The 133,400-nt window shown below is 42.8% G+C and overlaps 5 long non-coding RNA genes across 5 annotated transcripts; 1 reads left to right on the plus strand and 4 right to left on the minus strand.

Annotated features, from left to right (window-relative positions):
- LOC110401552 lies at positions 8,003 to 19,035 on the minus strand. The gene is made up of 4 exons (XR_002440424.1): positions 18,248 to 19,035; positions 17,856 to 18,143; positions 16,878 to 16,950; positions 8,003 to 8,329 (listed from the first exon to the last, which is right to left on the minus strand). It is a non-coding gene; the product is annotated as an uncharacterized LOC110401552 (long non-coding RNA).
- On the plus strand, positions 19,353 to 26,371 carry LOC110401582. The gene is made up of 3 exons (XR_002440442.1): positions 19,353 to 19,988; positions 23,715 to 23,825; positions 25,200 to 26,371. It is a non-coding gene; the product is annotated as an uncharacterized LOC110401582 (long non-coding RNA).
- LOC110401581 lies at positions 20,609 to 32,841 on the minus strand. Its single transcript, XR_002440441.1, has 3 exons — positions 32,715 to 32,841; positions 31,774 to 31,905; positions 20,609 to 22,818 (listed from the first exon to the last, which is right to left on the minus strand). It is a non-coding gene; the product is annotated as an uncharacterized LOC110401581 (long non-coding RNA).
- LOC110402130 lies at positions 41,483 to 44,989 on the minus strand. The gene is made up of 4 exons (XR_002440918.1): positions 44,904 to 44,989; positions 43,260 to 43,433; positions 43,038 to 43,163; positions 41,483 to 41,719 (listed from the first exon to the last, which is right to left on the minus strand). It is a non-coding gene; the product is annotated as an uncharacterized LOC110402130 (long non-coding RNA).
- Positions 63,940 to 121,552, minus strand: LOC110401712. Its single transcript, XR_002440549.1, has 3 exons — positions 121,368 to 121,552; positions 65,543 to 65,849; positions 63,940 to 64,970 (listed from the first exon to the last, which is right to left on the minus strand). It is a non-coding gene; the product is annotated as an uncharacterized LOC110401712 (long non-coding RNA).

Here is a 133,400-nt window from a genome sequence, read left to right on the forward strand (position 1 = left end):
AATCTTCAGAAAATGAAAAAGTCTCCCAAAAGGAGCAACTGAACAATGTATTGAAAGTATGACATCCAGGACTGATGGGACCTGTCTGTAGTAGAAATAACTTTCACTGACACATTAAGGACACAGAAGAATTTCCTGTGCTGAGTTCCCATTAAGGAAGGTGATGGGTGGAGGGTCTCACTGCTGTGCAATGGCAGGTACAAGAGAACTGTGCTAAAGAAGAGCCCAGATCTTTGTTGAAGGGAAGGAGCAGACAGCCTGCTGCAAACTGATCCTCTAGTGGTTAATGTTACTATTAAAAGCAGCTCAGACAGAGCCTGCTGACAAGCATCAAATATTTTCATCCCCCGGAGAAGTTTGGAAATCTTTAGAAATGCTTTCTATCACTGCCTGTCCTTATGAGTGGTTTTTCTGACACAGGCTGATCTCAGTGATTCCTCACTTGAGAAATAGACGCAGCCTGTATTATCCTGCTGTCTGACTCAATTCACGATGCAGGTGAAATTTCTTACCATTTCATTTGCAGCCATTCTAACTTGGACTCTCAGCAGATCTCAAAGATAAGCAAAATCAAGGTAAAACCCAACCAAAAAGTCTCCAAGGAAAATCCAAATGCTAAAAAAGAGAAGCAGGATGGCTCAGGGCTCTTTCCCAAGGGTTGCTTCTGAATCTGTTCTCCAAAGAGGTTGCAGAGGGCATTGAACAGTAGAATACACTTTCAGATCAAGCAAGTTTCAGATCTAACCATTTATAACCATTAGCAAGATTCTACTGCAGGACAGAACTTATGAGTTACTGTCATGGCTAAGGATATTGAATTAGGCATTGAACAAACTTAGAACCAAAGACAATCTATGGGTCACAAAAGGTTACAGATGATTTTATGAAGAAAAAAAAAAGAAGTGTTAGAAAAAAATCCATCTCCCCTTTCACCATCCTTTTTCTTACATCCAAAGAGGTCCATTTTTGTCTCAATTAAATCCTGCTTAATTGTGTCTCTTTTTCAAATGCAAGGCCACATTGCCTCTGCTTGCAAAGAAACATTTTTTTTTTTTTGGCAAATGAATAGCAAATCTTGCTTTAGGATCTCTGTCTGGAGAGCACTTCTTCAAAATATTAGCGTAATTTGGTGCTGTCATTTCTAAAGCGTCTCTTTAATGAGGGGAGCTGTTTACCGGTGACTTAGGCAGGCGTTGCTATCTCAGAGATCATTTATATTTCACAACACTGTCAAATCCTGACAAGCTGCAGATTGTAACAGGATGGCTTCTGCTTTTTGATGCAGTGTTTTTGGTAGTCTCCACTCACACGTGAGTGGGCTTGCTGTTTGAACGTTGTCAAACGAGGGGAGAGCAGCTCCAGGGAGGGGGTAGGTGTTTCTGCTCGGCCTGACACATTCAATTTACATCAGTTATGCTTGCAACGGGGTAAACATTTTTCTAAAAGAGGGTGTTAACAACAGTACTGGCCATGTCAGCACTTATTGATACACTTTTGCCATTCTCATCAGTGGGGAAGTGAATGTTCCCCCAGCAGCCAGCAGCCACTCAGACCGGATAGCAGGGAAACACTTTGCTGCTAGTGTGCCCTATTCTCTCTGGCCACTGCAGTTCCATTCACCCTTGCTGGAGTCAGCTCAGATTTTCAGGGGTGCCAGACAATGCAGCTCCACTGAAGGCAGTAGAGAGATGCTGACCATGACTAGCTGGCATTTTGGCTCTCCAGGCTGTGTCCTCAGATTTTCTATGAGCTACAGGTCTCATTTAAAGCATTTCTCCATGAAGGCCAGGAGAAAAAAGCACATGGACAGCAAGCTCATAGCAAACAAGTGATCTGCCCAACTAGTGGGTTTTACAAGAAACTGAAATGAATCAAAGCTAAAATTGGCTGGAACAAGACTGCCCAGCTGCAGAAATAGTTGGATTGACTGTTTGAGAGACTCTCCTTACTGGCCCTAGCAAGCAAATTTCCTGCTCTCCATCCCTGGCCTGGCAAGGGTGTGAGGCATGGATCCTGCTTTTTTTGAGGGCCCAGTGGCACTGCAGCAGTGCAGTGGCAGCTGAGGTGATAGGAGAGGACAGATTTTACAGCCTTGTGTGCCGTTCAGCAGCTCGCGGGGACATAAAGGCTCTGCTTTCATGCACGGCCGGTGCTGGCAGAAGGCCTAGGCTGTGCCCTTTCATTTCAGACAAAGGCTCTCACACTGCGGCCTCCGGTGCAGAGAAATCTTTTGTGCACATGGAGCCGGTGGGAGAAGGAGCCTTCTGGTCCCTGAGATTATAAAGAAAACCTCTTCCTTCTGCACATGGGCCAGATGAAGAACTGGAGAAATAATGCCTTTTTTATCACAGTAATTACAGTCCCCATTGTTTTAATGACAGTGTTGTTGGGAAACAGGAATAGGCCGCAGTCCCAAGAAGTTGTTCCAGTGTACACAAATAAACGATTGATTATATTGTTGTCAGATTAGGCAGAATACTCAGCCTTTACTTACACAACCATTTTCCCCCACAGTCTTTTGTGCATGTGTGTATTCGTTGTATTTAACCAGATTATGCAAACTACACAGTCCAGAGGAAACAAAAGAGCTCTTTTGCTGAAGAACTTCCTTCAGGACCTGCAATGACAGGCTGGGATGGGCGAGGGAGACCTCCGTGGACACAATGCAGCCTGCTTAATGTGTTTATTTACAGGGCAATGATACCCTGCTCATATTAAACATGCCAGGAATCACTGGTTTCTTCTATTTCTTAAAATAAACTTCTCAGATAAACACTTATCTTCGTGTTCCTGTGTGTATTAACAGATAGAGGAGCGTACAGAAGTCTCAACAGGCTGGGAAGGCCTGGGTGTAAGCAAACTGCATTTGTAAAAGAAATAAAGAAAAATGGCAGTGAAGCAAAGGATGGCTTGGGAAGAACCAGAATGAGTCTGGAAGGCATTAACATATAAGTGACTATTGCATGAGATAGCTTTCAAGACACAGTGACTCATGTAAGAACATATCTGAGAAAGAAATCTTTAAGAAAGGGTCATGATCTGGTGACTGCCTCTTTCACTGAGTGGGAAACAAATCTCGAGAGCTCCTCTGGGTGCAGCTTACGGGATGTGGAGCACTAGGTCAAGACATGATTTCTCTCCAGCCCACAAGAAAATTCAACAATCAACCACGTATTTAGTCAACTGGATTTTTTCTTTCATCACTAGAGACAGATAGGCATCTGCAGAGGGCTGTGCTCCCCTTGGATGTCAGGAATCTCCTCTGTTAGTGTTTCCTGCTCACCACTGACTTGGGAGAGAGCGAGCCTGACAAGCTTTGGCTGGGTGTTGGCTTGTAGATAGCCAAAGCTGGTTGCTGAGTTTCCCAGACAGAAGAGTTTGTATAGAGTTATTCTCCCCAAGCTTGTCTGAAGGCTGGGACCATGCAGATCACAGCTTTCTTACAAAATTTGCGGACCAGCTTTCTGAGTCACTGATCTGAATTTGTAACAGCTCTTGGAAAATTAGAGGAGTCCCAAAGCCTGGGGAGATGCTATTGTATCAGTTTAGAAAGAGGCCACTGATAAAACCTTGAGTAATTGTCAGTTGGTTCATCTAGAATTGTCAGCACGCAAAATCTGATATGGGAGAAAATCAGGAAATAATTAGCAGATAGGAGCATAATTAATGCAATCAAGATGAGTTTATGGAGAATAAGCCTGGTCAAAAAGAAACTTGCTTGTCTTCTTCAGGACATCAATAAGTATGTTTGAGATAGTTAACTTTGTTGACATCAGATACCATCAATGGCTAGTGTAGTCTTCACTGTGCAATTTGAAATCCATGCTGCAAAAGGATTTAGAGTAGTTAACGGAAGTTTAGGAAGAAATGGCAAAGTTTGCAAGAGACCAAATCAAGAAGGCTGGGTAACAATAAGAGATTACTTGACCTCATCCTATTGAGGAGTTGATGTCTCTAATCAGATGTCCACAGTCTACCCTGGATGATGGAATCTAAACTGAAACTAAAGATAATGTCAGCAGTAGGGGGTGGATAATCAGGCATCAGAATAGTTCGTCCAGATATCTGCTAATTTCTCTATCTTATAGAAGATTATCTCAACATTTTAAAAAGTTATGAGATCATTTGTCTTCTCTCTGCATTTACTTGCTTTAGCTAGACCCCAAATGCACTTATCACCCTTTACATCTTGTTGAGCTGCAGCCATGAGTTACAGATGCACAGTACAGAGGGGATCAAGGTGGAGCAGATTTCCATAGACCTCTCAGCCAGGATGGCATGGAGCAGAGCCCACCTTCTGATCAAATCCAGCAGTACTTGAACTACCCGATCCTGATTTACAAACACTTCTGTATTGCACTTGTGCTGCTTTCACCACAGACCCTCCACTCCTTAATTGCACTTGACCTTCCCCACAAATGGAAAGGGTACCTGAGGATTTGGCTTATTAACCATCATATCAGCAAGCTTTCAGGTATTAATGGAGAGTAATTGATATAAGTCCAAGCTTACAGTAACTTGTGTCACTAGGATCAAACATTTGCCAGTTTCAGGGGAATTTAGCTCACAGATTGGTGGTTTGGAGTTTGTTGATTTGAGGGTATTTTTAATTAATTGTTGATTTTCTTTCTTTTTTTAATTACTAGATTGAAAATAATCACAAAGTGATTTGATTCTATGAAGTCTATGATGTTTTTAGACTGAGCACAGGGAATTGGATTTATTTTGCCATTTTCAGAGGCTGGTGGTGTTAGCCAGGAAGCTTTTCCTATGTAACATTCACAGGTTTTAAAAGTACAAAACCTTCAGCCTTCCAAAATTTCATTTTTGCTTATTCCAGTCTTAACAGTTCACAAAATCACAGAACTGTAGCGGCTGGAAGGGACCTCTAGAGATCATCGAGTCCAACCCCCCTGCCAAAGCAGGCTCCCTAGACTAGGTTGCACAGGTAGGCGTCCAGGCGAGTATTGAACAACTCCAGAGAAGGAGATGTTCAATATGCAGCCTCCCTGGGCAACATGTTCCAGTGCTCCGTCACCATCACTGTGAAGAAGTTCTTACGCACATTTGTGTACAACTTCCTAGGCTTCAGTTTGTGGCCGTTTCCTCTTGTCCTATCGCCATGCACCGCTGAAAAGAGTTCGGAACCTTATCTGATCCCATTCAATAGAAATTTTTACAAGTTGAGGGATGGAAAGTTGTTACAGTTGTAAGATTTCCCTGTGCTTAAAATCCTTACTTATTTTTAATTTGAAACATCTTAGCATCAACTCACAGCAAATGGATCTTGTTACTTAAGAAGATTTCCTGGCCTTCAGAAGTAAACAATGAAAAAACATTTTCTGCAAAGTTGTGTTAAAACAATCACCAAGACAGCAAATCATCATCCATAACTTTGAAGATATTCTGTTGCACGTTAATAAACATTGAAGTGGACTATAGGCCAGGGATCAGGTAATTTAACTCTCAGTATGGAAGGCTGCCACTCTGCATTTTAGAAGGAGTTCAGCTTGTGCTTTCTACGCACAGCTTGCAGGCAACTGATAGAGAACAAGGTGCCTACATTGATTTGTATGTGGCTGTTATCAGGGTGGGCATACTGCTTTGGTGATGAGATGTCCCTCATGTGAACCATACATGCAGAAAATGAATACTGTAATGTGGTTGGGTTTTTTTGTTTGTTTGTTTTGTTTTTTAACAAAGTAGGGGTGGCTACCAAGAGAAGATCATGGTGTTTAATCTCTGGAGCATCTCTGTCATCTCTCTCTCATACAAATCTTTGCTTGCATTTAGTGCAAGCAAAATACATTTGGATAAAGCAAGAAGCTTAAGTTCCAACTGGGCAAAGCATTGGGTCTCTCATTCCAGCCAAAAAATGCCTATTGCTGCCTACAGAATACTGGCCATGGTGTTAGGGTGTGAGCCCAGCGTATGCGCACACACACAAACCACTGCCTGGCCAACAGCCAAGCCCCACACCACACTGCATCCTACCAGCAACGTGATAAAATAAGAGCTGCTCTCACCTGGAACCTCTCTGCAGGAGAAAGGAAAAGTTGCATGGCTTTTCCTATATGTGTATGGTGAACAAAATTAAATGATGGAACAGAAAATTAGCACTTTTTTCTCCAAGCTAGGATTAATAATTTAAAAAAAAAACAAAACAACAACAACAACAAAGTTCACTTGCATCTTTCTGGATCATTTAGGAACACAGTGTGACAAAATGAAAACTACCCATCAAAGGACCAACTCTATCACTTGCCAAAGCAGGAGAGAGTTGTTCTTGATGCATTTGATTTTAATTTAACACTACACTTCACCTTCACAGCAAATAATTTCACATACATGCTCTAATTAGTGATGGGGAAACCTCAGCAGGTTTTGACTCTGCCTTCACTTTGAAAAAGGAAAAAAATTTGGATGCTGTATGTAAGCCTCATGAGGATGAAAACATAGGAAACTGGAAATCTTGTCTAAGAACAAAGTTTCTTGTAAGATGGTTTCCTTCTTTTGGTTTCATTCTGAGATGGAAAACAAAAATGACAGAACTTCCCTGGATATTTCTGAGACATTATGCAGAGATACTTCTAAAAGAGAGATCTTGAAATTGAACTGAATTCAGATTTTAACTATTCTTTGTTTTCTATGATTCCTGGCCTAGACGAAACTCTTCTTGATCTTACCTATTTAAAATATTGCTAAAAAAAAAAAAAAAAGGAAACAAAATAAACTCACATTTTCTTGACTTCACTTTTACCACTACAACAATTAAATTTTCCATGAGAATTATGGAAGAAAACTAAAATTTGTGCAGAAAATGTCGGTTTTGTAGATAATTCAATTTTTTGTTATGAGAAAATATATTAAGCTACTATGAAATTTTTGTTGTTATTCTCTGGGAGGAGAGAAGATTTTTGGCCACGAGGTTTCCAAAAAATTAAAGGATTTGCAACTAGATTTAGGGGAAAGCATAGATATATTCCATCTGCCTCTCAGCCCAGATCTCTGCTCAAAACTTGGTTGCATGGAGACAGAAGTAGAGGCCTGGATCTTGGGGAGCAAGGCTGGGGAAGGAAGAGGAGGAACAGCAATGCCCAAGTTCACTCCATGGCTTTGGCCGGTTGGTGGGGCTGGGTGGGAAAGGATGTTGCTGGGGTATCCCGTGTCCTGCAGGGAGGATGTAAAATTGGCATAGCCATACCAGCCTGGTACCTGCCAAGCCAAATAGCTTAACTTTTGTTTTTCCTAGGGATATCTTTCTGAAAAGACCTTCACATAAAACAAACAAACAAACAGCAAACTGTCTTTTGTTTCTGATACAGTATGTTTGGATGAAAGGAATGCCACTGCCACCCTCCAGCCAACTCTGCCTATCACATTATTCCACTCTGTACACCAAACCAGTGACTCTTTTGCTCCAACAGCATCCCACACATCCTCTTTGCCTTCCTCTTGACAACTGTCACACCACCAAGTCATTGCCACCCCTCCAACTCCTACCATGCCTTCAGCTGTCATCAACCCGTTGCTGAGGTCGCTGCTTTCCCAGGAGCATGCACCACATCTTACCACCACCTTCCTGGCTCCTCAGCCTGCCCACCATGAAACGGCCAGCACATCCTGGCTAGACCAGTCTTACCATTCCCTCCTGCTCCTCCCTTTTCTTGGAGGTGTCCGAACACTCTACCTGTTGCCTCCTACCCAAAAGTCAGACTAACAAGGGAGGGGGAGACCTCTTTTTCCTACGTTTTACACCTACTATAATGATGTCCTGATTTCTAGCTGGAACCAGTAGGTGCTGCTATGTTCAAACAATAAATAACTATTCTTAACCATTGCCACTTAAAAATAGTCTCATTTTGGCTCCTGAAACACCTAACTGCTTTTATATTTGAATGCTCCCAATGTAACCCATGCAGATTTTGCAGTGGTATTTGTTTTTCTGGCTGGTTAAAAACATTTCTCCTGAATGGGAGGATGCAAATCAGTGCAGCTACACCACTAAACAAATACAACTTCGATTGTACTGCCCGCTTCGATTTATAATCTGAAGTTATTTCTGTATCCACTTACAGAGGAATGTCATTGTAAAGAAATACCATGGAGAGAAAGCATAGAAGCCCTTTCCAGTATTACAATTTTCGCACATGGATGAGTTTGGGTGATTGTTCTTGGGCCATGACACTGGAGCAAAACAGTCAGCAAGTGAATTTATGTAGTGTTTTCCCTTTATTGCATTTATACGTGGAAACTGTGTTCATCCAAACAAGCACATCCTCATTCCAGGTTCTGCTCTCTGGCTCCACTTTGCAGCTTATCCTTGCAGCTAGCCAAGGGAAAAATAATGAAAATTCTTAGAAGCAAAAAACGTAGGTAAAACACAGCTTTGGTTCAAACAGGCAAAGAGGGGTCCTGTGACCTCCAAACCTGTGAGGCCATCAGGAGTTGTTAATTTTTCCTCCAGACCTTTTAGTGGTCTACTCTGAGACTCCACTTAGAGGTCTATTGGTCTGTCACCAACTCTGTTTTCTGGCTTTTGCCTGTTTAGATAGGAAGAAGGCACCTGCAGCCCAGTGCTTCATATAGCCCATCACCACTGGGACATTCTTCTGCTCTTTTTTGGTCAGCCCCTAAAGTACTGTGATGTCCAGCTAGCCAAAAGTTCTTCAAAAGCTGCTTGGCCACCATGAATGGGAAATTTTCTCCATTTCAGATGTGTACTGTAGTACCATGGGAGAAAAATTTGTATACACAGATCTCAGTCCTCGCACACCAGGGACTGGTCCCTGCCCCAGTGAGCCCTGGCAGGATGGACATTTTTCTGGAAGTGCCTCAGAAAGCACTCATTGTGCTTATTGCTGCGGAAAGAGTGGACAGCAGGGGTCTCAGACTGCACAAGCCTTCTGTTACCAAATGCTTTAAACAAAACTAGTCTGCTTGCTATGTGAGAAGTAGGTGGCTGATTTTCTCTCAAAGCAAAAGCAGTTAAAAAAAAAAAAGATGGCCTCTTTCCCTCAAAAACAGGGCCATTTCATCAAGTAACTAGCTGAAGACAGAGCTGAGAGAGGTACAGAAATTTCATTGTCAGTCAGACATGGCAGGACTCATATTCTCTACTGCCTCCCACACCACTAGAAAACTGAGTCACCTTTGCTTTAAGGTGGAATATCTGTATTGCTTAGTATTAATATAACAAGAAAAGATGTCGTGGGGGGTAATTTCCAAGGTCTTATTTGAAGGACAGGCTTTAGTGGGTACAGTGGTAATTGTTCAGTGATTGGACTAGTTGATCTTATTGGTCATTTCCAACCTTAATGACTCTATGATTCTTTTTCAGCCACTCACTGATTAAGCCTTTCTCTGCTCTACTATCTCATAGAGCTTTGGGCCTCTACGCCTAACAGAGGCATTCAGGTGCTTATTTTAGGCATTGGAGTGAATTGTCCATGGAAAATAAGAAAACACCGTCTCCAAGGACAGGGAAGCTGCTCAGGATGGGCATGTCTGAAATCTGGTTCCTGGCTCAAAATCCCAGAGAAGTGCCCTGGCTACCAGGTTTTGACATATTTTAAGTGACAATATGCACTAATATCATACTTTGAAAATTTCTGTCTTTCACAAGTCAGCATGGTTTCCCAGCTGAGTCCAATTTCTAACCTACATAACTGAAAGAAACAATCTCTGAATGCAGTTGCCAGGTATCATCTCAAAACTCAAGAAACAGAAGGCAAATGAAACTGCTGATTCACTTTCTCATTACTTCCATGGGAATCACCGGATTTTCTGAAACTCATTTCAGTTTTGAGGCACTGCCAGCACTGGGAAACTGCTCTGAGACGGTCACCAGCACAACAGGGAGCATAGTGCCTCCACACTTGACTTCAGAATTAAGCAGGTGCTACTTCAGTGCTAACGGAGTTGGTTGCTGCATCGTTATTTCAGGGCTTCCACCTTCTTTAGCTAACTCACCAACCAGTGCACCCCACACCTAAGTCACCAATAAATATGTAGAATTCACAGGCATTAATGGTACGCGATGGGCCAGATTACATAGGGTATAACTGGGGAGGAATAGAAAAGAGATAGAAGTGGAAATGCTGAATTCTCTTTCTCCTTTCCAGGAGGGACCACCTGAAGGGGTGACAGGGAAGGGGAGCCTCAGCTTCTCTCTACAGCCTGCATGATGTGTACCAGTCCTTTGTTTCTGTCTGAGGAGCCTCACTGGGACCAGGCTCTGATTCCACAGAAAGCTATGATGCTGTTTTAATTAAACTACTTCATGCCAACAGCAACAAGTTACACTAATGAGAGCAGATGTATCCAGTAAACAGTGGCATGTTTTCAGTTTAATCTACTTTAACCTGGATATATATTAATTCCTAAGTAAATACCTTAGTGGCCAGTAAAATGAGAAACAGATGATAAAAGAAGAAATTTGCTTGTGACCCTTGAGACATGAGTAAAATGTCTGGCTTGGCATCATTAATCTTATGGTCAGAAGAATACAGCCTCAGCATGTGTAATGTGAGAGAGAGACACGATGAAGCTTCCTCTCCACAGTGCCCTCTGCAAACAGCCACTTCCACATTTTTCTCTCTTCTCTCTAATTAGGTTCCCTTTGCCCTGACACACTCTGAAAGCATTGCCAGCAGAAGAGACCTATCCATCTCCGCACTTGAATAAAAACATGAGCTAATGGAGAAGAAGATATTTGAGCACAGTGGACTATATAAGGTATCACACGCCTCAAGATAACTGATTCTTACAGAACCACACCTTAAATAGATCCTTTTGAAATGCTCTCTCAGGATGATGGGTAAATAACTGCTCCCCAGAGCATCAATAAGAATCAATCCTTTGACACAAGGTTAAATGAATGAGAATTTTGTCACCGAATTCAGTGGGGACAGCATTTTGCTGTACATAACATGGATAGAGATGATATAGACTGATTTGTTTTAGTTTCGAAGGAGAAAGACTCCATCTCAGTCTGACAAACTTTTGATGTCAGTACTTAACAGAAAAAAATGAGTTATGTGAAAAACATAGCTGGCTTGGATTTCGTCCTCCTCTGCAACTAGTGAGAAGTAGCTCTTGCTACTTACTGAACCCATCAAAAGACTCACTTCAAATAACGTATGTTGCGAATTTCATACTTTCTATGGTTAGTGAATCATTGGCAAATTGATCCTGATTCCATGAAATGTCGTTGTTAAGCAGCTATGATTAGTGACTAGCATCACACAATATTTTCTCATCAGCTGGCTGTTTGCAAGTTGTAACCTTTAGGCATTCAGTATACAGATTTTATAATTGGTGTCTTCAATCAGAAGGCTTATCCTTCCTGACTGGATGACAGTCATTTTAAAATGATGCTTTCCTGAATGATAATCCCCAGATAACACCTGTGGGACACTGAGGACACACACAAATATCATGACAAATAACCAAAGCTAGTTACTCTTCTCTGTGTAAACAACTTACACCCCCAACTAAATCGAGCTGAAAGAAGTACTTTCACTGAAAAACAAAGAATCATTGTGGTAATTGAATGTTTTCTCATGATTCACCCTACACAGAAACATCTCCATGTAATAGTACTCCATCCAGAGATTTCTACTTGGGGTCCAGTGGGACCCAAAATCTCACTTTCGTCTGATACAGAGCACTAGGCAGAATGTCTCACTTAATGGTCCTTCAAACCACATAAAAACTGAAAGGAACTCCACAATATCACAAGCAATCAATGTTGTATCGAGAAAAAAAAAAATCAAAGTCTGAGTGTAGTTAATTTCATTAAGTCATTTCCTATTTCCTGGGCAGACACGCAAGGTGACTAAGAGTCAGGGAAGCTGAATTGTCTATTTATTGATAAATTTGCATAATAGCTGCAAAACAGTGTGTTGAGACTGGCCATTTACTGGTTCACCAGAAGTTTGTGACAAGCCAGGGCTAATTCTGTGACTGATCCATTCCCTTGCAGATAGCACTGTTGTAACTTGCCATGGAGTGACACTTCCTCGTAGTAATGCAAAGAAGTGAATCTGTGTGAAGCTGCTTACTTAAACAAAACTATTTTTTTCCTTCGCCATGATGGAGAACTTGAGATGCTTTTCAAGATTCCAAGTGGAAAGTTGGAGACCATAAATCGTTCCTTGTGAGTGTTACCTCTTATATATCCCCTAGGTTTGGGCTCAGGAAGGAATTAAAAGTAACAAACAGAAATCCTCAGAGAAAAAAGAAGATAAATATTGAAAACAGTCATTGAAAGTTACGCACATAGAAGTGATTAACAAATCACAGAATTCATGCTCATTCTCTTCAGAGGCCACTAAACTTCTCCCCTCACCTGGCTGGCATATTAACAAATAACATGATTTGTACCACTTCCTAAGCCTGTTTTAGAGAAATGAAAAAAAAAGAACAATGGGGAGGCAAGGCAAACAACCACAAGAAAAAACAGTCATCTTCTCCACCCTACTTCCCATAAATAGGCTTTCTCCCTTCTATTAAGGTAAACTGCCTTGTTAATCCGCATGCAGCCAATGAGTGCTTTTTCCCCCCCTCTCGTTCAAGAAGGATTTATTTTCTTATTTTTTTCTTTAATATAGGTTATTAGGAATAGAAGAGCCACAAAAGCCAGTTTCATATGGAGCCTTGTTCCCACTCACCCTTTCTTGCTAGCCAGCTGTGTCACTGCAGCCAAACCTCATTTGAACTGCCCATAAGCAGGCTCCCCCTGGACATAACAGGATGAAATTACCACTTGACCAGCACAGGTGCACTTACTTTGTCTGCCCTATAAAGCTGGCCTGTAGGATGACTTATATAAATAAAATGATTTTGTACTTGTAAGGACTTGACAGGGGTCAGTGATTTGCTGAACACCAGCACAATTTCTCAGCACAGAATGGGTAAACCAGGAGGACTTAATGCAAAGTTTTAGATTAGCCATGCATGATGGCTTAATACAAGTGGGAGGAAGGCATAACACAGGGAATCATTACTCAGACGCATGCATTTATGAAATCCTTACTGGGCTAAAACAGCTTTTTTTTTTTTTCCCCTCTTTAACTGCAGACCTTCAGTTCTAGGAAGACTGTTCGTGCATCCACTAGTAGGAGCTCCAGGCTGAACCCTAATCACCTGTAATTGAGGGTTTTCTGCTAACTGCTTGGTACTCTGAGCTCACTCTCCTGGAAAGATGCTGGGCTCATCCCCAGGTGGATGATAGATGCCAACAGCATGTTGTCTTTGTTAGGCTAATTCAGATAGGCTCTGGGCTCTCAGGGAACACTAGCTCCTGACTGAGAGACTCTGTGAATCCTTTAATTTTCACTGCTTTCTGCCATACTAACTCTCACCAGAACAGATTTTTGCTGGGCTTATTTGAGGCTTTGTCAATACTTCTTTTGTGACCAAAAGATAAGGCCTCCTCTAGCCTTCTCTCTTGCAATGATTAGAAGAGCACTGACACAAGTATTAAAAAGCATTGTCTTCTTTCCAGTTCAACAAGCCCATGACTTTTATTCTCACCACACTTCCTCTAGCTCTCTCACCACAAAAGGCAGATTTTGCTAGCAGCTATTTGCATTGTGAGATGCTGTGAGATGGGGAAGGGGACTGCTTTGCCTGTGTGAACACCATTTGTAGCCCTTACCTTCCCCTCAGCTCTTCAGAGATACCTCTCCTACAAAGCACTGCACCCCACTGAGTAGCAAGGAGGAGAAAACAACCCCACAGATTCTACCCTTCACTCACCTTCAATGTGAGCCACCATCCTGTGGACACAAAGAGGAAACACCAAGCTCAGCCTGAACAAAAGCAATCCTCAGCAGTCTAAACCATTTCGGAATGATTTTGTACAGTACTGCCAACAGAAACATGAACTTTGTCTTCTGAACCTTTTCCTGTTTGCACATACCACTAGGGCCTCCATTACAGCCACAGATTTGAAGTCTCTTAGAAAACTTGGAGCTGGGATGTTCTTCCCAGGTGACCTTATTTCCAGTTAATCTCTTGCTTGTAAACTGTTTCAGCTGAGGTAAGTTTCATAACAACCTTGCTGCTGGTAGAGATGAAAGATGTTAAAGAAGGTTCTCCTTGGGTCAGCAGAATGGCTGTGTTTGAACAGGGTGAGGCATTGGAACAGACTGCCCATAGAGATGGTGCAGTCACTGCCCCTAGAGGTGTTCAAGAAAGGGTAGATATTACATTGAGTGATGTGATTTAGTAGCATGGTGGTGATGGCTTGATGGCTGGGCTAGATGACCTTCAGTGGTCTTTCCAACCTCAATGATTCTATCATATAAGGACATGGTCAAGTAACTGGTAACTCTGAATAAGTCATGTGAAGCACTTGATCATCACCAGAGTAAGCATTTGCTGCTCACACCTCACCGGTCAAAGATTTACTTTCATCTCTACCTTTCAAATAATTAGCAGTTCCCCACAACTGTTTGGCCCAAGATGATGTGTTTCTGATCACAGCTCAATCATTACAAGACAAGTATGGAGTGGCCATAGGAACTTGGAGAGGCCATGATATTTCTTTGAACACTCTTATGAATTTGCCTTACACTTGCTGTTTTTGTCTTCCTTGTTTTACCAACGCTTGCTAAAAGCACAAATCTTTTTAAAACAGATTCTCAATATTTTAGGACACTTTTTCAAAGTATCACAATTCAGATTCATAACCAGAATTACTCAGAATTACTCAGAACAGAAATTCAAACTTCAAGAGGCACGCTTATCTAACCAGAGTACAAATCCTACCAGGGAACAGACATACCTAATAAAAGCAGCTGAAGTCACAAAAACTTTGAATGTGAAATGGTCCCACCCAATTGCTCTCCAAAATGCTGCCAGTGAAGAAGGATTTCAGAAGTGATTCACCAAACAGCTCAAGAAAACTGCCATCTCCCCATGGACAATTCACAATTGGAAGATTCAGTTTGTTGAATGATATTCCTAACAAACAACTGTTCTGTCTAGGTTTATCCCTGTGAAAACAGTTGGGGCTCTCAGGTGCTCCCTCTATAACATTTACAACACCTGTACCACACAGTGTCTTGAGTCCAGGCAGTTTTGTGCAGAACTTTTGTACACAGTAATAACAAATTATTCTAAATATCCAAAGCAAGAAACAATAAGAGATTTTCCTCCTTCTTCCCATTTTTCCTTTTCACATAAAGTAGCAATTATTGCACAAAGGGCAGTAATAGCAGCTTAGTTAATGTAAAGTCATACTGAAGGACTGTGTTTTGGAAGCAGTACCTTTTCAGAGATGAGGAAGTATTTTCAACTGTATGGCAACACTGATGTAAGCTGGAGCACGGTGTCAGTTCTGTGCGTCTTCACCAACATCTTATGCAGTTTCTATCAGAGTTTATACAGCATGTCCCAAACAACAAAGTAGGAAGAAACTGCTTTTCAAGAAAGCACTCGCAGTTCCCAAGGGCTGGATTCACTTGCAAAATAATAAGTTGCGCCATGAGATCAGTGGGATTTCTTCAGAGCCTCCCTCTCATGCGTGCTGGCCTAACAAGGTGTTGATGGGACACCAGAGAAAAAGAATCATAGAATCATTCAGGTTGGAAAGTCCACTAAGATCATCTAGTCCAACCATCAACCCATCCCCACAGTACCAATAAGCGATGTCACTCAGTGCAACATCTACCGTTTTCTTAAATGCCTCCAGGGACAGTGACTCCACCACCTCCCTGGGCAGCCTGTTCCAATGCATCACCACTCTTTCTGAGAATAAATTTTTCCTAAAATCCAACCTGAACTTCCCCTGGTGTAACTTAAGAAGAATTAGGGAAACACAAGAGTCGCCCTTTCCTTGGATGACACAGCACCACTCCCTAGTGCATACTCCTGTCTTGTTTGCAAAAGAATATGAAGTATTAGTTGAAAATACTCATATTATTATTGTTGTTATCTAGTGACTTACAAATTCAGTTTATTTACTATTTCCTTCTTATAAGAATGTCATCACTGAGGGATGTTGTTCTGGTAATACATTTATATCAAAAGGAAGCAAATATTTTCCGCCATTCTCTTGCCTTGTCTGCTTATTCCCTCACTGCTAATTCCTTTGGGAAGCAAACAGACGCATCAGAGATTAGCAGCAAGGCCAGCCGATGCTTCACTGCTCATCTGTGTTTGCTCACTGAGTCACAGCTTGGTCTGCCCTAGGTGCACTGGGGGCGTGAGACCTCTCCCTGCTCCTGCCTGGACCTGCCACCTTGGAACATGCGGTACGTGAGCTCCTGAGCTGAAAACAAGGGTTTTGCCAGGTGCTGGTGACAGCAGTGCTGCTCATGGTTTGCTGCCAGCGCTTTTTTTCATTTCCTGGGGCACAGAAGACCGTGTGCATATGCACTCCTAAATTCTTCCCTCCCAGTTCACAACCTCCGAGGTGGCCTGAGCACCCCATATGCACTGGAGAGAGGCCAGCAGATTCACAGAGTGATTCATCACATCAGGAGGAAGCTATTAAGACAAAGAGAGTCTTGTGTTGGAGGGGGAACTCAAACAGTTGTTGGTGCTGCAAAATCGTGAGAGGCTTGGCTGATAAAGCAAAAACCCAATCAGGTTTAATGAGCACTGGGGTACCTCCATGCTGTCAGAACAGAGAAACCACTCCAGCTGCCCTAGAAGCTCCAGTGTTCCTCACACAGAATATCTTTAGAAGAAAGCCTGCAAATAACTGAACGACAAATATCTTTTTTCTATTTTTTAGTTTTACTTATACCTAGTTTTATTTTTGCTATGTACCGTTTCAAAAATATTTTTAAATTAGAATACAGATGATTAACCTAAATATTTTGGAATATCTTTTACAACTCTGTAAATGATCCTAGACTCACCTGTGCAGACAAATAGGAGAGTTTTCTTCTCTTTTCTTTCCATGTACTTGACACAGCATCAGAAGTTAAAATACTGAGGAAGAGACAACATTACATCAAGACAACATCAAAAATGTTTCAAAAGAGGCTGTCTGGGTGCCCAAAGCATTGCAATGAGCTGGTTAATGGCAGTGAGGAGCTGGAAGCCACCAACAGTTGTCACTGCAGAAAAACACTGAAATCGTGAGATCATGCTTCTATAGGGCAGCTCTGGGGCTAAGCAGAACAGGAAACTGCCCCAGAATCACATTGATGCTTCCTGGCAGTGACTGGAGGTCTCAAGCACAACTACACATTTGAACCAGGGCAATTGCCCGCAAGGGATGACATCTATCATCAGGCTAGCAGGAAAGCTATAATGATGAAAAAGAAGGGATAGGAGAAGAAGGCTCTGGGAAGCGAAGAATGAGAGAACATCTAGGATCAGGGAAAGGACATGTACTGCATAGACTTGAAGCCTGTCCTCCATAGCAGGGTCTTGCATCTGCTCCTGGACTTCTCAAGCAGAGGCATCAGAGCCCACAATGCCCCAGATGGTTTCTTGTTTCCAGGAGTTTCATCTCTTATCTTAAATTATGGGTGTACTTTCATTGGGGTCTGTGTTAGTACAAGAAACCGTGTTATCTGAGGCAACGGCAAAACAAGTGAGGACAGTCAGATTGAATTGGAGTAAATGAACCCGTGCTTCCTCATTGCACTCTCTACACTCATAAGCCTGCCTTTCCCATGAACATTTGAAACTTGGCAGCTCAGTTTTGCTTTGCTTGTTATCGGGAGTGATGGCCCTGGCAGGGATCCTGAACCAGCACACCACATGCAGTGGGACATTCTCTACATCTCGTTCCGAGCCTTAGGAAGCCAGGTTTCCACAAAAGAAATTGGGTTTGGAAATTCTTTACCCTCCAGTAGAGTGAATGCATGAATATTTCTGGTTCTGACCTGATTTTCCATCACTTCCAGGGGGTATTTCAACTCTTTATTTCTCTCGATTAGCAGAGGAGAGGCCGCCTTGCTTTGCCGTTTCTTTCCAAAAGTTTGCTGGCTAGCAGGTTGTGAATGTCCTGAGTGTTTCTACATCCTCTCCCCGGTAACCCTTTCAGGAAGTTTCTTGGTTAGGATTTTGATCTGTTTTGAATAGCTGGTTACTCCCAGCTGATTTCTCTACCACTTCCTCCTGAGGTCAGCCCACCAGAAGCGAGGAGGTTCATTCAGCTCTCAGATGTTATTCTGAGGAAAAAAAGAAGCTGGCCAGTCACAGACAGTGATGCTTTCTGCTCACACACTGCATCCACTCAATCACAGCCTTTCCCTGACTCATTAAATGACCTCACCTATCCCTCAAGATGTATTCCTAAATAACTAGGAAGATGGCAGGCATGCAACTGAGATAAACTCCATGGGCCTGTTGGTGATATGTCTCTACTGCAATGCTCACAACAGTTCTGCAAGCAAGCTGAGCTCCTCATCCTCAGAGACAAATTTTCTGAACTTCATGTCCCTTTGTGTCTTCCATGACATCACAGAAGACTCAACAGGTTTTCTGGGCACAGCCTACCTGGGTGCAAGATGTACCCGGGATGATGGGAAGGGAGAAGCCACTCCCCGTGGCTGCACTGCCTCTCCCCAGGGTTGAGAGTAAACTCACTGCTTCCCATACCAGACAAATTTTATCCCAGGGAGTTTTGCTTCTTTTGCAACCAGCAGCTAGCTTTCCAGCTCTCTCCATGCAGCAAAGCTGTAGTCACTCTGCTCAGACCTATTTCCCATGTGAATGCAAGCTGAGTAATAATTGTATAGCAGGGAGGGTTTTCTCAGTCATTCATCTGTGCCTGAGAAGTATGACTACACCCTGTCAGCATGTGTCACAAGCACATAATTCATCAGTTATCCCAGAAAGAAGGAATAAATTACTTCTTGAGCCACATCATCACTAATTGTAAAAAATATCCACCTCAGTGCACTTAATTCCAAATTAAATTGGTGATTTGCTCAGTCAGTCTATCCTGGCAATGCCACCTTGTGTATCAGTGACGTGATGTGTGGTATCAGTCTCTCCAGGTTCTTTTCTCTCTTTTTTCTTCCTTTAATGTATAACTTGCTCCTAGCAATCAATCTGAAAGTATCAGCTAGTGTGAGGGAACATGCTGTCAATCCAACAAAGAAATAAAAGCTGCTTTATCAGATCTGTGTTTTTCACAAAATTTATGGTTATAGGAAACTGCGTTTTACAATCATATCCTAAAGATCAGATTGTTCAGGTTATGAACAAATAAGAATGAAAATATGCTTGAAAAAAAAACAGTGATTTAGAATCTAGTGGTTTCCATCTTATGGTGAAATCCATACCTACAGATTAAAATATTAAGTGATAGTTGATGTTTTATCAATAAAAACTGATTTAACAGTTACCTATCACTCTTCCATTACAGGGCACACAAATGAGGTGTAAAAGGTCTGACCTTTTGTTCATGTTACTACAGCTCTGTTGGGACCATGAAATCCCTGGGAAGGGACCTCTGGCAGTCATCTGCTCCATCATCTGCCTCTCACAAGGATCAGCTCGACTGCACTGTTCCTGGAGGTCACCCTTACAGACCCCCAGTGGCAGACTCCCTGGCCTCCCCAGGAAATCTCGATGTAATTGAGCACTTCCTCAGCCAAAGCATTAGCTGCCTGCTTCTGCTAAAGAGCTCCACTGGCTGAGGCAGCCTCACCCACGTCCGCTGCCAGGTGAGTATATTCCCCCATGGGTTACGTGGGTATCTCTTTAGCAGAAATTTCAGGAATTCTCACAATAAGGGACCTTTCAGCAAGGGTCTGACTTAAAAACTATCTATGAAGGAGATAGCTATTCAGATGAATACAGAGCTATCCTTCTCCTATTCATGAGGCTTTTTGGTCATGACCCTTGAAAATCAGTTTGCCTGTGTGTTTGGTGTTAGATGAATGCTAAAGTACTTTGCTGAATTGAGCCCAAATGTTCATGTTTCTCTTCCCTGTGCAGCTGAAGCAATATTGGTTAAGGAATTTGGACAGCAAAGGAAACCTTAAATCGGATGGCAATCAGTCATGGTAAGTTGATCCCTGTGCTTGATTTCCTACATCAGTGTGGGGGGAAGCACACATACAGCATTACCTGATGTCATCTTCACACCAGTAAAAAAGGATGGGCTTTTCCTGTTGGGCATATTGCTACACCTTCCATTTCAGAGTCAGACCATATATCAACCGTCACTTTGCTACCACTGCCAATTATTCTTCAAGGAAGTCCATCACAAAAAAAAAAAAAAAAGTTTTAAAAAAATGGTAGATTTCATCTACAACACTGTGAAGCAGCTTCTGAAAACTTCCTGGAACAGGAGTGCTCTCCTTAGATTCTGACAAAGGTGAGGAAGGAAAGATCATGGGATATTCAGCCACTTTGCAGTGCTAATAATGTGTTATCAGATATCCCACAACGATTTCAAGTTTTTGGCAAGCTCGTCATGTAGCCTGAGTTAGTGTAAACTTGTCTGTTCTGGTTCTATGAATATCTACAATACATCTTCACATGAGAGTAACAAATGGGAAGCGTATGGAATTTCAACACTGACACTCAGTTAGTTTCACTTTTTGCAGGAGAAATTAAATCTCTTTCGGCTGTCTGCCTGAGCAGGAACCTGAAAGCAGCCGGGTCCTCTTATGTCTGCCTTTGTGTTTGCTAGCTCCAAAGCTCTGGCTCTTAGAAATTAGACATCTGCAAAGGCACATGCAATTATTTCCATAAAAGTTTCAGACCGTGTGCTGATTTATGCAGTGCTCCAACCAGCTAAATTTGTCTCAATAATTAATGCGTTTACACCAGCAAGCAGCTTTCCTCTTGAACCACCTTCTAAGCTTGTCTCTAGCCTTTTCACATATCCTTCAGTAACCAAACAGAAATAAACGCGTGCTTTCAGAGACCACGCTGTTGTGGTCCAGGCCACACTCTAATTCATGAACAATATTTCAATGAATTACTTCTGTCTTCCAATATTGATTCAGGATGATGGCTGGCCAGGGGATGCCTTTAAGCATTTAGCTTAGAATCACAGAATCATAGAATGGTTTGGGTTGGAAGGAACCTTTAAGACCATCTAGTTCCAACCCTCTGCTATAGGCAGGGACACCTCCACAAGCTTCTTGTAGAGAACAGAGTTTCAGCTTTTAGAATGGTGTTCAGATACTGTATAGCACTATGATGTGGAAAAAACAAAGTCAAATCACTAGTTGTGCCTGAGACAAAGCAGGATTATTTTTTTTTTTATCCTATGGAATACGCACACTATGCACCATTGTTCATGTAAGCCCCAGAAGCTGCCAGTTAGCCCACAGCTGGTGAATTAGCCAGCAGAGAATTGTTCATATAGAGCTGAATAAGAATGGCCACCACTATTGTACATACGCTATGATGGATACGACACAAGGATCTCTTCATTCCAGCATAAGCATCAAAGTTGTGTCCCTGCTTTCCACCATTCTCCCGTCTTCTCAGTCAAATACCAGCACAAATCAGTCCATAACTGCAAAATGGTCCAGCAACAGCAGCTTCCTGAAGCAGTCACCTTGCTAGCCTTCGTCCATCACTGTAAAAGAGGCCTCTATTCTGCAAATGTTACTTGCTCAGGCAATGCAAACAAATATTCTCTCCGGAATCATAGAATCATGGAATGGTTTAAGTTGGAAGGGACCTTAAAGATCATCGAGCTGCAATCCCCTGCCATGGGCAGGGCTGCCACACAGCTGTGAGGTGAACACCCACTTTCATTGTGCATCAGGTCTCCTCTCTTCCCATGAAATGTTCTCCCACCTGTGGCGAAATGAGATTTTAGCTGCCAACTCTGAAACTCCAGCCTGGCTCAAAGTCAGGCCATGCTCTTTTTGGCATTGTGCATCACGACCTCCTGTCCTGACCCAGGTGGGATAGATAATCTGCAGTGAAATGCTGTTTCTGCCTTTATTCATATATTGTCGAAGTAAAGCTTCTGAATGTAGTGCTTAGTAATTGCATGAAGGCTGGCAGAGAATTTCATTCCCATCTTTCATTGCATTGTCACTTCTACAGCCCTCAAAGATTAAAGCAGAGAAAGGTTTTGTCTCTGAAGAAGCTGGAAATGGCTGATCACCCACGGTGAACAAATCTGGGGGGAAAAAAATGGACTATCGCTATTCTCAACACAGAGGATTCAAAGCCGAATACTGTCTGCATGTGTGTGAGAGGAGAGAATGCTCAGTGTGTGGGTGCCAAGAAACGCGGTATCTCACTTCCAAAGCAAAATCAGCTTATGTTCGAAGCATAACATGACCACATGCCTCACTGAGGGCTAGCTCCTCTGCCTGCCACGGAGAAATTACCATGACTGTAAAGCTGACATGGTGGCTTGTGCAGCAAAATGCTGCTCTTTAGCTAGTGAAGCCAGTCAGGATCTGTTGGCTCAGGAGCAAGCAGCAGCGCTTAGTCCCAAGATGCAGAGCACTGGACTTGTGCTGAGAGATACCAGCTACCTTAACTAGACTTCACTGCCTCCTCCCTGCACTCAGCTGTCTTGCAGACCTGAGCCATCTGAAAAGAAACCACCCTATTGTTTCTGTAGGGTTAGTTAGGTGGCATGAAGTCATGCTGAAGCGGGTATGAGTGTAAAGGTATAGAGTGGGTTTAGACCTTCAGCAGCTGTGCAGATACAGATCAGTTTCAGCCAGCTAGGAGAGATCTCACCCATGCTGGATCTTGCTGCAGTGTCTGCCAGGCAAAGGAGCCTGGGAGCTCACAGGTATGTACATCCCGCTTCACTCTTCAGTTCTCCAGTGTTTGGGCTTGGAAGGATTCCTGCTCAAAGATTCCAGTTCAACTTTGTTCATCAAGCACACCTCGAGCCACGAGGTACTGGGAATAAAAAAAATGAAAAGGATTAGGGCTTAAATCCCAGCAGTCAGAAAATGTGAGAGGTAAGATCTCAACTGTAAAGTTAGCTTAGCTGTTCTGTCAATAGAAAATATTTTCCACACTTGCTGTTTCCAGTAAATCTTTGTAGCAGCTCTATACTGATGGCTCCATCAAATACACTTCTACAAGAGCAGCACAGGTGATGTTTTCCGTCACTCCTTCCCTTTTTCACTGAGTGAGTTCAAGCACAAGGTCTCATGTTGCAGTCACAAGGGTTCTCACTTTGTCACAGGAAGGCTATTCCTGCAGTGAGGCAGGAGCAAGCCACGTGAAGCTGGTGCCAAGCTCACTCTGGTCAGGTTCAGGCTAGGTATGTGCTGTGTAGACTCATTCATCAATCAGATCCAATAGTTTTCTTTGGAGATCTGAGATGTACACAGGCAAAGTTTTGAGCACTCGTCAAATCAAAGGGTTGGATGTACCCCTCCGGAACAGCTCACCTCCTGTAAGGATGCAGCCTAGAGAGCCTCATCAGGATCTTTCAGATCTGCCCAGTGATTACACCCTCCTTTTCAGGAAGTGAATTCATCAGGTGTGATACAAACCTTCAAAGCAAGGCATTTCGTATCTTTGCTTCCACCTATTATTTAAGACCCTGGACTCTTCACGCCACACTGACCATACATAACGAATCATTTTAAGGGACGTTTTAATATCTGTTCCGCAAGTCTGGATAGGCATTCTCTCCAACACCTTATTAAAGCCAATAAACACATGCCTACAACCAAGAAGTGCTGTGGCAGCACTTGGCTTTTTGACCAGGGTATCAATTCTCCCTTTGCACACGAGAAAAAGGGTATTTATTTAGACACGTCTCCTTCTGCTGGGCTCTGCAGGTCGTGCTGTTCCCAGTCATGCTCTGTGGAGTCCAGAGGATGTCAGCTTCAACACTAATACTGAGGGAGGTGAACCTTGTCGGGATCAGCCAAGGATTTCATCAGTGCAAGGTCAGTGCTGACACCTCCTTTCTGTGAGAAACCACTGCAAAGCAGCTGCTGGATGAGAGCAGCACCCAGAGTGCTTTCTGGAAGTTGCCATTTTAGGCCTGAGCATAGCACTGGACAGTGAGATTTGTTTCAGATATGATTCACTGGCAAGCAGACCATGCAAAATCACCATTTTCACAGACTGGCTTCAGAGGAAAGAGCCAGGCCTTTAAATAAATGGTCACATCGTTTAAAAGGTTGTGAAGTATTAGAATCAGAATGTATTCCTTCCTAAGCAGCACGAAAGGCTGCAAAAGCATTACATGTTGTAGATGGATCTATCAGGGGGGTCTCTCCTGAGTCTAAAAGGCCAAACTTCAGAAGAACACAGTCAATGGAACAAACCTTGACAAGGATGAATAGGGCGAAGAATTCACAAAGAAGTGATTTCCAGGAGGTGGAGTTATCCTGACTTCTATCTATCTCCTTTCATTAGAAGTTAATGTACAGGTAATTGCTTAGCTTAAACACTCCGAGTCTGTGGAACTGGTTGCCACTGAACCACATTGGAGGTCATGTCTTAATCTCCAATGTGTCTAAAAGAGAGCTGCCATGTACGTATTTGCTCAAATCACTCGGCAATACAAGTTTAACCTAAGCTGCTGTTTGTGGCAATTTGTCAGGTTTTCTATTCATATGATATTGAAAAAACACTACCAAAATGTTTAAAAATAGATTGAAACAAATCATTTTGGTAATGCTTGGAGAAAAAAAACATCATTTCTTCATTTCCTATGCTAGATTTTTTCACAGCACCAAAAGTAATGAATACTTTGGAAAAGTCAACCTATATATCCTGGAAGATGATAAAATAAGGATAATATTTAGCTAGTGGTGACCCCATAGTAGTTCCTAACTAAGGAGAGGGTAGTATCTTTGTCACATGTGCATTAACAAAAATAACTCCATGACATACATACTACTGTTAATGGATTTCCTTTCCTGAGTGTCTCTTTTTCACAGCCCCTTAGAAGTAGTTCCTTGATGGTGTGGTGCTCATGGGTCACACAGGAGAAATTCACATCTCTCAAATGTGTTACCACTCTCCCTCTTTTAGCTTTGTGGTGCCCTGGGTTTGTGAGCATCATGGGATTTTCTGAGTTTCCTTGAGTCTGACGAGCTGGCACTTCTCTAAGCAGCTCCCAGAGTGGATGAGTGTTAGAGGTAGCTCTGCAGAAACACACCGTCCATGCAAGGCTGTGAGCAGGCAGATGAGGCAGGGACTGATGGCACGTCCTGCCACCTGGGGGTGAGTGACTTTCAGGCATTTGTGACATTGCATCTGATGACAGTCTGTCTGACTTATCCTTATGTCTCTCTGCCCACATCTAACAGCAAGTCTGCTGCAAAGACAGCCTCTGCATGCACCAACATGCGTGCGGGTGAGGTGGCTGATACTACACCAGGACAGAACTGTGCAATCAGGAAAACACCAGCATGACCAGAGAGAGAGACCACCAAGCAAACCAACAATTTTTACTTTAAGCGTTTCAGTGCATTTTGAGCTCCACTTACATGTTTCTGACTTTGGGTCCACTTGGATTCCCTTTTTCTAATTTTAAACCTATACAACCTTATTAATACGACGCAATGTCTACGGTACATATACTGCAGATGGAGAACACTGCGGTTCAGATTCATGCCACCTAAACTCCACTTAAGTTTCAGTGTTTGAAGTTTTCCACTGCTGATTTGAAGCCTTTACTTGCGGCCAGTTATTACAAAACTCAAGGCACAGAGGCAAATCTGAAGTGTGAAACTATCTTCAGCTCTCACTTGGAAGATCACGCCATAATAAAGGCAGCACTAAAAAGAGCTGAAGAGCTAGGACAAGTGCCTTTGGGTCACACAAAACTGATGCAGAAATCAAAGACACACTATAATTTTCCTCTGTGAGGAGATTTACTCTGAGATAGAGAACAAGCATAGGAATCACAAACCCAAATGGTCTATGCAAAATGTATGATCAATCAAAAAAGGAGGGAAGGAAGCGAGATCTGCATGGGGTGATGGAAGGCTCACAACAGAAATTGCTGTTATTTCCACCGTGATTCTCCAAAGGTAGCTATAAAAACCACTTACTTCTCTTAAAGTAAGATGCAATTTGTACCTGGCATGGTTGTCGTATCAGCCTAAGGTATCTGCAAACTATTGACTAGAGGACTCTGTACCTGTTACAGTGATTCATTGAAGCACTGCAATTGCCATCCTTTATCAGAGTCTCTTGCATCTGTATTTCTCCTTTAAAACAGAGTTATTCAAGCTATTAAACCAAAGGCACTACATTCAGCACAAATCTAGAGACTATCTTATACTGTAATACACCCATGCCGACCCATGATAGATAGACAGATAGATGGCTAGATAGACAGACAGATGTCACAAGACAACGAGTGAATGAGTAATTAAGCAAGCAATGAACTTGAGAAAAGCCTGGATACCTTCTCCGGTGTATATCTATACATGCATATTCAGAGTGTGTTTGTGCCTATGCGTTTGTGAACACATGCACGAAAATACACCCATTCTAAAATCAGATGCAGTTTAATATCAATTGCATCAAATTCTATCATACGTATTCTCTCAAACCTGTATTAAATATGGCAGATTGGGTTGTAAAGACAGCAAAACACCATTTTCGGCTCTTTTTGCAACTTCTTAAGTTACTGAAATGTTTCACTTTTGTGGAAAATCAGATGGGTTTGGAAATTTGCCCAAAACAGCCACCAGCTCAGTATATCTCAAATACTTGGAATCCTCTAAATATAGGCCTTTTATTCTGCAAGAAGCAAGCTCTGAGGACCCTATTCTGCTCCCTGGAGCAGTGGTTTCATTTTCCCTTCCGAGCCCCACAGTTCAAACTGAGGGGGGGAACAAAGGATCTGCTGTTCTCCCTATTCAAATGAATTTATTTAATAAACAACTCAATAATTTCTTCTTTGTTACGGGGATTTTTTTAGGATCTTTATTCTGGAAATACAGTTTCTCCAGAGGAATTGCCAGGGGCCCATCTAGTCCGGTATCCTGTCTCTGACAGTAGCTAATGCCATGGAGAGTTATGGAATAACCTATTTGTAAGGGAGGTTTCTTAGCCCCAAGGAGTTTGAGGTTTTCTGTGCCTGGAAGCCTGCACATTTATAATACTCATTTTTATCCATCCGTACTTAGCCACAGATGCTCTCACTAGCCCTCTCCAGCTCTAGTCCTTCCTGCTAGATGCCCTGGCTCAGCGATGCCTAATGGCAGCCGCTTCCCATAGGCTCCTTGTGCGCTGCATCGACAAGGGATAGATTTGCCTTTCAGTGTTACTGGAAGTCCCTATCTGACGAGGATGGGGTGTTGCAAAGCCTGATTTCCATTCCCTGCACCGTTTGATAGAGGGTGGGTGTGCTTTTTGGAGTTTTTTGCTCTTTTTTTTTTTTTAACTTTTATCTCATCGACTTCCACTTCTTCCTTCACACGTTTCTAATTTTTTGCTGTCTCTTCTCAAAGAGAGCTGTCTTCGTGTTTCTGCAATGCCACCTCTAGCTCTTCTTTTTCTCCAGCATCTTTTTAGAAATGTAGGACTGGAAGGACTCAGGAGACTATTGAAAATCTGTCAAGCTCCTTCTTAAAACTACTCCGAGATTCTCTCCCTCTCATTAAAATCATAGAATCATTAAGGTTGGAAAAGACCAATAAGATCATCTAGTCCAACCATCAACATACCCCCACCATGCCCACTCACCGTGTCCCTCAGTGCCACATCTCCACAGTTCTTGAACACCTCCAGGGATGGTGACTCCACCACTCCCTGGGCAGCCTGTGCCAGCGCCCAACCACTCTTTTTGATAAGAAGTTTTTTCCTAATATTCAACCTGATTCATTTCTTTGGAAGCTCACAGCTCTGATGGCTGTAAACCCCCACATGCTGATGTAGAGACTGTTTGCATGGCCCAGCTCACAACTTTTTGTCCTTGTCACTGTCGAGGCATTTTCTCACCCATCAGCTCCATCTGTGGCTGTTGTGGAGGGCACCCACCATCCCTCACATCATCTACTTGGGGAGGGACTTTCTATAAGGGTATGTAGCACCAGGACAAGGGGAAACGGCTTCAAACTGGAAGAGGGTAGATTTAGACTGGATATTAGGAAGAAATTCTTTACTGTGAGGGCAGTGAGACACTGGAACAGGTTGCACAGTGAGGCTGTGGATGCCCCCTCCCTGGAAGCATTCAAGACCAGGCTGGATGGAGCTGTGAGCAACCTGGACTAGAGGGAGGTGTCCCTGCCTATAGCAGGGGGGTTGAACTAGATCATCTTAAAGGTCCCTTCCAACCCAAACCATTCTATGATTCTATCATTCTCCTTGAGCTGAAGGAGATGCTTTTCTCCTCTCTTCCTGAAAGATACCTTCCTCTGTCCCCTTGTTCAGATAGAAATGTCACTATCACTGACTTGTGAAATAGTGAAACACTCTGGAGGTTGTACACCAAGTTCTTCCTATACCAGACTTTATGCACCCTTGAGTTTCATCCGCTCTCCCATTTCTAAGATTAACACTCCAGGAAGGCTTCAGCCCTGCTGATGCTCCTTCCTAACTCCGGGCAGCCAGAAAGCCTGAACACTTCAATGAACCAGCAGGAGGAGGAGACCAAAGGTCAATCGTTACCAAATGCAAATTAGCAAATGTATGGAGCCAGAAATAGATATATGATGCCTGCAGAGTGGAGGTAGTCCCACAAATTGAGATCAACCAGAAGGCAGCAAGAAATGATGGCAGCATGAAAGGAGGGGTTTGATGAACAGAGAGGTAAATTTTACACAAAGGAAAGCACTGAGCTTACTTACCTGTGCCACTGGGAGAAGGAAAAATATCAAAGAACACTAGGACAGTCTGAATGAAGCAAATAATTAGGCAAGTTAAATATTTGTCTTCTTTGCACTCAGATATGCTGAAACTATTAGTCATAGAGGGACCTGCTAAAAGCCAGCCTGTTCAGAGAATGCAGTCAGCTCCTCTCTGCATTCAGCCAGAAAAAAAAAAGCAGCCTGAAGCAGCCCCACCTGAACACCCCGAGCAGATGTGCTTCTAACCAGGGTTAAAATCCCAAGGCTGAGGACTCCTCCCTCTCCCCAGACAATCCATTCCAGCATTTAGCACTTCACTTCCAGAAGATTTTTCCTAACAATTAACCTATGTCTTTCCTTGCTGTAATTTCAGGACAGTCCTTCTTTTCCTATCCCCTACCCATGGGAATGGCATGCTCTCTCTCTGTCTGTGCATCCACCTTTTACATATTTAGAGCCAGTTATTGCATCTGCGCTTTCATCACCCTCCCTGCCCAAGGCTCCTGGAAAGACCCCATTAGCACAGAAGCCAACAGTCTCACAACTCTTATAGTGTCATCCTATAAAAAACACCCTCCGTGCAAGGCCAGGCCTCTATTCTCAGTTCGTGGCCTAAATCCTAACAAGGCTATGCACTTTTCCAAGGTCAGACGAAAATCCTCGGGGAGAAGCAAGCTGCTTTTCTTGCTCTCCCTCCCTTCAAAAGCCCACCTGCAGGGCTCTCCCCTCCCCTGGAAGCAGGGTGAGAACTGAGTGCTGCAGGCGGCGTTCCTCCAAATGACTCACTTTCTCACTGTTTTCATTACATGGAGAAAAAGGTGACACAAGAAACTGCTGCACAATAAATAAATCACGGATTGTTCACCGGAGCGAGCTGCAAAAGGACAGCACGGCTCCTCAGCGTTGCACAAGCGGTTTGCACGGCACCTCGCGACTGCGCCAGGCCTGGAGTCTCTCCAACATCTGCCAGACCGTTTAGGATAATCTCCCTGCTTTATCTCATGATTGAGGTTGTGAGCTTGTCTGGGGGCCCTGTCCGTGAGGCAAGCCCCCCGCTTGCACACACATGCTCAAAGGCGGCCTCTCCTCACTCCCCTGAGGGGCAGCAGGTCGGAGAGGTGTGATTTTGCAGACAGGGAATGAGGCCCAGCGAGATTTGGTGACTGGCCAAAAATCACACAGGAAAGCCGTGTCAGCTCCAGGAATTAAGCCCCACTCTGCTGAGCCCCCAGCCTGACAGTGTGCTTGAGCCCAGCTCCTGACTGTGACCGCAGCGCTGCTTCGTGCTGAGCGTGCACAGCTCAAAAGCTGTCTGTGGATCCTTACCAGAAAGGGGCTCGAGACAAAATATTTGGAACCACTCTCCTGGTTATCTGAATGCAGGCTTTTGGTTTTTAACCCTTCCAGAGACAAAGAGAGGAGCTTCAAAAAGTTATTTTCAAAAAGCGGAGGTTTCCCAGTGAAGCTCAGGGTGCTAGGAAGCAGGATGGCTGGAGAAGGCTCAGAAGAGACCCCACTGTGGCCTTTCAGTATTTAAAGGGAGATTATAAACAGGAGGAAAATCAACTTTTTACATGGGTAGATTGTGACAGGACGTGGGAAAATGGCTTTAAACTAAAAGAGGGGAGATTTAGATTAGATGTCAGGGGGAAAACTTTCACTGGTGGTGAGGCCCTGGCACTGCTGCCCAGAGAGCTGTGGGTGCTCCATCCCTGGAGGTGCCCAAGGCCAGGCTGGATGGGACCCTGGGCAGTCTGAGCTGGTGGAGGGCAGCCAGCCCACAGCAGGGGGTTGGGACTGGATGATCTTTGAGATCTCTTCCAACCCACACCATTCTTCACACTCCTCAATGCCCTGCAACAACTGAAACATTGTTGGAGTACCTCAGTATATTAAAAAAGAATTCATTTCCTAAATTCTTCAGAGATTTTCTCAAGTTAAAATATTTTAAAGAGAAAGCTCTGAGTCATCAAAGTCCTTGTCAGGACTTTGTCAGGGTTCAAGCCCTTGAAAAAGGAGAGGAAAACCGGTGTCCTCTTTTGGTTCACTGGAAGTCCCCGAACTACCCCCAAAGCTCCAGGGGAATCCAAGGAATCTAAAGTATTTATAGGGTGAGCCATACAGGAACACTTCTCAGTGTGAACACCCAACTCCAAGCTGTCCTGAAGAGAAACCTGGGCTTGCACACCATGCTTACCAGGTGGTTGCTTCCATGGAAGGAAAATCCAGACATGCAGCTAAGATGCATACCTGATCTAGAAAGTCAGGAAACCAGCGCTGTGGGGTACTGTCAGAATATAGTAAATGCAGACACAGACTGCATAGGTGTCAAAAAAATCTTCAAAAGATGAAAATCTAAAGTTGTCTAATTTTCACACTGACCGATTCCACTCATTTACTTCCCACTCCCAATCTGTGGGAAATCTGAAATGTAACTTTGCTGCATTTCATAATAATACGTATTCTTCCTTACATAATCTAATCTGCATTTCCAGCAAGCTCTGCTCATCAGCCCATTAGTACTACATTGATGAGCAAAGCTTATTTACACAGTGTTAGAGCCATGCTACATGATCATGTATCCTAAAAGAGAAGTTGGAAGGAAAAGCTCCTTTGCAGGCACAAAGCTCCATATGCAGCGACCAGGAAAGCAAATCTCAATTTACTAGAGGAGTTTTTGGTGCATTTTATGTAATTCCAAATTGTACTATTCTTTTGTACCTTATTTATGAGTTCAGAGATTGGTAAACAACCACCGTATGTTTGGAATAGAATATGGATGTGATTTCCCCGGTGATAGGTTTCATAGTCAATATATTCAATTCAAGAACTGACAGCTGCAGTTTAGAGCAGGAACGATTTGATTTAACGAGAAATGTATCTAGCAATTGGCAATTTGGTTAATGCAGGGCGGAATTTGGTTTGTGACTATCCTTTCCCTCCATGAAAAGCGAATAAGCTCCAGCTTGTGTTTCAGCGCCCTGAATCAATTCCTCTCTCCGCTCCATTTCTGCATAAAAGATATGCATTTCCCAATTAATAAACATCTCATGCCTGACTTTTTTGGCATTTCAAGTACCTGCAGCATTGCTGAATGCAGAGCAGCCTCCCAGCACCTTGCAAGTGAGTGGCAGAGTGACCAAACCTCCCATAACGAACGCTTCATCACCCACGCAGGAACAATGGATGCTCAGGGCAGATTTTCTTCCTCCTGATGGAAAAAAAAAAAAAAAAGAAGAAGAAAGAAGAAAAATCATAATTCATGGGAAGGCAGAAGTACTTTAAGTCTGCTCTCAAGTCACGCTAAACCCTACATGCAAAATATGCAGGGCTGCAGAGAGGATTGCTTCTGTTCGTACAGGGGTGATCCATCTCACTCATTTTGGCAGGCTTTGCTCAGGTAGGCACATCTCTTTCAGCTGCCTTTGGCTGAAGCAAAGTTAGTCATTTCTGGTACAAAATATTTTCAAATGCTTTAGTTTCGTCCCTTTCACCACCATGGCTATGCCACCAATGTATTCTTTGCACTGTTTTGTGAAGCTGTAACCAATTAGTTGATACTGTCTTCTTCCCTTAGCCTATATTAGACACAGACTCCTCTCCAAGGGAAATTAGAAGCCTAACAGACTCTTGTGTTCTCTTCCGGTCTCTGGTACATGAGGATCAGTGTGGAGCAATCCCACCCATTTCTGTGTGTGGGAGCATCCCCTTCCCCAGGTAGGGCCAAGCCAGCAGCTGACGCAAGTCAGAGCTGAGCTGAGGTCAGCAGGATGGGGACATGCACCAGACCTTGCTTCTGTGTCAGTGGAAGGATGAGCATAAAGACACATATATGGGTGATGCTGGGACATTACTCGGAGCCCCCAGCTCTCACTTGGGGCAAAAAGGTTGAGTACTGCTCCCCACTCTGGGCTGGAGGAAACTCAGGGTGAACCCTGTTCCCTGGACACCTGCAAAAGGACAGAGGGCTGGCTGTTACCAGACAACACAGGGAGGAAAAACTGTATTGCATTTACTTACCCAAATCAAAGAGCAAGCAAGGAACTTCTGTTTGTTTTTTTTAATTCTTTCTTTACAATGGAAAATCAGTGGTTTCTGAAAAGGGTGGACAGTTTTCTTTCTTTCTTTCTTTTCTTTCCTGGACAATATAAACACATACATTTATTTATTTTATTTTAAATCAAAAGCATTTGTTTTCCCACTTGCCTTTCTTCTCAGCCCTCTTGCCCCCTCCTCCTCCTTCAGGAAATGACACCAACTCTTCTCTGAAGCACCAAAAAGGCAATATTTATTTTTTAAGTGCAAGGGTAGAAACAATGACCGTTTATTTACATTTTTCCCTTTTCTTCCTCTCATAAGTGCAACAGGACTTTAAAAGACCCCGGTGACAATCCCTGCAGTGAAGAGCCCAGCAGTGGGAAGAGTCTGAAGGCTCATGGAGTCCCACACTTGCTGACCCCTGTGGGGAAGATGGAGTGTTGGTGCCCGTGTTGCTTGAAAGGAGCACAAGGGTGGTGGATCATAGAATCACAGACTGGTTTGGGTTGGAAGGGACCTCAAAGATCATCTAGGTCCAATCCCCCTGCCACAGGTAGGGTTGCCAACCACTACATCAGGCTCAGGCTGCCAGGGCCCCATCCAACCTGGCCTTGGACACCCGCAGGGATGGGGCAGATCCCAGATAAAGGAGCTGCTTTGGCTGATGTGACAAGTGCTGCTGCTGAGTGACTGTGAGCTGCTTCAGTTCTTCGCCTGCCTCCATGTGTAACTGATGCAGGGTGCAGAATCCAGTCTCATGCCTGCAGCAATGTCCTGGATCACACACACACAATCTGATTAACTTGTGTGAACATGCAGGGGTAAGGGGTTAACCTCTCCAGTCGGAGTTTGGTCCCGCTGCTAGTGTGCTAGAGAACTGAGCCCGCTGACACTTGCTCTCTCTCCAAATCGCGTTAGTCCTCCAGGCTCCACGGGGAAAAAGGAGAAAAAAAAAAGGAAAAAGAATGAGAAACCCCCACATCCTGCTCAGACAGCACTTACAATCTAGTTAGAAGCATTTAAAGACTTGCCCCCCTCTGCTGTGAGGCAAGACGTGGACTCACTCAGCTGCAGCGGCTCATCAGGTTGTGTCCCCATGGCAGACCCCAGTCCTGCAGTTATCAGGGCTGCAGAACGCGCTGTAGGGTTGGGAACTCTCCCCAGGACTGTGGCAGCCCCAACCTGGTCACAGAGACAGGGCCAGGTCCCCATGCTGTTCAGCAAGAAGGGTTTTGTGGCTGCTCTTTGCAGCAGTCTCCTTTAAAAACACAGCCACACATTTTAATTAAGCCTTCGGTGTCTATTTTCAATGCTGGATGTCTCAGTGCCACTGTCCTTTCCTTTTTAATCTAATTTGATTGGGAGTGTACTTGGCTGTATCCTATATATGACAAAAGGTGTTTTTTTCTCATTGCTTCAAATTATTTTTCCAATCATGTTCAATATACCGTGCACGGGGGTGAATTATAAGGAGTTAGGCAACATACATGGTGTTAATTAGGATGGGGACGTAGAAGGCAATTTATCCATGACTCCAGGGAAACCTTTATGTTATGCTTATAAAGCAAATGCAAATAGCCACACCATACAAAGTGCTTCTTAAAAATCAAGTTGCACACTGAAATAAAATACTAAGAGCAAAATTAGTTTCTTCAATTTAATTCAGTAAAACTTCCATAGCATCTGACTGCTCTCTGCAAAAATCGTTAAAAAAAATGGTAAGGAATTCACCACTGACTGATAATGTACAAGCACGGCGACTCAGATGCTGTGTCTAACAAAGGTCCTGGTGCAGCGCGGGGCTGGAGCCCACACCTAATCCTGCACTGCAGGAATGTGCTCGCGGGCCAAAGTTAACAGCCAACGTCGCGCTGACTGCAGCGGGAGGCTGATGGAGCGCGGGAGGACGTGGGAGCTTTGATCTAGAAGGAAAGGTTCAGGGAACATTCAAAGCCCAAGCTGAGCCTTATGCGCACATCAGTAATTGCATGTGCTAATCAGGTAAACACTTCTGAAAATAGGACAAGCTTGAGCAGGAGCGAGGCGGTGAATTAGGCGAGCCAGTGGCTCTCTTTAATCTCCGACACCGCGATAACCGGTGGAGGGTGGTGGAAGTTTCACGGCATGCACAATAAAATACAGATGGAAATTCTCCGAAATGTCATTCAATAACTACAGACAATAGCTCGTTCTTATGAAAACTGAGCAGCTAGCAGCAGGAAGATGAGCGGGAGCAGAGCTGCCGTGCACGCCTCTGCGATGGAGGCTCAGAATAGCGGAGATCTCTGAAAAATACTCCTTGCAAGTGCGGCTTTTCCAGTAGGGATTTGCAGAGCTATAACCTATCTAATGTGTTTTCTTCTGTGTTACACGAAGGGCATCATGCGTGACTGATCACATACGGAACTTTTCTTCTCCGCTAAAGAATCCTCCACCATTTTTTTTGTGATAATTAACACTCTTTCATTAAAATGCTGTGTCCCCCCTGGCCAGAGCCAAACTGCGCATGTCTTGTACTCTGCTCTTCATAATGTTTTTAAGGTCATAAATCTTATCAATTAATATTTCAGGGTGATTCATACCATTTCCATTATGCAGTAGCTGGGCAGGATCTCGCAGATAAAAATATTTTCTGAACAGATTCACAATAATTGCTTTTTTAAATTGCTGATGGGGGTTCTGCCACTCAAGCAGTTAAGCCTGAAAATGTGCTTAAGAGATTAAACAAGGAAAACTGAGCTGGTCTGGTAGCTGGCCCCTTTCCATGTGTTGAAGAGTTGTCACTACTCCAAATGCAACGCGACGACTTAGGATTTGCTTTGGTTCATCCTGCACACAAGAGGTACAAGGTGCAGCCGCTGCTGTGCTCAGCCAGGCTTTGCACAGCTTTGCACACAGCCACAAGGGCACTGAGGGATTCAGCCAAGGCACACAGTGTGCCAGGGAGTGATATGGTACTTGGAAGGGGAAAGCTGCTGCCGTCAGATTCAAATAGTGAGGTTTGCAGGTCCAGAGCTGCACCCCAGCAACACCAGGGATGTTCTACCACTGTGCATCCAGCAGGAGGTGACCTCTCCTGTCCTTCCCAACGTGCAGCTCCCCAACCTGCTCACCCAAAAGTGCAATTTCTTATCAGGGCGGAACTTTCTGAGGGATCATGCCTTGTGCTCGGGGCTTGTTTACATAAATAAGTGGTTTGGGATCTGTCGTGAATCTATAATTTAGTGGGAGTGTGTATGTACACATACGCACACCCCTCTGTTGTTCAATACTGTGTATTTGGACAGTTGTATATATGTTTTTATAACTTCATTTATAAAAATAAACAGTGAGGAAGTCTTTGAAGTTTCTCTGTATGCAAAACAAAAAGCAGATGGAATTTTTCTCTCTTTTTTAATATAAATACAGTTGAAATACTGCATATTTAACTCTCTTTTAAAGGAAAGCCTGGTGCAGAGCTCCCCAGTGTACTAGTGAAGCCAAAATTCCAGGTAATTGGCTGCTCCCGTGTCAGGTGCCTAAAGACATGTCAAAGCTGCTTGATTTCCATTCACTGCTGTATCTAATCTCCCCAGTTCCCTTTTACAGCAATTTTAGGCACTACAATATTAAGACATTAGAAGTCATCGGTCCATTCTTGACATCTGGTTAAACGTCCTGATTTCTCAAGCCCAATCTTCCAAAGTCGCCAGGGAATTTGCACAGCACTGTAGAGGATATAACCACTTAAATTTCCCTTTTTTCACTCTTTCGCTCAAAATCCAGTTTGTTTTTCTGGCTGATATCTCCAAGGATGTCTTCCAGAGATCTCTGCCTTGTCTGCATGGGAAGTCTGTGCAATGAAGAGTCAAGGAAGTGGGAAGCAAGCAAGTTAATTCTGTGTAAGCCCCAGCAAAGAAGAGATGTGGGTGAAAAGCTGTAGGTGAAAGCTGAGGGAGGTGCAGGACAAGGAAGCCCACACAGGAAAGTCTTTGCAAGACAAGAGGGAAGGCAAGGAAGTGATAGTCAAGAGGGCCCAGAGTAAGAAGGCAAAGCCCAAAGCTTTTCAATAATTAACTCACAGGATTCTCCTTGGGGCTCCTAGTTTGCACCCACTGGACTGTCCTACTTTCCACTCTCAGGCCCTTTTGGATTTGCAGCTAAGTTCTTTATGTGCCTTGCACCAACGGGATGCCATCCCACCCTAGTGCTGACTTCAGGAGCCAGCCATTCTCATTGCTCTCACAGAAGCTGGAAAGATGACACTAAGTCCATTCTGAGGTCACTTTGTCCCTTCAAAAACAACAACAACAAAAAAACCCACAAACATTTATGAAGAAAATGCCTGCCTTACCACACTAGAAGAGATGATGTACCATGCAAAGGAGAAAGGTGAATGAGACAATTAGAGGGATAATCTAATGGTCGTGCTAAGAGCAGAGGCTTTGTTCTTCTGAAATTAAGCCTTGAATTTTATTCTCCATTAATAATGTAAAATTTGACTGATAAATGAAACAAGACCAGTGGTGTGGAACAGAGATAATAACACAGGAATAAACAGTAATAACTATGCCTTGCTTTTACAAAGCTGCCCTTTTAAGTGCTTTGCAAAAGGAAGAAAGCTACCTGTAATAATGGTAATCTGCTGAGCTTTGTGAATAGCTGCTTTTTGTTTCTGATCTTGCTGTATCCAAGAGCACCCTCAAATTCTACATGGCACATGTTCTTCTGAACACCAGACAACAACCATAAGAAAATACATCATGAGGATGACACTATAAAAACAAAATGCATATGCTTCCGTTTTGAGACAATTTCATAGAATCATAGAATACCCCAAATTGGAAGGGACCCATAAGGATCACTGAGTCCAACTCCTGGCTCTACACAGGACCATCCAGAAATAAGACCATAATTTATTACAAGCTGACCTCTTACACTGGACAAGTCTGAGTTCTTAGGAAAATACACGTGGCAGGAAAAATATCAGCTTTTCTCTCATAAATCCTGGAGAATACTTGAAACAGTTCATCTCTGGATGGATAGCTAATTTGGTCTTATAATACCATTCATAAAAAAAAACATACAACCTACAGTCATAAAGACTATAAATTTCAAAGGCCACTACTTCTAGCATGCTTATTGATTATTTTAAATTAGGTCAGAGAGACTCAAAAAGCCCTATGAAATTCCATTTGAAAATAAGATAATCCAAGAAATATTTCACTGAAAGTAACAAATATTTTTATCATAACTGAATTTTAGGGACTATACAACATTGTTCTCCTCAGTTCACATTGTTTTCCTGACATTTAGAATCCAGAACTTTCTGGATATAAAGCAGAGACTTGGAAGTATGTTGGAAGTATCATAATTACACAACATCTTGATTAATAAAGAAGCAACTGCAAATTCTTGGCTGGTCTCAGCGTAACACTACTTTGTAGATCATCTCTATCCTGTCTTTGGCCATGTCTCCTAAATAGCCTTTGGGCCTATGTTTGGCCTAGTCTCCAGCTCTCACTTTGGTTCAGTTTGTTCCTGTGGTTGGGCCCCGTGCCTGGACCCTGGATCTGGTTTACCTCTTGCCCGATCTGGGACTGTTGATGCTATTGCCACCATCCAGCTCAGCCCACCATGTCCCAGGCTGAGGCAATCCTTCGTTGGAAGAGAAATAACTCTTCAGAAAATTCTTTCAGTTTGTGCCTTCTTTAAAATGCTGAATTTGGCGGACAAATAATTAAAAACCAATAGGGATTTCCACTTGATTAGCTGGGACTGGCTGCATGAGCGTATCCAAGATAAAGTGCTCTCCACCGCAGCAAAGCCCTTTCCTATACAACAGTCCCATCCCTTAATTAGATCAGTTCACAAATTACTTCTGAGACCTGATAGATTCTGGCCCAACAATCCTTTGCACAGAGAGGGGCCTCAAGCCAGCAGTACGCCAGGAAGATCAGCAATGCCAGGCACTAGATGCACAGTGCATCAGGCTTCCCTGGTGCTCCCACAGGAATAGCATCTCCCTCAAGTAGAAGTAGTCACACAGGTAGTAAATATCTCTTAAAGCCTTTCAGCAGGGCGCAGAAGAAAGCAGATTCACCAGCACAAGCAAAGCTTACACAAGGAAGGTAGTAAGATTAAGAACAGTATTAAAGGCTTTCTAACTGTGGTGCTGCACTATGGTTATTTACAAAAACACACAGAATCCAGTTCTTGGCAAACACTTGAGAAAAGTACTTGAAAAAGAAAAGAAAGAGAAAATACTGCAATTTTTTACCCTCTTTTTTTATGTGTTGGATAGAGGTCTGGGGGACACCACGGTCACACAAGACATTGTTAACTGATTTAACAGCAACCAAATAGAGGTGTTCCTCCATGCACACCCTCCACCTTCATCCACCATGGTCCTAGCTTTGTGCAACTCCTCTTGTGATTGACATACCTCGCTAAAATGTGAGAACAATGCTCAGTCAGTAAAAGTGCTAATTTGCAGAAGATCTACATCTGCTCCCACACCAGCACTAGAAGCACTGCCTAGCTGGGAGAAGCTGGGAGGAAGAGCAAGAGGGAGAGAAACACAGAGTCACTCCTATCATCACACCTTTTGTAATCAGCAGTACAGCCCATGGCCACACATATCAGCCAGGCAAGGAGGCCAGCACTCTCTCATGAAACTGTTCATAAAGCCCTACCAAAAAATAAGGGTGTGTAAATCAGGCTATCAGTACACTTTCTTTCTGGAGTGGAAAGAAGCCTATTCTGAGCCCAAATCCATAAAAATCCAAAAGCTCTTTCACCTATTACCCCAGGCTTGCACTGGAAAGGTTTTAATCCCTCCTGAGTGTGGATGAAGGCAGAGTGAGCTGAAACGGGGTCTAGTCGAGGACACTTGGCTTTCAGCACGAGGCCTTGATTTCCCCAGTGGAAAGCTGCCCTGAACATCTTCTGCTCAGCTCTATTTACCTTGCTGTCCTCTCCACAGGGCTTCCACCTACACAGGGCAGGAGGAGAAAGAAAGCAGGAACATTTGTGCCAAAAACTGCAAAGTTGCAAAGCCCAGAGCAGTTCACAGGCTGAAGAAAACAGTCTCACAGATGCAAACTGCAGCACTGTAGAATTTGTGTGAGCGACTTGGAAAGGGGTGAAGGGCAGCAAATCAACAGCAGGCATTAGATTTATTTGAACAAGTTTTAGACTGCAGTTGAGTCTGTATTTGTTTATAGTTTCTGCTGTTTTCATCCTCTCTCAGAGAGGCTGGCACTGTTTTGATAACCTTTCCACTATATGAGCCTGCTGAGCCACATAAATGACACATCAAGAAGAGTTCAGACATCGAGATCTGGGTGCCCTCTGCACTGTACTGAGCCCTGTGGACTGCACCTAACACCAATCACCTCTGCTCAAGTGGTCTAGCTTTCACTCCCATTGCTCTGTACTCTTTGTTTTCCCCACTTGAAAATCTCCTCTTGCAAGCTCAGGCTTTTATGTATGGGTCCCACGGCACTCAGATCTACCAATGCAATTGCTGGTCTCGCAGCCGTTTTCTGTCTTGACAGTCACTGCCTTCCTTCTCCAAAAAAAAAAAAAAAACTCTATCTCTGAGCTGCAGTGAAAAATCTGTCCATAAAAAGGCAAATATATCAGCTCAGCTTCCATCTCTGCTGGAGTCAAAGGCAAGTTTGCCAATGACTTGAACAACGCCAGGAGATAACACTCTTCCTTTATCTGCACATTAATGGTCTTCTGCTGCCAATCTGCCCAGTGAGACAGACTTGTCAGTCCCCACACAGTGCACAAAGACACTATTACTTATGCCTCTAACACAAGATAGGCCCATTTGGGATTTTTCCATTGCCTTGGATGGGCTTACTGTGCGCTAATCCACAAGTAATTTGAACATCTGCTTTGATTTCACACAAAGACAATAGGATTTTGATTGAAGGAGAAAAAGGAAATCGTAGAAGCAAGCATCCTAGCACTGAACAGGATGACTGAGGACAGCCTCCACCCCAGGCTAAGGTGTGCAGGTGTTCTGCAGCAGATGTCTGTGGACCACACAATTGGACAAGGGGCAGAGGAGCCCAACTCCAGCCTCCTACACAGCGATCACTGCCCAAGGACAAAATCCCAGAGCAGCAGCTTCAGGTAAGGAAGCAGGTGGAACTAGGGACAAAACGTAATGTAGAAGACTTTGGCCATCTCCATGTTTAAATAATCCTTGCTCACAATATGCATAAGGAGATAATAACATGAAGTATGAGATGATGAACATCCTGCTGTCTGCAGGTCAAATCCGAAACCTTAGTCCAAGACAAGTTCCAGGTAACACTGACCAAAAAGCTTTCAAGACTTTTCTTGTGCAGAGAGCCAATGAGCCTATCCACAGATTTATGTATCCAAAAAAAGCTAAACAACTGGTTTACAGATATAGGTTGCCTATTATTCCACGCTTAAAAGACAAGCAAAATCTTCAGAAAACATGAATGGTTATTTTAGAAATAACATAAGAATTAAGTAATACAGTATTCTTTAGTTTTATTGTTGGCAGTATATAGCACTTCCAAAGTTGTGGGAAAAAAAAAAAAAACTACCTTACTACTTTAATCATTTCAATACGTAGAGCTGCTAGGATTTGGGAAGCTATAAATACATACACACACACACATATATATATATATATACAGGTACTGGATGTGTTGCACACCAGGATGCATATGCACTTTTCATCCCAAATCCATTCAGGATATTAAAGAAAAATGGGAGGGGGTGTGTATATCAGAGTCACTGGTTACGCAGGATTCTCACCTTGCATTTACCCACCCAGTGGACCGGCACTAAGTCTCCTTTCACACATCGTCACCATAACCCAGTTTGAAGCATCATTCTCAAACACATCCCCGAAGCTTAGAACCTTTCTTTGGATGGAGGTTTGGCCTCAGATAAATACTGTTTGTCAAAAGAGCTACGTCAAGTATCAGTCCTCAGGTCCGCATGCGTACACACACCTACAAGTGGCAGAAAGAGGTGCTATCACTTACTACTGAAGCTATTTACACTGCCTACATGCAGGATGACCCTGCTCTCAACGGCTGCAGATTTTGCTAAATGCTAACTGAAGGAGCTGAAGTTTCCCACGTGGGTGTTCTCTTTCAGCTGGATTTTGCAATCCACACCTAGGGGGGAAAAGGCAGGAAAAAAAATATGTTTGTTTTTCACTCTGATTTGAAAATCCTTAGGAAACCCTTGCTTGGAAGCTCATGTTTGAGGGCAGAAGCTTGCTAGCAGTAGCTGGAGGGCAGGAGTTTAATCAAAGACATGCTTCTCACACCCCCATCAGATTAAAAAACTTTGCCCATATTTAGCCAAGTTTATGCTTGAAAGGTAACGAGCTGAAGAGGCTCAGGCTCGCATTTCAGAGCCTGCCCTCCTTGCCTGAGCAAAATGGGTGTGAGTCAGCTTTTCCCTGACCCCCATAGCTGTGGCATGGACTGAAAGCAAGGACATTTCCCCCTCATTCTTTCAGCTGCATTTTTATGAGTAAATTAAGCAGCACCAAGGCCTGTAGCACAGTCTATAGTGTTTAATTATTAGCATGCTCCCTGGCACAGTTTTGGCTTGTCCTAGGAAGTACTCTCAGAGACTGTGTCTGAGCAGGGTTCAGGGAGCAGCACTTGCCAAGGGCTATTCCCAGTAGGCAGAAAGGATAAAGCCATCCTGTTATGGGAGGAAGAGAGTTTAGCTGTATGGACGTGAGCCAGGCTGTGCCACTTGCTCTTAGTGCCAGAGAATGGGCTCTGGCCCAGTTTAATTACAATGAAGACATATAATCAGCAACTCCTTCTCTGTCAGGTGCTGGCACTGAGGAAGAAGGAAAATCAAACTGCGGAGAGAGAAAAGCTGAAGGCACTGGAGAGGAAGGGATGGCAGAGGGTGAGGGTAATCTCAGAGCTGGAGTTTGTGGCAGGAGGAAATGGGAATGGGAGCTGGGCAAGGGAGAAGGTAGGAACAGATGGGAAGAGATAGGAGATCATGAGGAAGGGTTTGGAAGGGGATGGGAATTGCTGCTTAAGAAGAAAAACACAATGAGGTTGCTGATCAAAAATGGAGAATGAAATGATGGGAATTAAAAAAAAGATGAGGAAAAGATAAGATGTGGAAATTGACAGCTCAGGAGAATGGGGGAAGAAAATCAATTGGGCCTTTGCACAAGCATAGGCTCACAAAGGTGAGAACGTCTGTCCTCCAGAGTGTGTGGCTGATTCTAGAAAAGAGCACAGGCTTCATCAGATTTCAAGTACTGCTCACACACTTCTATATCTTTACCTGTGGCTTTCACCTGTGTCAGATCTCATTCTTCCACGAGCAACTTAATCTTCCCATCTCAGCAACCTCATGGTCAGAGAGAAGAAATGTCAAAAGAAGTTAAGGCAACCAGCCCTGTATGTAGCCCTGAGAGAAAACATGAAGCAGCCATTTCCATCAATAAGTCCCCACGGAGGTTCCCTTAAAGGTATCCTTGAAGGATTGTTTTAATTAACCATTTACCTGCTGCACGTCGCCCGAGGCTTCCAGTAGCTGACAGTGCAGTCACTTTAGCATCACTTGTCACCAGCAATATGAGCAGTCCAGGCAGGATACACTTACAGTCTTTGATTTCTGTTACGAGAACTACAAGCTCCACTAGGGTAAAAATCCATACGAGGGAACCGTCGGAGCCATCTGACAAGTGAGACACAAGGGGAGACCTCAGACACTGCTACTGTAACATAAATACATAGTTTTAATTTTCTTTCTTCTTTTTTTTCCTTTGTAACAGAATATTTTACTGACCCTGCAAAAGAGAAATCCTCTTACCATGATCTCTAACCAAACAAAAAAGCAGAAAGCTCCCCCTGCTATTGTGCTTGGAATATAGTAGTCAAGGTTAGCACATAATAGCTAAACAATATGCATTTGAAAGCCGTCGAGAGAATAGCACTTTGTTCTAATGAAAAGGATTGAAATGTTTTCTCCTGTCTGCCTTGACACCTCATGTTACAGTACTTGGAATTACTTCAGTCAGGGAAGCTGTCACATCACTGATGAAGTGCCTATGGAGCACCAGCGCCTCCGCAACAGTGCACCCACAAACAGGGTTTGTTTTTATCTTCCATCCTTGCCAGAGCCACATTTGCTTGGAGACCGCCAGAGGAAAGCGGCTTTCTGGTGCGTTGTTTTTTTTCTTTTATGACTGCTCTTTTTGCACCTTATCAGTGTGGTTCATAACAGGACTAGGCAAGTTCAGCAGGAGCATCTCACATATGAGTGCTTGCTCACGCACTGTCCTGCCGTTTTAAGCCTCCTTTCATGGATTTTGCCAGTTATTTCAAGAAATCTACCGAAGGATGGACATTCTGGTCCTGTCTGTGTCAGGCTGGCAAGCAATTCCAGCTACAGAATGTGCTTGCGTTGCTATCAGGAAGGTGTTTTAAGACAGAGCTAATGAAGGAACTTTCCTAAGTGGGGAAAGCCCAGTGTTGTAGGGGGAGGAGGTGGGTGGTGAAACTGGATGAGATGCTGTTGGGTTTCAGAAATACTTTAGCGCAGAGTCAGGAAGCAATTACCCTTTCAGGTGTAAATCAGTTACAGAAGGGCATTCTGGCTTATAGAAACAGCTCCGAGCAAAACACTGCTGGTTTGGAGGGCGATTAGTGAGATCAGTAATTAAAGCAGCACTGAAGTCATTCCTTCTGCCCTCCTCCCACATCAGTAAATATAGCCATGACCATTCTCATAGGATTAATTCATCCACAGTATTGCAAAAAAAAAAAAAAAAAGTAAAAATAAAAATAAAAAAGCGTTATGGAGAAATATAAAAGCAAAGCTCTCTAAACCAAAATGAAAAAGAAAAAAGAGGACAATGACCAAAAAAAAAATGTACTTGGTCACTTCTTCTGGAGTGAGATTCAGTTTCAGCTTTGCTAGTGTTTCATTCATACACGTGAGCTGCTGTCCAGCACTCAGCATTGCTAGGGAACCTAAACCTCATCCTCCTTACCACTGAGGCAGGGCAGCACAGGGCACACAGAAGCACTGAACCAGATATTTAGAGACCTGAGAGGTCAAAGACAGATACTGAACCCCAACACCCGCAGAGTTAGGTAGCAGCTGGTTGACATTACAGTTTTCACCTACAGGACCTAATTTTACCTCTGCTGTGCTCTGGGTATCGAAATCCTTGTCTGGAAAAAGCCTCAGCCTAAGCACCCACTCTCCCAGAACAAAGCATCCCTCCTGTTTTCATTTCCAACTAAGAACCACCTACCCTCTCTCCCTATCTAGCCCGAAACTAATCAGCCCCACATGTCTCTGCTATGCAGTAGTAATTACCCTCAACCTCAAGGCAGGGTTTTCACACCTAAGACAAGGGTAAGTCAACAGAAAAACCTTTGCATCTACCAGCAGCAGGCATGCTCACTACTGGCTAGCAGGTCAAAGCTCCAGGGAAACTCCAGTAGCCAAAAAAGAGGCACAGTTACACAGTTGTTAAATGGTTCCTTACCCGGCTTCAGCACGACTCTTTCATGTGCTTCCATCTGACCCACTAGATATCCCCTGACCATCTGAATGCTATTTCCAGTACCTCCCTCTGTTGACTTTAGATGTTTTCCCAGCAAACAATCCAGCACTGATATCCCGGAGAGTTGACAGGGAGGTCTGTCAGGCGGCAATTACTGAACTTCCTTCTTCGAAATGGAGCTGCCTTCACAACCACGGCAAAAAACCCACCCCGTGCTCCACTTCGAGTGGCTCTTAGAAATGCAGAGAGTTAAGAACAAAGTTCTCTTTACTCATCAGAAAACAAAACCTTACACCTCAGCTCAGTGAAAGAATAAAGTACTTTTATTTCTTCTTTTCATTGCAGAGGATAGAGTTGGTGCTGATAATAATAATTTTTTGAAAGTGTTCATGGTGAATGTTTTTTCTTTCTTTAATTTAGTTGAAATTAAGGCAGCTAATTAAGGGATAATATTCATGGAATACATCAGACAATAGATTTTTTTTTGCAGGTTGTTAAGAACAGTCTTTCTGATAACTACGCAGTGTATTGCAAGCTTATATTCCAACGCAATGAATATAATTCCTATTTTTAACCATATAAAATATGATAATGAAGGGACAATCTTAAAACTATTGTACGAAGTACAATGCTCCTCATTCTTCACCAGAAGAATGTCCTGCAAAAAATGCCAGCATATTCCCATTTCTTAACTTGAAAATGTATCTGAGATTAAGAATTCTGGAACATTCAGGAAATTTAGAATAGGATAGGACAGAATAGTTTTGTTCGAAGGGACCTTCAAAGATTGTCTTGTCCAAGCGCCTGACCACTTCATTGCTAGCCAAAAGTTAAAGCATATTACTGAGAGCACTGACCAAATGTCTCTTGAACACTGAGAGGCTCTGGGCACCAACAGCCTTGTTCAGAAGCCTGTTCCAGTGTTTCAGCACCCTTGCAGTAAAGAATTTTTTCCTTATGTCTAGTCTGAACCTGCCCTGGCACAGCTCTGTGCTGTTCCCATGTGACCTGTCATCAGTTACTAAGGAGTAGAGATCTGCACCTCCTCTCCATTTGCCCTCTTCAGGAAGTTTTAGAGAGAGGAAGTTGTATTTTGAAATATTTTGCTATCAAAGATAACCATTAAATTAGCTATTAAATACAGTAACAATAACAAATACAGGAAATTGTGGGGGGAAAAAAATAGATCTGACATGAAGAAAACATTGTCAGGAAAAAAATAGATTTTTTTTATGCTGTCACTTTTTCTCAAGGTGTCAGAGTTCATAGGAAAAAGGTCGAGTTTGTTGACGTTGCCATTTTCTTGACCACAGTCTCAGGGGTCAGAGGTTCTGGGTTCAGTTCCTACCTCCACTCTTCTATGGACTACTTCTATCACCTCGGGCAAATCGTTAAGCATCTTCCAGCCTTGATTTGTTCTCAGGAGTCAGGGTAATATTTATTTTCTCCTGTCCTTGCCTTGTTTGGTTAGCTTGTACATTCTTTGAAGAAAGATCTGCCTTTTTCTCATTTAAATAGCACCTCCCAGTAGGGCAAAGAGGAATGGCTTCATCTTGTTTGTACGTACAAATAATGAATGGCATTCACCTGAATGTGCTTGCAGTCACCTTCAGTTCTTTGCTGATGTGATCTTGTGCTGTGGAAGTAACCTCATCCTTTGAGAAACTGTGCACCACAATCCCCTAACCCAATCTGTTCCCTGTTTCGATAAAGCAGTTTTGACAAATGGGATCTTACTAGCAAAACTAGCAGTAGCAAAATGAAAAATAATGAGGCTAGGAAGCAGTGAGAAGCACAGGCACTACAGTCTGAATGAAGGCACGGTGCTGCACGCCAAGGGCAATGCCTGTCGTTTATTCCCCTTAAGCTGCCAGCGCTGCTGAGCACCTGCTAAGTAAGACTTATAGCGGGTCTGCAGGGACAGCACACTGCTCCTGCTCGTTAAGTATGCAGGGCAGCAAATGCAAAAGTGGGAGACTACTACATCACACCTTCTGCCAGACCAAATAAAACCAACTGAAATCCATGATAACATCACTATTGCCTCTGGATCATGCAAGTGGGAGAAAGGGACAGCCCTTGGCAAAGCAGCCAACAACCATAACCAGCACAGGTTTCATAGGGGTCATAGAATCATAGAATGGCTTGGGTTGGAAAGGACCTCAAGGATCATCAAGCTCCAACCCCCCTGCCACAGGCAGGGCTGCCAATCTCCACATCTTATACTAGACCAGGCTGCCCAGGGCCCATCCAACCTGGCCTTGAACACCTCCAGGGACGGGGCATCCACAACCTCTCTGGGCAGCCTGTTCCAGCACCTCACCACTCTCATAGTAAAGAACTTGCCCCTGATATCCAGCCTAAATCTTCCCTCCTTCAATTTAAAAATATTTCCCCCTGTCCTGCCATTATCTGCCCTTTCAAAGAGTTGAGTCACACCTCCGTGTCTGAGCTTTCAACTCCAGCTCCTTCTTTTAATGGAAAGATTTGTTAAAGTTAGCTTATTTTGCTAACAGTAAATGGGAATGAAGGGGACAGTGAGGAATATCTTGTCTGTGCCTCAAAGTCATACCAGAATAAGAGAAAAATTCGTAAGCCATCTTTCATCAGCCCTTCCTCTAAAAAAGTATCATCTTTTTGGAGAGAAAATGGCATAGTTTGGGCATAAGGAAAAACAAAGACAAAAACTGCTTCTTCAGCATAGTCAGCTTTCAGGGGTGGGATTGGGTGGAGAAATGCATATAGCAAAGTCAAGGGCAGCAGGATCCTTGGATGGTCCTTTCCATGAACCACGAGTTTTCCTGAAGATCCCAAGACTTCCCCACACCTACCTTCACAGCCTGCTCTGGCCTGTCTCCCAGACCAGCCCCTGAGTGGGCTGAGGTGCAATAAACATCAGATCCAAAGCCTGTCGAGGGATTCACAGGCATCCCTTGGGGGGACGTGTCCAGTGAAGGCCAAAAACAGCCTCTGGGCAGAAGCTTGCTTCACCACAGCTGATCAAAGAGGATCTTTCCATCTCAAGTGATGGCCAGACTGTGCAGTGTGCCATTTTCTGGTTACAGCTTAAAGGAAGCAGAGACACAAAGCTCACGTGAATCCCCAGTGCACAGCTGAGCCTCCCGTATCCAGACTGAGGTTCTGCTTAAAACCTGAGCCAAGTTTTACTCAAAATTGAGCTGAAGACCTAATTCTAAGTTCAAAAACTTTGTCTCCCATCCAGCTGCAGGAAAAATACCCCTCCTTATAGGGGCAGTGCCATTCAAGCACTTCCCAAAGGGAAAGTTGCATCCAGACCATCAGACTTAATAATTGTCAAAGGGACAATGAAAAATCACTTCACCTTTCAAGAGTAACAGATTGCCCATCAGCTACAAAGTCCACTCTGCCCTCCTCTTAGTGTTAAATGAGTGCAGCTTAATACATGTTAACAGAGGCGCTTTTGTGTTGGGTTTTGTGTAAGCTGGTGTAACTTAGTTCACCAGCCCCTGAAACTTGTCCTTTCCACCCCAGCCCCTTCACCCTCAGACAGCATCACAGATTTTTAACATGCATCTTCTGAATGCTGTCCATCAAATTTATCCCGTTCCATTTCCTCATTCAATTCAGCCATGCTTTCCTGTGGATATGCACACACCAGCGCTAAGAAGCTAGAGAAGGGCTCAAAAGAACAGCGTGGAGGCAAAGGGAGCCTAAAAAGTTTTGTTGCTGTTGTTGTTTGATTATTAAAATGCTCACAGACTGTCAGGAAACTGGGCAGGTAATACCTTTTCTAAACAGAGTCCTTAATTTGGAAAAAATACTAAAAGCTCAGCATTTCACACCTCTACTGAGATACGCCTCCGGCCACCCTTTTATTTTTCATGCTGTCTTTTCTGAAATATTACATTCAAGAGAATATATTGCCTTCAAATCATGTACACATGCATGTTTATTAAGTCATTACCATAGCCTTAAGTCCATAAAATCACTGTGGACTGCAATACCACGTGTGCATCCGACAATTAGATGAATAAATTAACCCTGAAAAATCTCAGCTTGGGGTGAAAGAGAACAAGCTGTACTGTGAAAGTTGGAATAAGACTCCAGAAGAGAGACATCATTTTGTATTTAAAAGACTTCTACCTGGCTGAAGCTCAGGGGGAATAAAAAAAAGAAAAAAAAAAAAGGAGCTAATCATACTGATGATTACCAATAGCTTGAAATTTCTGAAGTAAAAAGAGGAAAAAATAGTAGAAAACAAGGAGCTGGCAGAGCACACCGTTCCAAAGTGCATTCCTCCGTCAGTGTCATTTTCTATGCGGCAGTGTTCTTTCAATTATATTTCCTCTTCTCTTCCTCCCTGGAAAGAAAATTGGCAGAAAAAGTTGCCTGCAGGATCAGAGAGGGGTATTTTTATCAACCTATGACAAGATTAAAATGCTTTATCTGAAATGCAGCAGAGGACTGGCCTGAATTAAATCCCATCTCCCTTTGCTTCTTGGCTGCAAAGGAGTATCACACAAAAGGGCTTTTGCTTAATTTGTATTATTTGTTAATTTCTCTCGTTTTTAGTTTGCACTTGCACAAGTTACCCATGCAAAAAGGAACAAAGGAGGGATCAGAGGGTGAACATCCAAGAGGGGAGGAATACTGAAACGGGGGCTGCTGTTGGATTCAGCACAGGAGTGGGTCAAGCCCAAAATTCTGAGGGGCATCTTGCAGCATGTGCACTGTTAACCTGGACATGGGTTTTCCATGCTTGCTGTAGTGGCTTCTTTATCTCCACAGAGAGCATTCACATGGCAGAGCATTTGAGAACCTGAGCTTGCATGAATTTTTAATGGTATTAATAATCACTGTTTGCAGTTTTGCACTGTAGCATGACTACCAGAGAGCGTTTAGTAACTAGGTCACCAGAAATGTCCTTCGACACCATGCCCTTCGCATTACCAACATAATCACCAGGTGCTAATTGTACCCACACATATGTGCTCACTTAATTACACCCATTACCCTCTTTCACCTGCACAGCCCTAATGCCCAGGGGTGGTGATGTTGCAACAGAGATACAGTTGGATAAAAATGGGGAAGAGGTAAGTAAACAAAGACAGGAAATGGAGGTTGGAAAAGGAGGTCCTGAGTAGGTGTCACTGCTACCTAACTTCTTACTTTAGATGGTCAGGCACTGGAACAGGCTCCCCAGGGCAGAAGTCATGGCACCAATCTTGCCAGAGTTCAAGAAATGTCTGGACAAAGCTCTCAGACGTAGGGTCTGATTTTGGGGTGGTCTTATGTGGAGCCAGGAGTTGGACTTGATGATCCTTGTAGGTCTCTTCCATCTCAGGATATTCTGTGATGCTGTGAGGGAATCCCTTGGGCTTTTCTGGGCTGAAAACATTTGTGTCTCCTCCTTTTCACCTCTCTGAAGGGACTCCACTGCTGAAGATGGAGTGAAGAATCAGCGGGAGTTCGGTCCAGGATACCTGTGGATGGTTGTTCCAGTGTCTTTGCTGCTGGCTTCTGTGGCTCTATCCCATCTCAGAGCATACAGGAGCAAATAGTTATTAATGTGGCTCAGCAGTGATTGCTGTGCACAGTGGCTTGGGCAGAGAATTTTCATTTCATTTTCATACATCATTTACAGCTTGCTGCAGCCATTCCGGAAAGTCAGCACCAATCTCCATAAGTTAACATGGAACAAACAGGAAAGGAGATAGAATTCTTCTGTTGTTACTTAAAAGTCTTGTCATGTCTGGGCACATTTGGTGCTACCACTGATTTCATTTTCAATATATTTCTCCAATATAACGAAGCCATTTCCTCGAGAATATATGGGAGAGGCCTGGATGGCATTAATGTAGAGGAAAAAAAAGAAGAAAACAAACATATCCAATTTGCTTGTAACAAACCTATTTTCTGTATTGCCCTTTGCTTGTTGCCGGGTATTTTTCCCTTGCATTTTATGTTAATACGATGTGCCAGATTCCAATTTTCAACACTGCTGTAAAATCCTTGTGTGTCCTCAAGGAACAAGTGGAATTTCTCCAGATTTATAAGTGTGACAGAGATGAGGATAGGCCCTGGATCTTGTCTCAAAGCTCCTCCTGCTTCTTCCTCAATTGAGACTGCTTAAAAAAATATATATTAAAAAAAAAAAAAAAAAGCAGGTGAAGAGCGGTCTAGAAATATCCAGGAGTCCTTCTGGACTCAAGTTCAGATAATCATATCTGTGTCCTTTAATCATTTATCCTCTCTGCTTCAGTTGCACACTCTGTGAAGTACAATAATAACTCCTTTGCAGCCTCCAATGGCTATAAGGCGGATTAATTAGTTAATGTTTGCACAGCACAGGGGCCAGGCCCTCTGCTGATTTATGCTTGATGCGTGTCAGCTGGGGTGGATTAAGATGTGAGCCAACACAGAATTGAGCCTCTTGTGAAGAACACACCAGGGTCCAATGCTACTAATTTGCCATTTGTTTAATTTTTTTCTGTCTTGATGATGGCTTCACAGAGCTGGCAGGGCTTCACACCTCTGTAGTGAGCTCGGTGCCTCAGCAGCTGGGTATGGGGACACAGCGGTGCTCTTCAGGGAATATCTGAGGCTGTGGAGGTGAAGTCACAATAAGGAAATCCCCAGAACAAGGAGAGGTGGCACACAGCTCTGACTCCATGAAGAAGGGAATAAAGAGGCTTTGCTTTAAAACAAACTCAGGCAGTGAAGACACTTATTTTAGTAGGGAAGTGTTTCCTGTGATCTCCCAGGTCTCTGATTTGCACAGGTGCAAACTGTGCACTTAGGTACTTCAGTGATACTGGCAAAGAAGCAATGGTGAATATCCCCAGGGTAAAGCAAAGCACGCAAATACGATCCTAGTTTGGGATTTTCCATATGAAAAGGCTTCTAGACAGTGACTGCATTTCACTGCATCAGAACATATGGCACTATTACTTGATCCACTTACCAAGGACAACACTAATGACTTTTCCTTAACCCAGCAGCACACACTGCTGAATGGTTAAAAGGATGTTCCAGTAAACAAAACGCTCAAAAGCCAGAGTGTGTACTGTTATCCTTCTCCCCTTTGCCCTTTGAATCCAGGCCAGGAACATCTCATGTATCATATGAAAGGACTGCCATAGCGAGAGCACAGTGACAGTTGTACTGATACCAGCTGCAGCAATGAGTGCTGGTGTGCAGAGCAGCCCTGCTGCTGAGCTTGATTTAGTGCCTGCCCATTCCAGGAACCATGAGAAAAGGCAAGAATACAGTATTATTTCCTCCATGCAAACTCATTCCCAGTGTAATTTTTCCAGGAGGCTCAGCACAGAGCTTTCCTACAGCATCTCAAGAATGATATTTGGGTGAGCTTTTTCATGGAACAGGACAGATTAATTTCTGTGAAGGAATAGGGATCCTCGACACTTAATTTAGCCATCTATGTTAGATGCCCAAAACCAGATAGTGTAAATAGCACTTGTGAAATAATTGTAACTTACAGCGTGTAGTAATTCTGCTGATCAGCAACAATAAAAATGTCAGCTCCAAAAATCCTGACAGATAGTAAACTTCAGAAGGTATAAAGCAAAGACGTGCCAAAGTAAAGAGGGGAACAGAAGGGAAAAAGTAACCTCTGTATTTAAGACTACCGCAGCTTACATAGCACTTTTTGTCAGGATGAGCTCTCAGGATATCTGCTTATGGGAGAATCCTGCAAGGCAGAAGGCGAGAGAGAGCTCTTTGCCTTGCTGATGTTAATAGCTAACTAAATTCAGTGGAGTGGAGTTAAATTCTCTCCCTGCGTGCTTGGTGGAATACCACATTTGTTTAGTCCCTTGTACCTGGTCCTACTGCCCTCTGCTACATGAAGCATTACCACATTCCCAGATATAATTTTCTCTTTTTGTTGCATCAGTCACGGGTCTATAAAAACAGTTTCAATGGGTAGAATTGTTAATTGCAGGAATGGGGAAATAGATCTGCCATCAATGTTAATATTCTTTGATAAGTAGCTGTCTAGAAATCGCTTCAAAGTAAAGGAGAGACACTGATGTAATTTCCATCGAGAACAGTGATAGACAGACACACGAGCAGGTAAATAGAACCCTAACTTAGCAGGATGGCACATACATATTTATGTATAAATGCATGCTGATGCAAAAGGGCGCTTTCAACCGATACAAAGAGATGTGAAATATTTTGGTGAGTCACTCTATTAACCAGGCTCAGGATCATTAAATGAGTCAGGAATTGGTAGGCTGCACGGAGACAAGAAGCTGCTGGTGACCCTCTCACGGGAAAAAATCAAGGGAATATTTTCTGAGATTACAAGGACAAACAAAAGGGCAAAACAACTATGACACAGGGTCAGAACAAGGGTGGCAGCCCAGGAAAAGTAGTCTGAAATGCTGGAGAAAACGAAGAATTCCAGTCCTGGCTTTGAAATAATCAGACATAGACTGGCATATAGTGAAGGTGAAGAAGATTATAAAGATTTAATGTAGAACGTTTTAATAGGAAGTCTGAGGAATGACGAAACATGAAAAAATTTAAAAGAATTTGTTAAAGTAAATGTATCCATGAGTTTAAAAAAAAGGAATCAACTTTTGATGAGCTTTAATTGAGGATGCTCTAAAGGCAGACTAATGTAGGGGCAACGATCAATGATTTTTAGGGACAAAAAACACTAAAACCAAATCCTAGAGAAGAAGGAAGCTTGGAAAACATCCAAAGGAGATTATCGCATGAGAGACGGAGTAGGAACACTGCTTCTTTATATTCCTCTTCATATTAAACTTGTAGTAAACTGACATTTTTCAAAGCAACCACAAAATACCTGATCATCAGAATGATGTGCATGTGACTGGTCGGGAAGCGTCAAAGTGAGAGTGCACCAGTATGATCTGTGTGGTTAAAAATAGGATCATTCATCCCAGCATTACAGTGGTGCTCAGGGGCCAGGCTATGATCTCATTGTTGTTGGCTCTGAACAAATAGTGCAGAGAAAGCTTGCCTGAGGAACTAAGAACATTAATAGACGAGACAAAAGGTTGAGGAATTAAACAACCCAGGGAAAACAGAGTGCTCCCCCCACATGCACCGGAACAGATCTACATCTTTTACCATCTAGGGCCAGCTACCAAGAGCTGGGTAAAAGACCCCAGTCATTCAAACTCATACCCATTGCTTGAGCACATCTGGCAGTGGCAAAGTGCCTGTTACCTTTGCTTTGTGGGGGGTGGGGGGACACATAAGTCAAAACAGAGACCTCATGGGAAGCTTCAGGATTTAAAAAACTGCAGTGTGTATTTTTTGTAACTGTGAGGAGGCTGAATGCAGCATATGTGAAAGATTAAAAGAACATCAGGCAGCTGTTGGAGGTTTGCATGTTGTGAACTCAGCTTTGGCAGCGCTTTCTGTGAGCAGAGAGGTAGACAGAACAGGATAAAGTTTGGTAGCAGAGTGCAGTGGTCTTGTCACAGGATTTCTGCCCCCTAAGAACACAGTTGCACAGCTACACCATATGTGAGACCAGTATCTCGGACATATTTATGAGCCAGTCACACTTCCTTAATTGGTTGACCTTACCTACCTTTATTCCTTAGACAACACTGGCAGAGGTGTATGCTTCCTGGCATTTCACCGCGACCTGCTGCTTACCAGAGCATGGAGAAAGCACTGAAAAGCTTCCATCTGAAAAGGTGCCTGGAAATTAAGTAAAATGGCAAGCACATAGCATGCAGAGCTGAATGCTACCCTGGCCTGTACAAGTATTCAAAGAAAGGAAAACCAAAAATAAATTGCTATTAATCTTCCTGTGTTATCTCTGCCTGTGACGTGGGAACCATTTTGGAGACATCATAATCTGTTCTTCCTGTGAACAACTCCTCCTTATTTACCATCTTAATGATATCCTGACCCCAGTAGAGATACCTTCATTTATCCCTTCTCCAGCTTGACAACTTTCATTCTTGCCAGTTTTTCCTCAAAAAGGAGCTTTTCCATGTTTCATTCTTGCTGCCCATGTCTGAACATTTTCCATTTATGTTTTATCTCTCAAGAGATGAGGTGTATCAGAAATACACGTGCACTGAAGAGTTACAAAGTCACATAAAAATGCTCTGTGTTCTGTTCTCTGTTCCTCTCCAGGCTTTTTAACATTTGATTTGCTTCTTTATCAAGATCACAGATGATGTACCATGTCATTAAGGAACTACATTTGAGATAAATAAATACAGTTTCACACAGAAGCTACTATTTGCAGCATGACCCAGACAGCCTTAGATGTAATTGCCAACAAATTAATCCACCAAAGTGTGCTGAACCACCAATGCTATTTTAGGTTTCATTTTGGTCAATAGCAAGCACATTACAGGAGAAGTGATCAAAGAAAACCTTTGACTGAGCGATCACAAGTTGATTCAGTTTAATTTAAATGGAAGAGTAAACAAAAAGAGGTCTGTAATTAAGGTTCTTCATTTCAAATGGGCAAAATTTGAGAAAATAAGGGAAATAATTAGTGAACTCCACTGGACTAAAGAACTGAAAGCCCTAAATGTGGGAAAAGCCTGAGATTTCAGCCAGAAGTATAGAAACTACCTCCAGCATAACTCCCAAATCGGGAAAACCAAAGCCTGTAAAAATTACTCTAAATTTAACTGAATGAGTAAGCTACCTCAACAAAGGATAACAGCAATCAACCAAGAGCCAGAAAAGAATGGAAAAAAAGACAACTCAGCAAAGGGAACAGTACTTCAGAGGCCAAGAGGCTCAAGACTAAAATGAGAAATGCCAGAAGTTAAACAGAATGAGGTCTTGCAAAGGATACAAATTTAAACAGAAATGTGCAGTTCAGACCTATGAATAAAATAAACAGCAGGGAAAGATGTGGGGCAGGTAAGCAAGAGCTTAAAGACACGAAGATTCCTGCCCCAAAATTAAATGGATACCTTACAATGATTTTTCAGCAAAGATACCAGTGATAAGGAATGGCAGGATGGCTGATGATAACAATAGGATGGCAAGGACCACATCCGAGAGAGAAGCTAAGCACAGACAGCTTAATGCTTTCAATAGCTGCTCTGTCTTCTTGGGATTGCAGCTACTGTGAGCCAGCATAATGAATCAGAGTTGGCAGGTAGGAGGGTCCAGAGAAAAGGAAATGGAATGGGAGATGAGGAGAATTAGGTGAGCTAAGAAAGGAGTTTAAGATGAACTAGATGTGAAGTACTGCTGAATTGTTCCCGGACACCTATCCCAATTCCAGAGGCAGTAAAACCCCCCGTGGGAGCACGGGCATTTTCACCTCTCTATACCTGTGCTATACCTTCTCTCCAAAAATCTCCCTTCACTTCATTCCTTCCTATGGGTGAATTGCACAAGTGAAAAATCTTCCAAATAATCTTGAGAAACAGCTGGAGTGGGCTAATGAGAACGTTCTCCTGTATAAATATTGGCTATACGTTAGTCTCCAGAAAGGCTCGGAAAAAAATGGGATGACCTTTTAGTTTGGGAGAGCTTAAAATGTGAATCTCCCCATAGGGAAAATCCAAGAGAAAAGCCTCTGGGCAATTTCTCACTGCTAAACTTTTATGCAAATTCCTTTCTAAATTAGAGCAAAATTAAGTAAATTTTGTTCTGCATGGGGATGGCACATCAGGAGATCTAGTCTACCAGAGCTACTAAGCGAGACAGTAAGTCACTTGAAGAGTTATTAAGCTATCAGCTGGGAAACACATCACTCTCATTTGGCAGGGCATGCACAGCTCACAAGATATGAATCAGGTATCCATTGGAGAGGAAAATGGTGATACTTTTACAATAGCCTGGTATTTCAAGGGTGGTTAATAAATGAAAAAACAAAACAGCCATCAATGCCAGTAGGTGCATTTTTTTTTTTTCTCGAGAGAGTTCCATTAAGAGCCACACAGCCCTTTCACCACATTGAAATCATAATAAAATTTCCCCCTGGCCTCAGCTGCGCTGTGTAGACTTCAAGATGCACCCCTGTCTTCAAAGAGCCTCCCAGTGAAGAACTTTGTCACCTTATGACCTTCACATGCAACATCTGTCCTACCAAATGTCCCAGCCACGGAGGCCAAGTTCTGCACAGCACCTTCTCTGGAAGATATGCTGAAATCAGCAGCAGCTGAAAGCCCCAAGTCCTTTGAAAATTCTGGTCTCTGATGCATTGCAGAGCATCAGCCATAGGGATGCCATATTTCTGTTCCAGGTTTTCCGGAAGCATCAGACATACTATGCCTACGTTTCACAGATGGTCTGCGGATGGAAACACATGGCATTTATTGTGCACATACAGACAATCTGTCCAGTGTGCAGACCAAAGGCCCATGGCTTCTGGAAGTGCTGGGCATACCTTGCACTCTATAGCTTATAGGAGCACATACAGGGAATGCGTCTGAAATTTTTACTCTGTCTGAGCAGTCTGAGCCTCTGAAATCCCAGAGAGAGGTAACAAATTGCTTGACTTCAAATTCTTTGGTGGAAGAGTGTGCTTGCCCACAGTGTACAATAGCCCCACTCACTCCCATGGAAAACAACTGATATGCAGTCACACATATCCCAAGGTCTTTGGGATATGTGTGACTTTACTCTTTGTGTAAAGGGGTATAAAGCTCTGACAGTTTCCCCTCTGTTCACGTCCTGCAGCCACCTCTTCCCACAGCTCTCTCACAAAGGTGTTGTAAAGAGTACACCAAGTGCAGGTGAGGGTTACATGGTCTGAGTCTGCTGTCCTCTCACCTATCAGCCTCACGCAAGCTATTAAAGCTCAGAATAAGGCTCAGCTTCTCTCAGATCACTCTAAGTCAGTGCTATCCAAACTTTTGGGAGGGTGGCACACCTCTAAAAAAAAAAAAAAATTAGTCTTCCTTACTGTCTAGGTAATCACAAATGTATGAGTACCATATCAAGCTGCAAGGCATTGCAAGGACCAATTGGAAAGGCAAAAAGTTGCATGGAATTTGTTCCAGCACTGGGGATGTATATGTTCCCTGATAGAAAGGAAGCTTTATAGAGCTGATCAGTATATTTGATACCCAGATATTTCAAGCAGCCCTGCCCTGAGGTTCTTCTGAGAATCATCCAATCACACATCACCTCAGTTGTAGCACGGTGGGTGGAAAGGAAGAGTGATGATAGCATACGTCTTCTCCAAAGGTTACACCTGCCAGACAGAAAGGCCTCCTGAAGATGCAGTAGCAGCTAGAGGTTACTCAGCTGCTCACCACCTCTCACTTTCCGTTCTCCACAGAAAGGGCAGCTGAGCAATTACTGAAGGAAAGAAACGAGCCGCCTCCGCCTGCACACGTGAGGATCCTGTTGCAGGAGCATAAATCCTGAATCAATGGCATTAAAATGCAGCCTGAAAAACATCAGCTTTGACAAAGCTTTATTAGCAGTGTTTAATCACAGAAAGGTCCCTAGTTGCCAACTGATCCTGGAATACCCATGCTCTGCCAGCACTAGCTGAACAACACCATGGGGCATAGCAGGTAGAGCAAGACCTGCAGGCAGAGGCACCCCATGATCATGACATGTCCGGGAGGAGATAGCCAAACATGCTTTCAGCAGACACCTCCTAACCATCTTCAGACACCTTGCCAAGCGTGTGCCCTTTGGGGCAGCAAGGAGATGGAAAGCAACCCTGGTGGAGGATGCTGGAGTGGGGAGTCCCGCCACAGAGCCTGTAAGCAACACAGCAGTCATCCTCAAGAAAGACAGAAAGACAGACAGACAGACAGAAAGAAAGAGACTAATGGGGGAGACTGGGGCTGGGCTCACCCACATGCAGACAGTCAGAAAATCACAGAATCATAGAACATCCAGTGTTGGAAAGGGATCCCTTTTCACAGAGCTACCAGATATTCAGAAATCACAAGAAAAAGAGGCTTCTGCGTAACTCAACACGGAGCAAGCGAGACGTGGACCCGCCAGCCCTGTCCTGAAGAGGAGGAAGGCAGTGCAGTGGGATGGCCTGCTCACCAGCTGGGAGAGTGAGGGGAGCCACAAAGGTGAGGCCGGCAGATGGGAAATGACTCAGGAGCTCGATGCGTCAGGAATGGGAGGCATAAATAAGAACAGATACCCAGATGCTCAGAGTCAGGCAGCCGCAGGAGATAGCCAGATTAGAAAAGGCAAATAAATGTGTGTGGGAGTGGGTGTGAGATCAGAGAAGCAGGGTGAGGAGAGTTCAAAAACAAGCTCTGAAAGTCCTTCATATTCTGCTGAGCTTGATGGTGAGAAAAGGAAGCCTTTGAAAGCAGTGAAGGGACAGGGTGATATAGTACCATAGCCCGCATGAAGAGAATAGCACGGCTTCGGCATAATGAAAATCTCAGTGCACTGTTCTCTCTCTTAGCCTCGTTTAAATCATGAATAATGTCACGGCAAACTACAACAGGTTAAAGCCAATGGGACAGAGAGAAGAATCACATCCTTTTTGTTTAGAGAGGGGCCCACGGGGAAAAAATGCAATAGAAGGAGATTTACAACAGTCAAGAGGAAAGCAATGATGGATGGCGTGAACAGGCACTGAACCAGAGGAGCTGCGACAATGCAAGGTCTGAAGGAGGAAGCTGAGGAGACTGCAGGTGTGGGAAGGAGAAGGCTAAGTAGAATTAGGGACAAACAAAATTCAGTGTAGTTTCAGTTACAGCCTTGCCCTAGATCACAAGGCTTCCTTTTCTAACCAGAGATGTGAAGCAAGGAGTGGTGATGCTAACACACATGGGTTCACACTAGTTTCTTGAGAGGACCTGATAAGGGAGGCCAGTGCTTCCGCCACCTCCTTTTCTGAATGACTTGAAAAGAACGACTAAAAATACACATAGAACCATCCCTTACTTTGCCATGAAATCAGTTGTTCTGGCTCCCACATGACCATAGAGCAGCTGTGGATGGAGGAGAGCAAGCTGAGCTGGAGAGATGTAAGGACTCAATCTCTGGCTTTGAAGTGTGGTCCCCACATGAGAAAGGAATTGCAAACTGAGAGCCCTTGCTCTGGATACAGCTTACTCCCAACCCACTAGCTAGATGCCCTATTTTGCAGCCATGCTACTACCAGAGAGCTCCAAACACTCTGATACCTGTGACAGCATGTGTTAAACCAAACGTAGGCTGCAATTCCGTTTATCATACAGAGAAAGCCATCCAGAGATGTTGTCATTTCAGATGGAGTTTGCAGGGCAAGAGGTTACAGGAGATGCCTTTTAAGACAGCTAACAATTACTTCATTCGTCACAAGGAAAGAAAAATGATTTTGGGAGTCCATAAAAAAATAGTTTTGGGGTCGTAATTCTGTGTTTACATTCTTCTAATGTAAAAGCAGAATTTCTAATGAAGACTGAACATGAAAAATCCTTCAGGATTGCAAGTGAATCTCCATACTTTAAACTGGCCCTGGTACTTAGGCTTGCTCTGCACCACTGAATGCATGCATATACATCCCACTATCAACTCCTTATCAGAAATGACAAATACAGCCTAGCCATGCTGCTTCTGCAAGAGAGGAAGGCTTCTGTTTCTCTCTCATTTGGAAAAAAATGACATTGATAGCAAGAAAGAGATTAGCGTGTGTTGCTGGATAGGAAGAACAGCAGTGGTGGAAAATATCCTCTATTCCCAAATGATAGGGATGAGTATATCTAATTAAAAAATAATCTTTTATTGTCTGCCAACTCAATCTAAGTTTCAATATACAAACCAGCAATTACAGGAAGTAGATAATCAGTTATGCATTTAAAAGACTTTCTGCTGAATTACATGTCCTTTAATTAGATGTACATTTTTAAAACAAAAATTGGATTTCTTGGAAGCGAATGAGAAGCAGTAGCCATACTAGGAATTGACTTACTCTATCCGTGGACAACATAAACTATTTGGAGCAAAAAAAAAACTTACTTTAGATCATGTGCCAGAAATACGACCAAGACTGAACTTCCAGTGTTCTAAGGCACCTTGTCTTATCCACGTTATCCTTCCACATTTTGAAGCACAAACATCACTGAATTTTAGGTGCTGAAAACAAATGCTAAAAGCCTTAAAGCTGTTCCCAGCATATGCATCTATGTAATGGCAGCACTAACATGATACACGTTTTTCTCTTACATCCATGCTTAATACGCAACAACTGCTGCAGTGATTACGGTTCCGTGATGCGTCTTTTTCATAATATGTAGAGGATGCCAGACCTTTTGCAGGTAGTAAGACACAGGGCAAGAATGTCAGGCTTAAAATAATCTGAGACGTAAAGTGATGCAGGCATCCCTCTTACTGTAAGCAAGGCCCAGGATTGGATGTCATTCCAGCAGCACGCATTTCTGCCATCACCACTCCAGTGCTCACTAAGGCCCACTCTAGTGTCCCTCACAAGAGACACTGCAGGGTGTGCTGGTTCTTGGACACACCAGGAACAAGGAGAAAAAAACAATGGGGGCTTATCAATTTTTTTCACATTTGTTAATACTGTTTGGTATTTTTGTCTTTCAAGATGCACTGCTAAGCATTACTGGATTCCCCTCATCTTCACTGTGCTGCAAGTCCTACCATATGGTTCTCTCCAAGAAAACTTGTGCCCCTCTCCTTTGACTCAGACCTTTTAACAGTGGTGGGCATCACTGCAAATGCCCTTTCACAATTTTTTTCTACAGGCACAATCTCTTCCTCAGCTGGCAGTCTATGGCACCGGGTAGCTATAAATATAGCAGTAATAGCTACTGAACTAAACATCTGATTTGGTCTTTTCTTTTTAGAATTCTGGAGTGTTTTGTTATGTTTTAATGCAAAATAGCCTACACAAGTGCAAGCACGATTGGAATGACCTGTAGGCATGCAGGGGTGAATCCTTCCAGTCCTACCTCAGATGAAGTATTCATGTATGCATTTCCATCAGCTCACCAGCATGTTCAGAAAATGTGCTTCCCTCCTGCAGTGTTCAGGACTGAACACACTTCTGCTCTCCAAAACAGGCTGTGAGCTGCAGGAAGCGAGGCTCCTTTGATGGCCATTTTCCAGGAGCATACTGGTGACAAAGTCCTGGAGGAGAACTACCCCAGCTGCAGGCCTTCCTCCCACATCCACTGGTGATGAAGGTGGGGGCAAAGCGCAGACTCTGGGCCACAGGGTTACACCAGCAACGTGCCAATGCTGACTGACAGCTCCAGAAGGTGGAGTGGAATCTAAGTGCTTCATCTCCAAGCTTTCCACCTTTGAACAATCACTCCGACTCAAATGTGAGCAGATGGAGAAAGATTCAAAATTATTTCTGCTGAATTGCAGGGTAAGGGACTACCAATTTCCCTGGAAACATCATGCTTATAAGCTGATTTATGTTTATCCCAGATTGCCAGAGGAAAAATTGTCACCGGCATCCCACTGCAGCTGTGTCTATCCCACTCGAGTGTGAGATACCAGATTGGCACCAGCCCACTTATCTTGACTAATTGGATAAAATTATTGACTTCCTGTAATTCAGTGTTTTATTGGGATCTCGATCTGCAAGGGGAGTTGGAATTGCCAGGATGTGGCTGGTAGTGCTTTCATGCTTTGGTTCTCCTGGACAGCTGCTAAGAGGCAATGCACTTATCACTATTTGCATGACCTTTTTGTGAAGGTGTCGAGATTCAAAAAACCTGCCTAAAAAGGGCTTTATTTTCAGTTTGCAGATGCATCTCATTTACATGGGTTCACTGTTTAATTGGAAGGACAATTAGTATTTGGCCTTTTTTTACCAACTTCTAATACATTGTGCATCATCACCCAGATGTATTTTAATATGCATAAATCTCATTCTCTCAAGCCAATATCTATCCTTTGATGGATACTCCTCTCAGAAGATATTGATTATTATATGATTCCTTCTGAAGTCAGTCTATTGCATTTCAAGTATAGCTGCAATGGGCATTTTAAGGTGCCAAACAGAGAAGTTAAATCTTACCTGGTCTGTTTCCACTTCTCCAACTTCTAAAAAAATCAGTTGTTCTTACCTTAAGGTTCTTTAGGCTGATTATCTATGGAAAAGTTTCCCAAAAAAGTGCCAATGTGCATTAATGAAAATGGCTTTGTTGATCCTTTCCCAGCTGTTGTAATAGGCGGTTGCCTATTGTGTGTATGTGTGTTTTCACCCAGCTCTTTCCAAGACCCCTTTCCCAGCCCTTTGCTTTAGAAGTGCTGCCCTATTCCTTGAAAATTTTCCCCATTGTACTCAGCCATTGTGCAAAATCCTAAAATATGCTATTAGCTAGGAAGGTCATAGATGGAAGAACATTCCAGTCTCAAGAGAAATTTTTGGCAATGCAATGTTCAGTAGCCTGCAAGCAGACAGAAGCTCTGCTCGGAGCCAAGGGATGCTATGTGGACAGCACTGGCAAAGTTGGTCGGTGCTGATTTATCCTGTCCTCCCAGTGAAGCCTGCACTCACATGGGAGCTCAGCACCACACTCACATGGCTTCAGGGACAAGGAGCATGGGCAGACCACTCTCATCTCTGGCCAGATGATGTCTTGCAGACACTAACAGACCCTCCGCTATCCCCTTTGGATTAGGAACAGGACTCAACATTGCCTCTGAAAATGATATTTTTTGTGGACAATCACTACACATTTCATCATCTTCACTAGCAGGAAGAAATAATTTCAACACACCTTTTTGTCAGTATTCATTTCAGCAAGGGTCATTTAATTCTTTACCATGCGATTCCTCCCTCTGTTCCCTGGCTTCCACATGACAAGAAGTTGGGTTCAATCCAAACAGATGCCTGAGCACACACTATCATGTCTGGCTGCCAGGGTCTCTCTGGCATTACCCAGAGCCACCAGCACAGCCAGGTAAATGGATGTGGAAGAAATTTAAGGACTGGAACTGGAAAAGAGGGAGAAAAGCTAAATTTTCAGCTTGCATAAGGGCAGTCTAATAAACACATAGTCCCTGAGCAATGACTAGTTAAAATGCATTTTCCAAAGAACACGTTTCTTTAATACCACACAGATGAGTTACTTGCTCATATTCCCTGCCCTCAGCCACACAAGAGGTCAAGCTAGAAGCTCATAATGGTCCCTACTGGCTGTGAAGATCCATGAGTATATGTTCATTTGCAGTTTCACACTTTCTGAAAAATTTATTCCAGTCTCTACTTTATGTCTAGATAACGTGGCTGATTGTGAGTAAAAAAGGCCTTTAATGAACAGAGTAAATCAATAGAGTAATTGATGCAAAAGGGTTTTCTCTGGGTAACAAGATACACCTCCCACAAAGGAGACAATAGCCTGGCCAATTTTCCCCAGGGCTCCTTGGTTAATAAATACATTTTCATTATGGTGACAATAATGGTATATGGCAAAGATGTATAAGAAATAGGACAAACAGCAAAAAGAAAATTCATTTTACCACACAACTGGTATTGCCTTTTAGGATTGAACAATTATTTCCAGCCTGCACTAGGGATGTGCAATAGTGAGGCAGAAATTGATGTCTCCTGGAAGAAAGCATGACCTACAAGAGCTACAGCAGGCTGCAGTGCTGGGTTTCCTCTCCACCCATTCTCACATCCTAACAACCAGCCAGATTGATGCCTCTGTCACCTTTGGGTCAGCCTCAGCTTGTCCCTCATCCTCATAAGGGCAAAACAATGATGACAAAGATATTTCTTCCTCTTCTATCTCCCAGGAATGTCTCAGTCCAATCTGAAGCCTTCTCATCTGTGAAGCAATCCAGAATCACCAACATGAGTCGTGCCGCTTGCTTACAGTAACTTTGACTTTCTAACCCACACTGGACCCCTCAGGTAACCAACCAACAGGTGAGGCAAGGATTGTTCCTTTTCTCTTGACCTCAAATATACCGAAGCTGGAATGATGTATACTTGCATTGCTCAGCTGAGCTCCTCAAAACTCAGTTGCTAGCACATCTCAATTACAGACCTGACTTGTATCTATCATGGTTACTGTCCCACTCAGTCCAACATGCCCAGGTCCATGTCACTCATCTTTGCCCCATACAGAAGCAAGCACTGTTTTGTTAGAGCAAGACAGGAAATATTCTTCTCCAAGGTTATTAGTCCACCCTCCTCCCACCTTGCACTGACCCACCAAATCTCCTGCTGCAATTGCATCACCTGGCATTTAGCTTTGGTTCAGTAAAAAATGCAAGGTCTCTGGGGCAGAAACTACACAGTCCCATCTGAGAAAGATTTTAATCCTTGAGCCTACGCATATCAGCTAAGAAAATCCCATGTAATCAAGGGGAAATAATTGATTCCACATACACCTACCCTAGAGCTCTGTCACCATAATTCAAAGCATTGTTTTCAGAGATAGGCCACTGCCCGAGTAGGTCTGTGGTGACAAAACAAGTCTGGCAGTTCTGAGGTTTCTTAAAGCACGCTCTTCATTTATGGTGGTTGCCAAACCATGAATAATTTACCACCTTATGTCAGAGTGGTTGGATTTGTGCACCATAATTGCAGATGATGTCAGCTCGGGATTTGTCCTGGGAGACTAAAAGCCACTGCAGAGCCTTTGTCTTCCTGTGGCTGGTTTTTCAGCTCCTAAAGCAACAAGTAATTCAGGAGTATAGATCTGAAAAAGACAACCTATAATTAATATCCCACACATAGTTAAAATGCTGTTGAAAGAGATGGAGAGCATTTGATTTACAGTCACTGAAGTATGATTTCAGCAGCAGTTCTGATCAGCTGCAGCAAGTAAAGTATTTCACTTGCTGAAACACAGTCAAGTGGTTTGAGTGACAAGAAGCACAAGAATGGCAGGACTGCTTATTACTAAGATTGTCACTGAGAGACTCCTAATCCAAGTAGATACCCGTTCCTTGTTTGGAACTCTGACTATGCTGTACAGGAACAGTGGGGTGCAGTGCCCAGTGCAAGAGCATTACAGACCCCCACGTGCCATGTCTGCAGAGAACTTGTTACATGAATGCTGGCAGCCAGAGCATGCGTACAGTGCTTTGTAACATGCCCAGTATCAAAGGTCCAAAGTGAATTTCTCATATCCCTTTTCCCTTTCTGAATTGTGGCATCAGACTGTAATGCTAATACCAGAGCTAAGGAGTGTAGCAAGGAGAAGGAGGAGGGCACATGGGTGCAATTGTACTCAGCAAGGGGATACCTACAGGCCACTCTGGCTGATGAAAGCTTACAGCTACAAAAATATTTCTCCTACTACATGGCATGCAACTATTTTTATTTTGTCATTTATTGAGTTCAAGTCATTCTTTACTCAGTTGCTTAAATTGAAATTGTGCTCGTACACAGCACAATTGGTATGAAGGTACATTAAAGCCTCTGACTTGTATCTGTTGCTTTTCCAGAGAAATTACAAGGATGTCACCACCCTGCAGGTTCCGACATGACAGAACTTCCCAGAACTGCAACACAGAACAACAGACTGAGTCATGCCTGCGAGTGCAACTCACTGAAATTACCCAGCAGGCTGGGCTGGCTGGCCTCACCTCCCAGACCCAACATTGCTGAAGAGCAGCCTGGTGCGTGCTAATTTATCAGGTATCTCTCATGGAGCCAGGCACAGTCTGCAGTACAACACAGGGTTGGTTCAACTCCATTCAGAACACGAGGCTCACTGCAGGTAACCATGAATTTGCCTCTTCTCTGCAGCAGCCTTCAGTGAAATTAGACAAAGAGGAAAGAAGCAAATCTTGGAAGATCTGAATGAGTCTCTGTAAGATGCAGAACTGTAACCCATTACCATGGTCTCCAGATTGCCTCAAGGCTCTGGAACAGGGTGTCTGCTCACTGAAAGGAAAGGCAATTCCAAAGCCAGCTTGACTTCCTCATGAAGTTTCTTATACATATATACATGTATAGCTGGTTTCTATACAGCTTCACAGTTACTAGTAATCAGATGGTTGGCCCTCCTAATTACCTGACCCTGTACAAAGGAGACTGCAGTTTAAAGGCTACACTCATTCTCTAGCTTCTACCTTGATGTTTAGAAGGCTTTATTGCAATGCAACTCCAGGGACTGGAACTCTGGCACTGCAGATAATTCCTGTGTGGCAACTGTAAAGTGGCTGGAAACAGCCAAGAGAAATACTAACATGGTCAAAGAAGGGAGATATTTCCTTTTTGAGCCATTTTATTATTCCTGCCATGGAAGATGGAGAGATGGGGATGTCCTACGGTGCAGTTATTCTGGGCTACTAGCAGTGCAGGCAGGAAAGCCTTTAAGCCAGTGTTTCAAAACACCTTGGATGTCATTTGAACAATAGAAACAGGCTGGACTGAAGTCTCAGAGGGAGGGAAAGAGCTCGGACTGAAGTTAAACTGTGCAAAAGAAATGCAGCTAGGAATGAAGCCCGAGGAGCCAGCCTGCTCTAGGAACCCTGCCCTTGGAATCTTGACAGATTAGAACTGCAAGAAATAAGAGTTATGATTACCATGGAGAAGGTGGACCCTGATGGAGGGAGACCTGACTCACCTTGTGGAACAACTCAGGATTACCTGATAATAGCTCAACCAAGGGAAGCTGACAGAGACCTCCCTCTTAGACAGGTTTGCCAGGGAGCAGCCACCTTCAGGAAAATCTTTTGCCTTTGCCCTGTTCTCCCCAGCATTACCAGAGGTGAAGTGATCATAACCAAACATTATAGGATCATATAACAGGGTTTTTTCTTGCTACCACTGTACACTCATAAGTTTGGAATATGCCTCCCAAGGGTGAAATCATAAAGAAGTGGATGTCATTGCAGCTCCTAGCTTCCTTGCTTCGTTTTGCAGTGGATACCACAAAAAGATCATCAGTTCTAGGAAATCGCCATGTGGGAATGAGAGCAAAAGAGCAAGGAAAGACTGTATGTTTCTTTGTTTTCCCTAGCAGAACATTCTCTTTTCATGCATTTCCTAGAACAAGCAAAAAATGACACTTCTCAATGGAGATAACTACTTTCGGAAAAAAAAAAACCCTCCAAAACAATCACCTAAAAACCAGTAAAGAGAGGTAGATTTTGGCTGAAAATATTCAATATATTCTGGCATTTCAAACAAAATATTTTGTGGTTCAGAAAAATGAATAGTCCATCTCAAGCGATTGCTGTGTCCCACAGGAACTACAGCTTAGGGAATAATTCCTCAAAGTTGTCCACACGCCTAACTGTCTTGCATCCTCCTGGAGGCCAGCAATGCTATTTTGTCAACTGTCCAAGCCCAACTGTCCAAGCCATAAATGATGATCATGTGTGAAAGGAGAGAATGATTAGTGAAAACTGTAGAAAATGAGGCTGAAAGCAACTTCAAGAAACTATTCAAGCCAATGAAGACATCGATCTAAACCACCTTTAACAGGTATTGCTTTAGCCTGCTATGGGAAACCTCCAATGAGCTTCCACAACTAACCCAGACAGTATCACCCAGTTTTTAACTACATTTTCATCAGGGAATTCCTTAATGCTTTAATGGAATTTCCCTTTCTGAACTTTAAGCCCATTACTTCTTCTGTCAATTGTGGAGACCAGATTGCTCGTTCTGCTCTGCAACAGCCTGTTGCACATCTGAAGATCACAAAATCACACACCAGTCTGCTCTTCTCTAGACTGAAAAAACCTGACATTTTTCAGATTCATGTTTTCAGTTCTCTCCTGAACTACTGCCTTTCAGTTTACCTATGTTTTTCATGCAGGGCAATGTCCTAAAGCAGACACTGTATCACTACCTAACACTAGCCAAGATTATAAGCCCTCGTTAATTCTTCATCTTCATAAGATAAATCTTAAAGAAATTCCAGAATTCTGCTCGTATGATTCTAATCAATGAAACTGTGCCTTGTCTTCCTGAGTACCACAAGACGGTTGAAACCTTTTAATATTCAAGACTCGACAGACTGTTTATGTTCTAGGATTGGGATATCTCCCTTTGACAGTAAGAAGAGCAAATTTACAGCTTCTGACACTGTGAGGAGCCTGAAACCCTCTGGCACTTTTAAACATCAAGATTTACTTAGAAGTACAGTGGGCTTTTTAAACCATCTAAATATATCCTCTTAATTATTAGTTTGACTGTAACATGCCTCAGAATGCGAAGGCTTAAATCCTCATGTCTAATTAAAGCTATGTATGAAGAGAGAGGCAGCAGATTAGGAGGGATTAGTCTGTCTTTGCAACAGCCAGCGAGTTGCCATTTTATCTGTTTTGAACCAAATACAGTAGCCTTTTAAAGATGAAGAGCAGGACAACAAGTGCGATATGTACCAGTCCTACCATTCAGTGGTGAAACTAATTGCAGAAGAAAGCAAAACCAGACAAGCAATACAGCACTGCGCTTCCCATCAAGAGAAACGTGACAAACATTTGCTGTGATCAAACCAATAATTTAAAGTGCGCCTTACAAATATTTCTTATTCATGTCTAATTCCGGAAGCCCATCTTTCCCCCTGCTGTGCTAATTGTCTTATATCCAAGGCCTCTGGCCCCCTGCCAGATATTTGCTGTTCCCTGAAAGGCTTCTCTATTCTGGAAGATAAATGCCAACCCAACATGGAAATGATTTAGCAGCCAAAGAACTGATGGATTTCCAGTTTTGATTCACTGTACTCTGGGACCGTTATAACTCTAAATACTGTCTGTCTTTTAGCAATAGGTGTTGTTGTTTTTTAATACCACTGATATTTGGTGTCAGTATCAATAACAGGGAATATCAAAAGAATTTTAATCAAAATATTCAGACATGGAAAGAATGTTTCTTGGTACTCTGAAAACAAACATCACTTTCAGATCAAAGTTCCCAAACAAGGACTTAGTTGAAAGATTAAAATAAGTGAACTCTGACTAAATAAATTAGGTGTTGAGATTTTTTTAAATGTCATCTGCAAAACAGAGCAGCACAGCACTGACTTCAAGCCTTGCAAGTTCAAGCATGTTATATATCTAATTCTTAGCTGAAGTAAATCAGGAGGAAACACATCCCTGGCCAGTTCCCTGGCCATAGGGATGGAAATGATCCAGTTGGATTTGTGCCTAGTTCCAGACAATCAGAATCTGAAACTCTCCTTCAAAAATTGATAGAGGAGGAGCTAAAATGGGAACATCGCTTGCTTTCTGCCTTGCGCTCTCAGCCACTCTCTGGTTTCACTGCACAATCTCTTGCCCACAGTCCATGGTTCACCAACCACCTGTCCCAGGGGAGGATGGTCAAGGCAGCAGCTATGAGGCATCACGACATACAGAGAAGCAATCCTCTTCAACAAAGGACTCATCGGTCCATTTGATACTGGAGGAGTACCAAGGAATACAAGGAACCTGGGAACATGACTCTGCTATGGAATCTCAGGGTCTGGGAGTTAAGCCTTCTGCTTCTTCAGTTCGGCATAAGCCGAACTTCAACCTGACAGTCCAATTCAGAAAGAAAAAAGAGTAATAAGAATATTAAAGGTCCTTTTCATCAATGGTTTCTACCACTGTTTCCCTGCAGCTCAGGGAATGAGATCAGAATTAGTTGCAAGCTTCTGCCTATGTATTTGGGGGCTCTTTTACTTCATTATTTGAGCCTCTATCCACTACTGAGTGATAATGAACTCATGCTCATTGACTGTATGCCAATGAGGACATCTTCACATCTCTCTGCAAATAGGCAGTTGTGCATCGTCAGCATTACATGTCATTATGATGCAGCTACAGTACTTCAGCCCTTTCCTGTACTTTGATCAGCAAAGATTAATTACCCTCGACTGAATTATTAGTGGTGATTAAACCTAACAGAAAATAAATGGGACTGCAATATTACTGGGTTGTTATTTTGCCAGTGTGGTCATTTGCAAGCAATTTCCTTATGCGCAAATTTTTCTTAATCATTATTCTCTACAAGTTTTTATCATGTATTAATTAGGAAGAGACAGCTAGTATGCAATACCACACAGTACATTACATGACATATGCAAATCATGTGCAAAGCCCAAATAGAGCTATGTGTACAAAGCTCAAGTTGACTTGGGCAAAGCTTTAATTGAAGTCAGAGAAGTAGCTTGTGGTAGAGTGTGATCTTTGTATAGAACTGTGCATGAGCTTTGCATACGATTTGCATATGCCATGTCATCTTAACCCAAGATTTGATCAGTTGGTTTACAGGGTCAATTTCTGTTAAAATTACAACCTGCGTTGATTTGCTATGAATTCTGAACATAATAGATACGCAATGAGAAACTTTCTACAATCACAGTACAGGTAGGAAGGAACATTAGATTGCCCTTCCTTGGAGAGCACAAGTCCCGTACCCACAACTCTCTCCTACATTAATCAGATCACATATTACACAAGCTGCAGAGGCACTCATGAATGTGAGCAGGGATGTATTGCACCTCGGGCCTTTGAGAGTCCTGCCAGCCTTATCTTCCTCCTCATGTGGTTTAGTTCTCACAGCATCAAGAAATATAACCCTCCTGCCTTTCTCTTTGGCTCCTCAGTAGAACCAGATCTCCTCATATGTTTTCTCACCAGAAGAGCTTGGTACCAATGCACTCTTGAAAGCATCTAGGACTTAACAATCATTGTCAGAGAAAGCACATTACAATATTCTTCCCTCCAACACATCAATTCTACAGTAGTTAAAAAAAAATAATAGTAATAATGATCCTTTTTGCATTTCTCCCCCCATAACAGTCCAAGAAGGAAATGCATTTTTCACTCCAGGCTCTTCATTTCCCAGCCTGAAGGCTCTGGAAAGAGAAAGAATTGCTGGAACAAGTCTTGGTTCATATAACAATAGTCCACAATCTTGCAGTCTGTGCAAGTTTTGCTCTTGCCTTGAGCCTTAAGGTCACACACTAACGAGTCCAATCCCTTTCTACGGTCAGAGTTTCTCTTGTTCTCAAAGCTAGTTGCTCAAATGCTTTTGCTGCCTTATTTTCAAGCAGTTCTGATGGCAGGCAGTGAATACCACAGCAAGCACCATGGTTTTAAACTACTCTCAGGTAACTCAAGCCTGGAAGTGCCCTCTTCATCTCACAGAATACCACTTAATGGGCTCCTGCAGACCGTGCCATTACCTGGGCGGCCTTGGAGCTCCCGCAGCGGGGTTGGCTCCAGCGCCAAAAATAACCAGGAAAGATTTTTCTGTGAGCAGAAAATCTCTGCTCTAAACCAGAAAACAGCTTGCTTTTTATAAGAATGTAATAAGGTCAATAAGAGGCCTTCCAAGCCAATACTCCATCTCCCGCAGTGGCCAGTAGTAAACAAGCAGGGAAGAGAGGGAGCGTGGGGTTTCTGATTTTTAACTCTTCACTGGCAGGAAAAAACATTCTTCATATCTGAACTAATGCAACCATTTTATTTACAGTTCTGGCTCTGGCTGTGTAACACAGTCAGTAGGAATTTCTTGGCTGGTCCAATCTCTGCAGCATCAGAAAGATATCCACCTCTATGAGTTTTCTGGGTCTTTTGTTTTTCCATCACTCAGCTCCAGACCTCATCTATGGGCAGGCATCATGCACTGCATGCATCCAGCCAGCCTGGGCCTTGTGAGGTGCTGAACCCCTCAGCCCAGCTGCTTTGCCATATAACTCATCAGTGTTTGGGAAATAAACCACAGGACTGGCTTTTCTTCAGCAAAATCCACATGGCAGCCTCATAATTTCACAGTGCCGCAAGAAAGAACACGTTTTGTACAGCTGCAGGGAACTACAAATGCCAAAATGGAACATTTGCATTGGATGCTGGAGTGTGTACATCGGCCCTGCATTTGTTTAAACGCTCAGCTAAGCCATTCATGGCTCTGCTGAAGTGATAGAGCTGAGTGTGTGTATAAATACAAATGCATGCACACTGCAGATCAAAAAGGCACCTTGCTGTCAAACCTGGGAAAGGAAACAAAAGGCGTAATTGTCAGATGTCTCCCTTGCACACCTGATGTCACAACCACTGTGATCATCTTAAGGGCACCTCTGAGCACCTGCCATGGCCATGACTTTTGAGCTAGGCAGAACTTCTTCCAATCAAAAACCCACTGAGTTTGACTTGATTTCTCTCCCCTTTTCTGAGCCTCACAGCAAACAGATCCAGGCAGTGCAGCTTGTTTTCTCACTTTCGGGATTCTTTCTTTTCCTACAGCTCAGAGGGTTTTCTAACAACTTCAGCCACCATTCTGTATTTGCTTTACATATTAGGTGTTCACATCTGTGCTTGATAGAGATGTGATTTCATACCAGCCTTTCTTATTTTCCTAGCAGTCCTGCTGCAATATATACAAATATACACACAAACACATGGGTGTCTCTGCACAGCTGGCTCGCAAAAGCACTCCCTGCCCTTGCTGCCTCCTGCAGCACTCACCTCTCACCAGATGGTGCTTTGCCTATGCAGACCAGCACGCACACAGCCCAAGGCCAGCCCTACCCACAGCAAATCCCCCTGGATTCAGTCACTCATCCTCAGCAGCTCTCCTTACAGGTGCAGCTGCCACCATGGCACCTTGCTGGGTGTCAGAGGAGGAAGCAGGCAGCTGCTTCAGAGGCACTGCTGGTTCCAATGGAAGAGACGCCAGCAGGCAGTGCTGAAGCAGCAAAGCAGCCTGCGTGCTGCTGCTAAGAGCTCAGACGTGCTCTGCCTGTCTGTTCTGCTCTTCCTTCAGCTAGCCCTGAGCTCTCTGAGCCTGCTGATCCCTTTAAATTAAGGAGCAAATCCCCCTGCTGTTGTGCAGGGCCAGCCAAGGAAGAGCCATGTTATGCTTCGCCCAGTTTCTGTCCCTTTGGAATCGATGGCATCTCCAACGTCTGCAGCTGGCAGGCAAGGTCAGCAGCCAGTGGACAAGCAGCAGATCGGTAACAGCAACACATCCCAGGGCTCATCCCCACTGGGACACGGCTCTTCAGCTGCACAGCACGTGCACAGTCACTGTTCTCATGCTGCCCAAGGGCTGGCACGCTAGTCGACTCCCCCCCATCCTGGAGGGCTTGCCAGCCAGGACATAACACTGAACCGCGCATGTACTTCTTCTGCACAAAACAGGATTTTCATCCAGGGGACTTTCCTCATCTGGTGAGACCATCTTAGAAACCTACACCCCCCAGGCATGTTCCTGCAATGTCCTCTCACTATTAAAACTAACCTCTTCCCCTTTAGCCTCAGGTATTAAATCTAGCAAGGAGGTTTTGTGGCGGCAAAGTAAATTAATTACATCAGAACTGGTTTATATTCTAGTAGAGAAATGCAAATCAAGTTATTTATTTCTAGCAACATTGTCCTAAATTCTGGGTTCACTATCCTAAACCATCTTTTAGGAGTATTACAATCTCAGCTTAGTTAAAGTAGCAGAGCCCCTTTGAATTGACGAAGCTATGCACACGAACAGTAAATAAAAATCTGGCTCTTAAAGAGAAAATAATGAAGCAAAACCCTACCTGGCCCTTAAGTGATTGGAAGGAGGAAGAGCAGATGCCAAGGTGAAATCTCTGAGCACTATTTACTCCCAGGCACAGGAAGCAGTGAGATTTCCAGCAGATCTGGAAACTCCCCTTGTTTTATTTTGCAGGGAGATCCCCATCCCATCTGCAGTGCCAGAACACATGCTGGGAACATTTCAACTGGAACTGGCACGTAGACCTTGAAGAAGCTGCTAATTCCTGCTACGTATAAGAAGCTACAGCTCCTCTTTGTCATGATCATATGAAATAGAGAGACAACCTTATTCCCTAGAGGGTGTTATTATCCCCCCAATATTATTATTCCCAAATTCCGTAGTATTCCAGATATTATTATTCCTCCAAAGCTTTGTCAGCAGGAAGCTGCTTGTAATCTCATCCACACCGTACTGCAGCCAAAGATAGAGCCATCCCGTGAGGTATTTGGCTTGTCTCTCACCGACTTGAGCCCTAATTGATCCAAAGAGTCTTTAAGCACCCTCTGCCCCCCTCAGCACCACCCAGCTACATATGCACACCACCGCATGCCTCCCGGAGCTGGAACAAAGGTAGAGACACACGTGACGGGCATCAAAGCCCACAGTTGCGGTGTTGGGTTAAGCCTGCTGTGCCTAGTGAATGGGAAAGCCCAGGACGCTGCCCATTCCGGTCACTTGCAGCCTTTGATCACGAAGTTGAGGCAGATTGCATAAAGAGGCAGCAACCCTTGCAGGCCCCCCACTCAACCTCCTTCCCTGAGCCCTGGGACACAACAGGGAGAACTTGAGGGTAGATTTGCCTCTCCTGCACATCCAGAGTGATTGCACTGATGTGCACAGAGTGCTTTCAGGTTTGGGCTTGTGTAAAAAGGGATCAGCATCTCATCGGAAGCTTCTCGCTCAAGGCAACAATTAGTTTTGCTCTCAGTACTTCCATTGGAAACCCCAGATCTTTTTCAATACCTCTTACACATTCAAGCAGGAATGATATTGTTTGACAATGTATCTTAATCAGTAGTAGAAAGGGGACTGGAATGGGATGGGGAAAATCAAGACTATCTTTAAACTTGCTCCAAGGAAAGGGCATAGAGGCAAGGAAAGATTTGGATGTTTGTATCCAACCTAAACACACTGCCCGTCCTTCAGTCATTCACAACAAGAAATTGCTTTAATACCAAAGCCATGAAATCTCGTATTTTGAAAAGAAACCTTTCTTAGAAATATTGCCTCTTGCTTATTCAAACTCAGCCTATATTCAGCCACTAGGAAAAAAAAAAAAAAAAAAGGAAAAAAAAGCCCTTTTTCCCACTTTTTTTTCCCCTTCAAATTCAGCCCAGTGGAAATTCAGCAGCCCTGAATTACTCCAGCGTTTTGAAGTCAGGCTGTGGTTCCTGCTACCTGATCCCACTTGTCTGGCATCTGGCACAGTCCTGCTTTTGTTTCCTGTGACTTCAGCATCAGGCTTTACTGATGTGTGGCCATATTTTGCACAGCCCTGCGGGTCAAGTGAATTCCATGTCTGTATTGGTTCCCAAGGGGCCAAGAAGGCGGTGGGGTATAAGTTCTCATATAACCTCTTCTTCTCCAGCCAACTTTCCAAACGGCTCTTATTGCTCTTCGTGTTCACTGAGGGGCTTTTATTTAACTTGGCAACTGCTGTCACTTTTCATGTCTGTTTCCGCTCCCTCCTTTTGATGTGTAAATTCTCCATGGATGCTGGCAAACAGGACAATTTGGGTACTGCTGAGGGCCCCTAGCCTGACTTCCCCCCAACGTCTACAGTCATACAGGCCTCATTGACTGTCTTTCCTCCATCCCCCACTTCTAATTTGTTCAAAAGCCTGAACATGTACAGTCAGTAATTTGACCACATATAACAGGACACTGCGGCTTTCTGTACCCTACGTCTGTGCCCTCGTTCCTTTCTGAGTTAGTGTACATACAGATTGGCCGTGGTGCCAGAGCAGGCCTCATTCAGCAAAGTGTTTCAGCGCATGCCTGTAAGGAGCAGAGCTCTGTGCTGAGGAAGGACCAGACTCCCCAAACTACCTTGTGGATCTAAGGCTGAGACACAATGCTTTGTGACCCATGGGCTGTAACTCTTGGGCACTGTCCGTAACATCATCTGATCGAGATCATCCCATAACAAGAGACCTCAGTTGTAAGCCTTGACAGCACAAGTCCTTCCAGCTCCACCATCTCCAACTCCTCTACCCACAAGCACTACAAAAGCTGCATCTCTGTGATGGCCTGGCAACCATCATGCCACAGTCTCCTTTCCATCCACATCTTCTCTATATTCATGCCCCACCAGAAACTTGAGATAGTAAGAGTACAGAGAGATGTCCCTGAACCATCTACATCCTATAAAATAGAGAAGGTGGAACCCAAGTACATTGAGATAAAGTGCAGAGAAACAGGTCAAGGCAACAGCTACTGCTGGCTGATGGGGCTACATTTTAGTGTGGGCTATCCTATATCATAAAGGACCCCAGAACTAGGCTTTCCCAGTCAGAAAAGAATTTACTTTGCCCCAGCATAACAAACAGGCACAAAGTACTGCAAAGAGTTTGAAAAGTAGGAGGGGTGTGAAATGGGGAATACACCAAAATGACTGCATAAATTCAGTGCCCTTGTGTCACAAACATTCCTATGAAGCTTCAGCAAAGTAACCTCACTCTCCTTGAAGTGGGGATAGCACATAAATGTTGTAAGGAGAAGGACACAGTGACTGCGAGGTACTCAGAGTCTTGGAGGTATGTATTAAGTTGGTTCAATAAATGTTGTATTGAATGGGAGCTTAAATGAGGGGACATTGAAGGGGTTCTCCTCAAGAATAAATTTACTCACAGTAGTTGGTCAGCAGTGGGAAGGAGGAGGATGCTGAGAGTGGTTAACTCTGGGAGAGAGGTATTTACTTCCTCTTTGCTTTGCTTGAATGGCTTTCAGGAAAGGGGAACGGCTGTCAGCTGGTTACAGTGGTGCATGATTTTTCTCTATTTGCATTTCAACTCAAGGGCATCGAGAGCAGCTGGAGAGCAGCTATTTTGTTCTGTTTAAATGAGCGGCGTGTGTGTGGAAGAATGGTGTTCTCACCATATTCAGCCTTTGCTGTAATATCAGCTGTGGAAGATGCTTGTGGCTCGAGACTTGCAAAATTTTGGTTTCTGACTGATCAGTCAACCTGCAGATTGATCAGTAGGTCCAAAAAAATGCCTTCCTGCAGAGGCTAGTGCAGTTAAAAGTGCGCTTTGTTCTTTTCAGAGCAGGGGTAGCTAAGTTACGGCTTGAACCTATCATCAGGAGATGGCCCCCATCTCCTTCAACCCTGAGAAAGGAGTCATCCTAACAAGTGGCTCTGAGACTGGAGTGTGCTACTCCTCGATCCAGCAGAACACCCATGGGTGTGGGAGAGAGTAAGGCAATGCCTTTAAATGCAGCATCCCAGAAAGGTAAGTGAAGGAACAAATGGAGTGTAAGTTACTGCCATTTTAATAGATTCACAGAAAACACACTCTCAAGCCCTTTAGTTCTTTGAGGCTAAAACAAGGGCACCAATCTTGTTTTCCTGAGACTGTTAACACCTGAAAATCCAGAAGTTCATCTCAGTGACTTTGAAGCAGTAAAACCTTGAAGATATAATGTGGCTTAAACACATGGAAATTCCTCCAGGCCTTAATTAATTTAGTATTCTTCCACAGAAAGACTGTTGGCGTTGTAAATTATTCATAAGATATTATAGACTCACTGATCTCAAATTTCATACAAAATTACAGCAAAGCTTTCAAAACGTGAAAGAAAAAAAACAGCTCTCAAATTAACCCCTTGCATTATGTGCTTCTAAAATTACACTGGGGGTGGGAGGGGGGTGTGTTATGTTTTTTTTTTTCCATATGATTCTATCATTATTGCTAATACATATAATTGCCTTTTGTTTAATGAGACACTCCACCAATATCATATGAAAAACAATAGCTACTACCAGGCAAAACCCAAGAGCTCATATTCATCACTAATGCTCAAGATCTTTCCCCATAGGTTTAATAAAATGGAACAGTGGACAGAGCATGTCAAACAGCAGTTGCTGGTCTCACATTGCCCATTTTATTCTGCCTACATTGATCTCCTCTTGATCAAAACACATCATGCTGCAAAATAGAGAAATGTACAGAGCATAATGATAGCGTTTTCCAGATGAAAATGACACCCAGTTTGGTGCTCTCTTACAGTACATCTTCGCAAATATTCCTTTCCTGAAGCACTAAGAACAGAAGCAAAACATTGAATCACTTCTTTGTATTGTTGCAGAGGGTTTGAAAACCTGACAAGTTCGTTCCATGGCATACGATGAAATCCTCTAAGAGCTGCATTTGTTTACTGCAAAACTTGGTGAAATTTAGAAAATTCTCATGTACAGGCATATGCTGGGTAATGGGAGCTTCTATTAAGATTTTTCTCACATAGAACAGATCTAATTTTCAGAAAGAGACAGTTTATCTGTATGCAGTGACAGTACAAATGGTTTGAATTCATATTAATGCAGACAAACAAACCACTTATTGTTAAAAGTACTCCATGATTTTGTTTAGTTAATAAGATGTTAGAAAGTACTGTGTGCAACCAATGCCACAATATTATTCAATAGAGAAATCAAGACACTAAATACATTCGCTCTGGACGCGGATTAGACAGATCATCACCAAACACTCAATAATCAGTTGTCTAACTACTCATTGTCACCCAGCAAGTAACTAGGATACAAATGCACAAACAGAATTGTAAATATATCTCACCTTTGTGCCTTAAGGACTACACAGGACTGGAGTTCAAACTGAAAAATGCTGAAATACAGTGTATCTGTTGAAAGTAAGCCTAAAAGCATATTCGCTAGGCAGTGGAAATATCTCCATTCTTTACTGATTTTTCTTTGACATTCCCATTTCATGCACATTCCTACAGCAAGCCCATCTTCCTCACTGTTTCTCCTTCTCCACATGCACTGCAAAATCCCACCCTTCTCTGTGTTTCCTAACCTTCATATATCCCTCTCTCCTTTCCACACCTCCAGATTTACCCATACCCACTCTGGCCTCACCATTTCCAGGTGCCCCCGCATCCCAGCCCCATACGGAGACTGACTGGGAACTGGACCCACACCAACGTGCTGTGCTGACTGGTTGGGTGCAGGAATCCCTGCCATTCCCTTGGAGGGAATTCTAATAAAGTCTTTCTCCTTGACCCAACTGTTGATTTGCACAAAACAGGCAGGACTGCAATATATGAGAGCTGGCTATCCTATGTCAAAGGTGGCTGCAGCCAGCCAGTGGATTCAGAAGTTATTAAGAGACCGACTGGCAGGCAGAAAATAGTCTTAAGCCTTGCTCCCTTAGGAAATCAGAATAAAAGGGAATGGTTTTGTTTATTTGTTTTCTTTAATCCAGATACAATGAAAACAAAAAACATCTACTACTCAAGTGTGAGACCACCCAGAACCATGAGGTTCCAAGGAAAAACAACCGGAGGAGCAGTGTTATTTCTCAGATTTTTCCAATTTATAGGACATTTAGTATTTTGCAATGTTATATTTGATATTTAAAATATTATTTTTCAAACTAAGCCTAAAACTTTGGCCTAATCAGATATAGTCAGAAATTAAACACTTCAAAAGCACACCAAATGCTATGTAGGAATCTAGGAAGTCAAGAGAAACTGAGACACATCATACTTCATTGAGTTTGATAAGTGAATGTTAATTTTAACATAGTAAGAGAAAGTTATTGAGTGCAAAAATACAAATGTATATTTTGTTCTCGCATACAAATTTTGCACAGATCTTTTCTGTCTCTTGGAAGACAGGAGTCTTCCCTTAGTGATGGGAGCGCAGCCTACAATCTGTCAGAGGTATACATAAACCTTACATATGTATTTCAAAAATGAAATAAATGAAGTCTTTGTGCAGTATTTCTCACCATAAAGAGTCTTAAGGAAAGAAAGTCCTCATGCCAAATATCTCCAGTGTGCAATTCAGACACCGCAAGTGGAGATTCTTGGAAATTTTTGGCTGAAACAAGATCATCAAAATGGCTTACTGAGCTGAAAAATTTTATTGGAAAAAAAAAGTCATGACAAAAATTGACCTGATACACAACAGGCTCGAGTGAACCCTGGATTCCTTACAGCTCTGCTGTCTTGGCTAGCAAGGTGTGCTAGTCCCAGAGCAGAGGTACTTGGCAGATATTCTCCAAGACCTGAAGTAAGAGGCCTTTGACCCCACAGTTGCTCATGAAATTCGCCATCTCACCATCTCTGAACCCAAATCAAATTAAAAATGTCTTTAGCAAACTGGAAATACTTATTCTTCAGCCAACTTTTCAACACATATTTGTCTTTGTACATTAAAATCTCTCAATCTTCAAGCTTCCTGGCCTGGTAAAACCAACATTTCCTAAACGTACTTCTCATAACAAAAGAGATATCAAATCCCATTTCAGCCTACCCCCTTGCAGAGGAGACCATCTCTGCCAAACATCTGCATTAGAAAAAGGCATGTGTCATAGATCTGCAAAGCAGGCATATGGTTTACATAGACGTTCAGCCCTTTTTAGATGCTGCTGGGAACCCTGTTTGGCTGCTGGCTACCTCTCCAGACAAGCATAAGTCAGATGTAGGTCCTACATTATCACTGTCAGCCCCTTACAGGACATATTAGACACTCTCGCATGTCTCACATGACCTTACACAATGCTGCGGGAACTGGATCCCACCTGGCAGGTCATTAGGATCTTGTGTAGACAGATGCGCATTCACCCTGCCCACACACTGAACTAAGTAGACACAAGGTAGCTCTCATCCAAAAGCCACATCATCATATGAGTTTAACACTGAGCTTAAACTAATCAATCCAGATTCACAGTTCATGTCTGCTTGCAAAAGACCTCATAAACATAACCCTTCCCAGAAAAGAAATGCTTCTCCAATACAGTCTTGAAATTCTGGTTTCCAGGCACAGAACAATCATTTCATCATTTCTCTCCCTGCTTGCTATCTTCACTAAGGCAAATGTGCTTTATTCTCATAGTCCAAAGCATTCCCAGAGCTGGTGGTTAGTGAAGTGATCCTTTATATCATCATCCCTCTGAGCTGCAACTCTTCCTTCTTTTGCTGGACCTTAAGTACCCTATACATTACTGGCAGCAGAAAGGATGACATCTCAGTCGTAGCAACTGGTCTGTTACTTCTGGTAACTCCTTGTATATGTAAATGTGAGTGTGGGTGGAAAATGAGTGCTGGGCAATTTATTTAACGTGACACATCGGGTTTTGAACTGAAAGATCTCTAAGGCCCCTTCCAACCCAAGCCATTCTACAGTTTGCGAGAGATCAGGAGCCCCAGCCCAGTAGCTGCTCCCTAGATGATCAAGGAATGGTCTCTTGAAAGATCACAAACTCTTCCAAGAAGTAGAAAGGAAAGAAGAAACAGAAGCAGGTTTCCATGGTCTGATGTTGTACATAAGCTTCCAAGTTTTTCTTATCACTCTACAGGACATCTCTGTTCTGTTAGGTTAATCTACCATAGTTCACTACGAGATGCACAGGTAGGACAATTATTTATTAGTAAGACACTGAAATGTTTAAAGCTGGCAACAACATCTCACCAAGTGACTCATGTTTCCTACACCACAACATACCACTGTCCACGTTGTGCAGGAACTGCACAATGCTCCCACTGTGATCTATCTGTGGTTTATAAGTTTTACAGAAGAAGTTGAAAGACATAAAGGAAAACAAAAGAGGTTTTTAAGGAAACAGAAAGAGGAGGGGGAATGACATCAGAAGCCTCCATCCACCTGAGGCACATACTCAGAAATCTGGGAAACATCTGCATATTGCATGCGACAGGTTGCATCACTTAACAATGTTTTTCTTCTTAACCGCTCATTCCAAGCTCTTCCACAAAAGAAATCAATTACTAATGACATACAGCCCTACTTTTTTTTCCTGAACCCATAATTGCTTCCAATTTTAAGCTAAAATTAGCCATTCATGCTATCCAAATGAGCATAGTTTAGTGCTGATGTACGTAAGCGATGCTTTAGATTGTTGAGCAGAGCTGATCTTTGACAGCTTCTTCTTATAAATAACAGTTTCCTCTTTACACTCAGAACTTTTCAGAGGCGACAGATGTTTGAAAGATGGGACTGAATTAGTTGAATAGCCTGTAAAAACCCCCAACCTGAGATGTGCAAATATGAAAGCTCAAAATTCTTACAAAGACAGCTTGCAAGAAGCATAAATCACATCTGCATAAATGCCTCCCTTTCAGCCTATATCCTTTGTGTGTCACATTGTCAGCATTTAGCGCATAATAAATAATAAACAACAGTAATAGTTTAATGTGCTGACACAGATAGGCTATGTTGCACAGAGGAAGATGCCAGGAATCCACTAAATGAAGTAAAACATAATCATAACAATACCACAACTTTTTCTTTGTTCAAGAACCTAAAATGCACACACTTTGTATATGAACAGTGTCTAGATCCTCAGCTGCATCCAGCCCTTGCTATCAGACTTGGAGTAAATTCTGCAGATTCTCACAAACAAGGGGGTGTTCCAGCTCTGTCAAAGTGTCAGGCAGGTTGAGCAGAGGACAGTGCTTTATCCATGCCATGTACTTTCTTAAGACTGTATCATTACAAGTGTGAGACATTACTGTCTCTAAAGCTACTCTAAGCTTTTCTGAGCTCTTGGTACAGGAACTGCTTGGATGCCCAAGGCTCTACAGCCAGTTATCTCACAGCCCTCATTTCACACTGCATTGACCTCCAGTTTCTAAAGCTGGTCACGTCCTCAGCATTTAGTAGAAAGTTAACCATGGATAAATGCTGTCCAGAGAGAAACTTGTGTAACAGAAGTTCCAAGTCATGATGCATACATACTACAGAAAGTATTCATGTAACCCAAAGACAGGCTTCTCTTAAGGCTGATCTCCCATCACAGCTGGGGCACAAAGATGGGACATATATCAGATGGATGTTACAAAGCAGGATGCAGACTACCAACATGTTGCTCAGAAAGGTTGTGGATGCCCCATCCCTGGAGGCATTCAAGACCAGGTTGGATGGGGCCATGGGCAACTTGACCTAGTGGTTGGCAGCCCTGCCCATGGGGTGCACAGTCCCATGGAGTACAAAAGGGAACTGAATTATGTGCCATGGTGATGTTTTACATGAAAAAAAAAAAAAAAGGGATTGCCTTGCTAGCATATTTTTGGCCATGCATTTAGACCATGAGTTTTCTTCACAGAATCACAGCTCAGCAAAAGTGGTACCTAAGAGTTAGACTATTCTATCACTTCCCTTATTTCGTTTTTGCTTCTATCAAAAAGATAAATAAATAAAGGCATACTACTGTTTAGAAGCAGCAAAGCAGATCTGGGTCAGACACAATCCTGTCTTCCATCAGGCACCTGTGGTCCAGTGCTGAACTGGAGGTATTGGGGGAGACAGGGTCTGGCTACTTCTTAACTTAGCAAATAGTATAGTGGGGAAAGTCATCTCTCTGGGAAAGCATGAAATTGTCATTTTGTTCTTCTTTAACTTTTTTTTTTTAAAAAAAAAAAAAAACATCTTTTATACCTTGCTTCATGTTGAAGGAAACAAGCATGTTCCAGCAGTACTTCAAATGACATGACTCGTAGCTGTCATGCTCATAATCTGTTCTCTCAGCAGGCAGAGCAGGGAGTTTTTCAGTGATAGGCATTTTGCTTTTATTTACACTAACATATGCAAGTGCGTGTGTATGCTTGAGAAGGCAAAACCAAAGAAACATGCTTGGCACTTCGAGAGGGAAGGAAGAGTTTCACAGTGGTCCCTTTGCTTTAGAGGAAAGGAGAGTGGTGCAAACCACAACCTCACAGCAGTCCCCACAGGGAGGGAGCGGAGATAGGATTGCGGTAGGGAGCACAGTCTTCTCCATTTGAAGGGCCACCCAGGAGTGATAAGTCACAGAATCATAGAATCATTAAAGTTGGAAAAGACCAACAAGTTTATCTAGTCCAACCGTCCACCTACCACCAATACTGCCCACTGACCACATCCCTCAGTGCCACATCTCCAGGGTTCTTGAACACCTCCAGGGATGGTGACTCCATCTCCTCCCTGGGCAGCCTGTGCCAGTGCCTGAACACTCTTCCAGAGAAGAAGTTTTTATTAATATCCAACCCTCAAGAGCCCTTAGAGCAGGGACTATCCAACACATAAGTTAATACTCTGGCACTGCTGAGAGAGAATGTCACTGGCAGACAATTTGCTTCTCGACATTCTCTATTCCACATGACTTATATCAGTAAATAAAGGAGCCACTTCCAACCACATTGTTATTACATAAACTTCACTCTATGATTAGGTATTCTGTATGGAAAATTCATGCACCAGCCCCAAACTAAATGCACTTTCTCTGTTCAAGGTTCATTCTGTGCTTCTTACAGAAAATGGCTTCAGATTAGTAAAAATTGCAATGGGTGTTTTGCTATGCACTCTCTCAGCAACCCAGCATATGCTTTACAAAAGTCTCCCACAAGAAATAAGATAAATAGCACCATCCCACAGCTTCCTAAGGTAGCAAGCAAAAACAAATTACCCAGCTAACATACAAAGTATACAGCATATATTACAAAAAAAAAAAGTATGTGTTATTAGTTCTAAATTTATACACCAATTAAGTTGTCTGTCTCTTTGAAATCAGATATATTACCTTACTACTTTCAGGCTTGTGAATAGCATCTGTGAACATTAACAAGCAGGGGTACTGGGACAGCTTTCATTTTTTACACTGTCATTCCAGGAACAATGCTTTAAAGGTAAAAGCGGTCCACAGGCTCCAGGTGACCAGCCCCACCCCAGCATCAGTCACCACCACTTTGTACGCATTAACCTGGTTACTGGTCCTCAAGTTACAGAGTAAAATATCGAATGCATGAGTAGGGTGGACAGAGTCTGCTGTAACCAGACCCAAAGGAGAAGGCCTTAAATAACCATCTCTAAGTACTCCATCCTTCTTGTGTGACCTCAGCCACGAGATCACACCTTCTCCATGCTGAAGCAACACTTAGCATGCCTCCATCTTGTCCTGATGGCCTTTATGAATTTTGCTGATTTAGACAGAGAAATCATTCAGGTTGTTCCCTTTCCCTGTCTCAGCTTACAGGATGCATGTTTCTTCAAGCAGAAACTGTCCTTTATACTACAATTAGAAATCAAAAAGCACTACTGAGCACTTCCACTAAGAAATCATAATTCAGTGCATCAGGGAAAAGCATTCATCACAGAAATTCTGATACTTCCCTTGACCAAATCCCTCTGCATTACAGTGAGATTACAGCAATAAAGCAGCAGCAGAAGCAAGAGAGCAACCTTCCGGGCTCTGTAAGCCCAGTGGGATATTGAAAACAAAATAAGCATCCACTTGGAAAAAATAATTTAACAGCAGACATAAAAAAAAAAAAAAAATCCTGTGATGGCATCACGCTTCAGAAGATTTTTCTGGTTATATCCATTCTGTCTGAGAATGACGTATTTGGAGATTCCCAGTACGGCAAGGGCTCATTGCAGATTTCAAGGACACATCAAAGGAATTAAGAGGTAGCCTGTTTGTATAGGCTGGAGGACCTGACTGCCTTTCAGAGCATTCCTTTCACAAAATGAAATAAATCTCAACCCTCTTTTTCAAGTCATCCTGTAGTTTCTTCTCTTTCAGATACTCTACAGTTGCTAATCTACCTAGAGACTCAGACAGAAAGGCAGTGTGTGATCATGTAATTAAAGATAATATCGGCATGCAGATCCCTGAAAGTCAATTTACATTTGAGCAGGCCACTATTTCTGTCACTGAACACACACAAGTTTTAGCATCATTTCCAATAGCTTCTACTCTTAATAGACTGAAGAGACCACACAATCCTTCGGAAAGAATTCAAGCCCTAAAGAACAGATCCCATATAGCCTACTGATTTGCACACCAGTCAAAATCCTACTGCATGCACAATCAACCTCTGGACATCTATTCTCAGGATTGGGGCTTACCTCCAGAGTAAGATTTAGCACTTCAAAACTACTTAAATAATTATAAAAATCAAAAGATGTCTTCCCAGGGAAGGAAAAAAAAAAAAGAATAAAAAGACATCAGGAAGGATTAACCCCTTACCCTCAGGAATCTGAATCTTTCTTTTATTTCCAGATTTCTGTAGAGAGCCACAAAGAGAAGTATTCACATCTAGGGTACCGGCTTGCTGCTCTCATTCTGCATAAGTCTGTACTGTATGAGTGCAGTAGAAATTGACATATATATAAGAAAACAAAGTAGAAACAGGAATTAACATACTTGGATGCCTACAGTTTAGTACTGGTGCTGGTGCACAGCCTCACCTGGCTTGCACAGCAGAAAAAGAAGCAGAAAGATACAGAATGTTCTCATAAAACGGATCCTCCTCCTCATTTAGAGATTAGCAAATCTTCCACCACTTACCTGCCATGTTCATGCTTTACATAATTAACCTATTCATTAAAAGAAGGAGTGCTTTCTTGAGAGACAGGAACCCAGGTGCTGTATATTATGAAGATTTGCTTAGAAAATCCTATTTTTAAACACTACTCAGGCGCATTTTCTAGACTAAAAACAGTAATATCACTGATTGAGACAAAATGACAAGGTGGGAAGGCAAGTGAAAAACACCAAATAAGAACCAAGGACATCACAAAATGAATCATTTTTAATCCGTCTTAATACTACCAGGAAAATTAAGTTTAAGCTGCACACTTAATTAGGCTGCTAATGCTGTTTGATGGGCTTCCTCATAATGCTGGGACCACTGGGATCTTCTGTGTGTCCCTGAGAAACCTGAGATTTTTCATTATGTCTGCATCTATCACAGAGATGTGACTTAGTCATCCATTCTCTTGGGCTTCACATCCTTCCGTGTTTACACATCGTTCCCGTCCCTTTTGCATTGACAGGAAGATGGCGCAGGCTGCTCACAGAGCATTTTCACATTGCTGCAGCTGTGCACATGAAAATCTCACCTCCTGCACAGAGCTAGTCACGTACTTTTAGGCTTCAAAGGGCTGAGTGTGTTTGTCAGCTCGAGAGGTGCCTAACAGCAGAACTGCACATCGCTGCAGTCTGAAAAATAACGTTGTGGGAGAGCAGCCTCCTAACAAGAAGCAGGAAACACAGCTCAGAGGGTTATTGGCCTTATGTTAAGAACAGGAAAACGTCACTCCCCGTACAGCACTGGATTAAAAACACTACAGACGTAAGGGCCTCAAAGTTATTCCATTGCATTGATTAGCTTAAAGAATTTGTTTGCTAGAGATTGGGTAAGGTCATGAAGTCTAAAGGCTCCTTAAGACTCTGTTTGGTTAATGGATTTGGAACAGCACTGCAGTACTTTAACCTTTCATCCCAGAGCTGAGGCCAAAAGAAGCTGTCCAGCACTAATTACCGAAGGTCAGATTTACTCCTAGCAACAGGATCCACAAACCAGCAGGTCAAATGCCTTGGTTTATATTTTAAAAAAGAAAGAAAAAACACCTTAATTGAACATAAGATACTGGTCTGATCCTTCTGGGCATGTTGGACACCGGCTCCAGGGACAGTAATTAGTGCTATAAGGAAACACCCAGGGAAATTCAGCCAGACCTGGCTGCAGTGTCGTCTCTTTCAAATGCAAAATAGAACTGATAGTAACAGGCTTACGCTCCGTCCACAAGGACTGCTTAGTCCCTGCTCAGCTTCTGGTCTGATCTCCAAGAAAATGTTTTAATACAGTATAACAGAACTGACAGCCTGTATTTCAGGCTGAGTCAAGGAAGACAGTCGGGGATTATGCTCACACTGAGACAAGTTAGTCTGATTTCTCCTCCTCCTTTATTTGATTGACAACGGTGATTCCCAGATATCAGTTTGATGGCTTTTTTTTTAAAAACCAAAAGAAGGATATCTAAATATCTAATAATTGAGGAGCTACCTGATATAAATGTGCTCTTCCTTATATTATGCTAAGACACACTTACGTAAGCACCATGTAAAGATGCATCTGCAGCCAGGATCACCAATAAAATCATAGAATTGTTGGAGTTGGATGGGACCCTTAAAGGCCATCTGGTCCAACTCCCCTGCAGTGAGCAGGGACACCTACAGCTCCATCAGGTGCTCAGAGCCCCATCCAGTCTGACCTTGAATTTCTCCAGGGATGGGGCAGCCAACACCTCTCTGGGCAACCTGTGCCAGTGCCTCACCACCTTTATTGTAAAAAGAAAAATATGTACAAATTTATTTTCATCATCTGCCCTGTAAACTTTCAGCATTTCAACTGTGATCTGCAGCAACCTCCTTGGACTTTTACAACACCTTTTGCTCTTCGATACCTCACGTAAATACTCTTTCCATCCAGCAGCAGGAAATACTTCAGTACATACGTGCTTGATTTATCTATTTAATTAGCAGCTTTTATGCTACATGCTGAAATTCCTTGAGAACGGTTTGACTTGTCTGAGCAGAAACAGGAAAATTAGAATTCAAAACAGATCTTCCCTGTATTTTCACACAGTTGCCCATGACTTCTCGAGCAAATTTCATGCAGCAAAGAATTGGCATGGCAGCCACTGTTCCAATTCATCTAGGTAATTTAGCGTGTGCAAGAACTGTGCTAGGTCAGGACCTGTCCATGGCTCCTGCAGACATTCACAGATAGCACTGCCTTGAAACCCCAAGTGTAATGCATTAGCATGCAAACCATCCACTGATCTCAGTGGCGACAGGTAACAAACTCTGGGTTGGCCCAGAGTGCTCAGCAAGTAAAAAAAGCAGCAGGTTGCACTTTCAGAACCATACAAAAACGGAAGGGACAACATTATCTTTACCTTAAAGAAATCAAGGCACAAAGTTTGAGCGATCTTCATCAGTAACAGGAAAGCCAGGGATACAGTTGCCATTCTTGTGACTGCTCACGGCTTCGTCACAGAGTCCACAAAAACAGCAGCTCCCAGCCAAGTTTAAAAGGCATAAAGGAGGAACAAGACGATTCAGTGTCTAAATCTCCTGAATTGGGGCTTAGAGCAGCAAAACTGAGATTCTAGCTCTGCCACAGGCTCACTAAAAGATACTGAATGGTTCATTTAGCCCTATCATATTTGAGGTCACCAGCTATAAAACAAGATTAAATACGTTTTATTTCTTGCAAATGCAGACCATCTTTCTGTCGCTTCAGTAGATTTTTCCACATACATATTCATTTTGGCAAAAACACTTTCTGCTGAAAAGATACAGCTCAAAAATGTTCAGCCAGCCCTAAACAGAGAAGGAACTTTCTCATTATGTGGGTTTATCAAAGTGTGAAAGGGTCTTGGTCTTTTCTGTGGTGTCTGCACAATGCTGTAGCACAAACAAACTGTAATCCTGGTACAGCACAGAGTAATCTCATTCAGAGCATCAATGGAATAGGCTCATTACCTTAAGACACATGCAATACTTCTAAAGACAATCTCATGCTTAGACACAGTAATAAGCTACAAATGGCTGTGGCCAGAAATTCAAAAGAAAGTGTATCCCACAAATTATTTGCACTCAGAGCTAGTTGGCAAAGTCATTAAAGAAAAAGCTCAAGTCAAGCACAGGAAAAAGAGCAGAGCTCCAGAACCCCTTGAACTATGGCTGGAGTATTCCCACCTGCTTTATTTCACCGAGCACCTCAGTATCGATTGCACCACCCACGTTTTTGCCCTGAAGAAGGGGTGCCACCACTTTTAACAATACACGTTCCTGAAGGACTAGGAGTTTTGGGGACAGGTGAAGATGGAGAGGATAGCAAAATGTAAAACCATTTGATAGTTTTCCTACATTTACCTCGTAGTCTCCCCATCCACTTTTGACATCGAGAAACTGAGCATAAATAAATGTAGCAAATAGTTGTCCTGACCAGCTCTGGCTCTGCCCCCATCCCCACCCCACACTGAGATGGTGCCTCTCCTCACAGTCTCTGCACAGATGCTACAGCAGAGAAGAACGTGTTTCCCTCTGAAGAACAAAGAGCACTGACTGCAACAGCATTTCAGCAGCAACAAACACTGGGGGAAGAGGAAAATCCAGATCCAAACTCTCCTCAAAAAGCCAGGACTCTGAGTCAAGCCTAATCCAGGGTTTTATCAGATAACTTTGATAAGGTGGCTAATCATTGGCTGAGTAACCCCTTGCTACCCTTAGAATCAATCACTCCTCCTTCTCTATTGATTAAAACAACCTGTTGCTATTTTCTCACGATCCCAGCTGTCAGCAGCCCTGTTAGATGCTCTTTCCATGAGCAGACTGTTCTCCTCTGGCTTTTGCAAGTGCAACTCATCTGCAGAGGATCAGGCAGTAGGAAGCTTTCTTTCAGGGTTTTTTCCTCTCTCCTGCCCACATCCTTCACTCGTTGAAGTTATTTACTGACCCACTAAACTGAAGCTATCTTGACTCTATAGATTTAGTTCATTAATAATCTGGAAGCAATAACGTAGCATTTTCTCATTCAAAAAGCGCACCCTGGTGTGTTACACCCTTTATTTGTAAGTCAATGAATTAATTATTGAGCTAATAAGCCCTGCTTCATAACAGCGACTGGAGGGTGCCCTCGGAAACAAAAGCAGACAACATCTCTTTACTCCTCTAAAGTACTCCCCTGATAAAACCTTCAGGGTTTTGTGTTTTATTATTCTGTTTGCAAAGCTGTCTCCAATCAACAGAATTAGGATATTCAGTGCTTGGACCATAAGCTTTATATCTTTGTATTCTATACTATCTAAATGATAACAGACTGTTCCATCTTTAATGCCTGGATCAACATTTAGTCTAAGAACTCTGCTGGAGATTCTCACTTTACAAACCATCTCTCAACAGCCATTGTGAAATATTTTTGTTGCCGCCATGCCTGGGGGTCATCTGCAAAAGTTGAGGCCCCATTGTGCTAGTCACTGCACAGGAATCATGGGAGTCCTAAAAACAAACAGGACCAGCTCAAGCTGCAAGTAAAGCAACATCATTCTGCTCAGCTTTCTAAACAGGGAGTTGAAGCCAGAGAAAGGTGTAGCCATCAGCTTTGACTCAGTTTCAACTTGATCTCTTATGTTTCGTTCTCAATTCCATTCTCCTGCCTTCATTAACAGTGGATGAGGCGCAGCTCTGAAGATCAAATGCCTTCCTTGACCCGCAACCCAGGTGTAGCATGAGTAACAGGAGAACACAATGCTCCTGCCACACACAAAAGGGAGCAGATCACCTCCAAGAATACTAATTAAGAACGTGAAGTGTTTCTGACCCCAGGTCTTTTGAACTACGTCTTTATCTTGTGCAGCCTCCACTAGGACTATATTGAGAGATGGTTAAAGATCTTCTCCCAGAAGTTTTTGAGAAAAAGGAAATTTGACTTGAGTAACTTCACAAAGAGCTTCTTTAAGAACACGGAGATTTAGGAGGTTTCATTGAAAGTTAACAGCACAAAAATTGAACTTCTTTTCTTCACCATTTCTCTTCAAGATCTCCTTCCTTCCTTCCACCCTTCCAAAAAAACCCACAAGCAATCCTAGTCCTTTCTATGCTACATGTTGGCAGCATGAGAAAGACCTTTCCAAAGGTCAGGCCCAGGAATATTCATAAATGAAGTAGAATTTTTGACACAAACATATCAACTGTTGCATGGGTTACCACACGGTAGATGATATTTTGGAGATGATCAACTCCTGCAAACACCTAGCAGGTCTCAAAGCACCTGAACGCAGAAGGTTAAAGTGAGAGAGAGGCATAAGGAGCGTCAATAACCAGCTAACCCAGAAATCCACTGCCAGAGCCAGAAATAAGGTCTCTCCAAGCCTCTACCATATTAACTGTTACCCCTGCAGACACATGAACTTCCTGTAGGTCAGGCTCAGTGACTAAGGCTAATCCTACCTATGATTCCAGTGTTAGGAAGGATTTTGAAATAAGGGGAAGAAAGTCTGAAACATAATACCGCCACCACATAAATCTTTAAATCAATTAAATTACTCTTAAACATCACAAACACTTCTAAGTGGTAGATACCACAGAGCTGAAACTGAGGGGCATGTTGATGCAAACAAAATGCTGAGAAGTAGGCATGTGTCTGGATTGCCTTAATTTTGTGGTTTTATGTCAAATGCTGAATCATACTTTAATGCTCTTGCATATTTTATTCCCCTTGTTCTTTTCAAACACTAGCAAATGTGACTGCTTGCAGTGCCAAGATACTGCAAATTAAAACAATAACCACAGTGAGAATGGGATATTGAACTATTGCTAGAGCATAGTCCTCCTTATACAAGACACTCTAGCAAGCACGTTCCTCTCACAGTGCAGTCCCATCTCATGGTACGTTATGAATTATTCCAGCACGACAGTCATACAATACAAAGTCAATTGAAATCATGGTATAGTCCAAATTTCCCATTCATTGCAATGGGACTTTTTCTAGTAAAAATAATTAGACCTGCAGGGAACTGTTCCAGAGTCTTGCCAATACCACTGAACAAAACCCTCAAAGCTTACCAGTTTTAACTCAGAAGCTCACTGATGTTCTCCCAGTAGGATCGCTCCTCATCATGAAAACTGAACGTACCACTGATATTTTGTGTGATGAAGACCAAGGTCTAGCGAAAGGCATTTAAGTCTGTGCCAGTGAAGGGGAAATTCAGACTTCTGACAAGCTAAGAGATGTCAGAGCAGCTGGAAATATTCAGTATGATCCTCCAGCTGAATACAACTGTGTTGGCAGGCAGGAAGGAAAGGCAGGAAGAAAGCAGGGCTTGCTCTTACACACCATCCCATCAATTACCCTCATAAGGGCATTCCCCTGCCAAAAAAAATAGAAGAGGAGACAGGAGGGAGAGATCAAGAACACCACATGAGAGAAGCCAGCCTAAAGCAAAATCTCTGCATTATCCATAGTCCAACACAAATGAAATGCAGAAGTTTTTGCTACAGCAGGACATATAGCTGGTGTCCTTCAGAAATCTTTCTAATAACAGGACTAAATTATTCTGCTAACTTCTGCATGCAGAAGTGGGAAGAGCGGGGATATGTGATCCAATGGTATACGTGTGGAGAATGGTAATGCTGGGCCACTGGCTCCATACAGCAAATGCACTTAATGTCAGGAAGATATAGCCACTAGAGATGGGAAGGAGTTTTGCATCTGTGCTAGCACAGATGACTTCAAACTGGGTAAGAGATGAAGATCAGTTTCCATGAAGAGACAGTTTAACACGAGAAGACCAAAGAGACTCAGCTTGTTTAGACTAGTAAAATAGCTGGTGAAAGAGGGAAGACCGCTCTCTACAATTCTATCCTGAGGATAAACACCACAAGACAGAGGAACAATTTAGTTAATGGCCAGCACTGGCACAAGAACAGAATATAAGTTGGCCATGAATATATTTAGGTTGGAAATTAAAAGAGGGTTTCTAACCACTACAGCAATTAGGGTCTAAAGGAACCCACCAGTGGGAACAGTAGAACAGAATAAATCCAACTGCTTTAAGCTCAGATTCAGTACCTTTATGAAGAGTAAAGAAAGTGATGCCACTAACAGCCTGGGAGCTGTGAACATATCTCCACAAAGTTCTTTCTCAAGACAGAACACATTGATCTAGGCTTATTTGTGGTCTTAACAGTAGGTCCTTCACACCCAGTCTGCTCAGAAGATTATTCCTTTATTCTGCAGAAAGATACCTAGCAGGGGCCTTGACCCATAAAGGCAGTCAAGGTACCAGAATCCCACTAACTGTAGGAAAACTTATGCACCCTGAATGTTTTTTCAAGTCTGGCACTTGTACAAGAAAGAGGGATTTCACCCACAGTCCTTATCCATTTGGTTCACTTAATGCAGCAGCATTACAAATTCAGCCATTATCACCCACCAAGGCCCCTGAGCTTCTCACTGGAGCATGCTAAACTGCCAAAGGCCAGAGAGATCAGGCCGACATTCTACATAGCAGAGCATACTGCCTGTCTGGCAATTCCCAGTTTCTAACATCAGAAAAACAAAGGGTTGTATATAGATATCTCCATAATTGTATAGTACCTCATTGAATGCTGGGGTAAACTCTCATCTCCCTAAGGCTGATGGTAGCTTTGCTACTGACTGCAGCAAAACCGGGATTGAACATAGCTGTCTCATGCTGAGTTGTACAGCTCAGACACAGAGAAGTGACAGGTGGTAATTTGATTAAACGCACTGGCATGAGCTGAACAGAAGCCAGCGTAACCAGAACAGAACTAACAGGAGGGAGCAGCTAGTGGCTACTGCTCCTGCTTGAAGAGTGCTCTGTCAAGTCAAAGACCATCCTGGGACCAGGACAGATGATTAGGTATCCTCAGGCAAACGTTCCCAGCTTCGGCAACAGCATGTGAATCCCTGAGCATCCGGCCACAAGGCAGGAGGCTGCGTGCACGAATTACTCAGAGAAGCTCACTATATAAGCAGTCAGAATATAAAATCTAAATTGCCTGTCCATCCCACAAAACAAAATATTTGCCTATGTGTTGTTTTTTGGTTTTTTTTTTTAAGTTTCTGTCAATTTTGAGTGGCTTCAAAACTATACAGATAATATGTTTCCTAATAGAAAGTCATTTAAATGTCTCTTCTTCAGTAATACGCAGAATAATTACCACAGCAAATGCATCCATGGATTTTCTTATTATCAGTGGTTGAGTGGATTCGTATTGTTTACCTGAAAATTAAAATGCCATTTTTCAGTATACAGTATGAGGTCACAGATCACAGGTTAACCTATCATGTTTAAAATAAATTGAGAGTCTGAATCTCATCCAATCAATCCCTAATTAGTTAAGCAAGACAGATGGGTCAACCTAGTCTTTCTTGCCAAGAAAGTGGAGGGATATCATTAACTGTGACGGGCTGGGAGGAGGAAACCACATAAGCATGGAGTGCATCTCGACCAACATTATGGAGGGGGAAACTCCCCCATCCAAGGCTTTGAAGATCATAAGGGCCCATTTAGTCAGACTCCCTTTCTTTCTACTAAGAGGTCTGTCTACCAAAAAGAGTTGAAAGGTTAAAGAAACTCCAGTAAGTCTCTAAAGAGCTCTAGCAAGCCATAAGTCTATCTTTCTGCTATCAGGAATCCTTAAGGTAACTTTTCATAAGCTTACTCTTGGCACTAAAATCAATGTCAAATGTCCCTATCCTTCCCTATCCCTTTGTGGAGGGTGATGAGTCACTAGAACAGGCTTCCCAGAGAAGCTGTGGATGCCCCATCCCTGGAAGTGTTCAAGGACAGGTTGGATGGGGCCCCAGGCAGCCTGACCTAGCAGGAGGTGTTCCTGCCCACAGCAGGGGATTAAAACTAGGTGAGCTTTAAGGCCCCTTCAAACCAAACCATTCTATTCTATTATTTTGACTTACACTAGTTCATCTATTTTCTACTGTCAACAAAGCAGACAATTCCTTTGACGCAATTGAAGGGGCTCTCTAAAACCTGTGTGATAAAAGCAGGAACAATAAGCCAACGATGAGGACGGGTAAGTGAGGAAAACTTCTTCACAGAGCTTTGTTAGACTGGAGAACATCTCATGCAAAGAACTTAGTGCTACATCTTCCAAGATACTGAGGCGCTGTAATTGTCTCACTGCAATTTCAGAAGTACACAAAACAAGTTTGATACTCCAGTCCTACATGGTTTCAGTGCAGAAACAACAGAATCTTGATGCCTCAGTTGTTAGAGCAGTTTTGAGACTCTCATTATCTAATTACCAACCTCCAAATGTAATTAGAAACTTTGGACAAATCTGTTTCTTTCTCTCTCTCTTCTTCAGTTGTTTCCCTGCAGAATATGTACCGCAGCACTGTCTGCCACAGACACTTTTGAAGATAAGCCTAATGTTTACTATATACACTAACCAGAGTGGACAAAACATCAAGAAACTGCTCAAATCTTTTTCCTCCTTCTTGAGCAAACAAACTGATGGATTTCAGTGGTTGATGACTTCAGAGAAGTTCATTGACTACATGACTACAGAAAAAAAATTGCTGATATGAGAAAAAAACTTTACTGTGAGAGCGACAGAGCCCTGGAACAGGCTGCCCAGAGACAATGTGGAGTCTCCTTCCTCAGCGATATTCAAAAGCCAACCAGATACTATCCTGGGTAACGTGCCCTAAGGACCCTGCAGGGAGGTTGGACTAGACAGACTCCAGAGGTCCATTCCAACCTCAACCATTGTGCAACTCTGTGAATGCTTCCTACTGAAGGAAATCCATGAGACCTGAATAATTAATAACTTTACAAGTTAAAAATCGACTATAATTATCAAAACAATCCTGAAAAAGATGTTAATTGCTTGGCCTATGTTATTCCCTCAGTGGGAAACTATATTGACAAATATCACATATCAGAAGAAATCTTGTGGTCATGAAATAACACTTGTTACAAATCAATCAATAGTAATCAAGAAGTTTTGTTGCTTTCTTGAAACTGCTTCAGGATTCAATCTATCTTAAGATAACATTATAATTTTACTAAGATGGGTTTTTTTCCTTTTTTTTTCTGATTCAGCTAAAGGTGATTCATGTTTTGCAGGGGACAAAATAAATATGACGAAAACTTTTAAATGATTTTAACAAAACAAGTCATTATCGAGCATTGGCAAAATCATTCAGTTAAATTGCACTCATGGTTGAAATTAATTTTCTGAAGTAAGTTCTGAAAGGGGTAGTAGCCAACAATCAATAATCTCTTAATGAGGTGCAAGAAAAACATGTGTAGACATGACAGGTTTTGATGGCTAATGAGCTTCAGAGGAAGAACATTGTTCAGAGGAAAACTCTGAAAGGCACAGAAAATTGATTAATTGCCAGTCCACGATATTGCAGGAAAACATTTGGAAATTCAACAGCCCTCAGACCTCATGTCATTTACACCTTCAATGCGACGTGTTAATTTTAAGGAAACATTATAGCTGAAGGGTGTTGTTTTTCTCCCTTTCTCTCCCTAGTAGCTAACTCATGATCAATCTGCTTGCTGTGATTTTTTGCCTCAGAAATGAAGTTACCTGATAAAACTTCACCATATTGTTTACTGGAATGAATAACAAAACGTAAAAGAAAGACCACAGGGGGTCCTGTTTCTCTTTTATGTTAATAGCTGCTTTGCTGCATGTAAGACATAACTAGGCTAACAGACATTTTGGTCTTCTGTCACTTACATTCACAATTGTCAGCAATACAACATAAAAGAGTTCTCATTTACCAAGAAAATGATCAAAAGATCATGACCCATTTTCCTGCAGTTAAACACCTTATTTTAAGATGCAGAACTAACCTCTGTTCTACTTCCTACCAGCAGCTGATGTGAGAACACGTGATCTGAGCCTGGGAAACTTGCTGCTTAGGTTTTATTGGTAGGACAGTTCTCGAGTCCCTGAGCCTAGAAGGAAAGTCTGGAGCAAAGAAGATGTAACCTCTATTGAAGAGGACCGATTTAGGGAATGCAGGAATGGTGGCCAATGTCTCTACGAGGCCACTCTTAATAATTCCAGGGAGATGGAAGGTTCCTGGAGACTGGATGAAAGCAAGCATTGCTCTCATCTTCAAGAAGGACAAGGAGGATAATCCAGAGAACTACAGGCACATCAGCCTAGCCTAGATCTCTAGGAAGCTGCTGGAGAAAACCCTCCTGGAAACCACTTATGAAAGACAAGAAACTGACTGCGAGTAATCAGCGTGGATTTAAGAAGGGCAAATCTGACCAATCTGGTAGCCCTTTACAAAAAGATGGCTGACTTGGTAAATAAGGGGAGAACAGTGGATTAATTTATTTATTTTACCTCAGTAAGGCTTTTAGCACTCTCAGAACATCTTCACAGACAAACCGATGAAGTACAGCCTAGATTAATGGACTCTGAGGTGGACAGAAAACTGCTTGAGTCGTTATTCTCAAAGGACTGTGATCAGTGGCACAAAATCTATATAAAAGCCACTAGTGGTGTATACCAAGGGCCAATACTGGTGCTAATCTGTAATTTTCAGTAATGACCTGAACACTGAGCCAGAGTACAAGTTTACAGGTAATACAAAACTGGAAAGAGTGGTTGATGCACCAGATGGTTGTACACTGTTAGGAAGCACCTCAATAGGCTGGAGAAAGGGGCCAATAGGGATCTATCTCATGAAGATCCACAAAGGGAAATGCAAAGTCCTATACTTGGCCAGGATGTACCAACACAGGCCAAGAATGTAGCAGCTGGAAAGCTATCCTGTAGAAAGGGACCTGGGAGTCTTGGTGGAAAACAAGTTGACCATACAGGCAGGCCAACAGCATCATGTGCAGCATTAGGAGGAGTATTGCCAGAAGGTCAAGGAAGGTGATCCTTCCCCTTTACCAGAGTGTTTAACTAACTACCTGTTGTGGAGAGAAAAGAAGGTGGAGCTAGACTACTCTCAATAGTGCCTAGTGAAAGGATAAAAGCCAGTGGGAACTAACTGTAACACAGGAAATTTCCTATAAACTTAAGTAAACTTTTTTACTGTGAGAGTGGGCAAACACTGGAACAAACTGCCCAGAGGGGCTGTGTGGAGTCAAAACTAAACACAATCCTGACCTGACCCTACTTCAAGCAGTGAAGCTGAACTAAACAATCTTGGTCCCTTCCAACTTCAGACATTCTGCAATTCTGTGATCAGTCTCGCTCACAGAGATGCAAGTGGAAATTAAACCTAAGAATGCATTCTCACTAATATAAAGACACTGTTAGAGGATCATGGCTGGAGCTTCAGAGAATGATCAGAATGGACTGCACAAAACCCCTTTCCTCTCACTCTCAGGGCCTCAAATTCTCATCATTGCAAGTGTGTGAAAGTGATAATTACACCAGCTGAGTTAAGGTTGCCCACCCAATCTTCTGCTCTCTGCCACATCACTGAAAATGAAATTCACTTTTAGGTGCAGCAGAGATTATGTCCCAGGTCCCCTCTTCCATTTATCTCAGTTTGCGTTTGAGTTCTGCTCAAACATTAGTGTAGTTAATATTACCAATATTAATTTTCCATGCAATGTATGCTTCTCAATTGTATGTGCAAAATTTTACATACTCATGAAATTCATTTAAGGTTTTTCTCAGTATTTCCTTGCTTGTTTTTTAAAGTAGCTAAAGATACAGTCCACTGCTCTTGTTCTCATGCTCCAATAAGGTTTTCATAGAACAAAAGCAGGGAAGATAGTGGGCAGTGGATGACTCAGGAATGACTCTAGAAGGTGGGAGTGCACCACAAACTAAACATCAACTGGGAGCCAGAAGAGGTCCCTCAGTGGAGCAGCCTGACTACAGTATCCACTGCTCTCTTAAGGAAGTGTTAAATTAGTGGGTAACATCCAGCAGACTTCTATCCAGCCATGAGAGGAAACAAGGCCCATGAAACTGATAATCCTTCTATCCAGTTTTGTTTTCCTAACCATCCTAAGCCAGAACCAAAGGCAAGGAAATGGCCCATTTGTTTTCCTGTGTAGAGTGAAATAGATTTCTGCACAGAATGTACAAGAAATATCTTTCCACAATTAATAAATATGCCTCATCAAGGATCAAAACACTCTAAGACTCCACAAATTACATGGTCAAAATAAAGATATAAGAACATAGATGGAAAAAGAACAAAGGAACACCCAGAAGATAATTCATGACAAGGAATCAGCTGCAATCACCTGCAAAGTCTTCATCCGAATGAACATCAACTGGACTGAGAGATCACAAGGGATCTCACAATCTTGCATGACCTTGTCTTATTTCCAGCTCTTCTTCTCATGAGTGGTCAGTGGTTTCAGGTCTTTAGTAAGGGGATGGATGCAATTTCTACAAACCAGTTCTCTCACACATAAGACAGATACCAGAAGATAAATAACTTCCCACCAGCACTGTAAGACACAAGGAACAGCTGAGAAGAAAAATAAATCATCCTGTTTTCATGGCCACTGAAATGCTGATCACTATTCTACGCTTGGTACAGGACTATCAACAAGTTACAAGAAGGTTAAACTGATCTGAGACCCTTATTTCTTCCCAGAGACAAGAAGCAGTAGCCAGCACATCTAAAAGTTGGTCCAGATATAAAACTGCACTTAAGAAGCCCATACAAAAGCACAAGGCAGAGGTTTCAATAATCCCATCTCTGCTGATCAATGTGACACACTAATTACTTTGCATAAATCCCTGTATTCATTCCTTCATTTTCTGACTAGTAAGACAGTCATCTCTTCAGAGAAGGGATTCTCTCACTATCAACACGATTAAGAGCCTTGTTCTTGTTTAAAGCCTCAAGTAGTCATTTTTATTTAAAAAAAAAATAGTTTAGAATAAGAACTCCCAGAGCACTCCAGTGTAACCCATGAGTGGCATTACAAGTCCCAGCGTGCCTATCTTTCTGCTAATAAAGCTGGCTTAACTTTAGGGACATCAGGCTCCCGCTTTGGGATGTTATTAGAACTCTCCAAGTCTTTACGACATTGAGCAGATTGACACCAATTCATTTGTCCTACTGCAAGTCACAAACCAGACATTTCCCAACCCTGAACCTGTAGAGACTAATACTCTTGCAGCTGTTTCTTAGCCAGAGAGACATGGATTGATGGCAGCCTAAGATACCTGAGGGGAGGACTTGAAATCTCACTGAAAACCAGAAAGTCCCACACACACGAGCAGGGATATAAGTGAAAAGGGTATGAAGATCAAATGCAAGTTAATGAGCATCACCTACTTTTTGTATGGTAGCAATTTAAATTCAGTCAGACAACGGTGCAAAAAACAACTCATGATTTATTTTTTAAAAAGCTGTATGAATAATCCTTGAGTTAAGAAAGTATTTGAGAAGTAAAGCAAAGGGCAGATCTGCACCAGCTCCCTGGCAGAATATGGGAGACTTTCCAGTTTTAACTTCTGGCTCAGTGATAAGTCTGTTTGGTTGGAATGCGGGAAGACAGGATTCAAATTAACCCTCCTTCCCCAGAGGCTGGACTTCTCCTTGAATCTCTTATCAAAGCTGTTCCATATCAGATACAGAAATACAACAACACAGCTTGCAATTCATATTGCTTTCATCTAAATATGCAGACATGCAGCAGGACTTGTCCATGGATCAGGTTAGACTCAGAAAGAATAGTCTCTTTGACCCAGCTGGAAGCAGGCTATTTTCACTTACTCTTGTTTGTCCTCAAGTGGGATCATGACAGAAGAGAGGGTCAAACCTGGAATTTGCCCAAAACCTCGTATAAAGATACTGCTACTCAGATTATCAAGAACTCTTTCCTATAAAAGAGGTGATAGTTCAACCAGTATCCCAACCTAAGTCTTTAGAATGGCTCACTATGACAGTGTCAGTATAATTATTCCCACGCAAAACAGAACAGCTCCAAGAGAACGAGCCAAGTATCCCCTGCCTTAGAAGAATCTCCAGCCTACTGGTACAAGTGGAAAATCAGGTTTCTCTGTCCCTCAGGTAGGGGTGCTTTGATCCACACCTCAGCCCCAGGTGCTGAGACTGTTATCCAAGCAGGGAGGTGAGGGGGAAGAAGGGAATGGCATATCTTCTGATGGCCACTTTGTGAAAGCAGCAGCTAACCCTTCCCTGACACTTGGGGAGAGTTCATGACAGTGAGCCCCAGCTAGGGAGATGTCACTGCTATACAGCTGCCACAGTGCTGAGTTCTTCAGCTCATCAAACCTTCAGAGCTTGATTCAAGACTTACCAAGTCAATATAGAGTCACACTGATTCCAGGGAGCTAATTAAGTTTTGAGTACCCATAAGCTTTACTGTGATCTAATCCCCATTAGAGCTGTAATTGTACAAATTGATTTATCATTTAATACTGAAATTGGTAACACTCCAAGCAATAAACTCTTTTCAACAAGTTTTTTTTCTTTTTTTCTCTCCTTCAAAAATAGTTGTTTCACAGAAATTCATCTTTTTGCAGGAACACGCAGTTCTACTGAAAATTTACCACGGGAAAGTTATTTCAACGGCACTTCGACTATCACAACGTTTGTCAGAACGAACACTTAACATTTTTTCTCCTACTTGGAAACCACTATGAAGTTAAGATAAAAATGAAAATATCCTGATAGACGTATGTGAGAATGACGCTACTCTTCTTGGTCACACATACTGTCACACACACAAGTTTACAGCATCTTCCCAGAAATAGAGCATTTGTCCCAAGACAGCTCTACTCCCAAGAGCTGGTGTAACCCACTGTTATACCTTTTTCACATTCTCCTCCCCAGAGGAGCCGAGCCTGCTGAAGCTGCCAACAAGAAGCTTTTGCCAGAAGTCCCACCTCCTCAAAAGTTGTTCCATAAACAGTGGAACTGCTGAAACCTGTTTTCCTTAGATTTGGTGTCTTGCAGGCAGATTCTCCTGTGTCTAACAAAGCACTGGACCTTCCCCCTCAAGGCTTTCCCGTAGCTGGAGTGTTATTTTAGTCTCTCCCAATGTGGGTTCCTTCACATCTAACAAGGGATGGACTCGAACTGCCCCTCCTTCCTTACTCACCCTTGGGAAACTCATCAGGATGCAAACTATCACCTCTCTGTCAAACCCAGCTGGAACAGACCAGCAGATTTAGAAATCACAAGGACAGCGAACAGGCAGATGCGTGTGTATACACACACAAACGTACACGCATGTGCTCATGAGCCTGGTTTCCTAAGGAAACCAGACTAAAAATAACTATGTTTGGGTTATGAAAAGCTATAGTTGCAATATGAGTCGCGTTTCCGCTCGCTGTCAGCATGCATTAGAGAACTTTCTATTTACACATTTCCATGGCCTGTCTCAAAAGACGATCTGCTATTTCTCCTATGATCTTCTCCTAGCATCTTGATATTTTTACCACTGTATATTCATACTGCTTTCCTTGTCAGAACACCCCCAAGAAGACTCCCAGTAGAGGCACAGACGTTCTATTTGAAACTTTTTGCAAGTAAAAAGTAAGTATTTTTATAAGACATGAATTTTAATAGTTGCTAGAACAGTACATTTTGTTTTCAACCTGCAGCATAGCCTGCTTTATATACAACTCAGGCAGAAAGCTATAAAAGGTAATTTAGCTGTTAACTGACAATCTATATACGCCAGCAAAAATGCAGTGTCACTCAAAATCACTATATTTAGTCAGAATGTAGCATAAGGAGTTAACAGAGGTCTTTTTTCCCCTTCGCAGAAACTATTTCTGTAGTTTCGGTCTGGTGTATGCAAAGTAACACATGCTAAAGGCTTCTGCACAAGTATTCCTCTTGTCTTTAAAAAAAAAATATATGGTAGTATTTGAGATCTGCTGTATGCTCTTGCAAACTTTTAAGCGTGGCTTTCAAGGCACTTGTTTTTTTTCTCTCCACCGGCTGCTTCTAACTGACCACCATACCCTCCTCTCCATCACTGCCTTATTAATGTTTCTTTGGAAGCATGAGCCTCACAAAATTGCCCCTTCTTTTTTTTTTCCCATCTTTCCTCACAATAAAAGTGTTTCATCTTCACAGAGTCTCCAGAAATCCATTATAAGCTACTTATTTTCAACAAATTCTCTAATACAGAGCCTCTGCTCCCAAGACAGATTTCTGGAAAAATAATAATCCTGTATAATACATCTAAATCCCCCCTGATCAGTGGTGTATTCCCAAATCATTTTCTTGATTCAGCCAAGTTTCCACTCAAGAGGCACAAAATTTGGAGGGGAAAGCGGAGCCGTCCAGGTGGCACAGACAGCATTTCATAACATTCCAGCAGCTCAGAGCTCCAGCCTCTCCTTACAGTCCCACTGTTGTCTCTGATGGAGAGTTCAGGGCAGGGACGCAGACAGAAGAAAGAACTGCAGTGTTTGCCAAGCATCAGCTCACCTTACAGCAGACTGGAGTCCCAAATATTTAACGTATCATGAGGAAAGGCCCGAATAAAGAGCACCGAGAAAGAGAATGGTGCAGCTAGCACCAGAGCGCACTGTTTTTGTTTATGTTTGCCAGAGCTTTCAACTGTTTATCAGAATGGCAACAGATGGCACAAGGCAAATGCGTGCACTTTTTCACAGTTTCCTACAAAACGAACAGATGTCTTCATTACATGCTACATGACCGCATTTAACAAAATGTGACAAGAAGCAGAGGTAGAGAGAAATGGCATATCCCTTTCCTAACCTGAATTGTCTCTTGGCACAGATTTTAGTTGTGCCTGAGCATGGGATTGAATGCACAAAAGGAGGGAATTAACAGTTTTTCTTCTGTACCTACTCCACCGCATCCTGTAAGCAAAGCAGAGAAAAAGCAGAGGCTTTGAGGTGGTTTCATCTATAGGAGACACAGCATCTCCCAACGGCCAAGATGGAGGCAGATGTTCTGATCATCTCTTCTTCTTAGGACTGTTTTCAGAGTATGACCATGCTCATCTGTGTGGTTGAGAGCCCTACCAAGAGAAACCACGTATTCCTAGCCACCTTTTGGCTCTGCTAAAGATGACATGCTAGTCAGTCCACCACTGACAGTGCTGCAGACAACCTCTGTATTGTCCAGGTTCTGCCACAGTCTGGACAAGACGTCAGAAGACTCAGCAATCCCAAACGACCCCAAACGCTCCAGGTTCCCTAGTGATGCAAGTCAGTAGAGGTCCATCAAAATAAATCTTTTCTGCAAATCAAGCCCATGCTGGGTTAAAAAATGCCTCTCCTTGCTCATCTGACCCGCTCAGCAACTCAAGGAAACCCTTGTGTTTCTGCAGGAGGCAGGACAAGACCTTCTCCACACCAACGGCTGTGTTTTCCCACCTTCATTTTTGCTCAAAACCACTCTAGAAATCAGGCAGGCTACAGAAAATCATTCCCTTTATTTTCAAATCATTTAAAGAAGAAAGGGAGAAAAACATTCAGGTTTGGTAGGTAATGGGCACTTGATGTCCACTCATTCAGGTGTCTAGTAATTAGCTACTATTCTTAGCAGAGAATGGATCAGACAAAGCTCAGAGCAAATTTACAGTTGATGGGAAAATTTTACATCATAGCAACAGACATTTTAATTCCAAGCCATATATTTCATTTTGTTTCTGCTGAAGGAAATAAAGCCAGCCATTTGAGACAGCTCTCCCAGTTAGACCACAGACATAAATTGCTTATACTTCTGCACTCATAGGCTGTAAGAATAGAGATGAAGAGAGAAGGAGTTGTAGAAAAGAGCAGCCTTGGACATATTTCTTCCAGCTGGAAGCTTTGAATTAATTCAATATGAAACCATACTCTAGCCTCTAAAGGAAAACTTCAGACCCTCCGTAATACATCTAGAACCCATCTCCAAGTCAGGCTGTCACAACTCAGCAGGAAGACAAAGCCACAGCAAATGAGACAGAGCAGACATTGCAGGCAGTCCTTTATTTGGTCCATAATACACACAGTTTCAAAGGAAGACAGATTTAATGATGTCCCTGACCAGAACTTCTCCAGATAGGTCAACATAGGATTTTTTTTTTGTATCTTAACATGCTGGCTCTAATAGCCTGGGGTTTTGTCAGGCACCAGCCACATCAGTGAGACAAAGCCTTTTTCCAGCAGTATGATATTTCTCCTATTCCCGACAAGTACGCCTCAGAACTGGCTGTCTCTCTCCCTCTAGACTTTAAGGGCTGTATAACCCCCAAGAAGGGCTTTATTTGGTCAAGGGTAAGAGCATATAAAACATAGGAAGACCCCATCTTGGATGATGTTAACTGACAGCCCAAGCGACAGAGGCCCAGACTCTTTGCTAGGTGGTACCAGCTCACTTCAAAGGCATTGAGCTATCTGCAGATGTGCTACAGGCCCATGGCAGAGTGTAGTAGGCTTCATAAAGTCATATTCCAACACAAAGTAGAGGAGAAGACTCTGGAGTTAAGTGCACTGTAGAACTAGTGATCAGCTGCCAATTATCAATACCTGTTGGCATCAAATGAGTGATCAGTCAAGCTGGTTAACTGGTCCTGCACACTGACGTGATGGCATCCCTGAGCCTCCCCATGCTGTCTTCATTCATTCATGGACAAAGTTGATATCTGCCCAGTGCAGTGTCAAAGATATAACCTAACTGCTTCTAGACCCCTGGAGCCTGCAGAACAGCTATGTGCTTATTGTTCCTTTATTTTAACATGTTACAGGCAAAATCAGCTGCAATTCTCAAAGGGAAAATAGTCTCTCCTTAGGTCTCACAGAAAGTTTTATGCAGTGCAGTTCTCTTCTACACACAGGTGGTTGGCTCTTCCCTTTGGGGTTAGGAGCCCAGGACACAGGAGACAGCCTTTGCTACTAGTAAAATTCTCCCATGTAAAATTCAATTTCTAAGAACCATCTAACATCAGGAAAACTATCTCAAGTAAATTTTTCGGCTTTCAATTAATTTACTTTCAGTCTAACAAAACTCAGTTGGTTAGGAAGATGCCAACTAGGTTTCCATTGTGAAACACCATTTTCAGTGCTCAGTTCCACATCGATGGGAGGCCACAGGAGCTTCCCAGTAGATTACAGTAGGCAAAGAATCAGGACCTCTGACTACTGCAGCAACAAAAACATCAGCAAGAACAGAAAATCTCTACAAGATGCCCACACTCCTCTGAGGAGAGAAGAAATGTCAGAACACAGCCAAGAAGGAATTCCCCCAAGCAGTAAGATGGAAAATGTTGCATTTTAAGGGAGGAGCACTCTTGCCATTCTTTCTACCATTATGACTTTAATGACCAGCTTCTCTCATTGTCTTTGCAGAATGCAGAATTTTCTCCTCCCTTCCCCTCATCTCCACCTCCCATCTTTGCTTTGAAGATGTCATCTGCAGCTGCTCACAGCGGTATTGCCCATCTGGAAAACAGCGCGTGCTAAAACCAGTTTCTTCCAGAGCCACTGTTCTCAGCAAATTGCTTCTCACAAGCCTTATGTCCCTCACCAGTTCTCTCATCCTCTTCCCTGTGGACACAGCAGCCCCTCCAGTGATAAGCGATCACATAGGGCCTCATTAGCAGTGCAAGGCACTCCACAGCAGGGGCTCTCTTAATCAGCTGCTGTGCTGTCCTCAGTATTTATTTCCTGAAAGAAAGACTAAAAATACAGGCAATGGTGACAGAACGCTTTCTGCAGGTGACTGTAAAATTGAAGGCAACAGTCTCACTTATTTCACTAAAAAGGCCGAAAGCTGAACTGATCCTCTATAACCCTTGGAACTTTTCATAAGGCACACACCATTGCACAGGATGTTGGAAGTCCAGTTATTTCCATAACACACAAAAACTAAAGGCTAAAAGTAGCAACAGCCTCAGATCTCTAAATGGAGTCTAAAGTGGCTAAATTCTGTGTGTATAAACTGTGATTTGGGTGTCCTTTCCACCCAGCCCAGAAGTCACAGGACATCTCCTTATCCGAGTCAAAGTTCTTGCTGAAGTCTCTTTCTTGGCGTCAGCTTCTTAAAAGAGGATTAAAGGTGGATACAGTCATTGTAATTCACATATTTTTCAAGTAAAAGCATACTGATTAAAATACACACTACGGTACAGAGCATCAAGGTTTCAGATTTTCCTGACTACACATTCAGTTTCTCACTTGACTCAGAACTTATGCCTCCGTATCAGTAGGAAGTAGCTTTGTCGTTGTTTTAAAGTAACTCAGATGTATGCTTCCACACACGTTTATGGCTCCATTGAAGAAAACACATGTTAAAAGGCATCGCTTCACTTGCTTGTAACAGTGTATACACCAATACCCAGGAGAGTAAGGGTCTCTGACATTGACACCTTATTGATAGAAAGATCAGAATGCCAAATATGTTGAATATAACACACACAGAAAAGGGAGACCATCATGAGTATCTTCAAGTAACATCTCTCCTCCAGAAATCCCACCCTAAACTCTAATTTTATCATTCCAAAAGAGACTATGCCGTATGAATTGTCATTAGCTATACAAAATGAGAAAAGAACATTCACAGTTTGCAATGGTTTTGCTCAAAGATCATTGTATAATGAAGAGAGACCAAATCAGACAGCAGGTCTTCCATAGTTTAAACAGTTGCTTACAAACCAGAAAAGGAATTCATAAAACTATGTTTAACACCATCTGGGAATCCCTCCCTACAATATTACCATCAATAATAACAGAAACCTAGCTACAGATTGTTTTACTTGGTGGACAGCTAAATACATCAGACCTAATTACATAACACAGGCCAAAAAGCAAAAATCAGCAAACACGGGGGACTGCTACCACAAAGAATGGGAAGATGGAAGGAAAAGAAAAAAAAAGCTGCATATTGAGAGTAGATGAACCTGGTTTGAAATCACCAGTCTCAACACCATAATTGAAATTTAGGAAAGGTCATTTGTAAATAAGGAGCCTGGTTTGAACTGCACAGCTGGTGCCTCTCAGTGACTCAAACCAGAGCTAAAGCTCCAAACACTCCTGAGAGCTAGAAAGAATGCACCGGGGAATTTACCTCAGCTGGTATATATCAGCCTAGCTCCATTGACTTCAATTAGCATGATGTTAAATCTTCAGCATTGACTTCAATGGGATTACAGTGATTTACGTCAGCTGAGGAGCTAACATTTCACTTTTAGGCAGACTCTTCTGTAGCATCTTCATTAGCAGAAATTTTGTGTAAAGAAAAGAAAAGCAGATATACTCTGTTCTTAAGGCTCTGGCTCCCTTCTGTAATGGGTATCTCATAAGCGCAAGAGATAGACTGGTGACCAAATATAATTAGCTCCATTTTCCTGCAGTTCAATCTGTGGTTACAATTATCCTTTTTTTGCTATAAACATCCAGCTAAGAATTGCTGGAGCCACTCCTTCCACTTCCTGCCTCTCCCCCCTCTTTAACAGCTCTAAATGCAGGTTTTCATAGAGGAGCAAGGTTTTTGCCCTTTCCTGCACATACACAGCTGGCAATTACTGCTAGCAGTTGGACTTCCCACTTCCTAGCTCTTTCTTCCTGTCTGTTTTCCCCAACTCTGTGAACAGGAGAATAACTCTCCTTTCACTAGATGTTACACGTGCGTCTCAAATCTCTCGGAGCATTCAGACCTAAGTTCAATAAGCTGTGAAACATGCAACGAGGCGCCACGGTCCTCCCGCAGGTTTCATTGCCAGATGTTGTTGGAAGAAAAAAACATCCTGGTACCTCCTGGATTCTAGCTGAGCTGCCCCCAGTGCCTGTTAAACACTGAAAATATTATCATCCGACACACCCAAACGTGGTCCTTTGAGGAATCCAATGGAAGGCATCCATACATCCTACTTCTATGTGCCCAATCTGAGTGCCTTGCTTGGGCTGCTTGGTACTCAGTGGGCAAGTCAGAGATTGCTTAGGAGTTTACTTCTCTCCGTGGAATATATAACCTGTCTGGGCTCCTAAATTACCCTTTTTTATATATATGCCTAAAGAGGGTGTGAATATTCTCAGAATACTTGTATATTACATTTCTCTTCTGCACACTGTTATCATATGAATCAGATGATGAAAGGAAGTTTGCCTGGTCCAGGGTTTTCTTAAAACAAGAAGACCTTAAGGCTTATGCAAGCGTGGAGCATCAGGTCTTGCTGCTCATTACCAAGGCTGCATTTTGGGTAGAATTAGGAAATGGACTCAATGAACCTTATGGTCCCTTCCAACTTGGGATATTCTGTGATTCTTTGTGATTATGTAAATGACTGATGATGCATCTCCTGGTCAAATTGCAGTGGTTTCAGGCTGACCTGAAATCAAAGTGTTTGAAAGTCCCAGTGAAATGAGCCGTTTCAAATATCACTATGTTTAACACACTTCGTTCAGCCTGAAACAAAAGATTTCTTTCCAAAGTCATTTTATATTTAAATTTTGCTGGATTATCACAAGACACCATTGCAAGTCACAATGCTTAAAGGTTTCACTTAAAAAATTAAATGTTTTCACTTAAGAGTTTTCTCCTGAATTCTTTTTCATCTGAAAGCACTGGAGACCAAATCCAGGACCAAGTGACAAACAATTCCAGTTTCCCCAAAATTTCCTTTTCAGTAAATAAGCTGTTTAACTGCAACAACATCCAGTTCTAGCATGATTCTCAGTGAATACCACACACAACTGCACCAAAGCACTGTCCTTAAGCAGTGGACAAACACAGCAGATTTCCTGCTAGCTCCCAGCCCTCCAAGGACTACTTTGAAGAACAAAGTTCCTCTACAACCCAGACAGATGCTCCTCAGAAGAAAGACTGGTGTGACGCAGACATTCCTTGCTTCCTCTTCTATCTTTCTACCCTCAAGGGCCTAATACCCAGCCATGCTTTCTTGGCAAATGACAAAAATCAGTCTGTCCATAGATACGAGGCCCTCTTTTCTGGTAATTAAGCAATATAGTCAAGTTAATGAAATGTCAAGGACAGACTGAAAGTGACTGGGGAAGGAAATCAAAGCGCACACACCGTTTCAAGAGTTTTCAAAAGCAGTTATCTATAGAAAAATATTCATGCTCTCTTGGAATTCTTTCCTTGTGTGCTTTGTACAGCAATTGCCATCTCAGTAGTGAGGTTAAGATTCTTGCTTCCCTACCTTTGGTCATCATCTCCTATACAGTTGCTAAACCCAAGAAAATGGGTTTTTTTTATGCCATGAATTACTCAGGAAATACTCTGAGAAAAGTTATTTATAGATAATTGGATTTACTATCACTAGCAAAATGTCACTGAAATCTCAAAGGTGCACTGCCTAATTTGGCTGTTATTGTCTCATTGTTACTGTGTATTCATGGACTTCCTCTGCAAGCCTCCAGTTTTTAGGACTTTTCCTTCTCCTGTCTTCCTCCTACCACCTCCCCAGACTTTTCCTCTGGTGTTGCATTGTGCCACTTCTCAGTCACGATTTGCAGATCAAATTCTAACTCCAATGCATTTCTAAGCCTCAAGCTGAAAGGGAAAAAATTGCTGCCATTTCCACAAAGTTCAATTTTAGCCATGCAAAAAGTGTTTAGTTTAAGCTGAAACGAGGTGGCAAACTTTGCTCTTCTTTCAAAAGCCAGTCAGCTGCAAATGACATCATGTACAAACACTCAGCAGATAGCTCAAAGGAGCACGGAATTATTGATAATATTGACAGAGATCAGGGAGAGAGGTGGCATGGATGATGGTCAGATAGTCCTCAGTGTATTAAAAGTCATCAGAAAAAGACTGATTGGAGACGTCAGAGAAGTGCTGGGTAGCTACTCTGAAGTAAGACACTAACCTACAGGAACAGCTTGAAAATTATGCAAAGTGTAAAGTAACGCTCCTGTAGTCATAGAATCATAGAATGGCTTAGGTTGGAGGGGACCTTAATGCCCACCCCACTTCAACCCCCTGCCATGGGCTGGTTGCCCCCCACCAGACCAGGCTGCCCAGGGCCCCATCCAACCTGGCCTTGGGCACCCACTGCTGAGTTCCTCTTCCTTGTCTCACAGAGTAACTACGTTCTAATCACATTTCCAGTTTGAGAGCAAACTCCCATTCTCAGCTGGTCATGTGATCCCAGGAAAGTAGGATTCAAGAAGAAATACCAAATATCCTGACACATCAGGAAGGTACTGGAGAACTGGAAATGCAGTAGCACACTGCTCTGAAAAAGATGCACTAGAAGAGATCTGTTATGAACTCTGTACTTCCTAACCTAAAAGGAAGTTCCAGAGTTTCATTTCTCACCTTAAGAAGGTCCAGATTACACTGTCTGGCTCTTTCAAGTCTTCTCCTTTTCTGGATTTTCTCCCCTCTGTTAACTCCTCCTTTTTTAATTTTTCCCCACCATATGGACAGTTTCACCTTTACATGACAGCCTCTTCATGTCTGCATGTGTTTTTCCATTCACCATAACCACATAAAAAAATTAAGACAAAGTCTGCTTTTAAGGTGACGTATTGAACATTTACCGAGGAGCTGCAGAACTGTAATCCAATAAGTTGTATAAATGCAATAACAACAACATACTTGTGCAAACACCTCAGACATCTCCCAGTGCCAAGTCAAAGTTGTAAAATTCTTGATTGTAATCAACACCAAATAAAAAAAAAAATAAACCTTGTCCATTCAAAAATCTTTTCCCTTTATCTTTGCCTCTGTGTTCCCTATTCAACATTTTATTGGCCATTTTTCTAATACCGCATTCACCTCAAGTGACATTAAGCTGATGTAATAGAACCATTTTAATCAGTAACAATCAATTTTATTACTATGAAAACCTTAGGGACAGAACATTAAATACATACCATGTAATTAGTTTTGATAAAACAAGCCTTCATCTTAGCAAATCAAATATAATGAAAAGGAAATTTAACAGCTATAAAAATCTACGGCATAAAGAAGGTGTGAATATGCATGCTGTACATGCAGCAGTATATAATCGTGTTTCAGTCCATCGACACACAGAATCCATGCAAAGGCAAAGAAGAGCTCTGGATAAACGTTAGGAAATATAGGAATGACCAAAATGTTCTTTCATGGAGAATAATCTACTTTATACGCTAATTTTATAAGCTACATCTTAGAACATAATTCAGAACGAGAGGAGTCTGCAAAATGGCTTAATGAATGCACTTACTGATGCAATGAAACCAAGACGAAAAGTGGTACTGGGAAAAGCAGAGTAAATACCCACTCCCTAGCTAGTGACAGAAATAGAGTTTCTGCCCCTGTGTTCATTCAGAGTGCAATTAATAACTGACAGCATTCTGCATCCTCTGTGCCACCAGGGCTGGAAGTGTTTACAAACAACTGGTGGTGCAGTGTCCAAAGTGCACATAAGAGCCTCCCTCCTAGGCACAGACCTGTATTTCTCCAGCAACCAGGAATTCCCACTGAGGTCACTAGCAGCATGCAGGCACTTTGTTCTGTTTCTTGCAAGGACCACATCCTTGTACAGATCATGATATTCCTCAAGCAGCAACATTTAACAGCGCTGAGGGGATTTGGTGATGAATTACCCTTTTTCATTAGCCAGTGGGTTGTTTTGTTTGAAATTATTTGGAAAACATAAATAATGTTTCCACACTTACTAATCATCCACTGGGGGCATATTTAAGTTGCAATTCATCAACAGTGGAGTTCTGCCACACAGAGCGTGCTACAAAAATACTGAGACAACACCTTCCCAGCCAGAAATCAGCAGTCTCCTGCTCCAGCCCTCCATCCTGCCCTTGGTTTCTTGGCCAGAGGACCTCCTGCTTCTGTTGCAATTCTCACTTCGTTTCTCAGATAGCCATTAAGATTGCTTTGTGCTATTCCCCAAGGGGAACAGAAGAGCTGCCCCAAAATCCAGAACAATTGGCATTTTTTCTCTCTCAGCAGAAAATTGGATTTTCTGCTACTCTTCAATAAAAATAGATTATTTCAGAAAGTCTTCTAATTTTAAATGTTTTCCCAGAGCAAATGTTGATTCAGTGTTTTCAGGGGGGTTTCCAAACCAACCAAACTTCAAAAATACACAAAAAAGTCCTCATGATTTCCTAAGAAAAAGTTTCTCCAGTCAATTATGCCTATGAAAAGTAAAGGTATATATTGCTTTCCATGGATGTTGCCACAAGAAAATAAAGCATTTTCTGATAGAAACGTAAAGGTTGGAAGAGACCACTAAGATGATCAAGTCCAACCCCAACCCACCCCACCATGCCGACTGACCATGTCCCTCAGTGCCACATCTCCACGGTTCTTGAACACCTCCAGGGACAGTGACTCCACCACTTCCCTGGGCAGCCTGTGCCAACCAACACATCACCACTCTTTCTGAGAAGCAATTTTTCTTAATATCCAACCTGAACCTCCCCTGGCGCAACTGAAGGCTATTACCTCTCATCCTACCACTGGTACCTGGGAGCAGAGGCCAACCTCTACCTTGCACCACATTTCTCAAGTTTGGGGCATGCCAGAAAGGACATTACTGGAGGATGGAAGAGCCTTGATCTCCAGGTCATGGCGGCAGGATGGGGCACGCAGCTGAGGCAGACCCATTTTTGCTGCAGAGCTGGGGCAGCAAAGTCCATAGCAGCGTTGGCTCTAGCCCAGCCACAAATCCCAAGGCACCAGCAGCTGCTACCAGCAGCAGGACTGACAAGATCATCAATTTCTCTGAGAACCTGCAGCATCTGGGGAGCATATTTCATTTCAGAAACACTGTGCATTGATGTGTCTGAAACAGACTTTTCTTAGGATTCCTGGTTCACGTGAAGCATTGAGGACGGCTGGCTTCAGTCTGAGAGAAAACAGGGAAAAAAAAAAGTTTTATGCCACCTGGAAACCCTGGGGTTTCAGCTGTCTCTATTTGCAATATCTATGTCTGGTGTAGGAAAAGAATCAGGCAAAGAATCCCCCAGGATCAGCCTGACCCATCCATTCAATTTTCCCTATTATCCTTTCAGCTGAGGCTGCTCAACCCACATAGGCTACATCAGCTCCAGCAAGTGGGATGCACAGGCACGTACTCAGCCTTATATTCCTCCGAACTGAGGTGACTCATGCACATGGATAAAATTTTCCCAAGTCATCACAAGTCTCACAAGCCAAAGATGAGCATTTGAAAGAAACATTCAACACTCAAACCTGAATCCTTAATTCAAGGTGACCTTGGATTTTTTATTAATGCTTTGATCACATCTATGTCTATGAAATGACATGATTCGATTACCATGTGTTACATCCTTGCATTTACTTATACCTCAGAGGGCCTAATTTGTGCCTCTGATGTATTTCTGAAGTGATTTCTACAGAAAGATAGTTTTAAGTGTTTAAACTGTATTATTAATTCAACATACTACTTTTGCTCCATTGTTCTTTTTTTTTTTCCCTGCTGTTAGAATACGTGAGAAGAAATTTGAAGTTAATGAGCCATTAGGAATGCATCACCTCTGCACATCAGTAAAGAAAACATTTTGTTTCCACTCTTGTCCATATAAAGATAGGTACTTAAATTCCTGCACAGATGGACACCTCAGGATAAAAACCCGGGATCCACTGTCAGTAGCAAAATTCTTACTGATTTAAATAGGGTAGAATCAAACCTAGAGAATGACAACAAGGCATTTCTGTTCAGCACATCGGTCTCTCCAGCTGTATGTGCAGCACATGGAGTTTGTTGATATCTTAATATGAATAAAATGCTCACTGACATGTTTTATGTGTCTGCATATGTACTGCAGCTGGATGCACAAGTCAGTGCTCCAAGATCTTAACCCTTTTGTCTGATCACAAATTACCAGCCAAGGCAGAGATTTTTTGTCACTTTTATTCTATTTTTCTTAGGCATGCAACGGATCAGTTTAGGAATGCAAGCTACATTTTACAACTTGCTAAAAAAATAGTCTGTTCATGCGTGCCTCAATTCAGGAAAGAAATTAAACCTGACCACAGAAGGGGCTACGCAACACTTGAAATATTTTTTTTGCACAGTGACTGGCCGCCATGGCTCTCTAACCCAGGCTTTATAGCAAACCTCACAGCTCCCTCTCAGGTCCAAGAATGGAAAAGCTGCACTGTAAAGAGCAGCAACCAGTATACAGCAGATGCAGAGGAGAAGAACTAAGAACTAGGGACTTACAACACGTCATGAAAGAGCATTGACTTGCCTTACACCCACCAAAGAAGATAAGAAAAAGCCTAGAAAAGTTTTAGGAAATATTTGAGACTCTGAATGGTTAAGGGTGATCTTTTTCCACCGGGACAGCAGTAATAATGCCTTGTCAAAGGTGACGGATGATGCATGTTCTCAAATTTGCCACTACCCATGGCCAGATCCTCACTCTCATCCTTCCCTTCTATACTTTCTGCATTACAAGTAAAATTCAAAAAAAGGCTGCAGCATCATTGGTAGTACAAATACCCTCATAGATAATTATTTACTGCATATTTGTTACAAGTCCTGCTTTCTTGAGGAATTATGGAAGGATAAAACTTCCCTTCTCAGCTGTTCACAACTAAGCCAATAAGCCAGACTGCAATTGCATACGCTAGGAAATCACCAAAACTTCAGTTGTTCTAGCTCATTTGGGAGGACACACACAAATATACTTGTGCTGTATTTGCCTAATTCCAATATAGCTTCACTTGCCTGTATGCATTTCCACATCAAGATACAATAATTAGATATACAGAATCCAAACAGCTTAGGTTTTTACACCATTCTCCCTCCCTTCCTCCCCCACATTCCTAACTACTCCGCAACATGAAGAAATTAGGAAGAGGAAGGCTTTAAGAACGATATGCTGATTTCTGAGGGGCTGATAGTACATTTTCCCTAAGAGGGCTTGGTAGCTAAGTGTCTCAGTGTACCAAGGCGACCCAACAATCTACTCTTGAATTACCAGTACTTGATGTGACGTGTCACAGCACCGCAATGTGCATCTGACTCCAGAAAACACCACCCTGAAGGAGCAGTTTTCACAATAAACGTCACCTCCCTCTGGAAATAAGAGCCAAGGGAACAATGTTTATGGCTTTGTTCTGGGCATGGCAGCAGGTTACACAGTGAAAGGCTAATAGCTATATATCAGCTTCGTTTTGCGGGCTTTGGGTAAGACTAAGGTACTTCTGATAAATGGAACATTAGATTTTCAAGTTACCCATGCTTGTTTTAATAAGGTATTCAACAAGTCATTCATTTTCCCTTAGAACAAGGGCACATTACTGGACTGGAAGGAACCAGTCTGTCCAAAATCAAAGAGTATGTGCATGTCTGTGTTTGTATGCACAGACAAGGGAATTGTTACTGGAAAACAGCACTTGCTTTTAAAATAAAATCCATCTTGTGAATCCCTCCATCAGGAATCAACATGCAAGTGCTGATACAGATGTCACCTAAGGTGCCAGTAAGATCAAAGCGGTGCTTGCAAAGCTCGACTCCAATTCTTGGCGAAGGTGCCGATGGTGAAGAGGGATTAAAAATAAGTAGGGCATAAAAGCTTCAGCATGAAACTCCACTCCTTACAGGTAATGCAGCAACCCACACAGGAGATGACAGAAATGCTGAAACCAGCTAGACTGGCAGGCTGATAGGGAAATGGAATCCATCACACTTGAGCTTCAAACAGGGTCAGGTAGCAAAGCTATCTGCATGCCAGGGGCAGGAAAGGTAAAAGAAGAGCAGAAAACCTGATACCAGAGACTTCATGCTTGGTCTGCTGTCAGCAGAAGGGTCAGAGGCAGAAAAGGAGGCACTAAAGGAGGTAGGGCATTTTCAGCAGGAAAATGCATTACTCAAGTTCTCTCAGTGCTCTGTATGATGTTGTTGAAACAACTTTAGTACCTGCAGAGAGGAAAAATAGGTGCTACCAGAGGTGGCAGTTATCTTATTTATTTAGCTTTAGTTTAGGCTCCTCTGCTTGTTATTCAAGTAAGTCTTGCTGGCCTGAATCACCAGTGCTTTTATCACAGACCTGATAACCATACACAAACCATCTCAAAGAGGTGATATTCCATCCATATTTTACCAGAAGATGGTTTGCATCCCACCAAATGATGAATATTGAAGGCCTTCCCTTAGTTGAAGTATCCTGAATAGAGCTTTTGTCAGTGCAGCCTTAGAGGTTTGAGAATGAGAAGAAATTTTGCAGGAAGAGATGTTTAAAAAAAAAAAGAAAGAAAGAAAAAAGAAAAAAGACACAGCTGGAGAAGGCTGCACAGCTCTTCAGGTCAGAGACAGAAGCAAAAACTACAAGCTAAAGAGATTCCAAGAACAAACGTCCTGAGATTCGCTTAATTGTGGGAATCACCTCATCACTCATTCTCTAATAAATGCTTGCCAGTACTCGCTGCTGCCTGAATGACGAGCTAGATTAAAAGGCCTAAGGTGAGAAAAAATTAGAGAGTATAAAAAAACATATTACATAGTTTTTCTTTTGTTGGAGGTCTCTAACAGCAAAGGGATCCCCTGCAGCCCTTACAGTTAATAAGAATCAGGTCCATTGTCTTTTAAACAAAGTGTCAGGAAATAAATGTATGTTGCACCTTTTACATTTCTTCCCTCATTGTTCATATAATAATGGGCAGACCCTGTCACAGGACCCAGAAGATTACATTTCCCATCTGTTACAGACAGCACAGAGCAATGGTTTTACATTACCATGTAGGGTTCAGGAGCTTTGTTCAGCAAAGTCTATTAGGAATGCACACTGATTCCAATTAGGCAGCAGAGGAAAGCAAAAAGTATGGAAGAGAGATTGCATTAAGAAGTTTGGCTCTAAGTCTTAATTTCCTGGAAAACTAGAATATTTTGAGCTGGTTCTTCTCCAGGTAAAAATGCAGATCTGTTTGTACAGTAAAGACAGCATCAAGACTGAGATTGAACGCATGGCCATGCGCTGTCTGTTGCTCCATGTAAGAAATGCAAATCAGACTTGCACATGATTTTGCACAGAAAAGCCAATGAAATTTATTGACTGGTTTAATTCAGCTAAACAGGAAGGTCAGGGATTGGAGAATCACGAGTTTCTGGTAAACAGGAAGGGCAGAGACCAGAGGGACAAGCCCAAACTGAGTATGCTGAATGCGAACAAAATAGCAACAGGATGGGTCTGTCACCAGTTGGTGAGGCTATGTTATCTGACACTATTCCCAGCAGGACAGGTGACCTGAAAAGCATGAACTCTACCACACAGCCCACAATACTCATCACCTCCTTTAGTCTCTAGGCCACCATGGCATGGTTGACCCTTTGTCCTGATCTTGGAAAGAAACTGGCTGCCAGGAAATGGGTCTTTGACACTAGCTCTTTCCTTTGGCTAAAGATAAAAATTCCCTTCCTTACACTTTTTCCCATGCATCTTCTTTTCCACTTTTAATGCATACTGTCTTCTTTTGTTCTTTTAAGCAAAGGTAGTAAAATCTGTTTCATTTCTATAGCCAACACTGATATTTCTCCAAACTACTGTGAGCTTGCAACCAGAGGGATGCATAACAACATCTCTTAAAGTCCAGTAATAGTAAAACCAGCAATGGCCGAAGCACCAGCCTGAGAGAGGAACACGTCATTATCTCCCTTCTTCCTGGCTTGCCTGGATTCACACTCCAAGCCATGCACACTGAGCCAACCTTAAGTTACCTGGGGGTCAGCTCATGCATTCATTGAGGGAATTTGCCTATATACCAGGTCATAAGCTCTCTGAAGCGATGCCCAGACCAGATTTGTGCTTGCACAAAACCAAATTGAATGCTAAGAATATACAAGCTTGTCTAACAACATCAGGCAGACCTACCAGTGAGGGTCCATGGCAGATGGCAACTGAAATGGAGTTAGCAGTCTCCTCATAATTACTTTTTCCACCCTTCTCCATTTTGTACACACTAGTCTGGAAGGAATCAAGATCAGGCTCCCAGAGCAAAAAGTTTTGGTCCATCTCAGTTCATCTCCTTCCCCAGAAGGAGGCTGTCATCAGCTTTCATGACATCACTTCATGACATCAAAAAGACCAGCAGACAAGGTAGGTCTTCCTAAGCAATTATTTGGTACTAAAAGGAAAGGGGGCCACAAGTACCGTTAGAATATTTTATTTTGATATTCTTTATATAGCAAATGTTTATTTTTCCCAATTTCCTATACCTTTAAGGTAAATGTTTAGATGCATTAATAAGTTGGCTGCTTGTGCCAGAGCCCAGCGACGTGAAGTCCTTGCCCTTGATGCCTCTACCTGATGTAGCTGTTTAATGTTGCTCAAGTGGCAGAACTCACATGGACATCTTTGAGACTCCAGGTCCTTTTAGTACTTTCAAATTAATCTGTGAACTACGCCTGAGATGGAAACCACAGGTTGCCTACTAAATGGTGGTATTCTCAACACTGTATCCAACCACTAGCAGGCGTAGCTGGAGGAGTTTCTGGAAGAGCTTTGTATGTAAGGGCACACAGCATAAACATAGAAAAGATCTCACGGCTTTTACAGCATCCTCCCTGAAGCTTCAGGTGGCTGGCAATAGACAGTGGTGCTTCCACAAAGAAGCTGGAGAAGGAGGCAGCTACCATTCCAGACACGAGCACTGCAGCAGAGCTGTGCTCAGAGCCCACACCAGCCCACAGACAGCTCTTGCAAGTGATGTTCATAGGTCCCATGGGTGTAAAACTTTAAACCGCTATTTGATCACGTACCCCATCTGCATGCAAACCTGTTCTGGGCTTCAAAGCAAACATTACACATGGCCTCACTACACAAGCAAGCTTTGTACACAAAAGCTGAGTTAAAAATTCTCCAGGTTGTAAAGGAGGAGAGAAAGGGGGTCACCTAGCCAAGCTGAGAGCATAAGAGCAAAACTTATTACATATAATGCAGCCACATATGTTCACTAACTGGACTGGTCCCCTGCCCTCCCGGCAAAGTTGAACAGATGTCTCTGAAATCAGATCACCTAAACACCCTCTATTTTTGGGCATCACCTTTTTTCCCTTGCTGGCAGATCTGAAAGTCCAATTTGCCAGGGTAATAGCCTCTGCATGCATGGAGGCTTTCAAAGTTGAAGCATCCGTCTCCTAGCAACTGGAGAGACTTGAAGGAGCCTTTTTTTTTTTTTCCCCTTGGTACCCACTGAGACATGTCAATTACTTAGATCTCCCCAAATAAAGACACAGGACCAGATGGCCTCTCTCCACCTTCTCCAATCACAGCCACATAGTGTAGAAAGCAGAAATCCATGCAAGGGGTTAAAAAATAATGACAATTACCTGGCAATGCGGGAACAGGGAAGGCAGGCTGCTGCATCCTTCTGTCCATTGACACCAGCACGGGAGATAGGTATAGATGCTTGGTCTTATAAGAGAAGTGACAATGCCAGGAGAGAAGACAGGATCTGTATGATGAGATCAGAGACTCTTCCACTCTCCAGTCTCAGGGGAGAAGCTCTGGAAAGGCAAACACAGGGGCCTCAGTTCACAACAAGCCTCCCTCTGGAGTCATAACTCAATGCTTAAATAGATACCACACAAGTAAGGGCCAGTTGGGGCCGTATAGGCACCAGGAGCACCTGGGAGCAGAGACCTGCATGCAGCCAGCATCAGGGGAGAGCAGAAGACAGCTGCTCCCCAAGGAGAGGGAACAACCACAAGACAGTGTGAATCCCAGCCCAGGCAGCACCCAGTCCTGCAGGCCTAAACATGGCAGACAGAGCCTGAGTATCTCCTCAGCTTGTGACAATATCCATCAGCAGTTCCAGACCTTGCAGGTGGTTCACAATATTGAGAACCAAACACTGAGACTAGTCAGGAGAAAATGGATACAAAACCACAGACAGGGCTGGAGGCAAAGGTGCAGCACAGTAGACGGGCCATTCAGGAGACAAGGCCAAAACAGGAAGCAAGGTACAATGCACAATTCAAGGTGATCTTTCAGGGGACAAAGCACATACAGCATTGCCATGAGGCTTACCCAGAAGACAGGTTCACTTACAACACAGAGACTGATGGCCTGACTTTAAATGGAGCCGCTGGGAGGAGGGTATGATGCCCAGGTGAGGCTGATCAAAGGTATTAAGTCCTGTTACTTCCCTCTGGTCCCTCATAACGAGTTTGGTAGCAGTGAAATTGGGTACGGACCATATTTGTAATCTCTTCCCCTATGCACACCTGCTGCTCTGCCCAGGCCATCTTAGCCCCTCTCCTACTCCTTCACAGGTGGCTTGGGCCATTAGGAGAGCACCTGGCCTCACACAAACCACCACAGCCAGAATGAAGAGGTGCAGGTTTAGGACTTTAAACAGGGCCTAAGGAGTGACTCTGATTTCACAAATTACAAGCAGCCTTCCTACAGTGCCTCTGTGTTGCATAGGTAAACAACACAGAAGGGTCCTTTGCCGCCAAAGGTATGGCTACAACTGAGTGGCTCGTGCATCCCTCTCTTAAAGTTAAAAATCATCATAAACCCATAGACTAGCATACAGTACATCTGACACTGCTAAGGCAGTTAAACTTGTCAGAGTAATTTTGAGAGCATTGCAGAGTTCTTTAGTGTAAATAGCAGGAATCCCCAGTGTAAATAACGGGGCAGTAGAACCTGAGGGAAATGAGCCAAGTTTGGTGCGAGGCAGGATTCAGCACTCAATAATGGAAAATGGAGACATTTCCTCCTCCACCTCACCCTCAATTGTGCTTTTAGGCATCTCGAAAAGCAAGGATCAAGGAGGTCACATTTCTGGCTGGATTCCCAGCTCTAATTCAAGGGCAGCACTGTCCGCTACACAGCTTTCTAACGGAGCAAAATACACTTGAGATAATTTGTACTGTAATTAGAAACCTTGCCTACAATTTTGATTGGGAAAAAAAATCTCATCTCCAATAAACAGAATCTATTAAATACTCACCACTATGTTGGGGTGTTTATTATGCTGTATTTACATGTTTCCACCCAAACTCTGGAAAAGTTTAACAGGAATGAAAATACATGAGATAAAAATAAATCTGTATTTACCTATGCCTTTTTTACATGTACACAAGCATAGTAAAATGCAACTAATCTAAGCAACTAAACCTGAGTTAACATCTTCCTGTAAAAGTGACAGAGAAAAAAAGCAAGGAGCATTCACAGACATAGAAAGGATGAAAAATTTCTAGAGATTTCTGTCTGAAAGCAACAGGTTGATCATTACATTTTTTTATTTTAAGTCTGGATAGGACTGATAATTTGGTGGCAGTAGTGGAAACAAGTCTCCTTTGCAACATCTACATCTCCTGTTAACTGAGCATGAAGATGTGAGTGTATACACCGGTAATAATCCTTTTAATTCTTTTTTAAAAGAAACAATAATGTCATGTGATCTGGTCACCTACACTCAGCTAGCAGACAGGACACAAGTAAGCATGATGGGATCCTAATAGCTCAAGCCAGCAAGCAACAGTGCTGCTGAATTCTGAACAAGCTGCAAATGGATGGGGCACTCCCAAAAACAAGAACCCTACAGAGAGCGACAGGTTCATCCTCATGCATCTTCTTGCTTTTAGCATAAAGGTTATTCCAGCAAGGTCACCTCAGACCTCAAGGAACGGTTAATGGCAGCAGCTGTCTCAGAGGGCTCTTCTCACTTGTCCCAGCCCTTCTTTTACAGCTGGCAAGCAGCATGTGAGGGGTCAACCCACACTAAAAAAATAGTTCTGCAATTTTGGAGTGCAGTTTTGGAAGTGAGCAGCACCCCAGATGCCTTTGCAGGGCCCACCCTCAGACTGAATGTGAATGGGGCTGAGGAATTTGGAGGAAAGTTCTTGAGCTGCTTTTGCACAGGGATTTGTTGTGCTCCAAAGCTTAGGCTGAACCCTGCAGCTGCTCCCATGGGAAAGACTTTGTGGACCTACAGGAAGGCAGGATGAAAACTTGCCCATGACTCAAGAATTGCTGTGAACTGGAATAGCTTATATTTCAGATTTAGAAAACAAAATAGGAGATCCAGGGATCACGCTCAGGGTAGCTCTGGTGTACTGCGATCTGTGCAAAATAAGGCATAAAACAGCTGTCCTTCTAGTCATTGTATCCCAACAGAAATGTAAAGACAAAAGTCCCAGTCAGTGACTACCCTTTTAAAAAATATTTTGTCCCTATTTAAAATTATGCTACTGCAAGTTTGTTATTGATAACACCAGCTGCCAATTAGTTATCACTTTTAGACTAGTAATTATTTGCAAAACTCAAATATCAGCAGTGAGAGGGCTGGAATTGTTTTGAGGTTATTTTTATTATTTCCTCAAAGGAAGTTAGCCCACTAAGCCTGTTCAGTTTGCATAAACCTTGTAATCTTTTCTAGCAAATCTCATACAGAAGTATTTCCCAGTGTCTGCTGAACGTGGTGATAGCAAATACACATAGACACAGCTTGTAATTTAGAGAATATTTTTGTTTTATTTATAACATGGAAGTGAACAGGATGGTCTGTTTGCAGTTGCCATGGAAATTGCTGGCATTAGCTTACTTCCTACCCAAGAGAAAGCAAAGAGCTTTTCACTTTCTGCTATTTAACCTCTTTTAATATTAAAACCCTATATACTGCAATTGTACAACTCTGTCCTTTCTGGAAGATCAAGGGCATTCTAGAGCTATCATGGCTAAAAAGAAATTAGCTGTTCTGAGTACTGTGCATTTGCTTTGTGAACATGATATTTCTTGAATCAGATCAAGTTCCACTGCTTAAAAGCACTTCTTTTTTTTGTGCGTTTTTTTTTTCTTTTTAATACTTAGGAAAAACCTTTTGATTGTGAAAGCAATGAAAACTATGGCAAAAGATGGGCTAAGGCAGTTAATGCAAAGCACCTCCCCATAATTTTTACTAACTTCTCCCTACCACATTGCTGCTCTCAGGTGTGATCCCAAAGGGTAGAGGAGCACACCAATGATAAATATCTGTACTACACTGACATCCCTGTCCACTCCTAAAGTTCAAACAGCAAAGCAGTACAAAATCCCATCTCCCTTGCAGAATTACAACCTTGAAGAGGCAGAAGGGACTCCATGAAGCCCTGTGGTACTTCACTTTTACCTTTGCAGCTAATGGCAGCTGAAAAGTTCCCAGCTGATATCAAGTCGGATAACAGCAAAAAGTTCCTCCTTAATCCAGTTTCAGTGAGTCTTGATTCTGCTAGTATCTATATAACCATGAAGCAGCAATACTGAATCTAGAAGCACCATGCTGTCAAGGCTGAGTGTCCCCTGGACCAAGGAGAGGAGGTTCCACCTTGTCCCATCATTCTGGTGATGGAAAATCCACCAGCCCCTCAGAAGAGGGGTTAATCACTGTATTTAGAAGAGATACGTTAAATGAGCCTACCTGGGGCAGGGAGGAAACAGGTCAGCCTGGGAAAGGAGAGGAGTAGAATATTTTGCAGATACGCGCACAGAGTAACACGTTCTTTTTCTTCCTTTATGCCCCAAATATCAAGGATGTGCAATTACATAATTATAAAGAAAAAGGAATCAGGAAAAAACATTGACAACCTTCTTATCGAACGTACTCTCCTTTTCTCCTTCTTCCAATCAGTCACAGACATTGAAAATCACAGAAACATAGAATCATTTGAGTTGGAAGGAATCTTAAAAGTCCAGCTTGTCTAACTCCCCTGCAATGAACAGGGACACCTACAGCTCCATGAGGTGCTCAGAGCCCCCTCTTTTGCATGCAAGGCCCCTGCTATGCTTTTTCCAGACGCACTTGGCAGTTCTCTGCAGCCTCCCAGTGTTTGTGCTACCACAACGTGGTGCAAGGTAAGGGTTGGCCTCTTTTCTCAGGTAACTAGCAATAGGACAAGAGGTAATGGCTATAAGTTGTGCCAGGGCAGGTTCAGGTTGGATATTAAGAAAAATTGCTTCTCAGAAAGGGTGGTGATGCATTGGCACAGGCTGCCCAGGGAGGTGGTGAAATCACCATCCCTGGAGGCGTTCAAGAACGGTGGAGATGTGGCACTGAGGGACATGGTCAGTGGGCATGGTGGGGGTGGGTTGTGGTTGAACTGGGTGATCTTAGTGGTCTTTTCCAACCTTTACGATTCTATGATTCTATAATTATCAGCCAGCAGGGCAGGCAGGACCTGACAGACACAGCTGATATCAATTCAGGTTTTTATATCAGCCGAGGAAATTAAAAATGATACAGGAAAAAGTAGACTGGACTCATACAGTCCTGTTTAGGGATGAGCTGCAGAGCGTGTGTCAGTAATGTGGTGATGTGCAGTTAGGTGCCAAGTGCCCTTCCCACCATCATCATGCAGTCAGCACCTACCCGTGCTTTCACCTCACTTCTCAAAGCACGAGTGCGTTTGTGTGTGTGGATAAAAAGCGCAGTTCATCTTTAACAGGGAGCTCTTCACGTCAATATATTGCTTAACTGGCAAATAACACAGCATTTTGGACAGAGGTGAAATGTGGAGATCATCTCTCTATTACAAGAGCCCGGCAGCAGCGTTCAGCACCAGCTGGAAATTGTACAGGGCCTTATCAGGCCCGGCTGTCAGGAGGGAGTCACAATAATCTAATCTTGATGTGAGAAATGCACGGGTAACCAATTCAAGGTCAGGACGGCCACAGATTGTAGATATTTGTTAAAAGATAAGAGAGCTTCTGAAATAACTTTCAGGGTGTTGATTTGCTGAGGTAGACAAAATTAAAAATTAAAAAAATATATATCTTTTCCAGGGAGGAAAAGTGCAGGTAGCAGTGATAGACAAAGAGAGTTTCACCTCAGACAGAGCTGCCTTTCAGCAGCCTTTCAGCTGGTGATCCATCTGCATCATTTGTAAGGAACAGTAATAGGCTGCCAATATTTTAATAAGAAGCTGCCACGAAATTCCCTCTCAGCTGTGATAAATCTGCAGGCTCCAGGGAAGGGTTGTTTGTGGAAGGAGCAGGCAAGAAATTAGAAAACTATCCGTTGTTTTTTTTGTTTTTTTTTTTTTGCCCTCCTCAGTGTAACACTTCAGCTGAGCAGACCCAGGGAAGGAGATGCTGATACGGAGAGGTGCAGCTCTCTACCCACGCTCTGTGCTTGCAAGGCACAGAGCTTCCTCCAGAAGCTATTAGACTCATTAGCGCACACTGTGCCTGTGCTGATGAGTTCTCTCTCACAGCAGCGCTCACCCCCACGCAAGGTGTTTGGATAGGAGCAAGATGACGCCCATCTAGTTGTGAGGGCAGGAGTAGCTCACGTGTTGACACCCAGCTGTTCTGCCAGCACCCAGAAGACCAAGCTGGAGAGCTATAGGGACATAGGTTGACAGGCCAGGACACTAATCGTGTGCTGGCACATCCTGTATTATCACCATTCCTCTGGTTTTGTTCATGTCTGGGCATCTCGCCACCCAGCATACACAAAAATAACCAAAAAACTGGCTCTGCCCTGAGTTCACAGCACAGCTGTGCACCAAACACTGCGGAAGGGGCTCACCCAACAGCAGTAGCTTTGAATGGAAGTGTGATTTGTTGAGTTTCTTGCGCTATGCCCATGCAGAAAGCACGATGCTTGGCTTTCCAGTTGCTGGTGAATACCCAGAGTCTGAAAAATGGAGGAGACTTTCTTGGGTAGAGTTCAAAGTCACAGTAATGAGCACGCAGGAAGACACGGGAAGGGTGGGGGAAGTCAACAGACTGATCCCAACCAGCAACCTGCAGCCGGATATAAAAGCAGTCCTTGACAGCTGGCTAAATGAAGAGACAAGAGGGGCCTCAAATAGACCATTAGACAGTACTGTGCTACTGCTGCTGACGGCTCCCTCGTTGTCCCCAATTCCAGTCTATAACCACTGCCTGCTATTATTATTGAACTTCTGTTATCAAGTGTATGCTAATATTTTACTTCTGAGTGACAATCGGCTGTTATAATGACGATGCATAACCATACAAAATGCACTGCTGATCAAATACACCAGCTGACACACAGCATGTAGCTAATGGCTTCTTTTTTTTTCTTTTTTTTCATTTTTTTTTAAAGGAATACTTGCTGGCAATTTCATGTTTTTTCTTAAACGTTCAGTAAAAATGCAGGTACACTGGGTCAATTCGTTGTTCATTGAGGTTTTTTTTGTTAACATCGAAGATCCTTTTTTTAGCCAAATTTTGCCAGCCTTTCTCTTGTTAATCCAAAACAAGGAGTAAAGTCATTCCGCTCTTTGATTCTTTTTACATCGGTCAAACAAATTTCTATAGAGGATGTTTTTCTTTCCAGCCACAGTAATGAAACACAGTGGTTGACTTCACTCCAGAGACTGTAACAGGTATCTATCCTTGTTTAATTTTATAGTAAATAAGGTCTTCTATACAGCTGTAGTTTAAGCTATATTTATTTCAATCTCTAATTCTTATGGCTTTGTAAATACTAATAGAAAACCATGCTGAACTGCTACAAGGTAATCAGATCTACAGTGGAAAAGCAAGAAGAGCCACTGAATATGTATTCCTAAGTAAAATGAAATAAACAGCTACCTAGAGAGAACAGAAAATGCATTAATTTCACTACTTCTCCCCCATCCCCTTGGCACTCCAGGGAACACTGAGTTGGTGAAGATGAGCCTTCTTCAGGAAATAATAGAAAAAGACAATTACCTGTATTGGCATGCTATTGCTGCCAAATGCAAGAGGGAAAACTGGCAGAATATAAGAGCAGCAGCATGTTTCCTTCATTGCCCTGCTTCTTTGTGAAAACATATTAAAAGGGCTGATAGGAAAGGCCAGCAGCATCTGATCCATGGGCTATGGCTGGCATTGGGAAGGCATCATTTTTTCTGTTTCATATTCCACTGCTGCAGTTCTCTATGTACCTCCAGAAAGGTAATGATTCTTTATTGAGTTTCCAGAGAGTCTCTTTCCATTCTGTGGTCAGTTCTGTTGTATGAATTCAGTTTTTCCATTATTTCTCGACTTCCACTTTATTTGTAATTGCTGCTTTCCCCCTCCAAAGCTCCTGCCAGTCAACCACCACACTGGTGATTTGGATTGCAGTAGTGCTGAGCAAGCTTTAACGACAGACCAGGGACCCCGCTGTGCTAGGTAGCCTGCAGACAGCGGAAGAAAGAGTCCTTTGCTGCTGAGGGCTTGCAGTCCCAGCCCCTTCAGTCTGTAATTCTTTGTCTTCTAAGCCTTAAAATCTTATTCAGCAGCATCCAGCCAAGCTATTGCTCCACACGCACACACCTTGGGAGACTTGCATTGAAGGGGATGCTTCCAAACCAATAACAGCGTGGCCTCAAAGATTTCGTTCAGCAGCTTTTTTTCATTCCTTCATCACTGATTATACACCCGTGCTCCCAGTGCTCATTGCCGTGGGCTGTCTTGACAGGTTGCCTTCTCCAGTACAACAACCTCCTCTCCAAAGCCTCTCAGTGCTCCCTTCCCTTAGCCAGGCCCTGCTGTGTTAACAGCCTCCTTGTCCTCCTCCAGGAGAACCTCTCCATGCAGCACCTCACGCAGGGAGCCTGCAGCCCAGCTCGCTTCCTGCCAGCCAAATTCACAGCCAGCAAACATTAATCTTGTGCTCCCCTGGATGCTCAGCTCAGCCCCAGTGCTTTGAGCATGAATAGAACAATTTGGAGCTTTATCCAGCTCCACCTAAGAGCTGGATGCATAGGACTTTTGTGTACACTGAGCTTACTCACTGCAGACCTACAAAGAAACCAGAACCACATCAACACACTTTGGAATGGGAAGAACTCCCCTGCACACCGCACAGCAATCAGCCAAAGGGGATGCCAGCTCTGAAGGCTCCATGCGTTTCATCATACACACAGGGCTAACAATTTGAGCACACATTTAAGAAAGGATGGAAAGCCTCTTTCCAAAGACCAAAGTGAAAATGCCATGGGATATCATTATACCAACAGGAAGCTTACCATTCCTGAGGTAGAAGAGGAGAGAGAGACCAAAGGTGATGGGGCCTAATGGCTTCTGAGGCTGCAAGGCAGTCTTCAGGAGCTGGGTATTATTCTTCTGTCACTAACATTAAACCACAGTGACCACAAATACCCACAGAGGATCCAAATTAAATAGAGCCAGGAGCGGCACCATGAATACAGAGAAATAATCAATAAGCTTTGCTATCAAAGATGGGATAAGATTAGGTGTTGGTTTTTGTTTTTTTTTTTTTAATGAGAATTGTCCACCTCCTTTCAATTTTGAGGTAACTTCTGTTTCCTCCAGTTTTCATGCATTTTCTGATAAGATCATTGAATAGCTTGGGTTGGAAGGGACCTCAAGGATCATCAAGTTCCAAATCCCTTGCCACAGGAAGGACTGAAAGCCACTAGGTCGAGTACTAGATCAGACTGCCCAGAGCCCCATCCAACCTGGCCTAAAACGCCTCCAGGACAGGGCATCCAAAACCTTTCTGGGCAGCCTGTTCCAGCACTTCATCACTCTCTCAGTAAAAAACTTCCCCGACATCTAATCTAAATCTTCCTTCCTTTAGTTTAAAACCATTCCCCATTGTCCTATCACTAACGATGAGGCAGGCGCTGGAAGTTCTTCCTTCCAAATCAATATCTCCTTCCATGTAAACTGGGGCTGGTCCATTGCCCTCCCTTTGGTCCTCTTCAAATGAAGGCAAGCAGATGGCAAAATCAAACACAACAGTATTTTAGACAGAAACTTTCCAGTGTTCACAGTTTCACTGCTCCCTATCCTCAGAACCTTGTGTACTGAAGGAGGCTAATAATCTGTGAAAGGCTATAATTAAAATTAACAGCCAGCTTACCAATATTACACTTTGGGGAAAGGTTGGATCACCCAACATTATTAAGAGGAGGAAAGAAAGCATAGAAAAATGCTTTCCAAAGGAAGATATGACTAACAGTCTTATACTGAATGTGTGTTATGAGAATCTATTTAAAATACTTCTTATTGTAAAACTAATACATGTTACAAGTAAATTTTGGTCATGCTTGTATTGAAGTCTTTATATTCAGAAGAGATAGAGCAGCAAAAAATCAGAAAAAAATTTCTGATATTTTGAAAATAATAATATTGATATAATTTTATAACTAATAAAAGAAGAAAAGTCTTTCCAAACACTTCAGTATACCCCAGCGCAAAGCTCCAGTAGGTAACTACCAGATACTGAATGACCTGACTTTCCTGATACAACTTCAGGGTGACCAAAAACAAAGTCTATTCGTCTGAGAACATTAAACCCATCAGGGCACCCAACAGCTTACTAAGACAGTGAAATATACTGATACATACTGAAATATATTGATATTTCAAAAGACATGGAATTAATACACTCCCGGAAGTCTGCAAGCATCTAGCAGAATAGGGAAAATCACCTGGTCCAGCTCAGTTAGCTCCAATCCAAAATATTCCAGATCTAAGTGTAACTAGCAAAAGAAGGTCAAAGTGAAAGTTAAAAAGTGCAGTTGCATTCTGAACTCATATTTTTCTGCTACCGGGAGTTCAAATATTTTACAGATTTAATTGAGAGTCTATTTGAAAACTTGAAATCTCAGTTTCCTGTAGAAATAAAGAGATTACTAATTTTTTTTGTGAATGAGGTTTTTTCCTTCTCTTCAAATGAGCTGCACAAATTGTTAGTCCTGGCTCCGAGAAATCCTCCGAACAGCCAAAAAATTGAGGGAGAACCAAATAGTCCCTTGGAATCAAGAGAGCTCCCACTGTGAAACTGAAACAGAAGGCTCTTTGTCACAGCTCAACCTCCAGGTCTCCAGCCAGTGGCGCCAAGGCAGCTCTGCATACAGGTACTATTGCTATTAACCTTAGTACTGTAAAGAAACCTCCCACAAGGCTACATGTGAAGTCCCTGCCCAAGAAAACTTCATCTATGTTTCAGTGAGGTACACTGAAACATGAAGCAGGCAATAGGTTTATCAGGACAACAGAAGTTTCTCTAGACACAAGATTTTCCGTAAAAATTAGGAAATTATCCAAAAAGTAATGAAAACTATACTACCTCTCTTCTTAAAATCTTAGAAAACTAGATTACCATACTTGGATATTCCTTCAAAACCCAGCCTTCTCTATCTAAAAGCAATTATTTCAGCACAACGGTTCAAACATACAAACTCTACCACCAAGGAGCAAAATGTGAGCAGCCCTGCCCAAAAGTCTAGGCTTGTGGTCAGTACATGTAATGACGAACATCCTTAGCCCAGCACAGCCACAGCCTTCTATTACTGGCCAAGTGAGGCACAACTGCAGATGCTTCTTCCCTAAAGAAAGTTAATGTTCCCAGCAGCTGTTTACAGAAGAAATCATTCCCTAAACAGCCACAGCCCACATAAAAGAGCTTCAGTGGAAGGGAACGAAGGTCCAAACCCAACTCTCTGGTTCATTACAGCTCTAAACTACTGAGCCTTAACTTTCTTTTAGAGGATGCTGACAATCCCCTAGAGATGTTTGGTGGAGAGAGGGAACAAGTGAGAAGCATCTCCTCTGCAGAGTCCTGCCCTTCAAATTCTGTAGTCCGCACCTTGCCCCAAACATTAATTTTGGTGACCTGTCTCCAAGCTTTCCGTACCTCTGCTATCTTTAGGGAGATACATGCATTCACCTCATGGTTGCCTAAGCATCAGCTTGCCCTTCTCCTTGTGTATAGGAAGAGGACAGCAGTGAGCTTCCAACTTTTCCTGGCCTTCAGGATGGCTGTTGGCCAGTGCTGCCTTTAGCAGCAGAGACTGGAAGCCAGCTCTAATCTAGGAGGCAGCTAGCCAAAAACATGCAGCAGAACCTCCAAACTGCTTTCTCCTTACCTCTGAACTTGACCCTGTTTTAGGGCAACCACTACATCTTCAAGCAAGTCTGGTCACTCATAATTGAAAGAGAGGCCCTGCAGGAGTCAAAGGAAAAGCATGCAAGTGCTTTTCAGCAGTGCTCTTAATTAATGATGTAACAGGCTCCCTTCTTTCACAGACAGTAATAGCAAATTCCCTCCCACCTCTCTAACTAAAAATTAAGGTTATAAATGAGATGGCACATTTTAAAAGAAATCTATTTTGATTTTAGAATCCCACACTTATCTTTACATGCAGTGTCAGGATGCCTTAAATTGTTAAATAATTCCCTGCCATCCTCCTCTTTGCAGAAATGTCATTCCTCTATTGCTCCCTCCTCCTCCTTTGACATTAATAATTATAATTGACATTATTGTAGTGGCCTAGAACTCAGATTGTCTTGTGCTAGGTCTTAGCTTTGCCACAGTTTTCTTGTATGACCTTGGAAAAGTCATTTCATAGCTGTGCTTTGATTTCCATACGGCCAGATGAAGGAAATTTTACTTTACGTCCTCC

Source organism: Numida meleagris, chromosome 6, assembly GCF_002078875.1.
Source record: "Numida meleagris isolate 19003 breed g44 Domestic line chromosome 6, NumMel1.0, whole genome shotgun sequence".
NCBI lineage: Eukaryota > Metazoa > Chordata > Aves > Galliformes > Numididae > Numida > Numida meleagris.